Source organism: Myodes glareolus, chromosome 9 (assembly GCF_982192425.1).
Source record: "Myodes glareolus chromosome 9, mMyoGla1.1, whole genome shotgun sequence".
In the NCBI taxonomy this organism is placed as follows: domain Eukaryota; kingdom Metazoa; phylum Chordata; class Mammalia; order Rodentia; family Cricetidae; genus Myodes; species Myodes glareolus.
Genome location: NC_142034.1, coordinates 21415844 through 21542262, shown reverse-complemented (window position 1 = coordinate 21542262; position 126419 = coordinate 21415844). Strand labels below are relative to the sequence as shown.

The 126419-nt window shown below is 48.8% G+C and overlaps 6 protein-coding genes and 2 long non-coding RNA genes across 22 annotated transcripts; 4 read left to right on the top strand and 4 right to left on the bottom strand.

The window, feature by feature from the left end:
• Positions 1-7290: 7290 nt before the first annotated feature.
• On the top strand, positions 7291-47128 carry LOC148120783 (uncharacterized). Of its 3 annotated transcripts, none has more exons than XR_015738749.1 (5): positions 7291-7453; positions 40483-40566; positions 41699-41847; positions 43027-43155; positions 46619-47128. It is a non-coding gene; the product is annotated as an uncharacterized LOC148120783 (long non-coding RNA). The 3 variants fall into 3 exon arrangements; XR_015738748.1 differs by lacking the exon at positions 7291-7453 and adding an exon at positions 31604-37109; XR_015738750.1 differs by lacking the exon at positions 7291-7453 and adding an exon at positions 37121-38821.
• Positions 21007-23939, bottom strand: LOC146893309 (tubulin gamma-1 chain-like). 2 transcript variants are annotated; one of them, XM_087909969.1, is made up of 6 exons: positions 23695-23842; positions 23309-23421; positions 22943-23110; positions 22549-22606; positions 22307-22470; positions 21007-21966 (listed from the first exon to the last, which is right to left on the bottom strand). In XM_087909969.1, exons 1-6 carry the CDS (start codon positions 23741-23743, stop codon positions 21769-21771), a joined length of 750 nt encoding a protein of 249 aa, XP_087766095.1. In that variant the 5' UTR covers positions 23744-23842; the 3' UTR covers positions 21007-21768. The 2 variants fall into 2 exon arrangements, with proteins under 2 accessions (XP_087766095.1, XP_087766094.1); XM_087909968.1 differs by lacking the exons at positions 21007-21966; positions 22307-22470; positions 22549-22606 and having other exon boundaries at positions 22886-23110; positions 23628-23939.
• LOC148120784 (uncharacterized) lies at positions 23421-27280 on the top strand. The gene is made up of 2 exons (XR_015738747.1): positions 23421-23582; positions 26242-27280. It is a non-coding gene; the product is annotated as an uncharacterized LOC148120784 (long non-coding RNA).
• A 2011-nt stretch (positions 47129-49139) lies between the features above and the next one.
• On the top strand, positions 49140-54815 carry Tubg2 (tubulin gamma 2). 3 transcript variants are annotated; one of them, XM_087909970.1, is made up of 11 exons: positions 49140-49385; positions 49659-49771; positions 49970-50158; positions 50441-50509; positions 51078-51157; positions 52032-52158; positions 53120-53206; positions 53308-53457; positions 53842-53994; positions 54079-54240; positions 54432-54815. In XM_087909970.1, the coding sequence occupies exons 1-11, from the start codon at positions 49337-49339 to the stop codon at positions 54627-54629; spliced, it is 1377 nt and encodes a 458-aa protein (XP_087766096.1). In that variant the 5' UTR covers positions 49140-49336; the 3' UTR covers positions 54630-54815. The 3 variants fall into 3 exon arrangements, with proteins under 3 accessions (XP_087766096.1, XP_087766097.1, XP_087766098.1); XM_087909971.1 differs by having other exon boundaries at positions 49142-49385; positions 49970-50137; XM_087909972.1 differs by lacking the exons at positions 49140-49385; positions 49659-49771 and having other exon boundaries at positions 50095-50344.
• An 869-nt stretch (positions 54816-55684) lies between these two features.
• Positions 55685-64171, bottom strand: Plekhh3 (pleckstrin homology, MyTH4 and FERM domain containing H3). 4 transcript variants are annotated; one of them, XM_048445692.3, is made up of 13 exons: positions 63556-64167; positions 61534-61589; positions 61100-61179; positions 60811-61002; positions 60563-60720; positions 60337-60457; positions 59278-59584; positions 58481-58688; positions 58051-58187; positions 57660-57792; positions 57024-57482; positions 56526-56717; positions 55685-56065 (listed from the first exon to the last, which is right to left on the bottom strand). In XM_048445692.3, the coding sequence occupies exons 1-13, from the start codon at positions 63715-63717 to the stop codon at positions 55889-55891; spliced, it is 2382 nt and encodes a 793-aa protein (XP_048301649.1). In that variant the 5' UTR covers positions 63718-64167; the 3' UTR covers positions 55685-55888. The 4 variants fall into 4 exon arrangements, 3 of the variants coding, with proteins under 3 accessions (XP_048301649.1, XP_048301652.1, XP_048301650.1); XM_048445695.3 differs by having other exon boundaries at positions 58060-58187; XM_048445693.3 differs by lacking the exon at positions 63556-64167 and adding an exon at positions 62987-63227.
• A 1597-nt stretch (positions 64172-65768) lies between these two features.
• On the bottom strand, positions 65769-69123 carry Ccr10 (C-C motif chemokine receptor 10). 3 transcript variants are annotated; one of them, XM_048445701.3, is made up of 2 exons: positions 68987-69123; positions 65769-67481 (listed from the first exon to the last, which is right to left on the bottom strand). In XM_048445701.3, exon 2 carries the CDS (start codon positions 67356-67358, stop codon positions 66417-66419), a length of 942 nt encoding a protein of 313 aa, XP_048301658.1. In that variant the 5' UTR covers positions 67359-67481; positions 68987-69123; the 3' UTR covers positions 65769-66416. The 3 variants fall into 3 exon arrangements, with proteins under 3 accessions (XP_048301658.1, XP_048301659.1, XP_048301657.1); XM_048445702.3 differs by lacking the exon at positions 68987-69123 and adding an exon at positions 68483-68764; XM_048445700.3 differs by lacking the exon at positions 68987-69123 and adding an exon at positions 68147-68262.
• Positions 68984-83967, top strand: Cntnap1 (contactin associated protein 1). 2 transcript variants are annotated; one of them, XM_048445691.3, is made up of 24 exons: positions 68984-69118; positions 70021-70122; positions 70207-70400; positions 70794-70941; positions 71031-71234; positions 71606-71790; positions 72200-72343; positions 73160-73421; positions 74070-74219; positions 74469-74640; positions 75080-75186; positions 75309-75428; positions 75937-76140; positions 76309-76465; positions 76549-76676; positions 76906-77091; positions 77580-77801; positions 78094-78333; positions 79804-80157; positions 80284-80411; positions 81536-81629; positions 81757-82002; positions 82099-82146; positions 82594-83967. In XM_048445691.3, exons 1-24 carry the CDS (start codon positions 69049-69051, stop codon positions 82890-82892), a joined length of 4164 nt encoding a protein of 1387 aa, XP_048301648.3. In that variant the 5' UTR covers positions 68984-69048; the 3' UTR covers positions 82893-83967. The 2 variants fall into 2 exon arrangements, with proteins under 2 accessions (XP_048301648.3, XP_085551937.2); XM_085695811.2 differs by lacking the exon at positions 68984-69118 and adding an exon at positions 69476-69494.
• Positions 83968-84420: 453 nt separating this feature from the next.
• Ezh1 (enhancer of zeste 1 polycomb repressive complex 2 subunit) lies at positions 84421-120953 on the bottom strand. 4 transcript variants are annotated; one of them, XM_048445696.3, is made up of 21 exons: positions 120882-120953; positions 112576-112643; positions 110956-111076; positions 110706-110834; positions 108350-108469; positions 106997-107117; positions 103888-104064; positions 102691-102793; positions 102085-102248; positions 101628-101719; positions 96822-97002; positions 96142-96338; positions 94151-94242; positions 93035-93075; positions 92324-92449; positions 88974-89152; positions 88370-88465; positions 87947-88028; positions 87240-87320; positions 86617-86701; positions 84421-86400 (listed from the first exon to the last, which is right to left on the bottom strand). In XM_048445696.3, exons 3-21 carry the CDS (start codon positions 111070-111072, stop codon positions 86340-86342), a joined length of 2244 nt encoding a protein of 747 aa, XP_048301653.1. In that variant the 5' UTR covers positions 111073-111076; positions 112576-112643; positions 120882-120953; the 3' UTR covers positions 84421-86339. The 4 variants fall into 4 exon arrangements, with proteins under 4 accessions (XP_048301653.1, XP_085551938.1, XP_048301654.1 ...); XM_085695812.2 differs by having other exon boundaries at positions 84421-85382; XM_048445697.3 differs by having other exon boundaries at positions 110733-110834.
• Positions 120954-126419: the final 5466 nt, after the last annotated feature.

Sequence of the window (126419 nt, the reverse complement as noted above, 5' to 3'; positions counted from 1 at the left end):
GGCAAATTCCATAACAAGTTTCTTCAATGCCCACCAACCTCTCTGAAGTAATTGGTGCTGTCAGAAGCAGACATGGCTCACTGTCAAGAAAAGTCTAAGCTCTTAAAACATTTTCAATACCATACTCTGTAGTGCTCTGAAGTATAGAAGATGATCTATCTAACTGAAATATGTCTCTGTATATCTAGAAAACCTAACTAACATGACTACAAGTTTGACTATTATAAATGAGTATTAATCTGCAATTTTAATTACACATTACATTTTAAAATGACCTATATAAACAATATACCTTAAACAAGAGTAAAAATATATACACACGGTATAACAAATTGATCTTAAATTTTGTATCAATAGACCAAGGTTCATACCAAGGCAAAGTATTCATATCATATCTCCCTCCCATGTTTTTAGAAAGAGATTGATTGTGACCATTTAACCATTTATAAACAATTACCTTTAGATGAAAAGAAACATTTATAAACGAAAATTTTTGTCTCACTTATAGTTAGATGGCTATAGTTAGAATTTCAGTTAGAAAGATTATGAGCTGCCATATCAGTGCTGGGAATCAAACCTCAGTCCTCTGTAAGAGCAACAGTGCTCCCAACCGCTGAGCCAGCTCTCAATTCCTCCAAATAACAAGTTTAAAAGGCAATAAAAACTGGAACTTGGTTGCAGGGTTAAACTTCATAACGGGCCCCACCTAAGGGGTACCAGATTTACCGGAAGAGGGAGTGTAGGATTGCTACCCTTTGTCTGGGGCCCTTCACCCAGCATGGCACACTTACACAGGCTCTAATCATCTGGGCCTTTAGAAAAGACATTTGTCGTTTATCAGCAGAAGGAAATGGGCACAGGAAGATAAGGAAATTCCTTGAGTTCACACACTGGTGGGTGAAACACTGTGGACCTCAGGACTTCTGTCTCTAAATCAGGACACCCTGCTGATCCAGTGTCTAGAAAATCTTATGAGCATTTGGTCAGCACTGAAGTTGAAGGTTCTTGAGCTGAGAGGAGGCATGGGGGAGCCTGTGCTTTGTGATCATTCAGTTCATGTGGAACTGCCTCGGAGAATGCTGTGACTTGGATCTGGAATGTTCCTTACACTCATGTTTTGGACACATGGTCAACAGCTTGTGACAGTGTGTGTGTGTGTGTGTGTGTGTGTGTGTATCTTACTATTTTGCCTGTATATATGGCTGTACTGCACATGTGTGCCTGGTGCCCTTGGAGATCAGACACACAAATAAAAATATTTTTAGAAGATTCATCCACTTGGGAATCTAAAATCAATGCTAACAATTGGCAAAAATTAAGGACACCTCTTAACAAACAAGAAAGCAGAAGAATGAAAGGCCAGATTTAAATTTTATTAGAGCTTTTTATTCCATTTATTTATTGTGTGTGAGTACATGGGCACCATATGAAAGGTTGGAGGATAACCCCGAGGAGTTGGGTTTTTTCCTTTCTTTCTACCATGCAGGTCCCAGGGACTGAATTTGGGCTATCAGACAGCATGTCCCTTCTGTGCCATCTCCCTGGGCCAAAAGCTTCGTTTTATCTTTCTCTAATTGTTCCCCAAAGATGTAAAACCCTGCAGAACAATAGAGAACAAAAGTTAACCAAGCAATTCAGACATCCTGGGATTTCTAGATATAGCTATGGGGAAGCTGGGACAAGAGGATCCTTTAGGTCCATGGCGCTCTCTCTCTCTCTCTCTCTCTCTCTCTCTCTCTCTGTGTGTGTGTGTGTGTGTGTGTGTGTATGTGTATGTTGGCTAGGAATGAAGCTCAGATGACAGCATGCTCACCTTGTACACACAGAGCTCTGGGTTCAGTCCCTGGAGCACATAAAACTGGGCAGGACTGCCTGTCTGCCATCTTCACACTCATTGAGAAGGTCAAAGTTCATGGTTATCTAAGGCCACAGAGTGACTTTTTTTTTTTTTTTACAGCCAACCTGTGTCACACATCAGGAGCTCATATTAGGGAGGAAAAAAAGAGCTTGTCATGAAATCCATGAGGCGCTGCTGTCTGTCCCTTGTCCACTGAGCTCATGCCACCGGAACCTACACTGTGACCAAATGAGCAACATCTGTTCTCCCAGATTGACACAGCTGGGCCTCCTGCCCACACCAGTGCCCTCCCGCCTGTGGTTCCAGCCCACAGGTCCCCAGGCTACCCAGGCCATCGGGGTCACCCAGGAGAGTCCACAGCTGTTTGTCAGATTCGATGACGGGTGGAGAGGACTCACAGCCCGGCACGCTGCTCCGTGTGCAGTCTCCTCTGCCTCTGCCCCGCACGCCCACAACTGCAGAAGGAGCAGTAAGCATGGCCACCTGCACGTTCTTGGAGCAAATTTTCTGGAATCTATATTCTGGGAATTCTCTGCTGAACTCAGGGAGGTCACCACATGGCCACTGGCCAGATTCCATTTCCTGGGTCACTTTGACCTCTTCAAAGGCCACAGCTACCAAGATTCTCCCACGCTGACATCCCCTTCCCACTCTTCCTCAACTAAACCAAGGAGCCTCTCCATCTGGCAGCAGCCCTGGTTGCTCATCAAGCAGAGGGTCAGTCCAGCCTTCTCCAACCTCTGCCCTAGAGGACGGTGGCAGTGCCCCCTTTATTCAGTGCATGGCATCCTTCAGTTCAGTCACCTGTCCTCTAAGCTAAGTGTGCTGATGTGTGCCTATAATCCTAGAACTCAGGAGGCAGCAGCAGGAGAAACAGTTCAAGACCAGCATTGGCTACATGAGATCCTGTTATAAAACAAAAAGAAAATCAGTGGCCAGAAAATAATAGGTGAAATTTCCAGAAAGAAGAATTCCACATCCCCCTGGATGAAGGTCTTCCAGTCTAGCCTTTCCCAACAGTGAGAAGTCAAGTAGCTCCTTCCACAAACATGGATCTATTCCATCAGGTAAAGACAGCCCCAAGAAGCCATCTAGAATGTTGTAGACTATCACATGACATATTTTTAAGTGATTTAAAAAAAACAAAACAACTTTTTCTTTCTTTTCTTTTTTCTTTTTCTTTCTTTTTCTTTTTTTTTTTCTTTTGACAGGGTTTCTCTGTGTAGCTCTGTCTGACTGGCTGCTCTGAAACTTGCTCTGTAGACCAGTCTGATCATGAACTCCCAGAGATCTGCCTATCTCTGCTTCCCAAGTGCTGCTGGGATTAAAGTTGTGCACCACTACTATTTGGTAGCTTTTATTTCTCTCTGTGTGTGTCTGGGGGGGGGTGGTGGATATCACATGCTGCCCAGCCTGGCCTCGAACTCCCTCCAGAACCACAAACTTAAATGCTTGCTCCTCTTGCCTTCCTTCTCAGTGCGCTAGAATGACAAGCTGCCCCACTAAGAATACATTTGTAGAATTACTGTCTTCTGGTTTGCTTTGCTCTTTGTTCTTTCGAAACAGGGTATCTCTGTGTGGCTTTGGAGCCTGTCCTGAAACTCACTCTGGAGACCAGGCTGGCCTCGAGCTCACAGAGAGCCAACTGCCTCTGCCTCCAAGTGTTGGGATTAAGAATTGTTTTATTTTATGAGCATGCTGCCTGCATGTGTGTCTCTGCACCACATTCCTGATGACCTCAGAGGTCAGACGAGGGTATTTTGAACTGGAACTGGAGTTAATGACAGTTGTGACCTGCCATGTGGGTGCTGAGAATCAAACGGGACCTCTGCAAGAACAAGTACTCTTTACCACCGAGCCATCTCTCCAGCGCCAAGCCAGTTTTTTATTTTTATTTGTTTGATACAGATTCTTATTCTATAGGCTAGGCTGCCATGGAAGTCACTCCATAACCCAGGCTGGTGTCTTACTCACTGCAATCCTCCTGCCTTAGCTTCTCAAATGCTGGGATAACAGGTGTGAGTCACCATACCCATCTCAAAATTTCTAATTCTGTGAAAAACCTACCACTAAAATTGTATTCCAAGATACAGTCCAGCAAGTTACGTTGTCTTTAATCTCAGCACCCAGGAGGCAGGGGAAAGTGGATCTCTTGTGAGTTTGAGGGCAGTCTGGTGCACATTGGCCAGCTGGGATTACTGGATTAGTAGACCCTGTACCTAAATAAATAAATAAATAAATATCCATGATACAGTCCAATTCTTACTTATTACTATAACATTACTCCCCTTCCCCCTTTCTGCCTTCCTTCCTAGAAACGGGCTGACCTGAAATTTAGATCCCTTTTTTCAGACCCTCAAGTGCTGGTTTACATTGTTCAGTTGTTACAATCTGAAGACTCAGTTTCAAAGAGTACAGTTCAATTAAAATGACCTGGTATCATCTTGCTTCCTGAAAGCAGTTACTAACTAGATATGTGATCTTGGACAGGTCACTTCCTGTCCTTAGCTTTTGATTGCATCATTCATTCATTCCACAAACATTTCTTGAGAGGCTGCTAATTCACAGGCACCTGTTAAGCGCTGAAGACAACACAGATGGACAAGATACCCCAGCCCTGGAACTCTTCTGCCCATTGTTGTCCAGTCAGTGGAAATAATTCATCATGTTGCTGTGTGCTCAGGGCTCTGATGAGGTGGTCAGACAGGATGCTAGAGGAGCCAGGAGGGGAACATTTAAGTCTGATTAGGGGTGCAGGGGTCTGCAAATCAAGGGGTTGTGTCTTAGAAGAGTCTGTTATTGTAAGATTCTGATGCATCCCAGAAGAGCACAGAGGCCATTGGGATGTTCTGCTTCAGGGGACTTTGTGCTACTTGGCCCTGCACTAGCGCATGTCATGAGTTTGTAAACTATTTATGGCCCAAACCTTCCAACCCCATTCAAGTCAGAGGCACACATATACATTTAAGCTATACATGCCTTTATAGAATTGGAGAAATGGATACATCATTTAGCAGAAGAACCAAATCTAGATATACACCCATCATAACATCTTTCAAGCAAGCCAAAAATGGTGTCAAATGCCTTGCACCTACCACTTGAGAGGTAGAGGCAGGAGGAGGGGTGAGCAAGGACAGCCTCGGTTCCATATGGGGTTGAAGAGGAGATTGAATGACAAGAGACTTTGCTTCAAAACAAAACAAAACAAAACAACAACAAAAGTTGTCTCTAAAACAAAGTCACAAAGGCAGTCTTCCTACCAGCAACTCAGTATTCGCCCTGAGTGTGAATGAACGGGAATCACTACCTGTGATTTACAACTAAGTCAAACACCAGCTGACACTATGTAAGTCCTTAAGTTCTAGAGAGAACAGTTATGCACTCCTCAAAGCCACCATGAGTCCTCCCAGGTTGTCATTTTATTTCCTTGCTTTTCTGTATTTTCTTTGAATTCTCAAAACATAGTTCTTAGTGTTTGAGTGTTTTATGTGTGCACCATGTGCCTGTCTGGTGCCCTCTGAGGCCAGAAGACAGTGCTGGACTCCCAAAACTGGAGTTAAATGATTGTTTACTGCCATGTGGGTGCTGGGCATTGAACCCAGGTCCTTTGGAGGAGCAGCCAGTGCTCTTAACCACTGAGTCACCTCTCTGGCCTTCGTATATTTTCTGGACACACTTCAATAATGCTCTTGCTGTTGTAAAGCTTGTTTATTACTGATTTATGCATTGATTTTGGTAGTGGCAGAGCCTGAACTCAGGGCCTTGTACATACAGGCAAATACTCTACCCTTGAGCTGCAGCCCTTACCTGGCTGTGGTATTTAAAGGCTGAGAGAAGTTATTTTATACAAAATAAAGTGTACTTCAGGGTTTTCCATTTATGACTATGTCTTTTTCTTTTTTTTCAAGATTTATGTTTTATGTACATGAGTGTTTTGCCTGCATGCATGTAAGTCTGCCATATGTATGCCTGGTGTGCTCAGAGTCCAGAAGAAGACATCGGGTCCCCTGGAACTGTAATTAGAAATAGTTAGCTGTGAGCTGCCGAGTGGGTGCTAGAATCAAAGTCAAGTCCTGCAGCTAGAGCACTCAACTGGTGAGCCATCTCTCCAACCCCAGCCATGGTGTCTATACGCAAAACCTTTTGTTTCTTCCTTAAAAAAATAAAGTAAGACATCTCTACATTAGCAAGTGGAAAGCCAAAAGGAAGTATAAGATTTTTTTTTCTGTATTCCCCTCTACAAAGGCTCTGGGGAGAAAGCCTGTCAGATGAGGGAATGTAAGGTTAAAATCACTTGGGTTCTAACACGTGAGAACATTTGTCCTCCACAGCAAAAACACTTCCAACCACGTGTGTGTCATCCAGAGACATGAACCCGTACATCAAAGACAGCAGCATCCTCCTGTACGCGGCTCTGTTTCCAGATTTTAAGTAGTAAGAAAGGGCCAGGCGGCTGTAGCAGGCCTTTAATCCCAGTTTGGGAGACAGAGGTAGGTGTATCTCTGCAAATTCCCAACCAGCTTGGTCTACAGAGATCCAGGACAGGCTTCAAGTACACAGAGAAACTCTGTCTCGAAAAAAAAAAATAACAAAAAATAGGAATAAAGTTGGGCATCATGGCACAGCTGGGATTCCAGCACACGGGGGCGGAGGCCAGAGGACTGCAAGTTTGACACCAGCTGTTAAGGAAAAATTAAAATGCTGTAGGATCCCCGGTAGCAGTAGGCAGCAGAAATGTTGTAGGTCCCCAAGCGGGGGTAGTGGGCCCTGAGAGTAGCCACTCCCAGGCAGAGAGGGCTGCTGGTCCCAGGCAGGGAGACACGTGGTGAGAGGCAGGAGACAGATACATGGATAGGCACAACATGCAGAGTGAGGTTGGATATTTATTCAGGGGGTTATGGATTATGGGGGGGAAGGGGAGAAGAGGAGAGAGGGGGAGAGCGAGAGAGAGAGAGAGAGAGAGAGAGAGAGAGAGAGAGAGAGAGAGAGAGAGAGAGAGAGAGAGAGAACAGGAGCAAAGAGACAGAAGCGGGGGAAGGGGAGAAGTGGGGAGAAGAGAGGCAGTAGCAAAGCTGCCCCTCAGAGAGGAAGATGGAAAAGAGAGCTCAGGCCTGAAGCCGAAGATCAGCTTGACTCAGTGGATGGTGGAGGGAGTGGGAGTGGCTTGTCTCTTAAAGAGACAGAACAATCATTACACCGGCCAAGGACCTTTTTCTGCTTGGAACTTGGTTCAGTTGCCATCCTGAGCCTGGCAGGCCTTATGCTGTGTCTCAGTGAGGGTGGGCCAGCTGTGTTGTAGAACAGTGTCCTCCCAAATTGTAACATTCCACCCTCCAGGTCAGCTCCTTAAACTCAAAGTAAACAACTTGAAGTAATTTCAGGAAGTTCCTGAAATTGACCAGGGTCACTAGACCCGCCCCCCCCCCCTCCCTGCCAGATTAAACATTAAATCTGAGAGTTCCCTCAGAAGAGCTGCCAAACCCTAAAGAAAACTCGCAGGCCAGAGCAGCTGCCCTGAAGAAGCAGAGACCAGCTGAGCTGCCTGGAAGGGGTTTAGACCAACTGAGGCACAGGGAAAGGACCATCTCCAGGCAGGTGAGCTGCCTGCAGGCTGAGCAGTGTGCTCCAGGTCCCCGGCTGTGTGAGCTGTCGCCCATGCTGGGGTGGTGGTGCAGCTGTCTTTGAGTAACCCCTCACCCCATATTCCTGTCATCCAGGGGTTCTCAACCTTCCTAACACTGCGATCCTTTAGTACAGCTCCTCTTGTTGTGACCCCCGCCATCAAATTATTTTCATTGCTTCTTCCTAACTGTAATTGTGCTATTGTTATGAATTATAATGTAAATGTCTGTGTTTTCTGGGTGTCTTAGGAGACTCCTGTGAAGGATCCTTTGACCCCCCCCCAAAAGGGTTTGAGGCTAACGGGTTGAGAATTGCTGCATAAGTAACCCCAATTAAACTCATTGTTCGCCAACTTGGACTTTGGTGTTACCCTGACTATTGTGTGCTGTGGGTGCCCTGTCTGGGGTCAGCAGATGTGTGTGGTGTCACCCTGACTATTGTGTGCCGTGGGCGCCCTGTCTGGGGTCAGCAGATGTGTGTGGTGTCACCCTGACTATTGTGTGCCGTGGGCGCCCTGTCTGGGGTCAGCAGATGTGTGTGGTGTCACCCTGACTATTGTGTGCTGTGGGCGCCCTGTCTGGGGTCAGCAGATGTGTGTGGTGTCACCCTGAATATTGTGTGTCGTGGGCGCCCTGTCTGAGGTCAGCAGAGGTGCATTTGCTTCTCCCCAGGAAAAGTTTTGTCACCCAGCAAGCAGACAGGCAGGATGACCGCGCACTGGTCACTTTCTGTCCAGATGAAATAACCAAGAATCAGCCTTCAAGAAGGAGAGGTTTCATTTGGCTCCCAGGTTTGGAGAGTCCAGTGCGTGAGCCCCTGGCTCTTCTTTGGGCCTGTGGTGAGGCAGCATATCTTGGTGGTGGAACAAACCCATTTACCTCATGGCGAGGGAACAAAAGAGGAAAGGCCTGATTCCCGACACGCCTCTCTAATGTGAGGAGCTCTCTTACTGGTCCCCGACTCATTTTCAACACTGGTTCTCTTACCTGCGGCTTACCTGCGATCTTGCTATGTCGTCAAGGGTAACATTGAATTCTGATCTCCACGTCCAGTATCTCAGTGCTGGGTTTACAGGTGTTGTGTTCACCACCACTCTTAGTTGCCAAGGATGACCTTGAACTCCTGCTACTTCTGCCCACTGTAGGAACTATAGACAAGTGTCACTTTGCCTGACTGACTATGAACATTTAAGAACTTGGTTTTGAGCCAGGCAGTGGTGGCGTACGCCTTTAATCCCAGTGCTTGGGAGGCAGAGGCAGGCAGATCTCTGTAAGTTCAAGGCCAGCCTAGTCTGCAAGAGCTAGCTCCAAGACAGCCAGGGCTTTTATGCAGAGAAACCCATTCTTCGAAAAAAGAAAAATTGCTTTTGTTAAAAATTTTCTTTTATTTTTATGTGTCTGTGTGGTGCCTCCTGGTTCCAGAAGAGGACATTGGATTCCCTGGAACTGCATTTCCAAACCAATCATGATGCATGATGTGGGTGCTAGGGACCAAACTCAGGTCCTCTATAGGAGCGGTGAGCTCTCGGAACCAGGGAGTCATTTCTCCAGCCCCTAAGAACTTATTTCTTTACTTTTTTTGTAATATAGCAAAACCCAGATTAATGGCACATGATTGCCAAATCCACAAGTTGTCCTCTGATGTACACATGCACGCCATGGCCTGTTCACCTACATACACACCAAATAAATAAATGTAATAATAAAAGAAAAGTCAGGTGGGAGTGGTGCATGCCTTTAGTCTCAGCACTTGGGATCCCAGCGCTCTGGAGGCCAGCCTGATCTACAGAGTGAGTTCTGGGACAGCCAGGGCGACACAGAGAAGCCCTGTCTCAAAAAGCCAAAAGACGGAAAGAGAAAAAGAAAGGTATTGGGAGGATGGTTTGCCTACATTGCAGAGGACCCCAGTTCCTTCATGTCTCACAATTGCCTGGAACTCTAGCTCTAGACAATCTGACACCCTCTTTGCCAACCTATGTACCAGCACACATATACACGCAGATACATACATACATGTAGACACAGACGCTATGACATACACAAGTAAAAATAAATTTTTTTAATTAAAAAAGAAAAAGAAAAACCAACTAGACTTGGTGGTGCATGACTTTAATCCCAGCACGTGGGAAGCAGAGGCAGGGAGAGCTCTGTGAGCTGGAGGCTAACCTGGTCTGCAGAGTCAGTTCCAGGACAGCCAGAGCTACATAGTGAGACCCTGTCTCCAAACACACAAGAATTGTATAATTTCACTTCGTACACTTCTTTTTTGTTTCTGTTTTCTGAGACAGGGTTTCTCCATGTAGTCCTTGCTGTCCTGGAAAACTTGTCCTGTAGACCAAGCTGGCCTCCAACTCACAGAGATCCCTGACTACTTCTGCCTTCCTAGGGCTGAGATTAAGCACATGTACCACCGCTACCTAGAAGATTTGCAAAATCTTGATATCCTTTCATTGTACTCAATGAAAACGTAGCTTTCAAGGGGATGGCGCTGTTTCTGTCATTCTCTGCCTGGCCTTTGTGTAGGTGAGGATGGATTCTGTCTGCCCTAGTGCAGCGTGCATCCTGCTGTTGAGCCATTGCGGGATCAATGACAGCATGCTGCAGCTGAACCGGACTTGGAGAACATTTATTAATAAGGTCTTTCAGCCCTGCCCCCAGTGCTCACACAGGAAATGATGTCAGACTACATCCCAAGAAAAGCAGGGAGGTAGAAGCAGTTTGCCCTGGGTGGGCTGCTACAGGCAGCAACCATGCAGGTGAGGAGTCTCAATGTCATGAAGGAGGAAAAAGAGACCCTCCTTTTTTCTTTTCAAGACAGGGGCTCATGTAGCCTAGGCTGGCTTCAAACTCCTGGTCCTTCTGCCTCTTCCTCCCAAGTTCTGCGACTCCAGTCTCCTCCCAGCTATCCTGGAGCTCAGGAGCTGCAATTGGCCTCCCTAGTGACTTACCTACTCGGTGGAAGACTTGGCTGTTGACCTGGAGCGCAGTGTGTCTGCCTGTAGAGGTGGTGACAGTGAATCTGTGATTCCTCTGCAGAGGGTCCCTGGAAAGAGCTGTTGCAGTCTGCATACCCATCACAAAGCAAGCCAACCTAGAGGTTTCCAGGATGGACCAACACTAAGCAGGTTGATACAGATTGCTGATTGAATCATTCTGTGCTCTAGTAACGAACTGATAAACCAAATGACCCGGAAACAGAGCCGTGTGCAGGAGAAGGCTGCTGTCTTCTGATGTACGGGTTCCTGTCTCTGGATGACACACGCATGGCTGGAAGTGTTTTCTGCTGTGGAAAACAAATGTTCTCATGTGTTAGAACCCAAGTGATTTTAACCTTACATTCCCTCATCTGACAGGCTTTCTCCCCAGAACCCAGAACCTTTGTAGAAGGGGATACAGAAAAAAAAAAATCTTACACTTCCTTTTGGCTTTCCACTTGCTAATGTAGAGATGTAGAGATGTCTTGTGGTGGCTTTGAGGAGTGCATAACTGTTCTCTCTAGAACTTAAGGACTTACATAGTGTCAGCTGGTGTTTGACTTAGTTGTAAATCACAGGTAGTGATTCCCGTTCATTCACACTCAGGGCGAATACTGAGTTGCTGGTAGGAAGACTTCCTTTGTGACTTTGTTTTAGAGACAACTTTTGTTGTTGTTTTGTTTTGTTTGTTTTGAAGCAAAGTCTCTTGTCATTCAATCTCCTCTTCAACCCCATATGGAACCGAGGCTGTCCTTGCTCACCCCTCCTCCTGCCTCTACCTCTCAAGTGGTAGGTGCAAGGCATTTGCCACCATTTTTGGCTTGCTTGAAAGATGTTATGATGGGTGTATATCTAGATTTGGTTCTTCTGCTAAATGATGTATCCATTTCTCCAATTCTATAAAGGCATGTATAGCTTAAATGTATATGTGTGCCTCTGACTTGAATGGGGTTGGAAGGTTTGGGCCATAAATAGTTTACAAACTCATGACATGCGCTAGTGCAGGGCCAAGTAGCACAAAGTCCCCTGAAGCAGAACATCCCAATGGCCTCTGTGCTCTTCTGGGATGCATCAGAATCTTACAATAACAGACTCTTCTAAGACACAACCCCTTGATTTGCAGACCCCTGCACCCCTAATCAGACTTAAGTGTTCCCCTCCTGGCTCCTCTAGCATCCTGTCTGACCACCTCATCAGAGCCCTGAGCACACAGCAACATGATGAATTATTTCCACTGACTGGACAACAATGGGCAGAGGAGTTCCAGGGCTGGGGTATCTTGTCCATCTGTGTTGTCTTCAGCGCTTAACAGGTGCCTGTGAATTAGCAGCCTCTCAAGAAATGTTTGTGGAATGAATGAATGATGCAATCAAAAGCTAAGGACAGGAAGTGACCTGTCCAAGATCACATATCTAGTTAGTAACGGCTTTCAGGAAGCAAGATGATACCAGGTCATTTTAATTGAACTGTACTCTTTGAAACTGAGTCTTCAGATTGTAACAACTGAACAATGTAAACCAGCACTTGAGGGGCTGAAAAAAAGGATCTAAATTTCAGGCCAGCCCGTTTCTAGGAAGGAAGGCAGAAAGGGGGAAGGGGAGTAATGTTATAGTAATAAGTAAGAATTGGACTGTATCATGGATATTTATTTATTTATTTAGGTACAGGGTCTACTAATCCAGTAATCCCAGCTGGCCAATGTGCACCAGACTGCCCTCAAACTCACAAGAGATCCACTTTCCCCTGCCTCCTGAGTGCTGAGATTAAAGACATCGTAATTTGCTCGACTGTATCTTGGAATACAATTTTAGTGGTAGGTTTTTCACAGAATTAGAAATTTTGAGATGGGTATGGTGACTCACACCTGTTATCCCAGCATTTGAGAAGCTAAGGCAGGAGGATTGCAGTGAGTAAGACACCAGCCTGGGTTATGGAGTGACTTCCATGGCAGCCTAGCCTATAGAATAAGAATCTGTATCAAACAAATAAAAATAAAAAACTGGCTTGGCGCTGGAGAGATGGCTCGGTGGTAAAGAGTACTTGTTCTTGCAGAGGTCCCGTTTGATTCTCAGCACCCACATGGCAGGTCACAACTGTCATTAACTCCAGTTCCAGTTCAAAATACCCTCGTCTGACCTCTGAGGTCATCAGGAATGTGGTGCAGAGACACACATGCAGGCAGCATGCTCATAAAATAAAACAATTCTTAATCCCAACACTTGGAGGCAGAGGCAGTTGGCTCTCTGTGAGCTCGAGGCCAGCCTGGTCTCCAGAGTGAGTTTCAGGACAGGCTCCAAAGCCACACAGAGATACCCTGTCTCTAAAAAATAAAAAGCAAAGCAAACCAAAAGACAGTAATTCTACAAATGTATTCTTAGTGGGGCAACTTGTCATTCTAGCGCACTGAGAAGGAAGGCAAGAGGAACAAGCATTTAAGTTTGTGGTTCTGGAGGGAGGGAGAGGCTAGACTGGGCAGCATGTGATATCCCCCCCCCGACACACACAGAGAGAAATAAAAGCTACCAAATAGTAATGGTGCACAATTTTAATCCCAGCAGCACTTGGGAAGCTGAGATACTCAGATCTCTGGGAGTTCATGATCAGACTGGTCTACAGAGCAAGTTTCAGAGCAGCCAGTCAGACAGTCAGACAGAGCTACACAGAGAAACCCTGTCTAAAAGAAAGAAAAAAAGAAAGAAAGAAAGAAAGAAAGAAAAAGTTTTGTTTTTTTTTAATCAGTTAAAAATATGTCTTGTGCTGAATGTGACTGGCAATGAAGGTTGACTGAGAAGCCAAGGACAATGGCACTGGGTTTCGATTCTACTGCATGTACTGACTTTGTGGGAGTCTGGTTTGTTAAGATGCTTACCTTTATAGACCTGTATGGAGGGGGGAAGACCTTGGACTTCCCATGGGGCAAGGAACCCTGACTGCTCTTAGGACTGGGGGGGGGGGGAAGGGGAAGGGAAAAGGGAGGCAGGGAGAAGGTAGAAATTTTTAATTAATTAATTAATTAAAAAATATGTCTTGTGATAGTCTACAACATTCTAGATGGCTTCTTGGGGCTGTCTTTACCTGATGGAATAGATCCATGTTTGTGGAAGGAGCTACTTGACTTCTCACAGTTGGGAAAGGCTGGACTGGAAGACCTTCCCCCAGGGGGATGTAGAATTCTTCTTTCTGGAAATTTCACCTATTATTTTCTGGCCACTGATTTTCTTCTTTGTTTTATAACAGGATCTCATGTAGCCCATGCTGGTCTTGAACTGTTTCTCCTGCTGCTGCCTCCTGAGTTCTAGGATTATAGGCACACATCAGCACACTTAGCTTAGAGGACAGGAGACTGAACTGAAGGATGCCATGCACTGAATAAAGGGGGCACTGCCACCGTCCTCTAGGGCAGAGGTTGGAGAAGGCTGGACTGACCCTCTGCTTAATGAGCAACCCGGGCTGCTGCCAGATGGAGAGGCTCCTTGGTTTAGTTGAGGAAGAGTGGGAAAGGGGATGTCAGCGTGGGAGAATCTTGGTAGCTGTGGCCTTTGAAGAGGTCAAAGTGACCCAGGAAATGGAATCTGGCCAGTGGCCATGTGGTGACCTCCCTGAGTTCAGCAGAGAATTCCCAGAATATAGATTCCAGAAAATTTGCTCCAAGAACGTGCAGGTGGCCATGCTTACTGCTCCTTCTGCAGTTGTGGGCGTGCGGGACAGAGGCAGAGGAGACTGCACACGGAGCAGCGGAGCAGCGTGCGGGCTGCGAGTCCTCTCCACCCGCCATCGAATCTGACAAACTGAGCTGTGGACTCTCCTGGGTGACCCCGATGGCCTGGGTAGCCTGGGGACCTGTGGGCTGGAGGGAAAGTGCATATGGTCTGGGCTGGAACCACAGAAGGGAGGGCACTGGTGCAGGCAGGAGGACCAGCTGTGTCAGTCTGGGAGAACAGATGTTGCTCATTTGGTCACAGTGTAGGTTCCGATGGCATGAGCTCAGTGGACAAGGGACAGACAGCAGCGCCTCATGGATTTCATGACAAGCTCTTTTTTTCCTCCCTAATATGAGGTCCTGATGTGTGACACATCACTATGTGGCCCTAGATAACCATGAACTTTGACCTTCTCAATGAGTGTGAAGATGGCAGGCAGGCAGTCCTGCCCAGTTTTATGTGCTCCAGGGACTGAACCCAGAGCTCTGTGTGTACAAGGTGAGCATGCTGTCATCTGAGCTTCATTCCTAGCCAACATACACACACACACACACACACACACACACACACACACAGAGAGAGAGAGAGAGAGAGAGAGAGAGAGAGAGAGAGAGAGAGCGCCATGGACCTAAAGGATCCTCTTGTCCCAGCTTCCCCATAGCTATATCTAGAAATCCCAGGATGTCTGAATTGCTTGGTTAACTTTTGTTCTCTATTGTTCTGCAGGGTTTTACATCTTTGGGGAACAATTAGAGAAAGATAAAACGAAGCTTTTGGCCCAGGGAGATGGCACAGAAGGGACATGCTGTCTGATAGCCCAAATTCAGTCCCTGGGACCTGCATGGTAGAAAGAAAGGAAAAAACCCAACTCCTCGGGGTTATCCTCCAACCTTTCATATGGTGCCCATGTACTCACACACAATAAATAAATGGAATAAAAAGCTCTAATAAAATTTAAATCTGGCCTTTCATTCTTCTGCTTTCTTGTTTGTTAAGAGGTGTCCTTAATTTTTGCCAATTGTTAGCATTGATTTTAGATTCCCAAGTGGATGAATCTTCTAAAAATATTTTTATTTGTGTGTCTGATCTCCAAGGGCACCAGGCACACATGTGCAGTACAGCCATATATACAGGCAAAATAGTAAGATACACACACACACACACACACACACACACACACACACACTGTCACAAGCTGTCGACCATGTGTCCAAAACATGAGTGTAAGGAACATTCCAGATCCAAGTCACAGCATTCTCCGAGGCAGTTCCACATGAACTGAATGATCACAAAGCACAGGCTCCCCCATGCCTCCTCTCAGCTCAAGAACCTTCAACTTCAGTGCTGACCAAATGCTCATAAGATTTTCTAGACACTGGATCAGCAGGGTGTCCTGATTTAGAGACAGAAGTCCTGAGGTTCACAGTGTTTCACCCACCAGTGTGTGAACTCAAGGAATTTCCTTATCTTCCTGTGCCTATTTCCTTCTGCTGATATATGACAAATGTCTTTTCTAAAGGCCCAGATGATTAGAGCCTGTGTAAGTGTGCCATGCTGGGTGAAGGGCCCCAGACAAAGGGTAGCAATCCTACACTCCCTCTTCTGGTAAAACTGGGACCTCTTTGGTGGGGCCCGTTATGAAACTTAACCCTGCAACAAAATTCCAGTTTTTATTGCCTTTTAAACTTGTTATTTGGAGGAATTGAGAGCTGTCTCAGCAGTCGGGAGCACTGTTGCTCTTACAGAAGACTGAGGATTGGGTCCCAGCACTGATATGGCAGCTCATAATCTCTATAACTGCAGATCCAGGGGAGCCTCATGCCCATACATGCGGGTAAAACACTCATTCACAAAATACTCATTCACATAAAATAAAATAAATCTTAAATATGTTTTTAATACTTACCTTTTTAACTTATTATTAGTATGTGTGCACATGTGTGTTTTTTTTTGTGTGTATGTGTGTGTATGAGAGAAAAAAAGAACACTTTTTCTTGGTACATGTGGAAGTTCGTTAGAGGACAACAACTCTTGGGAGTTGATTTTTCTCTTTCCACTGCAGTTGCAGGATTTAATCTAGGTTATCAGGCTACCACAGCAAGAGCTTGTTTCCTTTCTTTTCAAAATAAGAATGTTTTAAAAAAAATAAAAGAAAGAAAAAGTCTGTGGAGATGGCCCAGAAGTTAAGAGCAATTACCTGAAGGCCAGATGATCTGAGTCCAGTTCAAACACCCAAGTCTGGCTGGTCCCAACCACTTGTACTCCAGTTCCAAGGGATCCGGCACCCTCTTCTGGACTCTATGGGTACCTGCACTCACTTGAACACATATATCCATATAGAGATGCATATATGTACATCATTTAAAAGGCAAGATAATTTTTTAAAGCCACATATTCTCTAGGCAATACATATACAGTAAAAACTATCAACAGATGTGGTGGTACATGTCCTTAACCCAGCACTCAGGAGGCAGAGTCAAGCAGAGCTCTCAGTTTGAGGCCAGCCTCCTCTATAGACAGGATAGCCAGGCTACACAGAGAAACCCTGTCTCAGAAAACTAAAAAACAGACAGACAGACAAGCTATTAAGAGTTAGTTAGTTGTGCTGGACGGTGGTGGCACATGTCTTTAATCCCAGCACTTGGGAGGCAGAAGCAGGCAGATCTCTGTGAGTTTGAGGCCAGCCTGGTCTACAGAGTGGGTTCCAGTGAAAGACCTCCAGAGTGGGGAGACTCTCACTCAAGTCTCGGGATAGCACGACCCCCCAGAAACTCACAAGAGATCGTCCTTGCTGCAATCACACAAGGTTTATTGACAGGACAGAAACCAGCGCACTGGGATTGAAACTCATTTCCCACATAGGGGTACAGGAGTTCAACCCGGAGTAGCTGGGAAAGTGGGTATTTAGGGGAAGAACCCACAACCCAAAGGGGGAAGGTAGGGCATCATTTGAAAATTCTGAAAATACCAGTGATAATCACAAGGGGGTAACTCCCCGTTTCTCAAGATTATTATCAAGATTATAATCTAACTTTACGGTCAGCTAGTTCCTAGAACAGAGTCACTGAACTGGCTAACCTAGATTTTTGGCTGTATTCTTTCTGCTAGAGGGATTTATCCGGGGGTCTTTCACCAGGACAGGCATCAAATCCACACAGAGAAACCCTATATTGAAAAAACCAAAAGTGTTAGTTTAGTTGCACACCTTGCTGGCACACTGTGAATCTCCAGAAGGTACAACAGAATTTTATGCTGTCTCCCTTTCTTTTTAGAAGTCTTAACTAAAGGAGGATGCCGAGGGACACTGAGGCACAGAGGGAAAGAGACTGGGGGCAGATTACAGGGAAACACACACCAAGGGGCCAGAGAGACATTATGTTCATAAAAATGTTTATGTGTTAAACTCTGGCCAGTCCTTTAGTTCCTTTCTGCTGCTGTTGTTTGTTTTGGTGTTCTAGACACTGGGTTTCCCTATGTAGCCCTCCCTGCCCATCCTAGATCTGGCTCTGTAGACCAGGCTGAACTCAAACTCACAGAGATCCGCCTGCCTCTGCCTTCCAAGCGCTGGGATTAAAGGTGTGCGCCACCACCGCTGCCCGGCTCTTTCTTTTTTAAGGAGTTATTTATGTGTGTGAGTGTTGTGCCTGGGTACATATGTGTGCACCGCGTGCATGCCTGGTGCATGAGGAGCTCCGAAGAAGAGGTCAGAGGGCATCAGATCCTCTGGAATTCGAGTTTCAGATGGTTGTGAACTGTCATGTGGGTGCTGGAAACCGAACCCAGGTTCTCTGTAAGAACAAGTGCTCTTAGCCCCTGAGCCATCTCTCCAGCTCCTGGAACACCAATCTTAAAAGCTTTTGTTACTTATTTGAAAAACTTCCTTGTTTAACCTACTGCAGAGGGAATATGAAGGGGCGGAGGATTGGAGGTGGCCATTACTAGAGGGTTTGTTGTCTTTTGGATTTTGACTGACTCTCCATGGAGGAGGAGTGCCGCTTTCCAGGGAGAATGAGAATGTTTGTGGCTGGTGGAGACCCTGGATGAGGCCCAATGAACTAACTAACCCATGACCTCCTTGTCCAGTGGCTATGCTCACCCTTACCACCATTTCTGCTTGTCACCTCTTGACCTCACCTCAACACATTCTCCAGAGTTACTGTCCCTGTGTTCCAGATTCGTGTCTGCAGGTCTATTTTTGGATATGGGCTTCCTGCCCCACTGCTCTGTCTCACCCACGGTCCAGGGCCCTGGAGTTATATCACCCCAGCCCCCCCAGGGAGTCTTCTGAGAACATCACCTTTCCATGGCTAACGTTCTCCTGTCATTTGGTTAAAGACATCCCTGGTCTAAGCTTGGGCAGTCTGCTCTGTCTCTCTCTGTCTCTGTCTCTGTCTCCCTCCCTCTCCCCCTCCAGCCTTTTCACAGCAACCCTTGTCCTTCAGCCAGGACTCTCAGATCTGTGCCTTGCAGTATCGCTGACCACAAGGGCTTCTCACTACCAGTACCACCTGCTGCCTGATTCCCAGAGGCCTCTCTCTTTCCACCTGGCCTCTGCATTGCCCTCTGGTTGACACAGTTTGGGGTTTGCTGCTGGCCAAGAACTGGGAGGGGCTGCCCTGTCTGGGGTGTTGGGTGATCTGGAAATAGCCTTGGGGGAGGGGCCTGGCTGAGGCTGGTGTTCAAGTGTCTGTCCATGCTCCTAACACCTGGTACTCAGCAGTCAGGGAAGGTGGCATCTTTGCAGAGTCACTTGTCCCTGCTAGGGACACTAGTCACTAGACACTAGACGTGACTAAATCATGTCTGCGGGCTGGGAACACACTGCTGTGCAACCCAACTTTCTTTCCTTTTCTTACTTATTTATTTATTTATTTTTGAGACAGGTTTTCTTTGTGATGTCCTGGCTGTACTGGAACTCCCTTTGTAGACCAGGCTGATCTCAGACTCAGAGATTCACTTGCTGCTGCCTTCTGAGTGCTGGGCTTAAAGACATGTGTCACCATACCTAGCACAAGCCTGGGACTCTATACTTGCTTTAACTGGATCTGGCAAAGGCGGGCTTAGGGACTGTTTGTGGCCTGGATGTGGGCCTGTAGACCACTTACCTTCAGTAGCCTCAGTATACTGGGCAGTTGAATCCAAAGCCAATGAAAGCTGGTATTCTCAAGACAGAGATCAAATGTGCTTTCTTGCCTAAGTATTCAAGGTCCCCACATCTTTGCAAACCATGGACTTATCTCGTAGCTCCAGAAAGCCCCAAGGATGTGAGCAGATTTTATAGTAGCCTGGAAGATACAAAGTAGGCACAGAGCCAATGGGTAGAGATGGACACGGGAATAGGAGCACAGCTCAGCAGCACAGCACTGCTCGCTCACACAGGCCCTGAGCTTGCTCCCCAGCATCACACAAATGTGATGTGTGTGTATGTGCTCCAGCAAGGATGGTAGCACTGCAGAGGCAGAGACAGAGGCAAAGGCAGAGGCAGATCCAGCAGAGCAAGTCTGAGGTCAGCTTGGGGTAGTGTCACATAATCTAAAAAAAAAAAAGGCAAGAGGGTCTGGTGGCTAAAACTTCTTGTTGCTCCTGCAGAGGACCTGGGTTTAGTTCCCAGCACCCACATAGTGGCATGTAGCCATATGGGACTCAGTCCCACAGGATCCAATGCCTTCTTTTCACTTCTGTGGGTAACCAGGCACACACACAGTATACACATACACATGCAGTAATATGATGAATACATCTTTAAAATGACTGCTTGCCTGTCTTAGTGTTCTGTTGCTGTGCGGAGATGACATTCATGACCATGTCAACTCTTACAGAGGAGAACATTGAGTTGGAGTTGACCTACGGTTCAGAGGTTTAATTCATTATCAGTATGCCGAGAAGCACGGTGGCACACAGGCAGACATGGTGCTGGAGAGGTAGCTGAGATTTTACATCGGGATCAGCAGGCAGCATGAAGAGGCAGAGTGCCATGAGACCTAGCTAGCCCACCCCTCTTACACGTCCTCCAAGGCTGAACCTCAAAAATGTGACTCCCTATGAGTCTACGGTAGCCATTTTTGTGCAAACCACATTTCCTATTAGTTAAAAATAGACAAACACAGATGTCGGTCACACCAGAGCTTGTTTCCAGTCGGCCAACTATGGGTTCTTAGCTGGGTGACTCAGGAATCTACTTTACTGTTTTGTCATTTATAAAATGAGACTGGCAATGAGATCCACCACTTCATGGGTTTGTAATGAGGATGAAACAAAGCCATGTGCTTGATACATGATGGTCATGGTCACGGCAGCTCTTACCTGTGGCTATAGGGATGGGGGCCCTGACAGTCCCGCACAATCACAAGACAACAGTTTTGTTCTTTGGATCTCAAGAATTGGGGAGCCATAAATCCACTATTCACCGCACTGGTCTTTTAAATAACTGGAATTTTAAAAAAGGGGGGGGGAAGGGTGCTGGAGAGACAGTTCAGCAGTTAAAGCACACTGGGCACTCTTCCAGGGGAACCTGGTTGAATTCCCAGCACTAACACAACCCACAGCTGTCTGTAACTCTAGTTCCAGGGGACCTGACACCCTCTTCTGGCTTCTACAGCCCTATAATGAAGTGGTGCACTCACATACATGCAGGGAAAACACCCTTACATCTAACATAAAAAAAATACATTAAAAAGAAAACAGGGGGGTGGTGAGATGGCTTGGTAGGCAAAGTTGCTTGTCCCCGGAGCCTGACAACCTGAGTTCTATTCCCTGGCAACCACACGGCAGGAGAGAATCTATTCTCCCAAGTTGTCTGACTTCCATACATACTCCGAGGCTCACACATACCCATAATCACATACAGAGGATTAAAAGGTAATAAAAACTTTACATAAAGGAAGACAAATTGGGAACAGGATTACAGATCTTAGCTCTGGAACCACATTATGGTCTGCTAAGTCCAGGCCTTGGCCATGGTCTCCTGCTGTTCCCTACACTCTAGTCTGGGCTCTCTGGGACCAGCTCTCCAGCGCTGCCCTGCTGGCCAGAAGGGGAAAGGCACTTAGGCTGTCTGTCTGGTTAGGACCTAGGGGTAGGCAGTGGTGGCCTCAGGCATGCTGTTGTCACCAGCAGGACACTCAGTGTGGAAATGTGGAAGTACAGGAATGGTCACCTGCTACAGGGAGCGGGAACTGGGGCCAGAGGGCGACAGAAAAGATCCTATCTGTGCGTCCTTTCACTGTGGGAAGGAATCAAGCAGGGTCAAAGGCCACCAGTGTCCTCCACAATTAGGCTAAAGGCAAAGCTAGAGGCGGCTTCTGCCCAGAGCTGAAGATTTCGGAAGTGTGAAGTGTGGGAGAAAACTGTCAGAGATGAAGGAAAAACAGGCACGTCTGTCCCCAGCTCCGAAGCCTGAATTCAGAGACCAGTGACTTGATTTCAGTCATCCAGTGCTTTATTAAAGATAAATACTCTCAGAGAAGAAGTAACCCATCCCCAGGCCAACAGACAGTGCACGCATGTGTGTGTATGAGTATTTGTGAGGCCCCTGATCTGTGCTCTGAGGCGTGGTCAGCTAGGCAGGGCCTGGGCCAACCGGTAAGGCAGATGAGGGTCCCTGTCCTGGGGACTCATTGCTCCTGGGTGCCCCAGGAGATGTAGTCTGGCCGTGTGGCCGCATGGTACTCATCAATCAGCTGCTGTACAATCTCCCTAGATGTGTCCATCTCGTCGAAATTGTCCTTAAAGATGTCCTCCTTACGGAACTGCTCCATGAAAGCCTCCCTTTTCCGCAGCTTGTCAAACTGGCGGCAGGTCCGTTCAAAGAGCTTAGGGTGTGAAGACAGCAGAGGTCACAGGAAATCAAGGGACAGAACAGCCATAGAGCCAGGGAACCAGGACTGGGTTCTCCCCTCAAACAGATGCCAGGGCCGGGGAGGCAGGGACGCAAATAGGCAAAGTATAGGCAGTTTATACAGCTGGAGAGGAGAGAGCTTCAGAATGGCACCCAGTTCAGGACACAAACTAGGGACAGACTGGGAGAGCTGATGACAGTGGAACAGAGCCGCCAGGAGCCAGGGGTGTGGCTCCCAGGTGGCAGCCTTGCCTACCATTCCTGAAGCTCTGGGTTTGCTCCTTGCTAACACAAAGACAAAGGAGACTGCTCACCGAGGAGATACTGGTGTGGTTGGCCATCATGAGCCCGCTGACCCGGTGAGCTGATGGCAGGTAGGGGGACTTCCTTGACAGGGCCACCTGGATGCTGGCTGGGCCCCAGGGGATGAAGTTGGCCAACTTCCTTTCCCAGATCCTCTGCAGACTCTTGTGGACCTAGGGTGGGCAGAGAGGTGGTGGCTGCTTTTTCTCCACGCTGTGAACCAGAGTGTAGAGTGATGGGGACTCCGTTATCTGGGTGGGGTCCACCTCTCCCTGGATGATGTTGAGGATGGTGATGTAGCAGTGGTTGGTCTGATGACCCGGGCCAGTGGACACCATCACATCCGTGGGCTCTCACCTCACGACATCCAGGACATTTGTCTTCCTCTTTTCAGCACCAAGGACTCCACCCTTTGTTGCTGCTGCCATCCTGAAACCCACCTTCCCAGCCAGAATCTTTCACAACCCAGAACTGCTGCTTTGTGAATGATTTACATAAAGTTTGCACAACCACCTTCCTCGCAGTCCGTTTCCCAGCATATCCATTTGTCTCTTATTTATCGCCAGTCTAGTCTGGACAGAGTCCCAGACTTACTTGGGCCTTGCCTTATCCCAAGCTAGGATTACCAAGGACTCCGGAACTGACACCTGTGAGAATCCCCTGCCCCAGTTGTTGCCAGCTCCTCCTCCGTGCTCAGACAGGTAGATGTTCTCTGGGTTGTAGAGCTTGGCATAGGAGGAGTTGAGGATGGAATGGATCACCCGGGGCTCCAGGTCCAGCAGCACAGCCCGGGGGATGTAATGCTCATCGTCTGCCTGCCAAAGGGAAGCCAGGATGGGCCAGTGAACCTGGCTGGATCAAGTCCTGCATCCTCCCAACTCTGGCTCCTGCAGGCCCTCCCTTCTTAAGACAGCCATTCTGGTCCCATCCTGCTCAGTGGGTTTCCCAGCACCAATTTGCTGCACATCCCTTCATGCCCCTAGGGTCCTGGTCCAGTCATGGTGGGGAGGCACCTGGTAGAAAAAGACGTCCTTGCGGTCAGTGCCTTCGGTGGCGAACTCCTCCACGATGCCCTCGGGGCTGATGCCATGCTCAGCACACAGCTGTTTCCAGAACTCGAACCCAACTGCGGGAGGAGGAAGAGGTCCAAGTCTGCTGGAGCCTTAAGGCCGGAAAAGCCCAGGCTCAGAGGCTATTACATTCAGGAAGGCGACCCAAGACGCCTGGAAGTTGTCACAGCTCAGGACTGAGGAGGCAGCTCTTGCCCGGATCATCAGGCCCAGTAAGGTAAGAAAGGTGGTTGTGGGAAGGACAAAAGGGATGGATGGGTACCAGGCACTTGAATGCGGGCCCAGGGACAGAACCAGAGACTGGCGGAGCTCGGCGGTCGCTTGCTCACTCTGGTTGCCGCACTGACCAAGCTGCAGGGTGATGATCTCCCGGGGCATAGCCGGTCAAACGTGAGCTCGTCCGCCCCAGGCCGGCGGGAGTCACGGCCAGAGGAACATGGGCAGCGCGCTGTCTGCCGGTGTTTTGACGCGGACGCTGGGTCTGCGCGTGTGCAGTGTGGGCCTCTCCGCAGCCGCCGGGCGGCAGAGCCAGTCCTGGGCATCACTTTCTCTAGTCACAGGCACAGCTGGAATTCAGCACAGGCGCAGAGTGAGGCCACGCCCCCTCATGTCAGGATGTGCGCGTGCGCAGCGAGACCTTTGGTGAGGCGAAGATACCCACTTGGCTGTGGGGGAGGGGAGGAAGGAGCGGTCTGGTGGGTGCACCAAGTGTAGGAGTCACCTACCTACACCTGCCGGATGTGCTAGATTAAGAGGCTAGATTTAAACCAACATTTTCTTAAGGGTTGGGGAATTGAACCCTTGTTCCTGTGCATACTAAGCACCTGCTATACCCTTAGCTACACATCCACCCCGAGACACATCTTTTTTTCAATTTCTATTTCATTTTCAAATTTTTACACTATACAAAATAAAAAAAATTACCATCTGGGGCCAGGTGTGGTGGCTTGTACCTTAAAATCCCAGTGCTTGAAAAACAAAGCAGATAGATCTCTGTGAGTTCTAACACCGCCTATCTTTTTAATGAGTTTCAGGCCGGCTGAGTCTACTTAGTGAGACCCTGTCTAATAAAATAAGTGACCTTCTCAGACTGGCCAGTTGTCCTAAAAGCCCTGCTGCCAAGTCGACCAGTGAGTTTGATCCAAGACACTCAGGTTAGAAGGAGAGAATCAAGAGCCGATGCCTGTATTGTCCTTTTACCTTTATGTATGCTCTTTCAGCATACAAACCAAAACAGACACACAAACTAATAAATGAGTAAATAAATAAATGTAATGCAATGTAAAAGTCAGTACATGTGGTGGCACACACCTCTGATCCCAGCACTCAGGAGACAGAGGCAAGCCAGTCTAGTCATGGACGGGTTGGGCTGTAGTGCATTAAAAATGAGTAAACAGCCAGGCAGCACACCTTTAGCCCCAGCCCCTGGGAGGCAGAAGCACGCAGATCTCTGTGAGTCTGCAGCCACCCTGCTCTACACATGGAGTTCCAGGACAGCCAAAACTGCTACACAGAGGAACCCTGTCTCCAAAATCCAAAATAATAAATAAACAAAAAAATATCCAAAGTTCACCATTTTAACCTTTAGTTTGTTCCTATTTTAACCTTTTGAAAGTGTACTGTTCTGTGGCATGAAGGTCTATCATGTTTTTAATGATCATGACCTTATTCAGAACTTTTTGTTTTGATTTTTTTTGGGGGGGGGGTGGAGGCGTACGGTTTCATGTGGCCTATGCTGGGCTCAGCTTCACTCTGTAGCCCATAATAACCTTGAACTCTTGATCCTCTTGCTGGTGTTTCTCAAGTCCTAGCATTGCAGGCCTGTGCCACCCAGTCAGAACTTTTCCATCTTCCCAGACTGGAACTCCGTACCCCTGGATGGTCCGCACCCGGGACTGTGGCTATCCTCCCTGTCTTAGGGCTTTGCCTCTGTGTACCTAAGTGGCGGCATGCAGCGTTTTTCCTTTTGTTCCTGCCCATTTATTTCAGGTAGAACAGTTCTTTAAGATTTCTCCATTGGTAGCCATGTCAGGATGGCTTTCCCTTGTAAAGTTGAATAATAAACTGGGCAGAGGTGGTGCATGCCTTTAATCACAGCGTGCAAGAGGAAGAAGCAGGCAGATCTCTAAGTTCAAGGCCAGGCTGGTGTATGGAGTTCCAGGATAGTCAAGGCTACACAGAGAAATCTTGTCTCTGAAAACAAAAACAAACAAAAAAGATAGAATAATACTTTTATTATATATATGTATTATTTGTTTTTGATCCATTCTTCTCTCAATGGCTTCCTTCTCCCTCTTCATTTTCTTCTTGCAACACTGGGAACAGGATCTAGGACTTTGTTCTCACATGAGGCTAGTGCCTTCCCTCAGACTAAAATTACAGCTCTCCTTTTACTTAAAAACAAGCAAAAACCATTGCGATTGGGGAAATAGCTCAGGAGTTAAGAGAATTGGGTTTGATTCCCAGCACCTGTGTGTTTGTGATAAAACTTTTCCTGGGGAAACACAACGCACATCTACTCACCCCAGACAGGGAGCCCACAGCAAACAGACCATAGTACAGATAACACCAAAAGCCAAGTTGGTGAATCAATGAGTTTTATTGGGGCTACTGATAGGAATAGGGACGAGGGGTGACTTACAGGAGCAGAGATGATTCAAAGACAACCACATCACCAAAGCCTACACCGGCACAACTGGCAGCTCACACTGCACAGGCAGCTCACCAGGCTGGAAAGCGTCCTTTCCCACTGACTCAGGGGGTCTGAGCCTCTTCTGGGCAGCTTGCCTGGCTTCTGCTTCTTCCAGGGAGCCGGTCTAGTCTGACAATCCTTTTTTTGTAGCTCTGTCAATCTCTCTCTCTCTCTCTCTTTTTAGACATATATTCAGAAGTTGGATTGTTGGATCAGAAAATGATTTTATGTTTATCTTCTGGAGGAGCCATCATAATATTTTCTACAGCATCTGCAAAATTTTACATTCCTACAGGAAAATAATGCCAACACATAAAACTTTCTCTATTTTTTGATACAAACCATCCCAGTGGCCACAAAGCAATATCTTACTGCGACTGATCTTTTGTTTCTACTGTTATGCTTGTTTATTTTGTTTAGAGACAGGAGCTGACGGAACCCCAAGTTGGTCTCGAAATCCTGGCCTTTTTAGTTAATAAGATTTATTTTTATTTTATGGGCAGGTCTTTTGCCTGCATGTATGTCTGTATGTGGGATCCCCTTGGAACTGGAATTGCAGACAGTTGTGTGAAGCTAGAAGTATTCTCTATCTCGCTGGTCCCAGGGGACCGGTTTTTCTCCACCTGCCCATTCCTGAAGCCACTTATGAAATAAGCACTCAGAGGTTTATGATCAGTTACAATTGTTTGGCCAGTGTCTTGGGCTTCTTACAAACTAGCTCTACCTATCAAATTCTCCCATTTCTATTAATCTGTGTATTGCCACAAGACTATGGCTTACCAGTGTGGCATGTTACTCCTTCGGTGGCTACTGTCGTGAGCGGCAATGTGGGTGCTGGGAACTGAAGCCGGGACCTCTGGAAGAGCAGACAGTGTTCTTAGCTGCTGAGCTGTCTCTCCAGCCCCAAACTCCTGATGTCACTGCCTCCACCTTCTGAGAGCCGATTTCAGTGGCACCACACTTGGCTCTTATTGATTTATTTTGAGATGGAGTCTCACTATGTAGCCGTGGTTAGCCTGGCATTCACAGAGCTCCCCCTGCCTCTGCTTCCTGAGTGCTGGATTAAAAGTGTGTACCACTGATCCAGCTCCCCTTTCATTTAAATTACAGAATATTTCAAATATACAAGCATGGTTTTGTATTTTTTGGACTTGAAATCTTATATAAGTGCATCAGATTATAACAGCAAATAAAAGTAACCTAGTTTTTTCTTTCTCCCTACAGTAGAACTGTGGCGATTTCATCATGTTTCTATATGTAAATTTAGTTTTTTTCCTTCTCTCTCACACACATGTATAGTATATACACATGTATCATATATACCTTATTTTTTAAAAAAAATTTAATATTTATTTTGTGGGGAGAGAGTTTGATGAGGCTAGCCCAAGGCCTTGCAGGCACTCAGCAACCATGCTGTCAGCCGCATTCCTGGCACCATATACTATCTACTTGATTAAATTTTATGTGTATGAGTGTTTTGTCCGATATATGTATATGTGCCATGTGATTGCCTGAAGTTCACAAATATCAGAAGAGAGGGTCAAATCCCCAGAATGGGGTTATAGATGGTTGTGAGCCACCATGTGGGTGTTGGGATTTGAATTCAGGTCTTCAGCAAGAGGAACAGTACTCTTAACCATTGAGCCATTTCTCCAGCCTCTATGATTATTATGTGTGTATGTATGTCACGTGTGCGCACACAAACAGGCAGGCAAATACCATGGAATACCTGTGAAGGTCAGAGTACAACTTACAGGAGTTGGCTCTTTCCTTCTACCATGTGGGTTCCAGGGATCAAAGCCATGTTTCTGGCTTGCATGGCAAGTATGTTTGCCCACTGTGCCATCTAATCAGCTCATTTCCTTCTTTTTGTGGTGCTGGTTGTGGAATCCAAGGCTCACCTATGTTAAGTAAGGCCTCTGCCACTGAACTGGATTCCCACTGTGTTGCTCTTTTTAGCTGCATTTTAGTATTCCAGGGATGAATAGAGCAAGGGTATTCTTCCTTCATGGGCAGGCTCAGCTTTTATTGCTGCCTCTGCAGGGTGGTGGTGGTGGGGGGGTGTGGATCTAGTCTGTTTCAGGGACTTCCTCAAGTTATTTTGACTTGTTTACTGCCCTGCTGAAGGAGCTTCCTGTAGGATGGGATGTTTTAGTCTGAGAGGAAGCTGTTACACGTTTCTCACTTGGTGTAGACTGCGGCACCAACCGAGGCTCTTCTTGCTTTGCTGGACCTGCATCTGTACCTGGTATCAGGTGGTAACTTTTGTCAGTCCCATGGGTGCTGATGTGATTTATTGTTTCTAGTTATCACAGCCACAGCGAACTCTGGTGAACTCTCCTACCCAGCTTCCTGTCCTTTGGAAGAAAAACGAGTTCTCTGAGTTCTCTGAGTGCAGTTCAGGGTCAGGCAGCCCGGCACTAACGAGATTGCTACCACCTGCCAGTTCCACTTTTGTTATACCTGGGGTTTCTTCCTCTCTGAATTGCCTGCTGTTTGGATCGTCTCCTTCAGGCATTTGAAGATTTTCTACAGCTAGGCATGGTGTTACACACTTGATATCACAGCACTCGGGTTAGTTGAAGAAGAAAGATTAGGCCAGGCTGGGCTGCAAATCAAGACCTTGTCTTTAAACAAACAAACAAACAAAAAAACGAAAACAACCTGGCAGTGGTGGCACGTGCCTTTAACTCCAGCACAGAGAGGCAGAGCTCTAAGTCCGAGGTCAGCCTGGTTTACAAAGAGAGTTCTAGGACAGCCAAGGCTACACGGAGAAACCCAGTTTTGATTATTCTTGTCTCAGACTATGACTTAGTTTTTACACCTAGAAAAGATTCAGCTGGGGGGCTGGAGAGATGGCTCAGTGGTTAAGAGCATTGCCTGCTCTTCCAAAGGTCCTGAGTTCAATTCCCGGCAACCACATGGTGGCTCACAACCATCTGTAATGGGGTCTGGTGCCCTCTTCTGGTCTGCAGACATACACACAGACAGAATATTGTATTTAAAAATATATATATAAAAAAATTCGCTCTCTTAAAAAAAAAAAAGAAAAGAAAAGATTCGGCTGGGTTGGTGAGATGGCTCCGTGGGAAAAGCAACGGTATCATAGGCTGCTTTTGTTCTCCCCTCCCGCCCTCGGAGCAAGCGGACCCCAGCCCCAGCTTGCCATTTCATCCTTGTGTGGATCCCACCCCTCTTACCTTTATGTGTGTATGGCCTGTTAGTACCACAGCCCCACATCTACCCTGTACTTTTTTCCAGCGGCACTGGGATAGTTCGCCTAGCTCCCTGTGGGTCTTTGGTTCATCTGGAACTGATCAGGGGCCTGCTGTGAGATAGAGATCTATTTTATTGTTTCCATATGGATGTCCAATTGCCTTGTTGAGGGGTCTGAGCAAACTCTTCCAGTCCCTGGAACATTCCAAGCCTCCAAGTGCTCACTTGTCAACTGCTCCCTGCAAGCAGGCTGGACCACTGGCCACCAGCTGTAAGCTTCTGACTTCCTTTGGGTCTGGCTGTCTGGGTCTGGCTGCCTTTCTCTAGGAGGGAGACACTGAAAATTGCTAGGCAAAGTATCTCTACCACGTCCCAATCAGACAAGGGCTTTCTCTTCTTTCCTTTCTGCTTTAAAAGAGAACTCGGCTGCTTTTCAGACCCTTTGCCTCATCTTCTGGACTTCGGTAGAAGGCTCTAAATCACCCCACAGCCCTCCCTGGCCTAGTCTGTCTGCCTCCCTTCACCATACCAGGTCTCCCTTCTTACTCTTACAGGTTAGTTAGCAAGCAACCCCAAGAGGAAGTGCCAGGGAGGGACTGGCTGCTGTCTTTGAAGTTTGAAGGCAGGGTAGGAGAGCCCAGGTTTGTACCTGCAGGGTGGGCAATCATCACAGGCCAGGCTTCTGGGAGTCTACCCAGGAGCCTGGACTAATTGGAGTGAACTCGCCTCCCCAGCCTGTGTGCCTCCTGGGGCTCTGTTTACTGCCTTTCAAATAAGCTGTAAGCAATTTATGAACTCTTGGGAATAGGAGAATAAAATTTCACCCTTTCTTGGATTAATGACAGTGCCTTCTACTCTACCAGAGGTGGGGAGACTTTCTTCAAACCCCGGTTTATAGGTAAGCAGGTGAGAACGTGTAGATTATACTCTGACACGGTGGAGGTGCCTTTCCTCCTAGTCGTGTGGAGATGAGTGGAGAACTGAGAAGCCTCGGTGTTGGCAGAACTGAGGGCAAACTCTCCCAGCTACTTCTGCTGAAGAATTGATCATCACTAGCACGGCTTAAATGAGATGGAGAATGGGCACTTAACGCATGCCTGATGCACAGCAAACCTCTGTGAACACTGGCTGTTACTGTCACCCTAGATCCAGTGGGCCATGAAGCCCAGCTTCAGAGGAATTGCTACAGATAAACAATCTCATTCAGGGAACAAAGAAAATGGATATTTAAGTAACTAAAACCAAAACCCCCAAACTCAGATAGCTATGAATGCACAGATTGGGTTTCAGATTTGAATTCTACTGACAAGCAGAAAGCTTAGGTAGATAGTTGGTCTCACCTCCATCCAGGATCTCAAAGTTGTTTGTCAGTGGCTGGTGTTGTGTCCTTGACTCTAGGTTTTCTGATCCAGGTTATGATAATTCCTAGGCTGTTGTGCCTTTGTCTGAAGCTCAGCCTGTCTTTCAATATATCTGCAGCAGCTGTAAACTAGGAAGTGTGTCAAACACTCAGGCCTTTTGTTGTGGACATCCTAGTCTGATGAAACCTGGGTCTGGGGACCCCTTCATTTCATTTCTTCTTTCTTCCCTTTCTCTATTTGAGATCAGGGTAGCCCCGACTACCTGAAAACTCCCTATGTAGATAGACCAAGCTGGTCTCAAACTTGCAGAGATCAACCAGTCACCATGCCTGCCTGCACCTTTATTTCTGCCTTATCCAAAGTTACTGCCTTAGCAACTTGATGTCTTGTGGAGGTAAATAGAGACTGAGGTGTAAGGTTGGGAATATGACTGTTCCTTAGGGCCTGGAAGGAAGAGCAGTATACTAATTCTACACGGAAGCTACATAAAGCTGCTCCCAGACTCCAGGTCAGAAATCTATGACCTCGGGAAATTCAGCTTCCAAAGTTAAGGCATACTGTGTTGTGGAATATTAGTTTAACTAGGTAAAGGTGTGCTACATTTGTTTATATTTTTCAGCGATGTAAGGATTGTTACATTTGTCTGTGCTGTATCTCCTTAATTACATAAGGATGTGTTACATTTGTTTCATCCTGTCTGCCTAAGGCACTTGATTGGCTAATAAAAAGCTGAAGGGCCGACAGCTGGGCAGAAGATGGATAAGCCCTGAACAGAGAGAATAAATAGGAGGAGAAAGCTGGGTTCCAGAGGAAGGAGAAAGTAAGGAGGAGAAAGGGAGACATGCCCGGGGCAAGAACCCCAGCAGCGGCCAGCCAGCAGACACAGGAAGCAGTGAAAGTGAGACAGACAGACAGACAGACAGACAGACAGACAGACAGACAGAAAGACAGAAAGAAAGAAAGAAAGAAAGAAAGAAAGAAAGAAAGAAGAAAGGAAAGGTAAAAAGCTCCAAAGCAAAATGCAGATGAAGAGAAACAGGTTAAGTTAAAAGAGCTAGCTGGACAGGAGCCTGAGCAATGCTGAGCATTCAAAACTAATAATACGTCGCTGTGTCATGATTTAAGAGCTGGGTGGCGGCTCTAAAAGAAACAGCCTTGACACAATACTGTGTCTGAAGATGGCTCTGGGTAAAGGCGCTGCCACCAAACCTGAGAACCTGAGTTCATTCTCTGAACCCACATGATGCAAGGGGAGAATCACTTACCACAAGTTGTTCTCTGACCTCCACAAAAATTCCCATCCCACGTCCACATACATACATGCAAATACACACATACATCCACACACACATCATACATGCACAGACACAGAGTAAAATCTTTTAAAATTAAACCATAGACCTGGGCAAGGTGGGAAGAGGAAGGCAAGAGACACCAACCACCAGGAAAGACTTCCGGAGGAGGTGGCACCAGCCCAGGCCTGGAAGTTTTGGTTAGGGATTGGGTAAGAGGAAAAAAATAAAGGGAGATACAAATACTCCAATGATGATGAGGAGGGTGGTAATAAATAAGTAGAGGGAATAAATTGTTTATGATAAATTATATGACACCCAATGTCTCTAGTGGTGAGAAATGACTCAGGGCTGTGGAGACAGCTTAGTGGATAAAGCACTTACCTTGTAAGCAGGAGGGAACCAGTGATTGGGTCTCCAAACCCTTGTGAAAGCCGGCCAGGTGTCATGGCCGTCTGTAATCCCAGAATTTAGGAGGCAAACACAGCAGATTCCCAACGGCAAGCTGACTTGCTAGACTTGCCAGAATCGCGAAACTCCAGGTTAGGTGAGAGGCCCCACCTCAAAAATGTAAGTGTTGGAGGAAGACACTTGATGTCAACTTAAGGCCTCTACAAATGCAGGACTGTGTCCATGTGCCATTACACACATGTGCATACACAGGAACACACATGCACATATACATATACATCACACAGAGAAACACATGCAGAGAAGAAGCATGCAGCTAGGTGGTGATGGCGCACACCTTTAATCCCAGCACTCTGGAGGCAGAGGCAGGCAGATCTCTGTGAGTTCAAGGCCAGCCTGGTCTATATAGTGAGTTCCAGGACAGCCAGGGTTGTTACACAGAGAAACTCTGTCTTGAAAAACAAAGACAAAATCAAAATGGTATACATGAAATCATCATGAAAATCTACTGTTGTAAATATTGTTATATTTGTAAGTTTTATGACAATTGTGTGTGTACATGTGAGTGTTCTTGTGTGCTTGCAGAAGCCAGAGGATTCCAGGGTTCTGCTGCATTAGTCTCCATTTCTTCCCTTGAGACAGGTGCTCAACAAACCTGCATTGAGGCTGGCAGTCAGGAAGGACCTGTGATCATCCTGTCTTGATCAACTCCTCAGTGCTGGGGATACACAATACTTCATGTATCCATGCACAGCTTAAAAAAAAAAAAGAAACCAGGTGATATTGGCACACACCTTAAATTCCAGCACTTGAGAGGCAGAGGCAGGTGGATCTCTGTGAGTTCGAGGCCACCTTGGTCTACAGAGGAAATGTGTATGATACTGAAGAGATGGCTCAGTGGTTAAAAGCACTTGTTCTTGCAGTGGACCCGAGTTCAGTTCCCAGCATCCACACAGCAGCTCACAACTGTTCATAACTCCAGTTCTGGGGCATCTGTTACCCTCTTCTGACCTCCTAGGCGCCAGGCACATGGAGCCTGGGGACCTGATGTACCTGTGGGTGTCGGAGAGCAACTTTGCGAAGCTGGTCCTCTTTTTCCAGCTTTGACATGAGTTTCTGAGTTTGAACTCAGGTTGCCATGCTTGCTCAGCCACCTCGCTGGTCCTATTTTCATTTCCTTATAAAGGGCTCCGTTGTTTTTCTTCACAGGGATTTGCAAAGTATAGTAAGCTAGATTTCTGATGGACAGATCTACATTACTTCTCACTGTTACGAACACCGCCACAGAAATCCCTGCATGCATGACCTGTGTAAATGTCCTAGGATACACTCCTCAAAGCAGAACCGCTAGGTCAGAGTTTCAAGCATGGCATATAATAAGACTACCCGTTACCTCAGAATTACAGCCATTTATGACACCATGAATAATGTACAAAAAATACCCATTTTAATGCACAAAAGCACCCATTTCTCAGAAAGCCCCATCAACACTGGATGTTGATCAGTCATCAGCCCATGTATACCATTTTATGCAGAAAAGAATAATAGCCACCAAACAACAGAAGGTTAACAAGATCGTTAAGAGCTAGCTGGGCATGGTGGCTCACACATTATTAGTATTAAAAATAACAGGTATTCTAAAGGAAAGACAGGAAGGATGTGGACTGATGAAACTGAAAGCTGGTGCCTGGGGAACTTGGCTTTTCAGATGCAGGGGAGACCTCCACATCTAAATACTGTAGGGGCGGGGGTTTGGAGCTCCAAGGTCCTTGAGCAGGTGGAGCTCCTGGATGCAGGGCTCAGGTGGAGGGATTAACTGCCGGAAGGAGCAAAGGATGAGAGCAGTTAAAAATAAGTCAGTAGGGTGGTAGTGGGGGCCAGGAAGTTGAGGGGGCTTCGGGACGATGGCTTCAATTTTCACTGTCAAGTAGGAGTGAAGTTCTCCGTGAGGAGAATGAGAAAGGAGGGAGACAAAGGTAGGAAACAGAAGAGAGCTGACAAGGACAGCTCAGGACTCGCAGGCCAGGAGGTGGAGGAGGATGGCAAGGTTGGAGACCGAGTTGCCATGGCAACTGTCTGCAGCTTGAGCTCTCACTGTCTTTGCCTGTACTCAGCTGCCCCGGTGCAGGGGAGAGAGCAGACGGGCAGGGAGAGCTACGTCCCTGGTTTCATCAAGAGTTGAAGATGAAAGGAATAAAGGAGAATTAGATTGGCTCATCCAGACTCCAGGGAGAAGGATGTAAACTCACAAGGCCATAGCCAGTGGAGGAGAGTGAAAGCAACCCTAGGAAGACAAAAGAGATCAAAACAAAGGAAATAGAGGTGCAGGAGATGCAGTCGATGCAGTCATATGGAGCGATATTTTTGTTTGTGATCTAACAAAGCTTGCCTGAAGATCAGAGTGCAGAGCTAAGCCACTAGTTAGCCATAGAGACCAGGCAGTGGTGGCACACATCTTTAGTCCCAACACTTGGGAGACAGAGACAGGCAGATCTCTGTGAGTTCAAGGCCACCCTGGACTACACAAGATTGACTCTATCTAACAGAGAAGCAGAGCTAAGCCGCAGAGGCTCACACAAGGTGATCCCAGCATTTGGGATCACAAGTCTTTAATTCCAGCACTAGGGAGGTGGAGACAGGAGTGACATGGCTGGGCAGAGAGAGGACTATAAGGTGGGAGGAGACAGCTCAGAAGCAGTCTGAGGATTCAGAGAAACAGGATCACCTCTTCTGCCCGAGCATTGGTAGAGTAAGAACTCTCCAGTGGTTGGCTCCTTTGCTTCTCTGAGCTCTCAGCTTTTATCCCCTAATATATGACTCTGAGTTTTATTTATTAAGACAAATTAGAATTTGTGCTACAGTCACAAGAAGAAGCCAGTCAGTCAAGTTTAAGGTTAAGAATGGGGGGTAGGGACTGGTGAGATGGTTCAGTGGTTAACAGGACCAAGAGCACACACTGCTCTTCCAGAGGACCAGAGTTCAGTTCCCAGCACCCACGTCAGGTGTCTCACAGTTGCCTATAACTCCAGGTCCAGGGGACCAGTCACCTCTGCCTTCCAAGGGCATCTGCACACGTGTGCAGACACCCCCACCCCCACACCCAACCAAGGGCACCTCACCTGTACACGTGTACACAGACACCCACACACACAACCAATGGCACCTGCACAATGTGCACAGACACACACACACACACACAACCAAGGGTACCTGCACACATGTGCACAGACACCCCCGCACACACATAACCAAGGGCACCTGTACATGTGTGCACAGACACCCCCATACACACACAACCAAGGGTACCTGCACACATGTGCACAGACACCCCCGCACACACATAACCAAGGGCACCTGTACATGTGTGCACAGACACCCCCATACACACACAACCAAGGGTACCTGCACACATGTGCAGACACCCCCGCACACACATAACCAAGAGCACCTGTACATGTGTGCACAGACACCCCCATACACACACAACCAAGGGTACCTGCACACATGTGCACAGACACCCCCGCACACACATAACCAAGGGCACCTGTACATGTGTGCACAGACACCCCCCACACACACACAAATATAGAACTGGCTATAGAGACAATGCAGCAGTTGAGAGCACTGGCTGTGCAAACCTGACGGCCGGAGTTCAAATCCCTGGAACCCACATTGGAAGGAGAGACCCAATCTCCAAAAGTTGTCCTACGACCTCCATACACATGCAGTGACATCGTGAGCTTGCTGTCATATGAACATCATACATGCACAATATATTAATAATAGTAATAATACTAAATAAAGTTTGAGGGTGGGAAAGATGGCTCAATGATTAAGAAGATTTTGCCGAGGACCTGAGTGTGGTTCACAGCACAATCATCTGTAACTCCAGTTGCAGGAGCTGACACTCTCTTCTGGCCTTCAATGGCACTAGGCACGCATGTGATGCACATATATACATATATGCAGGTGAAACATTCACACACATAAAATAAATATGAATCTAAAAAAGTTAAATAAAGCCAGGTGGTGGTGGTACACGCCTTTAATCCCACCACTCAGGAGGCAGAGGCAGGTAGATCTCTGTGAATTCCAGCCAGCCTGGTCTACACAGAGAGTTCCAGGATAGGCTCCAAAGGCTACAGAGAAACCCTGTCTCGAAATCCCCCACCCCCCAAAACTTTAAATAAATAAAATAAAATTGAAAAGTTTAAAGTTAAGGAGTAGCATTAGGGCCAGTCCTGGGACCTAGCCACAGTGTGGGCTGTTTGGGTTAAGGCCACACTACAGCCCCTGGCATCGATAATCTAAATAGTCTGGAATGTTCGGGTGGAAGTTCCATCCCAAGCCCCCTCCCCTGAGAGTTGCCTCAGTCCAGACTCTACCCCCAGGAAAAAGCCCCCCAAACAATAACCCCTCCCCAGAGATGCTCAAGACCACTCCCACAGGTTATTTAAGCTCCACCCCAGAGAACAAACTCATGGTTTTTGGTCTTCCTTCCCCAGCTCCTGTCTTGGGGGCTGGAAAGCCATCCGGGAGCATTGATATCCATTAGCCTTGGATTTTTTCTAATTCGGTTTGATTTGGTCTGATTCGGATTATTGCGTCGGCGGAGAGCCTTGTGGGGCTGCAGAAACTTTTCATCTGAGGCAGAGGAGAGGTGGAGGGCACAGGAAGTGAGAAGGTCAAGAACCGGCCATCCCAAGGAGAACTACCCATAAGGACCTGCGATCTTGGCGTCGAAGGTGGGACTTGACGGAGATCGAAGCCTGGTGAGTGTGGATGCAGGGAGTCAGGCTAGAGACACTTATGTCACGCGGGCTCACTGCTCCTTGCTTGTGCTGATTTTCTCTTATTGGTGTTACCGGCCTGAAGGGCGAATCCTTTCACCCTCTCACAAATACTCTGCCGCATGGCCGCCTGCACCGGGGAACAGGAATTTTTTCCTCTCTTTCTCTTATGATTGGGAACCGTCACAGTCACATTGTGTGAACAAAGAAATGCCTGAAATGTCCTGACCAGGCCACAGAAGACACACCCCTGAGAGCCCTTGCTGCCAGAAAGTTCTGGCATTTCACTTAGGTCCCTTGACATTGATCTTGAAAAACAAACAAACAAATGAATTCACTGGGAATTTCTGACACAGAGAGTGCTAGAGTTGACAGCATGGGCCTCAGAGAAGGAGTCTTTTTGAACAAAGCAAAGTAGTAATTTCCTTATTTATTTAGTTTTCTTGAAACACAGTCTCAGTGTGTATCTATGGCTGTCCTGGAACTCACTCTGTAGACCTGGACTGGAATCACCCCGAGAGTCACTGGTCTCTGCTTCTGATTACAGGGATTAAAAGGCATGCGCCACGACACCTGGCACAGTAGTAATGACTTAAGGTAGTACTTGGTGACTGTGCACACCTTTAATCCCAGATCGGTCGGCAGAGGCAGGCGGATCTCTGTGAGTTCCAGGCCAGCCAAGTCTACAGAGAGAGTTCCAGGATAGGCTTCAAAGCTATACAGAGAAACTCTGTCTTGAAAAACCAAAAACCAGGAACTGAAGAGCCAGCTCAGTGGTTAAGAGCACCAGCTGCTCTTCTGGAGGATTAGGGTTCAATTCTCAGCACCCACATGGCAGCTAACAACTGTCAGCAACTCCGGTTCCAGGGGACCTGACATCCTCATACCAAACAATTAAAGAAAAGAGGTGTGGGGGGCTGGAGAGATGGCTCAGAGGGTAAGAGCACTGTCTGCTCTTCCAGAGGTCCCGAGTTCAATTCCCAGCAACCACATGGTGGCTCGCAACCATCTGTAATGAGACCTGGTGCCTTCCTTGCCAGCAGTACATTGTATGCTTAATAAATAAATCTTAAAAAAAAAAGAGGTGTGCACGTGCCACCAGGGTGCGTTTTAAAGAAAAACAAAACAACAACAACAAAAAGTAGTGACAAAAGTGGGCATCATGGCATAGCTGTAATTCTAGCACACAGGAAGCTGAGGCCAGAGGACTGCAAGTTTGAAACCAGCTGGGGTGGCACAGCAAGATCTTGTCTAAGTTACAAAAATGGAGAGGGTGACTACCACTGAATGCTCCACCCTCCTTTTCTCTGCTCCCCTTTTTCTGCTTGGAACTTGGTTCAGTCACCATCTTGAGCCTGGGAGGCCTTCAGCTGTGGATCAGTGAGGGTGAGCCTGCTGTGTTGTATAACAGTGTCCTCTCAAATTGTAACATTCCATCCTCCTGGGCAGGACCTTAAGCTCAAAAGTAAACAACTCAAAGTAACTTCAGGAAGTTCCTGAAATTGACCAGGGTCACTAGACACTCCCCCCCCCCCCATTAAACATTAAATCTGAGAGTTCCCTCAGAAGAGCTGCCAAACCTTAAAGAAAACTCGCAGGCCAGAGCAGCTGCCCTGAAGAAGCAGAGACCAGCTGAGCTGCCTGGAAGGGGTTTAGACCAACTGAGGCACAGGGAAAGGACCATCTCTAGGCAGGTGAGCTGCCTGCAGGCTGAGAAGTGTGCTCCACGTCCCCGACTGTGTGAGCTGTCGCCCATGCTGGGGTGGTGGAGCAGCTGTCTTGAAGTAACCCCTCACCCCATATTCCTGTCATCCAGGGGTTCTCAACCTTCCTGACACTGTGACCTCTCCTCTTGTTGTGACTCCAGCCATCAAATTATTTTCATTGCTTCTTCCTAACTGTAATTGTGCTATTGTTATGAATCATAATGTAAATATCTGTGTTTTCTGGGTGTCTTAGGAGACTCCTATGAAGGATTCTTCAGCCCCCAAAGGTTTGTGGCTAACGGGTTGAGAATTGCTGCATAAGTAACCCCAATTAAACTCATTGTTCGCCAACTTGAACCTTGGTGTCACCCTGACTATTGTGTGCCGTGGGTGCCCTGTCTGGGGTCAGCAGATGTGTGTGGTGTCACCCTGACTATTGTGTGCCGTGGGCGCCCTGTCTGGGGTCAGCAGATGTGTGTGGTGTCACCCTGACTATCGTATGCCGTGGGCGCCCTGTCTGGGGTCAGCAGATGTGTGTGGTGTCACCCTGACTATTGTGTGCTGTGGGCGCCCTGTCTGGGGTCAGCAGATGTGTGTGGTGTCACCCTGACTATTGTGTGCTGTGGGCGCCCTGTCTGGGGTCAGCAGATGTGTGTGGTGTCACCCTGACTATTGTGTGCCGTGGGCGCCCTGTCTGAGGTCAGCAGAGGTGCATTTGCTTCTCCCCAGGAAAAGTTTTGTCACCCAGCAAGCAGACAGGCAGGATGACTGTGCGCTGGTCACTTTCTGTCCAGATGAAATAACAGAGAATCAGCCTTCAAGAAGGAGAGGTTTCATTTGGCTCCCAGGTTTGGAGAGTCCAGTGCGTGAGCCCCTGGCTCTTCTTTGGGCCTGTGGTGAGGCAGCATATCTTGGTGGTGGAACAAACCCATTTACCTCATGGCGAGGGAACAAAAGAGGAAAGGCCTGGTTCCCGACACGCCTCTCTAATGTGAGGAGCTCTCTCACCGGTCCCCGACTCTTATTTTTTAAAAGTGATTCTCGTATAGCTCAGGCTGCAATCTTGCTATGTCGTCGAGGATAACATTGAATTCTGATCTCCACGTCCAGTATCAGTGCTGGGTTTCCAGGTGTTGCGTCCACCACCACACCCACTTTTTACTCTGTGCTAGGAATCAAACCCAGGGCATTGTTGTGCATTCTAGGCAAGCAATCTACTGCACATAGAGGTCACCCCTGCCCATTTATTTGGGGAGGAGGCAGGGTCTCACACAGCATAGGCTGTCCTCAGACTTGTTATACAGATGACGATAGCTTTGAATTTGCCGTCACCTCCCGAATGCAGCGAGCACAGGGCTCAGCACCAGGCCTGGCTCAATCCCTGCCTGTCTTGTCTGTTCGGTTGTTAGTATGTTTGTGTGTGTGTGTGTGTGTGCGCGCGCGCACACACGTGCACTACTGAAGCTGTGCCTGTGCCGTGGAGGAGGTCAGAGGACAGCTTTCAGGAGTGAAGCCTCTGCTTACCCTAGAGTTGCAGGGACTGAACTCAACTTGTCAGACTCAGTGTTGTCCCTCGGAGCACTGAGCCATCGCCCAGCCTGCTCACCCTGGTCTTTGTTTGTTTTTCCGGACTGGGTCTCTCTGTGTAGCTCTGGCTGTCCTGGAACTCAAGTCTACAGAGATTTGCCTGCCTCTGCCAGTGGGAAGTTTGTGGAGTCAGAGGACAACTTGTGGTAAGTGATTCTCCCCTTGCATCATGTGGGTTCAGAGAATGAACTCAGGTTCTCAGGTTTGGTGGCAGCGCCTTTACCCAGAGCCATCTTCAGACACAGTATTGTGTCAAGGCTGTTTCTTTTAGAGCCGCCACCCAGCTCTTAAATCATGACACAGCGACGTATTATTAGTTTTGAATGCTCAGCATTGCTCAGGCTCCTGTCCAGCTAGCTCTTTTAACTTAACCTGTTTCTCTTCATCTGCATTTTGCTTTGGAGCTTTTTACCTTTCCTTTCTTCTTTCTTTCTTTCTGTCTTTCTGTCTTTCTGTCTTTCTGTCTTTCTGTCTTTCTGTCTGTCTGTCTGTCTGTCTGTCTGTCTGTCTGTCTCACTTTCACTGCTTCCTGTGTCTGCTGGCTGGCCGCTGCTGGGGTTCTTGCCCCGGGCATGTCTCCCTTTCTCCTCCTTACTTTCTCCTTCCTCTGGAACCCAGCTTTCTCCTCCTATTTATTCTCTCTGTTCAGGGCTTATCCATCTTCTGCCCAGCTGTCGGCCCTTCAGCTTTTTATTAGCCAATCAAGTGCCTTAGGCAGACAGGATGAAACAAATGTAACACATCCTTATGTAATTAAGGAGATACAGCACAGACAAATGTAACAATCCTTACATCGCTAAAAAATATAAACAAATGTAGCACACCTTTACCTAGTTAAACTAATATTCCACAACACAGTATGCCTTAACTTTGGAAGCTGAGTTTCCGGAGGTCATAGATTTCTGACCTGGAGTCCGGGAGCAGCTTTATGTAGCTTCCGTGTAGAATTAGTATACTGCTCTTCCTTCCAGGCCCTAAGGAACAGTCATATTCCCAACCTTACACCTCAGCCTCTCTTGACCTCCACAAGACACCAAGTTGCTAAGGCAGTAACTTTGGACAAAGCAGAAATAAAGATGCAGGCAGGCATGGTGGCCGGTTGAGTTTGAGACCAGCTTGGTCTATCTACATAGGGAGTTTTCAGGCAGTCGGGGCTACCCTGATCTCAAATAGAGAAAAGGAAGAAAGAAGAAATGAAATGAAGGGGCCCCCAGACCCAGATTTCATCAGACTAGGATGTCCACAACAAAAGGCCTGAGTGTTTGACACACTTCCTAGTTTACAGCTGCTGCAGATATATTGAAAGACAGGCTGAGCTTCAGACAAAGGCACAACATCCTAGGAATTATCATAACCTGGATCAGAAAACCTAGAGTCAAGGACACAACACCAGCCACTGACAAACAACTTTGAGATCCTGGATGGAGGTGAGACCAACTATCTACCTAAGCTTTCTGCTTGTCAGTAGAATTCAAATCTGAAACCCAATCTGTGCATTCATAGCTATCTGAGTTTGGGGGTTTTGGTTTAGTTACTTAAATATCCATTTTCTTTGTTCCCTGAATGAGATTGTTTATCTGTAGCAATTCCTCTGAAGCTGGGCTTCATGGCCCATTAGATCCAGGGTGACAGTAACAGCCAGTGTTCACAGAGGTTTGCTGTGCATCAGGCATGCGTTAAGTGCCCATTCTCCATCTCATTTAAGCCGTGCTAGTGATGATCAATTCTTCAGCAGAAGTAGCTGGGAGAGTTTGCCCTCAGTTCTGCCAACACCGAGGCTTCTCAGTTCTCCACTCATCTCCACACGACTAGGAGGAAAGGCACCTCCGCCGTGTCAGAGTATAATCTACACGTTCTCACCTGCTTACCTATAAACCGGGGTTTGAAGAAAGTCTCCCCACCTCTGGCAGAGTAGAAGGCACTGTCATTAATCCAAGAAAGGGTGAAATTTTATTCTCCTATTCCCAAGAGTTCATAAACTGCTTACAGCTTATTTGAAAGGCAGTAAACTGAGCCCCAGGAGGCATACAGGCTGAGGAGGTGAGTTCACTCCCATTTGTCCAGGCTCCTGGGTAGATTCCCAAAAGGCCTGGCCTGTGATGATTGCCCACCCTGCAGGTACAAACCTGGGCTCTCCTACCCTGCCCTCAAACTTCAAAGACAGCAGCCAGGCCCTCCCTAGCACTTCCTCTTGGGGTTGCTTGCTAAGTAACCTGTAAGAGAAAGATGCCTAGCATGGGGAAGGGAGGCAGACAGGCTAGGCCAGAGAGGGCTGTGCAGTGGTTTATGGACATTTACCAAACTCCAAAAGATTCTAGGCAGAAAGGAAAGAAAAGAAAAGCCCTTGTCTGATCGGGACGTGGTAGAGATACTTTTCCTAGCAATTTTCAGTGTCTCCCTCCTAGAGAAGGGCAGACCCAGGCAGGCCAGAAGCCTGTGGCTGGTGGCCAGCAGTTCAGTCTGCCTGCAGGAGCAGCAATAAATGAGCACTTGACAGCCTGGTTTGTTCCAGGGACTGTAAGAGCCTGCACCAACCCCTCAACAATTGGTGCAGAGACAACTGGACATTCATATGGAAAAAAATAAAATAGATCCCTATCTCCCAGCAGGCCTCCAGATCAGTTCCAGATGCTCTACCGGAAGCAATCCAAATGATCCCAGCACAACTGGACAAAGCGAGAATAAATGTGGGGCTGTGGGACCAACAGGCTGTACAACACAGAAAGCAAAGCCAGGTAGGATCTGTATGAGGGTGAAAATGGCAATCTGGGGCTGGGGCCGTTTCTGCTTGCTCTGAGGGTGGGAAGGGACAACAAAATTATTTCTAAATCAAAAAGAAAACACATTTTTTTTACTATTATTATGTAATAGACTTCTGCAACTGTGTGCATATAAAAGACCAGAGGATAGCAATGTAGGTAGTCTCGCCTACCTTTACACAGGTTTGGGGACTGAACTCTGGTCACCAGGCTATAAGACAATTGCTTTTTTTTTACTGAGCCATCTCACTAGCCCATCAAACTCTTTTTCTAGGTTTGAAAAGTCATAGCCTGTGACAAGAATAATCAAAACTGGGTTTCTCCATGTAGCCTTGGCTGTCCTAGAACTCTTTTTGTAGACCAGGCTGACCTCAGATTTACAGCTCTGCCTCTCGGGTGCTAGAATTAAAGGCATGTGCCACCACTGCCAGGTTGTTTTTTTGTTTTGTTTTTTTAAGACAAGGTCTTGATTTGCAGCCCAGCCTGGCCCACTCTGAACAATCTTTCTCCTTCAACTAACCAAGTGCTGTGATATCAAGTGTGTACCTCCACTCCTGGCTGTAGAAAACCTTCAGATGTCTGAAGGAGACAATCCAAAGAGCAGGTGATTCAGAGAGGAAGAAACCCCAGGTAGTAACAAAAGTGGAACTGGCAGGTGGTAGCTATCTTGTTAGCGCCGGGCTGCCTGACCCTGAACTGCACTCAGAGAACTCGTTTTTCTTCCAAAGGAAAGGAAGCTGGGTAGGAGAGTTCAGCAGAGTTCGCTGTGGCTGTGATAACTAGAAACAATAAATCACATCAGCACCCATGGGACTGACAAAAGTTACCATCTGATACCAGGTACAGATGCAGGTCCAGCAAAGCAAGAAGAGCCTCGGTTGGTGTCGGTTGGTGCCACAGTCTACACAAAGTGAGAAACGTGTAACAGCTTCCTCTCAGACTAAAACATCCCATCCTACAGGAAGCTCCTTCAGCAGGGCAGTAAACAAGTCAAAATAACTTGAGGAAGTCCCTGAAACAGACTAGATCCACCCCCCCCCCCCACCACCACCCTGCAGAGGAAGCAATAAAAGCTAAGCCTGCCCATGAAGGAAGAATACCCTTGCTCTATTCATCCCTGGAATACTAAAATGCAGCTAAAAAGAGCAACACAGTGGGAATCCAGGTCAGTGGCAGAGGCCTTACTTAACATATGTGAGCCTTGGATTCCACAACCAGCACCACAAAAAGAAGGAAATGAGCTGATTAGATGGCACAGTGGGCAAACATACTTGCCATGCAAGCCAGAAACATGGCTTTGATCCCTGGAATCCACATGATAGAAGGAGAGAGCCAACTCCTGTAAGTTATTCTCTGACCTTCACATGTATCCCATGGTTCATGCCTGTTTACCTATGAACAAACACATAATATAAATACACATATAATAATAGTAATAATAATAAATAATAGGGGCTAGTAGATGGCTCAGTGGTTAAGAGCACTTGCTCCTCTTGCTGAGGATCTGAGTTCAAATCCCATCACCCACATGGTGGCTCATAACCATCTATAACTCCATTCTGGAGATCTGACACCCTCTTCTGATATCTGTAAACTCCAGTACATACACATACATTTGGGCAAAACACTCATACACATAAAATTTAATTAAGTAAATAGTATATGGTGCCAGGAATGTGGCTGGCAGGGAACATGTTTGCTGAGTGCCTGCAAGGCCTTGGGTCCTTTCCTCAACAAACCTCCTCCCCACAAAATAAATATTAAAAATTTTTAAATAAAAATAATGGTATGTATATGATATATACTATGTACATGTGTGCATGAGAGAAGGAAATGAAAAGAAATACTAAATTTACATATAGAAATATGAATAAATTTCAACAGTTCTACTGTAAGGAGAAAGGGGGAAAAAGGAGATTACTTTTCTCTGGTGTTATATTCTGATATATAAGATTTCCAGACCAAAAAAATAAAAACTCTGGTTGTATGTTTAAAATATTCTGTAATTTAAATGAAAGGGGAGCTGGACACAGTGGTACACACTTTTAATCCAGCACTCAGGAAGCAGAGGCAGGGGGAGCTCTGTGAATGCCAGGCTAACCACGGCTACATAGTGAGACTCCATCTCAAAGTAAATCAATAAGAGCCAAGTGTGGTGCCACTGAAATCGGCTCTCAGAAGGTGGAGGCAGTGACATCAGGAGTTTGGGGCTGGAGAGACAGCTCAGCAGTTAAGAACACTGTCTGCTCTTCCAGAGGTCCCGGCTTCAGTTCCCAGCAACCCCATGGCCGCTCACTAATGTCTGTAATTCCAGTTCCAAAGGATTCCACATACAGACAAACATGCAGGCAAAAGACCTGTTCATAAAATACAAATAAATACGTCATTAAAAAAGAAAAAAGATCAGGATTTCGAGACCAACTTGGGTTCCATCAGCTCCTATCTCTAAACAAAATAAACAAGCATAAATGTGGAAATAAAAGAGAAACAACAGTGAGATATTGCTTTGTGGCCACTGGGATGGTTTTTTTTCAAAAAATAGAGGAAGTTATGTGTGTTTGCAGTGGGGTAGAAGTAGGGCATTGTTTTGTTAGTGAGATGTAAATTTTTTTATTTTTATTTTTTGTTTTTTGATTTTTGAGACAGGGTTTTTCTGTAGTTTTGAAGCCTGCCCTGGAACTAGCTCTCGTAGACCAGGCTGGCCTCGAACTCACGGAGATCCGCCTACCTCTGTCTCTTGAGTGCTGGAATTCAAGATGTGCACCACCACCGCCTGGCTGAGATGTAAAACTTTGCTGATTATGATGGCTCCTCAAGAGGTAAACATAAAATCATTCTCTGATCCAACAATTCTACTTCTGGATACACATCTAAAGAAAGAGACAGACGGACAGATAGACAGACAGAGAAATGGATAGCAGGGACCCCCAGATAAACCTGTACACCTATATTCAAAGCAGCATTATTCATTATAACCAAGCAGCGAACTGGACCAGGTGGCATAGGCCTGTATTCCCAGCTACTCAGGAAACTGAGGTCAAAGAGTCATAAATTCAAGGCTAGCCGAGGCAGTTTAGTGAAACCCAATCTTCTACTAAAAAGTAAAAAGGAAGGAGCTCGAGAGTAGGCCAAGAAATTAAGCACACTGGCTGCAGTTTAGGGGATCAACATCCACAATTTCTACACACACGAACACATACACACCCCATAATTTAAAGCAAACCTTTAGCCAGGTGGTGCACACCATTAATACCAGCACTTGGAGATATAGGCAAGAGAATCTCTGAGTTTGAGGCCAGCCTGGTCTATGGAACGAGTTCCGGGACAGACAGCCAGAGCTACACAGAGAAACCCTCTGGCAAACAAAGGAACAAGAAAAATTAAAATTCTGTCTGTAAAGTTTTATTGTCTTCTATGAGTATTGGTGTTTGGGTTGCAGGGTTTGTGTACCATGTGTGTGCAGTGCAAGCAGGGACCAGAATGGGGCATGAGATCCTCTGGAACTGGAGTTATAGACAGTGCTGAGCCACCACCAGCGCTGTGCAAGTTTCCTCCAAATCTGGAACACGCCATGATGCAGGGAAGCTCCTTAAGCAGGAGGTAAAACACAGCAACTTCAGGAAGTCCCTGAAAATGACCAGAATCACTAGGTCGCGCCCTGCCACCTCTTAGACCAAGTGAAGCTGCACTACAGAAAAGGATTGTCGGACTAGACAGGCTCCCTGGAAGAAGCAGAAGCCAGGCAAGCTGCCCAGAAGAGGCTCAGATCTCCTGAGTCAGTGGGAAAGGACGCTTTCCAGCCTGGTGAGCTGCCTGTGCAGTGTGAGCTGCCAGTTGTGCCGGTGTAGGCTTTGGTGATGTGGTTGTCTTTGAATCATCTCTGCTCCTGTAAGTCACCCCTCGTCCCTATTCCTGTCAGTAGCCCCAATAAAACTCATTGATTCACCAACTTGGCCTTTGGTGCTATCTGTACTATGGTCTGTTTGCTGTGGGCTCCCTGTCTTAGGTGAGTAGATGTGTGTGTTGTGTTCCCCCAGGAAAAGTTTTATCACTAACACATGGGTGCTGGGAATCAAACCCAATTCTCTTAACTCCTGAGCTATTTCCCCAATCGCAATGGTTTTTGCTTGTTTTTAAGTAAAAGGAGAGCTGTAATTTTAGTCTGAGGGAAGGCACTAGCCTCATGTGAGAACAAAGTCCTAGATTCTGTTTCCAATGTCACAAGAAGAAAATGAAGAGGGAAGAGGAAGCCATTGAGAGAAGAATGGATCAAAAACAACTTTTTATATGTTATATATATATATACATATATATATAATTAAAAAGTATTATTCAATCTTTTTTGTTTGTTTTTGTTTTCAGAGACAAGGTTTCTCTGTGTAGCCTTGGCTATTCTGGAATTCACTCCATACACCAGGCTACCCTTGAACTCAAGAGATCTGCCTGCTTCTTCCTCTTGCATGCTGGAATTAAAGGCATGCGCCACCACTACCCAGTGATACCTGAAATAAATGGACAGGAACAAAAGGAAAAATGCTGCATGCCGCCACTTAGGTACACAGAGGCAAAGCCCTAAGACAGAGAGGACAGCCACTGTCACGGGCGCGGACCATCCAGGGGTACGGAGTTCCAGTCTGGGAAGATGGAAGAGTTCTGACTGGGTGGCACAGGGCTGAAATGCTAGGACTTGAGAAACACCAGCAAGAGGATCAAGAGTTCAAGGTTATGGGCTGCAGAGTGAGGCTGAGCCCAGCCTGGGCCACATGAAACTGTACGCCTCCACCCGCCCCCAAAAAAAATCAAAACAAAAAGTTCTGAATAAGGTCATGATCATTAAAAACATGATAGACCTTCATGCCACAGAACAGTACACTTTGAAAAGGTTAAAATAGGAACAGGTTAAAGGTTAAAATGGTAAACTTTGGATATTTATTTATTATTTTGGATTTTGGAGACAGGGTTCCTCTGTGTAGCTGCTTTGGTTGTCCTGGAACTCCATGTGTAGAGCAGGGTGGCTGCAAACTCACAGAGATCTGTCTTCTTCTGCATCCTAGGGGCTGGGATTAAAGTTGTACTGCTTGGCTATTTATTAACTGTTGATACACTATAGCTCAAACTGTCCTGGCTCTCACTATGTACACTAGACAGGCTTGCCTCTCTCTGCTGGGTGCTGGAAGGAGAGGTGTGTGCCACCACGTGTATTGACTTTCTAATACATTTATCTGTCTGTCTATCTATCGATCGGTCTATCTAGCTAATCATTTTACTTAGTGTCTGTTCATAGGCTCCAAGAGCATGCATACAGATAGGTCAAAGGACAATTGAAGAGTAGGTTCTTGATTCCCCCCTTCCACCCTGAGGGTACCAGGATTAAGTTCGGCACTAAGGGCCTTTAGGACACCTGGCCAGTCTGAGAAGGTAATTTATCTTATTTTATTAGACAGGGTCTCACTATGTAGCCTCAGCTGGCCTGAAACTCACTTAAATAAACAGGCTGGCCTAGAACTCACAGAGATCCATCTGCCTTTGCTTCACACGTGCTTGCTAGGGTTATAAGGCAGGAGCAACCACACCTGGCCCCAGATGGTAAATTTTGTATTTACACATTTGTATAGTGTAAAAATATGAAAATAAAATTGAAAAAAAGAAAATGCGTCTTGGGCTGTGTAGCTAAGTGATATAGCAGGTGCTTAGTATGCACAGGAACATGGATTCAATTCCCCAACCCTTAAGAAAATGTTGGTTTAAATCTAGTCTCTTAATCTAGCACATCCGGCTGGTGTAAGTAGGTGACTCCTACACTTGGTGCATCCACCAGACCGTTCCTTCCTCCCCTCCCCCACAGCCGAGTGGGTATCTTCGCCTCGCCAAAGGTATCGCTGCGCACGCGCACATTCTGACATGAGGGGGCGTGGCCTCACTCTGCGCCTGTGCTGAATTCCAGCTGTGCCTGTGATCAGAGAAAATGATGCCCAGGATGGGTTCTGCCGCCCGCCGGCTGCGGAGAGGCCCACACTGCACACGCGCAGACCCAGCGTCCGCGTCAAAACACCGGCAGACAGCGCGCTGCCCATGTCCTGCGCGCCTGGCTGCCAGGCGTTCCTTTGGGCCGTGACTCCCGCCGGCCTGGGGCGGACGAGCTCACGTCTGACTGGCGATGCCCCGGGAGATCATCACCCTGCAGCTGGGCCAGTGCGGCAACCAGAGTGAGCAAGCGACCGCCAAACCCCGCCAGTCTCTGGTTCTGTCCCTGGGCCCGCATTCAAGTGCCTGGTACCCATCCATCCCTTTTGTCCTTCCCATAACAACCTTTCTTACCTTACTGCGCCTGATGATCCGGGCAAGAGCTGCCTCCTCAGTCCTGGGCTGTGACAACTTCCAGGCGTCTTGGGTCGCCTTCCTGAATGTAATAGCCTCTGAGCCTGGGCTTTTCCGGCCTTAAGGCTCCAGCAGACTTGGACCTCTTCCTCCTCCTGCAGTTGGGTTCGAGTTCTGGAAACAGCTGTGTGCTGAGCATGGCATCAGCCCCGAGGGCATCGTGGAGGAGTTCGCCACCGAAGGCACTGACCGCAAGGACGTCTTTTTCTACCAGGTGCCTCCCCACCATGACTGGACCAGGACCCTAGGGGCATGAAGGGATGTGCAGCAAATTGGTGCTGGGAAACCCACTGAGCAGGATGGGACCAGAATGGCTGTCTTAAGAAGGGAGGGCCTGCAGGAGCCAGAGTTGGGAGGATGCAGGACTTGATCCAGCCAGGTTCACTGGCCCATCCTGGCTTCCCTTTGGCAGGCAGACGATGAGCATTACATCCCCCGGGCTGTGCTGCTGGACCTGGAGCCCCGGGTGATCCATTCCATCCTCAACTCCTCCTATGCCAAGCTCTACAACCCAGAGAACATCTACCTGTCTGAGCACGGAGGAGGAGCTGGCAACAACTGGGGCAGGGGATTCTCACAGGTGTCAGTTCCGGAGTTCTTGGTAATCCTAGCTTGGGATAAGGCAAGGCCCAAGTAAGTCTGGGACTCTGTCCAGACTAGACTGGCGATAAATAAGAGACAAATGGATTTGCTGGGAAACGGACTGCGAGGAAGGTGGTTGTGCAAACTTTATGTAAATCATTCACAAAGCAGCAGTTCTGGGTTGAGAAAGATTCTGGCTGGGAAGGTGGGTTTCAGGATGGCAGCAGAGACAGAAGGTGGAGTTCTTGGTGCTCAGAAGAGAAACTTGGGCCTGACTCTCCCTTCCCATGTCTATATCCAGGGTGAGAAAATTCATGAGGACATCTTTGACATCATAGACCGAGAAGCAGATGGAAGTGACAGCCTCGAGGTGAGGTCCTTCTACAGTAAAGCATGCTGGGAGAAAAATCAGGCATGCTCTCAACACCTGATGTGGAAGAAACATCACTCCGCGTTCCCAGAATCCAGGGAACACTAGGGTCTTAAAATACTGCTTTGTTCTTGGGGAAATCAGACTTCCAACGCTATCTGCTTCATAGACATGGGTCCCTCAGCTTCTGCTTGGTCTTGGAACCTTCCCAAGGATCCTCAGAGACAAGGTGCTAGTCTTTAGGCATCTGTACTGGCCTGACCTTGGGGTCTATGTCCTCAGCTGTAGCCACTAAGAGCGCCACCTGTGCGCATTCACTATGTTCCCCCTTTAAAAGGGCCCTGCCCACCTGCCATCTCCTCCTCTTCTTCTCCTGCCACTCCTGTCCCCAGAGGTCAGTCTCCCCACTCCCCCCTTTTCCCATTTACTTTCCCCCAATAAAAACCCCTCCACCTGAGCTCTGTCGCACGACGTCTTTCTCTCTTGCGTCGTTTTTCATGTTATGACACCAGGCCGAAATCTCTCCTTGAGATCCCTGCCCACTGCCCTTTTCTCTCTCCCCATTCAGGGCTTCGTGCTGTGCCATTCCATTGCTGGAGGGACAGGCTCTGGTCTGGGCTCCTATCTCTTAGAGAGACTGAATGACAGGTGAGCTTGTGTTTGAGAAGAGGTCATTAGCCCTGATTCCCTGGTGTGTTGGTTAATATTTTAATTGCATTTTTATTGTTTACCTTTGGGGAGGCGTGCCTGTCCCTGCGTGTGTGCAGAGGTCAGTGTGTGGGAGTCGCTTTTCTCCTTTCACTATGTGGGTCCCAGGAAGTGAACTCGGGTCATTGAGAGTGGTGGCTGGCACCTTTACCCTACCCAGTGAGTCACCTTAGGAAGTGGAAGTCACCTTACCAATAGGAAGGGAGTTCTGATGAGGAATTATCTAGATCAGGTTGGCCTGTCAGCATGTCTGGAAGGGACTGTCTTGCTCATTGATAAAGGAAGACCTCACCTAGGGATTTCTGAACAGCATAAAAGAGGAGAAAGCTAGCTGCCAGCCAGCAAGAAAAGATACAGATTCTCTCTGTTCTTGACTGTGGACATCCCACCTTAACTTCCTGAGATAATGGGTTGTAACCTGGAACTGAAAGCCAAATGAGCCCTTTCTTTCTCAGGTAGCCTTTTCCTGGGGCATTTGTCACAGAATCAGATCCTAAAGTGGAATTCCTAGATAGCCACTTTCCATGTTGTTCCTTTTGCTCCTTGAGCTGGAAGGTTTTTTTCTACCCCCTCCCTCCTCGAGTCACAGAGACAGAACCGTCCAGGTTAAACCTTGGAAGTAATAGCTGGCATTGACATGGGACGGTACCTCGAGGCCTTCAGAACCGTGGCTTATCCTCTGGGTGCTGAACACTGAGGTCTGCCCTTGCTGCTTTTGTACAAGAACTCAGTGGCACTCGGAAAGGAGACTGGGAGTCACAGAGGTCCTACAGTTCACTGGGACACCTTCCCCTTTCCCTCTCCTTTGTCCCAGGTACCCCAAGAAATTGGTGCAGACATATTCCGTGTTTCCCAACCAGGACGAGATGAGCGACGTCGTGGTGCAGCCCTACAACTCCCTCCTCACCCTAAAGCGGCTGACCCAGAATGCAGACTGTGTGGTGAGCTCAGGAAGACTGAGCAGGAGCTTGGCCTGCCTTCCAACGACAGCCCTTGCCCTTTTCCAGCCCTGGTCTGCCAAAAACAAAATAAAACAAACAACAAAAAAAAACCCCAAAAAACAAAAGATATATGGGTCAGATTATGAATTAAGATCCCAACCTCCAAAGCAGCTTCCTGGTCTTTGGGGCAGCATGACTCTCAACAAAGAGTATCTCCCTCTCCTGATAGACACCCCATTTTGCCTCTTTAATGTCTCCTTGTGCTTGAACTCAAGGGTCACATTTGCGACAAAACCTTTTCTCATTATTTGGGCAAGGTCAAATCCCTTTGTGTATATTGTTAACCTACTTTAATTATTTAGTAACAGGGTCTTATCTGGGCGTGGTGGTTTATGTCTGTCAATTCCATTTTTCAGAAGGCTGATGCAGGAGAATCACTATTAATTAGTTCACGAATAGCCTGGGCTACATAGTTAGGTCCCAAGACAGTTTGAGTCAAGACTGAAAAGAAGATAAAGAAAACGAAGCAGGAACTTACTAAATTGCCCTAGCTGGGCCTCAAACTTGTGATCCCCCTGCCTCAGCTTCCTGGGTAACTGGAATTAGGAGTGTGTGTGACAGTGCTGCTGGATTTATTACTAAAAACCACTGAACACAAGTTCTGCTTCCACCCTCGTTTCAATAGCTGCTTTTTTCCCTAAACTGTAGGCCCAATGGTGGCAAAAGCCCATGTCTGCTGTCCACTAAAGTGTCTTCAGAACCAAGGCATGTGGGAGACGGATTTGTTCACTGTCCTGTATCATGTCAGTAACGTGTCATCAGACCCCAGAGATAGTATGTTTCTTTGAAGGTAGCAAGCCTATTTTCTGGTTTGGGAGTTTGCAGAAACTAAGCTGTATGTATCTTACTTCAATGTCCCTTTTGCCACAAAAGATGTTACTGACTCCTTCTGTCCTGCCAGGTGGTGCTGGACAACACGGCCCTGAACCGGATCGCCACAGACCGCCTGCACATCCAGAACCCATCCTTCTCCCAGATCAACCAGCTGGTGAGTCTACTCCTGGAAATGAAGCCCTCTACCAGAGGATCCTCAGAGAAGGGATGTTCCACCCCCATCCCATCCCATAATATCGTATCTCCTGTTCCCAGGTGTCCACCATCATGTCAGCCAGCACCACCACCCTGCGCTACCCTGGCTACATGAACAATGACCTCATCGGCCTCATCGCCTCGCTCATTCCCACCCCTCGGCTCCACTTCCTCATGACTGGCTATACACCTCTCACCACGGACCAATCAGTAAGAGCTCCCGCAGTGTCCCAGGACTGTGGCCTTTTCCTCCTGCTGTGCCATGAGCTGCCCTTTGAGCTCTTCTGCACCCCACTTCCCCAGGTTCTGTTCTCAGGGACTGACACTGTGCCGCTTGCTTGCTGCGGTCTCCGCTTTGTGCATCCCCTGGCTCCTGCAGGAGCAGTGCTGGTGGGATCTGCTTCTGCTCATGCACAAGGGCATGGGTTTGCTGAGCCGAGAGCCGAGACCCTAACCCCTGATCTAAAGACATTCCCCAGAGACCAAGCCACCTCTAAACTGATGGGGACATAGTTGACTCTTCTCTGTCCATGTGTCTCTGGGTTGCTCCCTGACTGCTCACATTGTCCCTGTGAATGACCCCTCTTCCCTCAGGTGGCCAGTGTGAGGAAGACAACAGTCCTGGATGTCATGAGGCGGCTGCTACAGCCCAAGAACGTGATGGTGTCCACAGGCCGGGATCGCCAGACCAACCACTGCTACATCGCCATCCTCAACATCATCCAGGGAGAGGTGGACCCCACCCAGGTAAGGGTAAGGGAGGCCCTATTACCCTACCCTCTGGTCCACAGACTGGAGGAAAAGCAGCTACCGCCTCTCTGCCCACCCTAGGTCCACAAGAGTCTGCAGAGGATCAGGGAAAGGAAGTTGGCCAACTTCATCCCCTGGGGCCCAGCCAGCATCCAGGTGGCCCTGTCAAGGAAGTCCCCCTACCTGCCATCAGCTCACCGGGTCAGCGGACTCATGATGGCCAACCACACCAGTATCTCCTCGGTGAGCAGTCTCCTTTGTCTTTGTGTTGGCAAGGAGCAAACCCAGAGATTCAGGGATGGTAGGCAAGGCTGCCACCTGGGAGCCACACCCCTGGCTCCTGGTGGCTCTGTTCCACTGTCATCAGCTTTCTCAGTCTGTCCCTAGTTTGTGTCCTGAACTGGATGCCATTCTGAAACCCTCCTCCTCTCCAGCTTTTCGAAAGTTCCTGCCAGCAGTATGACAAACTATGGAAGCGGGGGGCCTTCCTCGAGCAGTTCCGCAAGGAGGACATCTTCAAAGACAACTTTGAGGAGATGGACAGGTCCAGGGAGGTGGTACAAGAGCTCATTGATGAGTACCATGCTGCTACACGGCCAGATTATATCTCCTGGGGCACCCAGGAGCAGTGAGTACCGTCTCTGCTGGCCCCGAACAAGTGCAGCCCCAACTATGCCTGGACCCTCTGACACAACCTTATCTCACATTTCTAGATGTGTGCCCACCCGAGGAGCTGCTCTTATCTTCTCTTGCATGCCTAGTTCTTATTATGCTTGGTTACTTCTAATAAAATAATAAAGCTTGATGATGCATATAAAGGCGCTTAATCTGTGATTATGTGGACTGGGTGGGCACAGCTTCCATATCTAGGCACATGACAGTGTGCTGGCCTTCACCTGCTCAGACTCCTTACTCCTCAGCCCAGATCTCAGTGTGTTTGCACCAGCATCCCTTGCCTCAAACCAGCCTCTTTTACTAGGGGTCAGTTCCTCTCGGCATTACTGAAACATCGGGATCCATTGTGTCCTCGGTGCCCAAGCAGCAGTCCCCAGCTGCACGATGCTGCCATAGCCTCTTGCACTCTCAAAGGTGATCACAGGGTCTAGGAGCAAAGGGGATGAACTGTTTTCTGAGCAAGTCAGAAGAGCCAGGCCTGCGGAGTGCCTAGGACCACTAGCATCTCCAGGAGCTCAGCACTACTTAACCCGACCTGACAGGATAAAAACTCAAGAGGAGGCCTGTGCCCATTGCGCCAGAGGTGTTTTTACATCTGCGTGCTGCTCTGGGCACCTCTCCATTTCATTCTGAAAGCTTGGGGTAACCAAACACATGCCCAATTAGGGCCCAGGAGCTGAACACCAAGGTAGGACCTGAGTAGTGCCAGTCTTGATGACTCACTGCCCTCCAGCCCAGGGATGTCAGGAGGCCACCCCTCACCACTCCACACGGAGAAGAGGATGAGTAATTGCCAGCTTCCAGTACTGCCTTATTGCCTGCCCCACCCACCATCATGTGATGGCACCCTGGCCAGGAGGAGGTTAAATCCAGAAGGTCAAGGAGGGTGGAGCTCTGTGGTATTCCGACTCCCCTCAGCACCCGGTAAAAGCCCAGGGTGTGGGTGGGGGTGCTGCGGGGCTGAGCCATGGAACTCCAACTTGTCCCACCGACAACACTCCCACAGGAAGGGTTTGTGTAAATAAGGATTTTTTTTTCTTCTACAAATAAATTAAGAAACAAACTAGAAAAACTGTCCACACCCATTGCCCGCCTAGAGAGAGTGTGGGTGGACCCTGTCCCTGCAGGGCCAAAAAGGGTCCATGGTTTCCTCAAATCTCAGCGCACTGTCATCTCAGACTGTAGGCAAAGGAAAAGTCGTGACCTCTTGGCAGGCTTAGTCCTGCAGCTGCCCCAGGCATCCAGACTGTCCCTGGGGCTCTTCCAGACCTTGGTGCTGGCTGGGAGGGGAGGTGTCTGGCAGGTCTCGGCTTGGAGGAGCAGAGCTGCTGCAGGGCCTCTCAGGGGAGGGGTTGGCCAAGTAGGCATTCACCAGCCGCAGGATCTCTTCCACCTAAGAGAGGGCGGTGGCCAGTGTGCAACAGGGGGTCAGCGTGCAACAGGGCCCACTCGGCTGCCTCTTTTCATTTCCCTTCCTCTTCTGGAGCTCCAGGGCTCCAGCTTCCCCTACCAGGTAGGTTCCTGCACGCTCTAGTCCTGGCGCCCTTCTCTTCCTTTCACCCCTCCCCCCTTCCACCCGGGGTGTCAGTCATTTTCCTTTCTGATCTGCCAACACACTAAGTGCTAAGTCCTCCTGTCTCAAAGAGACTCCCACAGCTCCAGGGCTCTCCAGTCAAGGCCTGTCCAGTTACAGTTTATAGTATTTCTCTCTTAATCTTTGATTCCCTGTTTACCATTTCCTCCCCCAAATCAAATGTAAGCTCCTTATTCTTCCTTAGACCACAGCTGGAGCCCTAGAGTCCATAGTTGCCCGTATACCCACCCATGTCTTCTCTTCCACAACCCGTTCTCACCTGGGGACTCTGCAGGAGGAGCTGGCTGTCACCCACCCTCAGGGCTAAGGTGTGAGGGCCTATTAGCTGGCAGGCGGCCACATGACCATAGCTGACACTGTGGATGGGTTCTGTCTCACCAGGCCTGGAGAGCGACATGGCCTTTGCTCCCAAACCCAGGCATAGCTTCTGTGGAGCACCTCCACCAGGCTCCTGCAGAGAGATGGGCGGGGTCAGGGTCGCAGGCGGGGCTTTTCCACCTTTTTTTCTGGTAGGGGCAGTAGGCTGTGATTTGGGAGCTTCCTTGACCCGATTCACACAGCACAGGTGTGGAGTGGCCACAAGCACCTGGAGGTGCAAGCCCAAATGCTGGGGAGTCCAGGGGTTGGAGATGGGCAGCTGCTAGCTGTTCTACATTTTGGAAATGAAATGACCCAGCCGGGGTAGGGGGCTGTGGCTCTGGAGTAAAAGTGTTGGGACTTGGACCACCAGAGTCCCCTTCTCCCTTCTCCCCCTCACCGTGCTCAGCTCCAGAACGTCATACCGAGCAGCGCCGAACCCCGGACACTGCGCCGCCAGAGCCAGGTAGGCAGCCATGGCCTCAGCTTGGCCCATGCCCCGTAGCCTCTTCCAGCCTCCCAGCACCGCGGCCGTCGTGCTGGTGCCGTCTCCTCCCACCTGGGCTGTGCTTCCCGTCGAGCAGCCGGTACAGCCACGCCGGGCACGCTCCGCCCGCCTCTTGGCCAGACCTGGGCTCCAGAGCGCCCCGGCCAGCAGGGCGGCGGAGGACTGTGGCCTGGGGGTAGGACGCAGCGGCTGTTCCCGCGGCGGGGTGGGGGACGGCAGCAGGCGGTCCAGGCGTGGCAGGGGCCCCCGCGGGGAAAAGTCCCGGTGCAAACTCTGCAGGCGCAGCGCCGCCAGGGCGCGCAGCGTATCATCAGGCGGGGGCGGCCGGCCGCGCAGCAGCAGAGCGTGAGCCTGCAAGGGAGGTACGCGGCGTCAGAGTCGAAGCTGTCAAGACACCTCCAGGCATGGAATCTGAGGAGGTCTGGGTTCAGGAAGTCTCCCACGGGGTTGTCACAACAAATTGAAGATGGTCCGGAATACGGGTTCAGGCTGTGTTCGGTTTGGAGTCGTAAAAACCAGAGCTCTCACCTGCTCAAAGAGGAAAGGCAATTCGTGACCATCAGGGGATAGCCCTTCTGGGTGCAGAGGTCCGTGAAGACGAAGGCACAGTCTCCACCCGGAATCGGGCGAGTCCTCCAGTCCGGCTTCCTCTGAGGTCAAACTACAGAAGGGAAAAAGATGCATTAAGACTGGGCAGCAGGGCCCCCACGGGCTCAGGCTACTATGGAAAGGGGCGGGACTAAGAAACTTTTGTGGTGGAGCCCTGGCGAGCCTTTTAAGTCAGACTGCACACCACCAGCGGGTAGGAACCTGTCTGTAGATCAGCGAGCTACTGGCACGCCTAGATAAACGTGCTTAATGGTAGACAAAAGCTAAGTAGATTGGCCAATACAGCGCAGGGCTGGGGCTGGACATTTACTTCTCAAACCTGGTGAGCACGTCGGCTACGAGGGTCCCCCCAGCCAGGGCTCGCTCCTGGGCCCCTCGCTGCTCATACAAGGCGAACGCGTTCCGGCTCCGATCTAAACCCAGCCTTCCCACTAACTCTCGAGCCACCTAGGAAGAGGAGAGGAAGAGGAAAGTCAAGTCACTTGGGGGAGGGAGGTCTTTTTTCAGAATCTGGGAAGAGCTGAACCTACTGGAGAAGATCGCTTAGGCTTGTCACCACTATTCGCTGACTTTCCAAAGCAACAAATCTGAGACTAGGGGCAAACGTAGAGCCGGCATGAGAAGCTGGTAAGGGTGCCTAGCATGCTGGAGACTCTGGGTTCAGTCACCAGTACAGTGGATAAATAAAGCTGGAAGGGCGGGTTGCGGAAGCGTAGGAGGGAGTCTTTCGCTGGCCTCACCTCTCCCGCTGTAGTGTGGGAGTCGATGGCCACAGGACACGCTCCAGCTCCGGGACAGTGCACGGTGCACAACAGCTCCTGCCGTCTACTCAGCGCGGAAATCTCCGCTAGCGAAGGCACCAGTTCTCGACCCCGAGTCCGGCCCAGAGCTTTCCGAATGAAGCGTGCATATTCTGCCAGTTCTGAGTCCGGGAGTGCCTGCTCCGTCCTGAATTAAAGGGAAACCAAGGACTAGTGTTCCAAGGGTTTCTTTTCCTTTCCTTTATCGTAATTTATGTTACTTGACCAAGGGTGGCTTGACCGGTGGCTTCTTAGCATGCGTGAGGGTCTAGGCAGGATCCCCAGCATGGGGAGAAAAAGCATTACATCCGGTTGGTTTCCTTCCCGATATGTCACATTTCTTGAGTGCAACCTAAATGTGTCCCGGGTGTCTTACAGGGAACGGAATTATTTTCGAAGTCTCCTGCCTGCTCTTCTACAACTGCCCCGCCCACTTCCTCCAGCTCCCTGATCTTCCCGGTGATTAAAATCTGAAATCCAACCGCGTTACTAGACTTTCTTAAATCCTGTCGTTTTTTTCTAGGTCTTCTATTCAAAGAGAGTGCCTTGTTGTAAGTCACCTGCTCACAAGTGGGATATATGACCTTGCAGTTCCCACGAAGGTACTGACTGTGTTATTAGCAGCAGGCCTGCTCTTGGGCATCCCTCCCCTTCTCTGGATCTCCACTTCGCTTGCACCTGTCTGTCTGTCTCCCCCAGCCCTGAAGCTGTTTGGCTGAGGCATCTCTTCCGCTCACCTCTCCAAATGTCCCAGGAGGTGCCCTCGGACAGCTCCCCCAGGCCGGAAAGTGCAGCTCATACACGTGAGCAGTTGCCAGTACCGCAGAGTGGCAGGATCTTGAGTGGCAGGGAGCCCAGGGGGACCAGCGGGACCTGAGGTCTGCTTAGCCAGCTGCAGGAAAAGTTCGTCCTGGAGTGCAGGCAGGTCCCGGCAGGTCTGGAGCACACCCTGCATCAGGGGCCCTGGGCGCCGCGCCCCCTCCAGAGCCTGCAGTGCCAGGAACAGCCGCACCGCCTCCTCTCGCAAGGGTGCGTAGCCTGGGCCTGCGGGAGGGTGGGGGAGGAGGGCTGGTTTGGAGGGGAGACACCGAGCTGCGCCCTGGGAGGAAGGCACGATCCACAGGAAGGACAGAGGGTGTCTGAGGACACAGGGGATGGCGTGGAAAGGAGGGTGCGAGGGACAGGAAGAGTGGCGGGAAAGCAATGGTCCACAGAACCAAACTCTCCACCTTTGCCTCCCATGAATACCCCCTCCGCCCGCCACTGCTGAACCTTTCCTAGTAAGGAAGAAAGACTAAAGCCATAGATTTAGCCCCTCCCCCACCCTTTAACTGGGTACCCATCACGGTGGGCTCCAAAAAAAGGCTGCTCTGGGTACGGTTTCCAGGGTTTGTCTCCTGGCATTCTTTAAGCCTCTAGCTTTAGGACTTGCGACAGTCAAAACTCCCTTTGTGGAGAGAAGTATACCTGGATGAGGCCAGCACAATTTCTCCCAGTGATGGTTTCCCCTACTTGTAAAGGTGCTATGTCCTAGTCTTACAAATATAAGGGGAAAGATAGGGAAGTCCAGATGCTTCTGAAGGAATCTGTCAGAATGAGACCCTCAGAGGTGGGTAAGGGGAGGCAGAGTCTTCATTCCGTTCTGCCCTCCAACCGAGACTGCTTCCAGGTTCACTCATAAGACTTTGAGAAGGACCCTAAAGACTCAAGTCCCTGCCAGCTACCCTACTCGGGCTCTCATCACAAGTCTACCCCATCCCCATTGAGGAGACTTGACCTGGGGTCCTGCCACTCACCGGGAGCGCTGACTCCATAAGGCAGGGGCAGGAGTGGGGCATACAAAGCGTTACTGGTATGCCTCAGAATGGGGTTCCGCCGGTAGATGAGGGCCACTGCCTCTGGGTCGCCACAACTCTCCTAGAGAGGAAGAGGGTCACCTTGATGGGGGAAGGGAACTCTCCACGAGCCCAGAAAGCTTTTAGGCCCACCACCCTCCTGCTTCTTACTGGCAAGCTCTCTCACCTGTATGTCCCTGAGCAGTAGCTGGGTAGGAGTCTCCAGAGGGGCCTTGGAAGCAATCACTTCACGAAGTGCCACCCCCCAGCGCTCGGCCTCTGCCTGGCGCGGGGAGCAGAGGCGGATGCTGTGTTTCCGGCCAGACACAGTGACTGACCACAGACCTGGTGGAAAGAGAGGCCACAGAGGCAAAGGCAATCATGGATTGCTGGGGGCCCTGCCAGGAAGGTAGGGACATTCTCAAGATGTCTCACCGGTCTCCTTGGGCCTGCGCTCTGGCCCAGTCACCGAACACAGGCTCGTGAGGACCAGGCTTCCGAGGCGCCTTGCCCCCTTCCCGCTGCTGCTGAACTGGTCCAGGGAGTCTCTGGTGAGCACAAACCAGGCTCGCCGCGGGAGCAGCCATGGCCGCGCCCCTCCCCCGCGGGGCTCCCTATACAGCCAACCTGGGAGGAGACCCGGAAGAAAAGATTAACATGAAGAGACATTATTTCTTGGAGGGCTGTGTTTGGGGGCCTCCAGATTGCGCCCAGGGGTTCCCACCTTTCACAACGACGTCGGGGTCGTCCTCCGGCAGTCCCTTGTCTGGGATGAGGCTCCAGGTCTCTTCCCAGCTCTGCAGCCTGGGCCAAAGATGGAAAGTTGGGCGAGGCTGAGAGGCCTCCACTCAGCCTCCAGGGGGTTCCTTATTAGGGGCTCCCCAGGCTGCGAGGGGTACATGTTTCCAAGCTGGGCACCCATCCTCCAGGCTGTGGGAACCGCGGGGCCGTTCTGACCTTGCACCAGAAATAACTAGGACCCCCCCTTCCTCCCCGCGCCCCCGGCCGGACCGCCCCTCGGGACCCCAGCCAAACCGCAGCGTCCGGCGGCACAGGGCCTCTCCCTTATTGCACAACCCGGGGAGAGAAGATGGCGAGGAAGGGGGTCCTGAGAACTAGCTGAGGTCTCGGAACTAGGGACTCTGAGTAGAAACTCACCTGTCTGAGACCGGCCCGCTCCTTGTCGGCTGAGTCAGCGTAACGTCCAGGGAACCCTGGGGAGATGGGCAGGAATACACTCAGAGTCCTTAGCCCCAACACCAGTGTTTCGCAGGAGCCCAGGACAGCTCTCATTGGGAGGTTGGGGAAGGAGTGCCTGAGTGGGGGTGGGGGGGTCGTGATTGGGCAGGAAGAGCCAGAGCCACTCTGGGCTCGTCCCTTCTACAGGTCTCTATGGACCACTACAGAATGCTAAAGAGTCCAAGCTCTAGGTTTATCTCTGTTGCCATTTGAAAATGCACTCATGAGAGAAAGGTGGGAGGGGGCACCGGGTTAGGAGCCCGGAGACCTAGGTTCCAATACCGGCTGGACCACTAAGCAACTGCCATACCTTGCGCAAGTCCACTCCCATCTCTGGGCCTTAGTTTCTCCATCTTTGAAACTGGAGAAGGGATGCAATCCCTTCTCCCTGTGGAAGCCTCTTAAACTTTTCCCTTCACCCTCCAGGCTTTGCTCAGAACCTCCGTGGAAGAGGAAAAATGAACTCCCAGCGAAAGTGCAAGACCCAAGAGTGGGCAAGGGTTGGGTACCGAAGTGAAGGAAGAAAAGAGGGATCCTTTTGCAAAGCACTTTGTCCAAGGGCTTTGTGTGTTCTTCTGCAGACAACCCAGAGGGCTCAGGAGGGCAGGAGCACATACTCCTCCGGCCAGGAGTAATTTGGGATTCTGCCCTTCTTATACACAATCCACTCCCAACCCCTGCCTAGGCACTTCAATTGCAACCTAGGGTCTGAGGGAGGCCTTCAAACCAACTCAGAGTCAAGCTAGCTGACGGGAACTGTGCCATGGTCCCATTGCGCCCAGACTGCTTAAGCCAGGATGGGGGGAGGGAAAAGAAGGACCAGGGACACCTGTCCCTGAGCTCCAAGCTCCACTGAGAGGGTGGAGGTGGGGCAGGAGGGAGGCCATGGCCTGTTTGACAGAGAACCTGCCCGTGCTGGAAGCTTGGGGACTCTTAAGCAGTGACCCTTCTCTGGGAGCCCACCCATTTCCACCACACCACAAGAGGGTAGGTACTGATCTCCCCCAGACCAGCTCCCCTAATCGCAGTCCCCTGCTTCCCTCCTCTTCCCCTCTATATTTATCTGCCCTCCGCCTCGCCAGGTGCTGGCGCTGGCGCTGGCACTGGCTGCGGTGCAGCCCGCCCCACCCAGGAATGGAGCCACGGAGCTTGCTGGGGACCCCTGATCAGGGGGATGGGAACCTGACCCCAGGCCACAGTACACACAGTCTTGTCTCTGGTGGGTAAGGGCATGATGAGGGAGGGCTCCTCGAGGTCTTACACGCCAATGGTGCCTCAGAGTCTCCCAGGGGAGATTTGATTAAAACAAAACAAAAAAAAGCCAGCAGTCAAGCGACCCTCACCATTCCCTCGGGATTCCCAGGAGCCTCACCAGAGAAGGCAGAGAGTTCTGTCCTAAGTGGCAGGGTATGAAGTCCTCAAAGGGCCATCGTCCCCAGCTTTTTCTTTGTGGGGTTCCCGATGCAGACCCCAATTCCAGGATGCCTTTTGCCCCTCGCCCAGGTTCCCGCGGTAAGAACTCCCGCATCTGGCCCCAGCGCTCAAGAACTGTGAGCAGAACGAACCCAGGCGTTCGAGCCGCTCAGCCGGCCTCGCCACATTCTTTGGCTCTGGCGGAGGCGGAAGGAGACGGGATGGGACGCGCGCCCGGCAGGGAAGGGAGAGGCAGGGCCAGGTCGGGCCACGCGTGACGCCTCCTCTGCCTCAGGGCCCCCAGCAGGTGGACAGCGCCCTGAGTGCGGCGCGAGGCCCACAGGCACATCCCGTGTAGGGCTGCTTGCCCCTGGAGCTCCCAGAGCTCTGGCCTCCAGACAAGAATCTCCCCCACATTTCCAGTTGGCCAAAAGGACGGCGTTTGGCTCGAGTATGGAGCCGGATCAGGCGTGACGACCGGTTGTAGTGAGAAGGATTGAACACGGTTCTAAATCCCTCCAGACTTACCCTCCCGCCGCCTGCTGGACTTGGGGTCCGTAGCTCAAAGGTCTCGTCGTCGTCGTCGTCGTCCCCGTCCCCGCTAAGCTCGCCGTCCCCGTAGTCCCGGTGCAGAAGAGTGAAGCCTCGACGGCAGCAGAGGAGCCACCACAATCCCCCGGGGAGAGGCATCCGGGCGAGCAGTCAGGGAATGGGGGCGCGGGCAGCGTCGCCCGAGCAGCGGGGAGATCGGAGAAACTGGAGGTGCTCGGATCCGAACCGGGTACAGATGAGGCGCGAAGAGAGAAGGGGTCCGGGAGGAGGGTGTCCAGCGTTGGGGTGCAAGAGAACGCTTGTCCGAGCCTGCGGGGGGCTCAATGTCTGGGCCCCGGCCGAGGGAGGGAGAAAGCGTCCAGAGCCGGGGGAAGGGAGTAGGGAGCAATGTCCGGAGCTGGGAAGTAGTGTCCGTTGTAGTGTCCAGCCCTGTGGAGGGCAGTGTCCGGTACAGTGTCCGTGGTAGGCAGTTGTCCAAGCTCCAGGGAGGGTCGTGTCCGGTAGGGCGTCCGGTGGCCGGGGCCCGGGCGGCGCGCGCTGCGCTCCCTGCAGCCCCGGGACTGGCGCGCTGGGGGGCGCGAGCTGAGCTCCCAGACCCCGCCTCCCTCTCTTCCCCTCCCTCCACCTTCCCTCTTTTTTCTCTCCTCCCTTCTTTACAGGGCAGGGTCTACATTTCGTCACAGCCTTCTCTGCCCAATCTCTGTGCCTGGCGCCGGCCAGGGCCACCAATCCCACGCTTGAAACCACGGCGGGTTGCATCATGTGCTTCTGGCTGAGTGACAGAGGAGAGAGGCGGGGGAATGAGGAAGGGGTGGGCGGTGCGATGTTAGCCACGCCCCAGCTTCTGAGGTCGGACTAGGGGTGCCTGTGGCGTCACGTAGGCCCGCCTTCGTGCTCTTGTTTTAACTCCTGGTTCACCAAGCAGCAAATTAAAAGTTCTCTTAGTAGGTCTGGAGAAGGAAGAGCTATTGGAAGGAAGCAGGGCTACTGCCCTGTGGTTACCTGACACATCTTGGAATCCCTGCCAAAGTACAGAGCTTTAACAACCGCGAGGCATCCCATGCCTGCGCCGGAGAGCTAGCTGCAGAAGCAGTTTTTCATCCTTGGAGTTCAAAGGGTCCAGTTTTAGATCTTAGTCACCCCACTTTTAAGATGAAAAAGCTGAGAAAGGAACTCCGAGATGCCTCAGACAAAGACCTCAGATAAAAGCCAATTTACAGTGCATTGACCTGAACTGGGGAGGGTGGCTAGGCACGCTAGGGAATTCTGTAGTCTCAGAAAAAAAGATCGGAGGCCTCTGGGGCGAATCTGCTGCGTTTCTACGTAAGAAAGGGTTAACAAGAGCCCTAAGAGTCTAGGGCGGGGCCCGTGCTACAGCCGGAGACAGCGGGTGCGCGCGCGTTGCTGACTCAGCGGCGATTCCCGCGGCCACTGGCGAAGGATTCCAGGTCGGCTCCGAAGGGTAGCGTGAGCCCCTCTGAGGATCTGCGCAGTTTTCAGGCCTTCCCTGACTTCTGGCTACAAGAGGCCGAAGTTTTAAGTCTCTACCTCCTGAGGCTTTAAGATCGAAGACTAGCCAGGCTGGGCTGGGCCGGACGGAGGGAATACTTCAAGCGAACGCCTCTCTAGGGACCTGTATGCCACGCCCTTTTGCCCCTAGACTCCTGGCTGGGGCTGGAGCAGTGGGTATGGCTTTGCTGGCCAGATACTAAATTGGGAGAATTGTCTTGTTTGAGCCAATCCTGGTATTTGTGATTGTGCAAAGACCAGAAATCAATGCACCATCTCTAGAAGCCATCCTGATTGTACTTTCACATTGGATGAAAATGGTCGGAGACTTTGCAATCATAGTCTCCCTTCCTCTTCAAGATCCTCGATCTTTGCCTGCGGGAGAATTCTTTCTGATATCTAACCTCCCTCGTTCCTGGCAAGCTCAGTGTAGTATTTCCTTTTACACAGTATCCAGGAGAAGTGAACCGAAGAAGCACCCCCCACTCTCAACTCTCTAAATACCCAATAACTCCTCTCTGGAAATTTGCAAATTGCAATACTCCCCCCTCCCCCTATTTTTAATCCTAGGTGAAAAACTAACTCAACTTTTCCCTTTCCTTTCCTTTTCTTCTTAGGCAGGATATGGCTCTTGATCCCCCACCCCCACCCCTGTCTTTGGAGTGCTGGGGCTACAGGCATCTGTTAACACACCAGCAGACTCGACTTTTTAATTAGTGTTTTTCTTTCCATTGCAGGACTTTAAAAGGGATCCAAAATCCCACCCCCAACTAGAATCTCTTGCCTTCTACCCCTGCCTCCAGGCCGGACCCACGCACACACAGTTTGGGATAGCTTCGCCCCACACATTTTACACGCTTGGGAGCTAGGTACTTGCTAAAGCAGCCATTACTGGAGAGCGCTAGTGTTGTTAGAAAGCCCTTTCTTACACTGACTCCGGAGGAACCCCGCCCCTCCTCACCTGGCAGCTTTCCCACCTCACCTCGGTTGGCAGAGGCTGAGTGAAGGCAGAGGGAGTGTCAGTACTCAAAGCTTTAGCCGACTCAGCAGCCCCCCTCCACCAACACCTCCCACTCAGGCTCAAGCGTGGGGGTGGGGGTGCAACCCACTGCCTTGGCCTCGCTACAACTCCAAAGTTGGTGATTCAAAAATAGTAACAATAGTTGGGTTGGGTTGCATCTCATTTGCATTGTATCAATTTAATTAAGTGCAGAGGCAATCCCTTTAGGTCCTGAAGTCTTTCTCAACGTTCCCCCACCTACTCCCTTTTCTCACAGCCCTCCCTGGGATCGTTTCCTTAGCCCTCCCCCCTCTCTGGAATCGTAGCCCTAGTTGTCCCAAGAGAAACTGTGGGTCTCAGTGGGAGCAGAGCAGGAAGAAAGGCGGAGTCGGCGGGGGCAGCGGCCTCGGGGGTTGGGCTTTGGGCTGCATCCCCCACTATGTAGCAGCCTCCGCAGGTCCTGGCGGAAGCGCAGGCCTAAAAAAGCATAAAGCACCGGATTGAGGCTGCAGCGGACCAGCGCCAAGCCGCCGGTGACCAGCAGAGCTAAATCCTTGCGCTTGCTGGCGGAGCAGCTCCGTTCGCGGGCTGCCAGTAGATCGGCTGTGTCCATCAGCAGGGCGAGACTGTAGGGCAGTTGCAGCACCACAAAGGCCGCCACCAGGGCCACCACAACGCGTAGTGCGCGACGCCGCTCTGGCCCCCTGGCGGCCAGAAGCGTGCGGCCCAGGAGCGCATAACAGGCTGCCATGACGCCCAGAGGCAGCGCGAAGCCCAGGACCACCTGCGCCACCGCACTTGCCCCCTTCACAGTCTGCGTGAGGCCTTCGGGGAAGATGAGCCGACAGCGCCGTTGCCCTTCCCGCGGCCCGTCCCGGCTGAAAAGGAGCGCAGGTAGGGCCAGGAGCAGCGACAACAGCCACACGAAGACTGAGACCAAGTGCGCACGGCCAGGTGTGGAGGGCCGCTGCCCGGCTGGGAGAGCTCGAGCGATGGCCACGTAGCGATCTGCGCTGATACAGGCTAGGAAGAGGAAGCCGGCGTGGAAGGAGGCCGAGTAGAGACCTGAGATGGCTCGGCAGGTGGCACTTCCTAGATTCCAGCCCTGAAGAGCTCCTGCTGCTGCAAAGGGCAAGGTCAGGGCCAATAGGAGGTCAGCCAGAGCCAACTGGAGCAAGTGAACGGAGGTGGGAGATCGGGAAGTTCGTCGGGCTGCCAGATGGGTGGCCAAGACTAGGCCATTGCCTGCCAGACCCAGCACAGCCACCATCAGGGAGACACTGGGTTGGAAAGCCCGACTAAAAGCCTGCACATCCGCCTTGTAACAGAGTTCTGGCAACGGCTCCGCTGAGTAAGCCTCCTCATCGTACCCGGAGTAGGGTTCCCAAGAGACCTGGTGACATGAAAATGAGAGGAGGGACCATGTAAGACATTCCTACACCACTCACTTTCACGCAGGAGTTCCTCACTTGAAGCCGAAAACACCAGAAGAGAGACACCCCCCCCAAAAAATTTTTTTTCTAGGGTACGCTGAACAGGCAGCTGTTTCTCTTGCCAGTTCTGCTCCCAGATTTCTGGGTGACCTTGAGCCGCTACTTGCTCTGTCTGGACCTCAGTTACTTAATGTGTTCTGCCCAGTCTGTTAGTCCTAACCAGCCCATCTGGCAAGGCTTGCAGGGAGGACTGTTGAAGAGATGAAGCATCTAGCTCGCCTTAGACCAAGCATTTGTATTATTAATAAATCTTGGCTGCGTCTGTTCCCTGTGCAGTGCCCTCTTCTGGAAGGAAGGTCAGATGCAGGCTTTGCTTCTGCCTTGGACCCCAGACTTCAAGCTTAGGCTTTCTGTCTCCTTCTCTTCTCTCCTCCCCACCCTACCGCCAGGTCGATCACGAGCATACTGAAAACGCTCCTACCAAGGGGGTCTTAAGTAAGTTTTTTAGGCTCCTGTGCAGCTCGGAGGATGACAGAGGCCCGATATTATGTGGGGAAACCCATTCCTTCCCCCTTCCCCACCCTCTCTGCAACCCTTCTCCCCCCCTCCCTGCCCCGACTCCCACCTGCTGTGTGGGCTCGGTCCCCATCTCTGGCTACACGGGTTTCTGAGGTACAGTCACAGGGGGGTAAAGTTAAATAAGTAGTGGGGCAGGAAGGAAGGGGTGGGGAGAAAGGCCAAGAAGGAGGGTGGAGATTAGGGTCTGCGGGTTAACTTTTCCCTTCCACCGTGCCTGATTTCTATCTAATCCCTGCCAATGGAAAAAAGGATTGTATGATCTTGAATAAGACTTGTTTTCCTCTCTGAGCCTCGGGCTTTCCATGTGCCAAGTGGAGTAAGGCGAAAATACCGAGTTCACAGTTATGAAGGTGTCCAGCATTGAGCCAAGAACGTTATTTACCTTCAGAAACCCGTTTTTTATTTGCCCTTCATTCCGTCTCTAGGTGTCCTTCTGCGAAGCTCTCCCCTTCCTTTGAAAATGTTAGACTCCGTCTCACCCCCCCCCACTTCTCTTTTTGTCACCCTGCAGCCCAGTCCTTGTCAGCTTTGGGTTATTTGGGGGTATTTCCCGGTGGCAGGTTCTCTACCCCGCCCTTTCGCAATAAGGCTGAGGCACGCGCTTGCGCGGGGTCCGGGAAAACGCGCGTGCCAGGAGAGAGAGAGGCTGGGGAAGGGGGCGGAGAAAGGGAGGTGAGGAGAGAGGGGAGAGAGGAGAGAGAGGAGAGGGGAGAGAGAGAGAGGGAGAGAGAGAGAGAGAGAGAGAGAGAGAGAGAGAGAGAGAGAGAGAGAGAGAGAGAGAGGAGAGAGAGATTGGGAGGTTAAGAGAGAGGAAAGGGTGGATAAGGACGAAGAAACAGCGATCGGTCGAGAACCCCAAGAGAAAAACTAGGGGCCTGAGCCAGACCTGGAACCCTAGCAGGAGCAGGGCACAGCAAGGCAGACACCAGGGCTGGTCAGCCCTGCGTGATGAGTCTCCTCCGACTCTTCAGCATCCTGCTCGCCGCTGTGGTCTCTGGAGCTCGGGGCTGGGGCTACTGTAAGTGCTGGTCTCAGAGGCAGGTGGGGTTGGGTACAGGGGTCCAGAGCTTGCAGGGCGAGTCCGGCGCCGCATTGCGGCTGGGTGGTCGCCGGTCCTTCCCCGCCGGCTCGCTCCCATCTTTTCCTGCCTCTCCCTAGCGCTCCGCAATGCAGCTACCAGACTGCTGCGCGCGCGCCCCGTGCTGGGGCTGGGCTCTGAGCCGAGCAACCAGTCAGCCCGGGGGATTTGGAGCTGTTAATCCAAGCGGCAGCCAGTGCCTGGGTTTGAGGTTAGGGTTGGCTATAAGTGCTACCGGTATTGGTGACCCAGGCTAGAGTTGAGGTTTTTCCCTGAGGGGCTGGGGCTGGAATTTGGAGCTGACCCAGGGACCTAGGTAGGGTTTGTGGCTGGGGCTGGGTTTTATGGCTAGAATCCAAATAGGAGTTGGTGACCCTGTCTAAGGCCAAGGATGATGCTAAGAATGGGATTGGGAAGTGACTGGATTGGGAGCAGATCCTGATTTGGGGATTGGTGCACGTTTCGGTGGGGGAGGGCTGATGAACGGATTGGATGGTAAGGCTGGGGTTAATCAGGTGTTCTGAGGCCCATTTGGGTTCTTAAATACGCTGAAGTTTGGGGATTGTGCTTAGGAGAATACTGAATCAGGGCAGCAGGGGGAAGGAAGGATCTGACTTTGGATCTGGAGATCAAGGCAAAGAGTTGCCCTACGGGGAGAAGCCAAGAGCCCCTGAGGGATCAGCTGTTGCTGAAGCCTAGGTTGAGGGCACAGCTTTAAGGTGGGGCTGAGTCTGCCACTGGGGGGCAGTGAAGAGGAGTTTAGACTAAGAGGGTCAGTCTTTAGAAGAGGGGCATATTAACAAGCTCATCCATCCCATCCTCTCTCCCCCCCACCCCCACAGATGGCTGCAATGAGGAGCTGGTGGGGCCTCTGTATGCACGGTCCCTGGGCGCCTCCTCCTACTATGGGCTCTTTACCACAGCCCGCTTTGCCCGGCTGCACGGTGAGCTAGCCCAACCAGGGAGGGGAGGACTCCGGAGAGCTGAGAGAAGAGAGTGGGTGGTAAAAGCCCTTGCCCTTTCTGTAGGCATCAGTGGATGGTCGCCCCGGATTGGGGACCCGAATCCCTGGCTCCAGATAGATTTAATGTCGAAGCATCGGATCCGGGCTGTGGCTACACAGGGAGCCTTTAATTCTTGGGATTGGGTCACACGTTACATGCTGCTCTACGGGGACCGTGTGGACAGCTGGACACCATTCTACCAACAAGGGCACAACGCGGTACTCTGGCGCACACTTTTGGGGAGCCTCCCCTGCTCTGGGCCCTGGGCTGGGCACTAGCCTGAAGGGAAGGGGAGGGGACAGCATGAGGCACAGGTGAGGAAAACTGCCCTTGGGATTTAGTCCAGCTCAGACTGTTTCTCGCCAATTATAAGGTTTAACACACTTTGGGGTAAAACCTCAAAGAGCTTCCTGAAGGTGGTGGCATTAGATTTGTGCTTTGAAGGAACCATAGGACACTAGTCCCTGGACAATCCTGGGGGCAGGGAAGGTGGAGTGAACTCCCGTTTGCTCTCCAGTCAAGATTGGCAAGGTTTGAAAGCCACCGCGGGAGGGAAAGCTGAGGGTGGGAACAAGGTTACTACTTTTCCCAACCCCCCCCCCTCGCCGCAGACCTTCTTCGGTAACGTCAATGAGTCGGCTGTGGTACGCCACGACCTGCACTACCACTTCACAGCTCGCTACGTCCGCATCGTGCCGCTGGCCTGGAACCCGCGCGGCAAGATCGGCCTGCGGCTGGGCCTCTACGGCTGTCCCTACCGTAAGGGTGTGGAGGTTGGGAGTGGGGGCAAGGAGCCTGAGAGGGGACAGTCCCCCCGGCCCCCCGCCCACCCACGGTCCTTCGCGCAGAGTCCGACATACTGTATTTTGACGGCGATGATGCCATCTCGTACCGCTTTCCGCGAGGGGTCAGCCAAAGTCTTTGGGACGTGTTCGCTTTTAGTTTCAAGACCGAGGAGAAGGATGGGCTCCTGCTTCACACCGAGGGCTCCCAGGGGGATTATGTGACGCTTGAACTGCAGGGGGCACACCTGCTGCTGCACATGAGCCTGGGTGAGCTTCGGGACCCCAGAGTGCTGCCCTGCCTAAGCCGGGTCTTCTTTTGTAGAGCTTGGTGCTAGGCTACAGCGGGCTAGAAGTCAGAACTGGTTTCGGCTTACCAATTGCGTGACCTTGAACAAGGCATTGTAAACACGCAAAACGATTTTGTATCTCATTTGCTTTTCATAACCCCCAGTGTGATGAGGTACAAGCAGCTATCCTACTCAGAGTTTTACAGAGAGCCGAAGAAACCCGGAGAGGTTAAAAGACCACTTCTCCACTCTAGGCTCTGATTGGGATTGGGTACTCTTGTGTTGGGAGCTGCAGCTTACTTGGGAGCGAGGGCTCGCAGGAATTCTCACTCTGTCCTGCCCTGCCCTCAGGCAGCAGCCCCATCCAGCCAAGACCCGGTCACACCACGGTGAGTGCTGGCGGCGTCCTTAACGACCTGAGCTGGCACTACGTGCGGGTGGACCGATATGGCCGAGAAGCAAATCTCACCCTAGACGGTTATGTCCATCGCTTTGTGCTCAATGGCGACTTCGAGAGGCTGAATCTGGACAATGAGGTGACCAAGGGTGGGGCACCATGTGGGGGTGTGACAATGGGTGAGTGGGGGCGGGGATCCACTCCCCATTCCACTCCTACATGCCAGAGAGACTTCTTGTTGGTTGTCATTGTTCTGGTCCTCACTGAAGGTCTACTATGATTGATTTGGAAATTCAGATTTGGGGGAATCAGGAAAAGTAGAAAATTGTCCCATAGTTCCGTGCTGTTGCTAAAGACCCTGGCCCATCTGCATTTTAAATACCTAAGAGCGGTAATTTGACCTGCTGAAGGCCTACAGCCAACTAGTGGTGGCAGTAAGGCTCAAATCTAAGTGCATGCTTTAGTATTCACCCTAGGGAAATGTGTTCCAAGACTTCCTGAAAGCCAGGCATAGTGGAAAGGGTACTTACTGTGCATGCTTCCCACAGATATTCATCGGGGGTTTGGTGGGCGCAGCGCGTAAGAACCTGGCATACCGGCATAACTTCCGTGGCTGCATAGAAAACGTGATCTACAACCGGATCAACATCGCCGAACTGGCAGTGCGGCACCATTCGCGGATCACCTTCGAGGCTAGTGGGCAGGGGGGTCTGGGAAGACAGGGACTCTAAAACCACTTGGAAAACCAAAAGATGAAGAGGAAAAAGGTCTCCTTTGGGACGGAGATCCATTCTCAACAGATTCTAAGGCATGGAGGGGGGTGGGGTGGGTGCGAAGAGTACCAAGATGTAAATGCCATTCACCCCCTAGTTAAGAAGCGGTGAGTCACCAGGTGCTGGTGGCGCAGGCCTTTAATCTCGGCACTCGAGAGGCAGAGACAACTGATCTCTGTGAGTTCGAGTACAGAGCGAGTTCCAGGATAGCAAAGGCTACACAAAAAATTCCTGTCTCGAAAAACAAACAAACAAAACAAAGAAGCTGTCCTGTCGCCTCTTTGTTAACTGATGAGGGAAATGAGGCACAGAGCCTGGGAGGCTGACCAGGAGCACTTGACTACGAAGTGACAGGGTAGGGTCCATGTGCGCATGCTCCACAGCCTTTGGGCGAAATTCGACTTGTGCTATATTGCCCTTAGCACTACGAAAGGGAAATTTTATTATTATTATTATTATTATTATTATTATTATTATTATTATTATTATTATTTTGCTTTGTGGACAGTGGGATCAGTGATAAAAAGCTAACAAGGGAGCAAAGAGCAAAGTCCCGAGGACAGGCTTGTTTGGGCCCCTTCCACAAGTATGTGGACATATTTGCGGGGGATGGGAAGGGTCAAGGCTGGAGATCATTACTCCACTCTGGACTAGGTCTGGGTCTTAACCCAGTGAGAATATTAACGACGAGTACCAGGCCTCCGTGTCCTGATGCATCCATCCATTCCTTTCTAGGGTAATGTGGCTTTCCGTTGCTTGGATCCCGTTCCACACCCCATCAACTTTGGAGGCCCTCACAACTTTGTCCAAGTGCCTGGGTTTCCGCGCCGCGGCCGCTTAGCAGTCTCCTTTCGCTTCCGCACCTGGGACCTCACGGGGCTGCTCCTTTACTCTCGCTTGGGAGATGGGCTGGGTCACGTGGAGCTGATGCTTAGTGAAGGACAAGTCAACGTCTCCATCGCGCAGAGTGGCCGCAAGAAGCTTCAGTTTGCTGCTGGTGAGGGACTCTTTGGGAGGCAGGAGCAGGCTAACGAAGGGTGGGTTCTGGAAGGAACTGGCCGTCACCGGTTCTGCGGGATTCCTGGAGATGCTTGTCAGTTCTTTACAACGTTGCGCACCACGTCAATGACTAAGGTTATGGACAGTGAAGAGAGCCATCAGGAGGTGCCGGGGAGAGACATGTAACAATGGGGTGCGCTTAGACTGCTGTTGGGAGCAGAGTGGGACTGCTGCTTCCCCACTCAAAAACATCTGTCTCCCTGGGCGTGGTGGTTTGTGGGGATTTATGCCCATAATCCCAGCATCTGGGAGGCCAAGGTGGGAAAACCACAAGTTTAAGGACAGTCGAGACTACATAGTGAGTGCTAGGCCAGCCTGAGATACAGAGAGACCCTGTCTCGAAAACACAAGGTGGCTGGGAACCCAACTTCTGTGTTCTGCAAGAACAGTACTCTTAGCTACTGAATATCTAGCCAGCTCACTGTAACTGCAACTCCAAGGGGCTCCAACTCCCTCTTCTGGCGTCTAAGGGTACTGCACTCAACGCACACAATTAAAAAGCAATTTTTTAGACCCCCCCCCCCCCATCTTCTCTTATTCTGGTTACGTCTTCCAACCACTCACACCACCCTCCGTTCTTGTCCAGGGTACCGCCTGAATGATGGCTTCTGGCACGAGGTGAACTTCGTGGCCCAGGAAAACCATGCAGTCATCAGTATCGATGACGTGGAGGGGGCAGAGGTCAGGGTCTCATCCCCACTGCTGATCCGCACAGGGACTTCATACTTCTTTGGCGGTAAGGGGGGGAGGGCTTTGTCCTGTCTCTGGGTGGGAAGGTCCTATCTCAATTCTGATGGGGCCACATGGAGAGTAGTGGAAGGGCCAAGCCCCATTTCACCTCTGGGACCGTTGGTCATTGACCATTATTTGTACTTTGGTTCTAGGATCCTTTCTTCATTTACATATGGCTCCTTCTTGATATTTTCCTAGGGGAGGGTATCTGGGTCCCTCCTGGGAAGGGCCTTATAGATGTGGTTTGCCCCAGGTTGTCCCAAACCAGCCAGTCGATGGGGCTGCCACTCCAACCAGACAGCTTTTCATGGCTGTATGGAGCTGCTCAAGGTGGATGGACAGCTGGTCAACCTGACTCTGGTGGAGTTTCGGAAGCTTGGCTACTTTGCTGAGGTCCTCTTCGACACCTGTGGTATCACAGACAGGTATCTACAAGGTCACCTCCCTGACGGGTGACCCCTCCAAAGCCCACTTTCCATGTAGTCAGGGTGACTTTTTATTTTTAAACTACTCTCCCTTCTTCTTGTGTCAGCGCCCCTCTACACACACACACACACACACACACACACACACACACACACACACACACGTCTTCCTTGACCTCTGACCTCTTTCCTATTTCTTGCTGTAAAGCTGCAGGTGCCCAGGATTGAAAGAAAGTTTCTATTCAGTCCTAAGGTTTTTGTCTGACAAGGGCTGGGTACTTTCCCTTTTGGGGTGAGGAGGGAAGACAGTGTGTGATCCACGTGGACTACCAAGAGTCCCGGTGTCTGGGTTAGACCCAGCTAGTTAGGTAGGAAGTGAGTTATGGGGCTCCAGCACTTTGGGAAAGCCTCCTTCCATGGCTGTTGCCGCCTTCCCCAGATGCAGCCCTAACATGTGTGAGCATGACGGTCGCTGCTACCAGTCTTGGGACGACTTCATCTGCTACTGCGAACTCACTGGCTACAAGGGAGTTACCTGCCATGAACGTAAGCTGTGTGGTATAGGGAGTCAGGGGATGCCTGTTGGGGATCGGGAGGCCGCCAGAGACGGTGGTACGACTGGCCATTCTAGCCTTCTAGCTCCACAGTTGCCTCCTTCCCCCCTCTAGCTTTGTATAAGGAATCCTGCGAAGCCTATCGGCTCAGTGGGAAATTTTCTGGAAACTTCACTATTGATCCTGATGGCAGTGGACCCCTGAAGCCATTTGTAGTGTATTGTGATATCCGAGGTAGGTGGCTTTGATGGGTGGGGGTGGAGGGTCAACCGAGCATTGCAGAAGATGCGGGGCGGGGGGGGGGGGGTAATCAGGGAAGCTGGAGGAGGAGACAAGATAAAACTGTAGTTGGAAGGGGGACCCCTAACATTTTGTAATATAGCCTTATGACAAATTTCAACTTCTGGCCATTCCAAGGCTGGCCTGCAGTGAAGTGGCTGGCCACTTTTTTTTTTTTTAAGATTTATTTATTTATTATGTGTACAACATTCTGCTTCCATGCATGTATGCCCACACACCAGAAGAGGGCGCCAGATCTCATTACAGATGGTTGTGAGCCATCCTGTGGTTGCTGGGAATTGAACTCAGGACCTCTGGAAAGAGCAGTCAGTGCTCTTAACCTCTGAGCCATCTCTCCAGCTCAAGGCTGCCCACTTTTATTGACTCTAGGTGGCAGCAGGGTTGTGAAGGAGGGGGTCAAGAGTGCTCAGGTCCAGCCTTAGCTCTGTCTCCACTCTTCCAGAGAATCGAGCATGGACGGTCGTGCGGCATGACAGGCTGTGGACAACTCGAGTGACAGGTTCCAGCATGGAGCGGCCCTTTCTGGGGGCTGTCCAATACTGGAATGCCTCCTGGGAGGAAGTCAGTGCTCTGGCCAACGCTTCCCAGCACTGTGAGCAGTGGATCGAGTTTTCCTGCTACAATTCGCGGCTACTCAATACTGCAGGTTGAGCCTGGCAGCAGGGAGGGCTAGGCATAGCTAGGGGAGAGCCGGGGGTGGGGTGGGAGGCTGCCGGAGGAGTCAAGCAAGGTCAGGCCTGCTGGTACCTGGGGATGAGGAGCCCAGAGGCTGATGGAGGGGCAGGGCCTGGAAGCTGCCTGGCGTCTTCCCCAGGAGGCTACCCCTACAGCTTTTGGATTGGCCGAAATGAGGAGCAGCACTTCTACTGGGGAGGCTCCCAGCCTGGGATCCAGCGCTGTGCCTGTGGGCTGGACCGGAGCTGTGTGGACCCTGCCCTGCACTGCAACTGTGATGCCGACCAGCCACAGTGGTGAGGGGACAGGAGGGCAGGATTTCCAGGACTCTAAGGACAGCGGAGCGGCGGGGTTGAGTCACTGCATCCTGTTCCCACAGGAGAACGGACAAGGGGCTGCTGACCTTTGTGGACCATCTGCCTGTCACGCAGATAGTGGTAGGGGATACGAACCGTTCCAGTTCTGAAGCTCAGTTCTTCCTGAGGCCTCTGCGTTGTTATGGTGACCGTGAGTAGCAGACTCCTTCGGTGTTGTCTTCCAGCATTCACTGTTTCTGAAACCTAGATCCCGTGACCCACTGGGGATCTCTAGGTCACGCGGCCAGATGCTCCTGCTGTGGCCTGACCCTTTCGTGGTTCTTCTGCACCCTATTCTTCAGCTTGCCTAACTCTCCCCGCTTCGCCCTTTAGGCCTCCCCCACAGGCAATTCCCTCACAAGGCCTTCTGTTTTCTGCAGGCAATTCCTGGAACACTATCTCCTTCCACACCGGAGCTGCACTGCGCTTCCCCCCGATCCGTGCCAACCACAGCCTCGATGTCTCCTTCTACTTTAGGACCTCAGCCCCCTCGGGAGTCTTTCTAGAGAACATGGGGGGCCCTTTCTGCCAGTGGCGCCGACCTTACGTGAGAGTGGAACTTAACAGTGAGTAGGCGGACTAGCGGGAATGTGGGCAGACGGAGATGACTGAAGAGGCTGTTGGGGGGCGGAGGGGGGGGCAAGACCTTCAACCCTTAGGAGAGGGGGCAGGGACAGGATCTGGGATGACTCCGGACCCTAGACTTACTGTCTTGATGTCTGGCTATGTGACCACCGCCCCTTTGGCACATACTTTGTTTTCATGGGCCCTTGACCCCTTGTGAAGAAGGGAGTTGGGTTCTTGAGGTCTCGGCCATCTCTAGCTATGCTTCTAGCCTGAGCATGCGAGCCGGGAAGTTGATTCTAGCTCATCTGCAAATCTGGGGAACAAATTGTGTAGTTTTAAGCCATTCATAGGATTTAGACGAAGTGGAGGACTATCTAGAGGGCTTCCCTTAGGTGAGGAGAGAGATTGTATTTGGGCAAGGATGCTATGAGGGATCTTGGGGGTCAGAGTGCCCTTTCTCACGCTTACCCACTGTCTCCCTGTCCAGCATCCCGGGATGTCGTCTTTGCCTTTGATATTGGCAATGGGGATGAGAACCTGACAGTGCACTCAGATGACTTCGAGTTCAATGACGACGAATGGCACTTGGTCCGGGCTGAAATCAATGTGAAGCAGGCCCGGCTACGAGTGGACCATCGGCCCTGGGTGCTACAGCCCATGCCCCTGCAAACCTACATCTGGCTGGAGTATGACCAGCCCCTCTATGTTGGTGAGCAGCAATCCAGGGGCAGGGAGAGCGCCTCCATGACATCCCTATACTCCCTGGTCATGCTCACATTTCCAGGAAGCCCGTGTTCCAATGTCCTCTCTGCCCCAGAGTGAACCAAGGGACCATTTTTCTTCTCCAGCCCCTTACATCCCAGTCTGTCCTCCTACTCCCCTTGCCTCCCTTGCCACTCAGTATTTAATCCTATCTCTGGCTCTACAGTCGTTTGGGGGAGCTCTTAGGATGCTCGACCTTTGAGCCACACCCCCCAACCTCTCCATTTATTCCTGACCAGGATCTGCAGAGCTTAAGAGGCGCCCTTTTGTGGGTTGCTTGAGGGCCATGCGTCTGAACGGAGTGACTCTGAACCTGGAGGGCCGTGCCAATGCCTCTGAGGGCACCTTCCCCAACTGCACAGGCCACTGCACCCACCCCCGGTTCCCCTGTTTCCATGGGGGACGTTGTGTGGAGCGATACAGCTACTACACGTGTGACTGTGACCTCACGGCTTTTGATGGGCCATATTGCAATCATGGTCAGTGGTGCTGGTTATAGGGGGCAGGGGGGTGTTGGGGGGCACGGAGCCTTAGGGCATGATGGGAGGTCAGAGGGAAAGGATGAGAAGGGAATATGAGTCCGTATCTGGAAAGATAGATTTCTAACTCTCTGTTAGTAGACTTCTGAGCTCTTAAATGGGGCAGTCAGGCATTTGAAGATGCTGGTGACTCTAAAGGCATAAAGAAAAAGGGAGGGATGGTAGAGCTAGCTGATGTGATAAGAGCCCCAACATTAAGCAAATAAATAACTTTCCCATCTTCCCACTATCGCCAAGGTCACACAGGTTGCCACCATACCCCATGCACATCTACTTGGTGTATATGTAGATATATATACATGTGTATGTGTGTGTGCAGGTCAGGGGTCAACCTCAGGTGTTGTTTCTCAGGTGTATCTACCTTGTGTTTTCAAACAGGGTCTCTCACTGGGACCTGGAACTCACCAATTAGATAGGCTAGCTAGCTAGCTGGACAGTGAGCCCCAGAGACCCTCTTGCCTCTGCCTCTCCAGCAATGGGATTACAAATGTGTGCCGCCACAGCCAGATTTTTGTGTGGGTGCGAGGGATCGAATTCGGGTCCTCAAGCTTGCAGAGCGAGCACTTCCCCAAATGAGCATCCTCCCTCGCTCTAGTATTCACTTTGGCTTCCTGATGCATTTCTTTCCCCTCCCATTTCCCCATCTGACCTATCACTGCACTCCCAAAACATGTCTGCAAGTTGACTCTTGGTTGAGGTGAGCCTTGAAATTCAATATACCCAGACGACATTTTCCCCAAGGCTGACCCAAGGTCATGGGTCATGGGAAAGGTGGGCAGAGTCTGGTGGTCTAGAGAGATACAGGGAAATATGAATAATAACGTTAATTGCATGGAGTCAGGTTATTTTAATTCCACTCTTGGCCCTCCACTTAAACTATGTGCCCTTGGGCACGCCACTACCCATCGTTTTTTTTTTTTTTAATTTATTTTTATTTTATGTGCATTGGTGTTTTGCCTGCATGTATGAGGGAACTGGGGTAACAGACAAGTGTGAGCTTCCATGTGGGTGCTGAGAATTGAACGCCAGGTCCTCTGGAAGAGCAGCCGGTGCTTTTCATCACAGAGGACCCATCTCTAGGCTTGAGTGTCCTTGCCCTGTAACATTCAGGGGTGATCGGATGAGCCTTCAGATTTCTCAACCCATTCTTCTTCCTCTTAGTGCTGGGTGGGGCGGTGCAGGTTTGTAATCCCAGCGCTTGACAGGCTGAGGTAGAAGGACTGTAAATTTGGGCTACAAAGTAAGGCAATGTCTCCAAAATCGAAAGGAGAAAATATCCTGCTAAAAGTAAACAGGGGCAGACACTAAAAGTGTGTGTGTGTGTGTGTGTGTGTGTGTGTGGTAACCTAAGAACCCTTTGGACTTGTGACTGAGACGTCTGGAGCCTTCACCTTGCTGTCTTTGCTTCAGATATTGGTGGATTTTTTGAGACTGGCACATGGATGCGCTATAACCTTCAGTCGGCACTGCGCTCTGCGGCCCGGGAGTTCTCCCACATGCTGAGCCGACCCGTGCCAGGCTATGAGCCTGGCTATATTCCGGGCTACGACACTCCTGGTTATGTGCCTGGCTACCACGGCCCTGGGTACCGCCTGCCTGACTATCCGAGGCCTGGCCGGCCGGTGCCGGGGTATCGGGGTCCCGTCTACAATGTTACTGGAGAGGAGGTCTCCTTCAGCTTCAGCACCCACTCTGCCCCTGCCGTCCTCCTTTATGTCAGCTCCTTTGTCCGTGACTACATGGCTGTGCTCATCAAAGAAGATGGTAAGTTCTCCGCGCACTCTTCCTCCAAATCCCCGTGGCTTGTGACTAACCCAAGACCTAGTCCTTTGAAATATGGGGGTTGTGGGAGCCAAGAGAAGATCCCATAGTCCTCCTCCCACCCCACAGGGACCCTCCAGCTTCGATATCAGTTGGGTACCAGTCCCTACGTGTATCAGCTGACCACTCGGCCAGTCACTGATGGACAGCCCCATAGTGTCAACATCACCCGGGTGTACCGAAACCTCTTTATCCAGGTACAGGTGGAGGGGGATGGGCCCACTAAGTCACAGCCTCATGATCTTGGCTATGACACACCCAAGAAAATGTCAAATGCCAAATGTCAAACGATTCAGTATGCAGCGGATTTTTACACGTATCACCTCTCATGACCCTACATCAGTTCTGTGAAGTAGCTGTGGTTGGCAGTTATTCTGAGCTCCATCTTATGAACCATTAAACAGGCTGAGAAAGTAAAGTGTTTTCCCCAAAGTCAGCTCGCTGGGGGCTGGCGATGTGGCTTAGTTGGTAGAGCGCTTGCCCAACATGTATGAAGTCCCGGGCTCCATCCCCAGCACTGCACAGACTTGGTGTGTAATCTCAGTGTTGGAGGCTGAGGCAGAAGGAGCAGAAGTTTCAGGTCATCCCCTGGCTACATGGTAAGTTTGAGGACAGCCTGGGCTACATGACACCCTGTATCAAGGTGGGGGGCGTTGTGGTGTTGGTGAGATGGCTCCGTGTGTAAAGGCCCGAGTTTGATCCTGAGATCCGTGCTGTAAAAGGAGAGAAATGACTGTTCCACGTTGTTGTCTGAACTCCAGACCTCATTAAAAAAAAAAAAAGTAAAATGTGTAGCCAGACATAGTAGCGCACACCCTTAATCCCAGCACTCAGGAGGCAGAGGCAGGCATGGATCTCTGAGTCTGAAGTCAGCCTGGCTTACACAGTGAGTCCAGGACAGCCAGGGCTACATAGAGACCTTGTCCCAAATAAAATGGGAGAAGAATCAAAGTCAAACTACTAGAAAACTGCCAAGTCAGGGCTTAAAGCCAGGCTGTTTTTTTTTTAAGTATTTTTTAATATTTATTTATTATGTATACAATATTCTGTCTGTGTATATGCCTGCAGGCCAGAAGAAGGCACCAGACCTCATTACAGATGGTTGTGAACCACCATGTGGTTGCTGGGAATTGAACTCAGGACCTTTGGAAGAGCAGGCAATGCTCTTAACCTCTGAGCCATTTCCCCAGCTCCTGCCAGGCTGTTTGAGGCACATGTCAGACCCTACTCTAGGCCTAGGGGTTGTTCATTGTGAGCAAGGGTCCCTTGGTCCTTTCTGGTCTTGACTGTGTCCACCAGGGCTTCCCTCCCCCTCTCCCAGGTGGACTACTTCCCGCTGACAGAACAGAAGTTCTCTCTGCTGGTGGACAGCCAGTTGGACTCACCCAAGGCCTTGTATCTAGGACGAGTGATGGGTAAGCAGCTCCCGTGCCGCTGGGGCGAGTGCGGATGAGGCTCCTGGGTACAGAGTGAGGAGACAGACAGATGAAGGGGGCTTCTGGGTGTCCCCAATACCTCTTTCTGGGCCTGCCTCTCCCTCAGAGACAGGAGTCATTGACCCCGAGATCCAGCGGTACAACACTCCAGGTTTCTCAGGCTGCCTGTCTGGTGTCCGGTTCAACAACGTGGCTCCCCTCAAGACCCACTTCCGAACCCCCCGCCCCATGACTGCTGAGCTAGCAGAGGCCATGCGGGTTCAAGGAGAACTCTCGGAGTCTAACTGTGGAGCGATGCCACGCCTTGTCTCCGAGGTGCCACCCGAGCTTGACCCCTGGTACCTGCCCCCAGGTAAATCCCTAGACACGGACAAGAGGGGTGACGGTGATGGGAGATGGCTCTGAACACAGAGGCGGTGTATCCTAACCAGCCCTTTCTCCTGTTTAGATTTCCCATACTACCACGATGACGGATGGGTGGCCATACTCTTAGGCTGTGAGTAGCACTGACCACTAACCTGACTTCCCCAGGACCGCCCTGTCGGCCTCCCTCCCGGTTCCTGTCCTCGGGGCTGGGAAGTGAAGGGCTAGATGTGAGGTGGCAGGAAGAGGGGGTGAGACAGGCTAGGCCGACTCTGTATCTAACAGGGTGGAAACAATATTTGAGGCAGCTATAAATTTTTTATTAAAATGAAATATTAAAATGCAACACATAGTTACAGGAGGAGGAAAAAGATGCAGTGTCATCTATTGAAATGAGAAATCGGAGCTGTCAGAAATATGGAAAGAGTCAAGTAGACAGGGGGATAAGAATTCAGACCTAGACATGGGGATGGCCTGACATAGTCATATACGATGCACAGTTGTACATGGTACTTTTGGTGGAGCATGTAATGTGTGTATCCCAAAGACCTTCCCTGACTTCTTTTTTCCCCCCATCTAGTTTTAGTGGCCTTCCTGCTGCTGGGGCTTGTGGGAATGCTGGCGCTCTTCTACCTGCAAAATCATCGCTACAAGGGTTCCTACCACACCAACGAGCCCAAGGCCAGCCACGACCACCATCCTGGCAGCAAAACTCCCCTACCTCCTTCAGGCCCTGCCCAGGCCCCTGCCCCCACTCCAGCTCCCACCCAGGCTCCGACCCCGACCCCAGTCCCAGCCCCGACCCCAGCCCCAGCCTCTGGCCCAGGCCCCAGGGACCAGAACCTCCCCCAGATCTTGGAGGAGTCCAGGTCTGAATGAGTCATGAGGGCTTTAGGGACCAAGTCCAACTCCTCCGAGTCGCCCCAGCTCCTTCCTCTCCCTTACCCTGCCAGGGACATTTGGCTTCTTCTTCGCAGGCTCTGTTCACCGGGAGGATTTCCTATTGCCAAGTTTGGTGGGCAGAGCTACAGATGGGACCAAAGGGAGTGGCCGAGCCTCACTGCCTAAACCAATGCCCTGCTCACCACCCCCCCCTCCCAGGCTCCTGGCTGTTGGCCTGCCCCACAGCAGAAGTCCCACAGGGCTGACACAGGCCTTTCCTGCCATCTCTGTCCCAGCTGCTGGTAGGGATTAACAACGCAGGGCAGGGGAGATGAAGGATACCTCCCTTCCTGTGTACATTATCAGCAGGAACAGATGTGGGGGGCTACAGGACTGCACAGGGCATGCGGGGAGGAGGGGAGGCTACTAACATACGCCCAGGCCTCCCTGCCTGCCCTGCTGACCGGCTGTCTTCCATCTGCTTCCTCTCAGCTGGGGGTGAGCAGGGAGGCCTTCATTGTCCCTACCTCACCCAACCCACCCGCTTTGTTTTCAGAGACCGCGAGGCCTCCTCTAGCACTTTAGTACCCTCTGCTGCTTCATGTGCTTTAGCCAAAGCCATAAAAACCCTGCAAGTAGAAAACAATAATGCAGACACCTTGCCTAGCCAGTCCTCTGCTCTCCCGACCCTTCCCAAAATATGCAATAACCTTGGTGCCTGGTCACAGGCCTGGCCCCCTCCAATGCATGAGGAACCCGCTTCCCTCTGCTCAGAGATGCTGCTGTGTTTGCCCAGGTCATATTCTTTATATATATATTTTTTTTGTTGCAAAGTCTCTCTCCAGAGAAACTATATATTATTCTAATTTTTAAATTATTTGTTTATATATAAAAAAGAACTCAGTGGGCTATCCTGTGCTGTGCCGAGTCTATAGTGAGCTCCTTGTGTGCTGGATGTCTCACTTGTCCTGCCAGCCACTCACTCAGCTTGCTGGGCCTCCACTCTACAAGAGGGCAGAGCCTGTGGTGCCCTCAACTGAGCAGGTGCAATAAAGCAGAGTGGCAGAGCCCAGTCTGTGTGTGGTAGCTGACGTCACAGGATAAACGGAGTGGAGCTGTGTGCTCTGTTTATTGCTTCCCACTAAATATTTTAATCATGAGAAATGGAGTGTTTTTAAGCAAACTACTCTGAAAGCTTAGAAACTTCTAGTTCTCAAAACCTAGGTATATAAACTGGGTGGTGGTGCACGCCTTTAATTCCAGCACTCAGAAGGCAGAGCAAGTGGATCTGAGTTCTAGGACAGCCTGGTCTACAGAGCAAGTTCTAGGACAGCCAAGGCTACAAAGAGAGACCCTGTCCCTAAAAACCAAAAACCAAGCCTAGGTGGCTTCACCCTGGTCACTCTCCCAGTCCCCTATACCTCAGACGATAGTGGGGGTCGGGAGCTGAAGTTTCTGCCCATCTGCTGCCATGCCACCACCTCTGACCCTTCCAGCCCAAGAACACAGGACACACTTGCCAAAGTGGAATCTAACACTTTATTTTATTAGATAAGAGGTCACAAGCCACAGGACTTTAAAGTGCAAGAAATTTCCCTGGCAATAAAGCCACATGTACACCAGCTCCCCATCAGTCCGCACCACCTCTCTGGATCCGTCATCTTACGTGAGGTGGGGCAGAAGTGGGGAGGAGGGTGGGGACCCGTCGTTAGAATCAGGACAGCGGGGACCAAGAACGGCGGCTGGAGGAGCAGGAGTATTAGTGGCCTGGACTTCGCAAGGGGCTGCCAGTGATGCTCGCTGAGGGAAGGCTCAGGGCAGTCTAGAACCAACATGTTTTAAAACATTCCTCATGGTTAGGCCCTTGTCCACCTGTCTCTGGTTTCCCCAAAGAAAGAGTGAGTAATTCAGAGCCTTCAGTTGGGCTCGAGGGCATCCCTGATACACACAACAGACACAAACCACCGGCAGATGCCAGTTTCAGAACTGTGGTGTGGACTGGCCCAACTGCGGGGTGGGGAGAGGCTACTGTCAGGAGTTGTTGGGTGTGTGCTGAGTGTGAGGTACATGTGCCTACCAGTGTGGTGAGGGAGTGTGTATGTGCACAAGCATGCATGTCCCATGCAATTCCCTAAGAGGCAGTATGGTCAAAGGGAGCCTGGCTTCTTTGGTGGGACAAACACTGTGGGGTGGGGGGAGGGGAGTGGTCAGCAAGAACCATGGGAGAAGCTCTGGTTCTTACTCCTGAGGCATCTGTACCTGCCCGGGTACTTTCTACCCAGAACAATGCCCCTGTTCTCAGCACACCAGACCCAAGGCAGCTGTGCTGACTACAGTTTCGGTTCTTGTGTCAATCAGCTCCTCCTGCCTCTCTCAGGTGAGACAGAACTGGAGAATCTTCCACTCTCCTCTTCCTCCTTCAGAGGTGGGATTTGGGCAGGAACCCCAGAGACCTTGGCTCAAACTCCATTCCAATCTACAGACCTTCTAAGAGAAAGTTAAAGTGCTTTGTTCTGCATGGATCTCAGAGAGAACGGTAGTCTGCCTGCACTGTGACACCCTGCTCAATGTGCAGCAGCACCCCCACACCTTCGAACACCACACCAGCAGGTATACAGACAGTAAACCACACAGCGACCTCTCCTCTCTAGTCTAGACTAGACCCAGCTACCCTGAAGAAAGAAGCAAAGCTGCTCCGTGGACCTAGCTTTGAGGAATGGAAGGGCCTGAGGACAAGTGCAGCTTAGTGACTCAGAGTACTTACTCCCAGCCAGGCTCAGCCCACGCTCAGCAGCCTAGGCCTGCTACTACCGAGCCAGAACTTTGGAAGGAGCTGGGTCACTGCCGCCTGCTGCTAGGAGTCTGAAAATGCCCTGCTACCCCACAGTCTATGAGACAGGCCTTTCTGAGCCTCTGGGGCCCGGGCTCTGACTGGCTCTCCCTCTGTACACAGGAGGGTGGCACTTAGCTTTCCCTCCTGCAGTCTTCAATGTCTGCTTTGATGTCACAGAGACCCGTTTCCCTCTGAGTTCTGTCTGTAATGTCTGTCAGGCTCCAGGGACCTGGCTTCATTTAGCAATGCCTGAGAGCTGGGGACACAAGCACTCATGACTGGGAAAGCTAAAATGGCAGTGCTGGTTGGTTCCTGAGGCCCACAGTTTGGGAGCTGAGGAGAATCAAGCATCGATATCCACCCCAGCCCATGGCCTCCTCTGATCTGGAGGGGCAGCTTCTCTCATCTGAACTCTCCTGGGAGACCAAGTCTTCACCGCCTGCTTCCCTTCGAACTGAGGCAGTGTGTCTCCTTGGAATACAGTGGAGGCCTAGTTACAGGAGTGGGTGGGGTTCTCAGCATGGAAGACATTGCAGGAGCTGGAGCAGCAGTGGTGTGTGCCTGAAGTCAAGACAGTGCTGCTACCACAGCACTGCCAGAGGGCCCAGGGGCTAGAAGACGTCGGTCTCCCGCTCGATGCCCACATACTTGAGGGCATCAGCTTGGCTGTACCTATCCCAGAGCAAGGAGGAGGAACTAGTTACTCTGTGGTTGATAAGATGGGGTCCCCTCCTATTTTACTTCCTCCCAATTCCTAGCAGCCATTTGTAATGCTCCTGGTTCTGAGGCAAACACTGTCAAGTAGAGCTTCTCTTCCACCCACTGGAGCAGCTCTAAGCCCCAAAGCAATCCTAACAGCCACTCCTGCCTCATTCCCAACCACCTCACCTATAATCAAAGAAGAGCTCTTCACCAGCCTGAATCGCTCTCTTGGCAAAGATCCCAATGCGGTGATCTCCGTTCACCATGACCACTGCAGAGAGGAGAGGACAGAGCACTACAAACCTGTGCTTAGGATTCTGTGCTGATTCTCTCCAAATTCCCAGTAGAATCAAATGGAAGTAGAATGTAATCATGACAGCACCTGTCTCTCTGCTTTTGAATCCGCTATTGTAGTCAGTGACTTTGGGGGAATAGTGAAGTTTAAATCATGATTGTGGGAAAGCATTTTAAATGTAGTCAGTGAAAAGTGCAAACCACGAAAGGCCTAAAATGATGTCAGCTATCAATCATGAGCGTCCTTGGAAAAACTTAAATGATGAGCCAGGAGGCAGCGGCACACGCCTTTAACCCCAGCACTCAGAAGGGAGAGCAGGCAGAGCTCTGAGTTTGAGGCCAGCATGGTCGACAAAGCTAGTTTTAGGACAGCCAGGGCTACACAGAGAAATACTATCTCAACCAAACAAACAACAATAAAAAACAAAAATCAAGGAGTTGAATGATGGATAAAAATTATAGTGCATGAGGTATTTAGCCCACCCCACTTCCTAGGCTACAGAAGACACACTCACCTTTGGCATAACAGTTGGGGTTCACTGAATGGTTTGCAAAGCGAATTTTGTTTCCTTTCCGGGTAGCATCCACTACAAAATCTACATGACATAAATCAAAGAACATCATGAGTGTCCCAGGAAACGCTACACTTCTGTTTTTCTGGGGGGACGGACAGTCAAGTTCAAGTTCTAGTTCTGTGGCCCAGGGTGGCCTAGACCTTAGCCTCCCTGGTGCTGTGATTACAGGTACGTGCCGTTATACCCGCTTTTGCTTGTCACCTGCAGCTCAGGCTGGCCTCAAATTTGTGGTATTTCTTTTGTCCCGGCCTCTAAAGTGCTGGGATTACAGGTGTGACCCATGTGCCCGGCTTCAATTCCACACCTCTTCAGCTCTAGTTTAAAGTCAGTTAAGTGGCAACAGAAACAATTTAGTCCAATGGGAATGTGAAGCCCAGAATAGCAACAGGAGATGGGAAAAGCACATGGCCTGCCTCCTCTCTCCCACCTACTGGGTAGGGTAACTTCTCAAGTGGAAGTGCCCTGTGTTCCCATTCCAAATACAACTCAGAAATGAACCAGAGCCTATGGGCCTTCCAAGTTCAACCACAGCTTGAAGTATCTGTTGGCCAGACTCAGTCTGACCTGAACCTGGAATACAGCAGAGGCTGCTTGGTGTAAAGGCTTGCACATGATCACTTTGGTATAAAAGGGAGGCCATGCCATACCATTGTTGAGGTTGAAGAGGAAGCTGGACATATATTTATCATAGACCTTCCCTCGCCGATCAGCCTCATCCTGAGAGATGAGCTGGAGGAGTAGACAAGGAACAAGAGGATGTCAGGCTGCCTGCTCAAGGTGCACCTGCCTGAGCTGGGAGAGGCAGTGTGGGGCAGCAAGCTCAGGCCACACTAGTCCCATCTCCACCCAGGCTGGCCAGGTGAAGGTTGGGGAGAGCCAGACACCAGTGCTTGACAAACCGTGGTTTGTTTCAGGACTGCAATCAGTTCTGTGGGATCCCCTGAGAGGCCACATGAAGACTGGGCTGAGTTATTTAGAGATTAATTCACAGAGCCTAACCCACAGAAAATTTGAGAGCGTCTTGTCAGCCCCTTCCCAGTAAGAATGTGGGCTGAACCTGGAGCACTCACCTCACCACAATATTCAGAAATGAATTCATTCTTCTGCACAGACTCCTTGATGAAGGTGCCCCATCCGGCCACATCGGAAGGGGCCAGCAGCAGGTGCTGGGGGAGAGGGAGGTAAGCCTTAGATGACAGGGCGGGTGTGGGTGGGTGTGAGCACTGCATGTGCACGTGTGTGATGGGGGTGGGTGGAGAGAACTACCAACTGCCGGGGAACCTGAGAACAGAGACGGTCCAAACCATTCTGCTCTTGGGGGTAAAAAAACAAGAACCAGAAGTGGTAAAGGAAACAGGACACTTTCTTCCTCTTCCTTGGGGACCTCCCAGGCTGAGTCCTGGCATACACTGCACTGTAGGAGGTAGAAGGGGCAATGCTGGGGCTGGGAATGGAGTCCAGTGGTAAAGTGCAAAGTCTTACACCAGAACGTGAGCATCCACAGCGCATACCGCTCTGCTCCTTTTGGTAGGATGGAAAATTTGATTAATCTGGCCACCGATAGACTCTGTCAAGCACGTTCACATACAAACCCCCTGAGGAGCCAATGGAACAAGGACACCTGGGACCATTTCCTCTTTCCCACTGTGATCTTGACCCAAGAAAAGACCTCACCTTTTTGAGGCCACGCTGGATGCTGCAGTTTTTGCAAGACACCACCTTGCAGTCCCAGTGCTCTGAGGCCCCACAGGTGAGGCACAAGTCAGGGTCACACTCCCGCACTGCCAGATAGCAAGGACACTGCTTGGTATTGCATTGAGTTTTACAGCGACAACCGGGAAAACGGTTCTGGCCTGAGTGGGGAGATGGGCATTGTTAGGAGGCAGGTCCACACCGACGGAGGCCAGACTCAGGGGCAAAACAGACAGACGGTTCCTTCCCCTGAACATCTGGCCTTTCCCCCTTAGACAATGAAGTACCTCCTTCAGGGCTCAGAAGAAAGTTCGACTGGTAAATTTCTTGCCATGTAAACATGAAAAACTGAATCGGATCCACAGAACCCACATACAAAAGCCAGGCATAGCAGCACCTATGCGCTTGTACCCCCAGTGCTGGGAAGCCAGCGACAATGGAATCCTGGCGCTCACTAACTAGACAGCCTTACCCTAATAAGCAAGCCCTTAGTTCCAGTGAGAGATCCCACCTAAAAAAAGGCCAGTTAAGTGGCTCCTGAGGAACGACACCCAAGGCTGACCTCTGGCCGCACATGCACATACATGCACACGCACCAGCGTACTTACACAGATACACACATTACAAACTAATTCCCAACATTCGATAGACAAGAGAGCAGGTGTGACTATTTGGTGTCACCTGGAGATTCCCCAACAGGATTCCCCTCTCATTCCTGTTGACAGAATTTAGAAGCAAGGTGGAGAGAACCCTAGAGAAAATGAATCAGTGCTTTTCACAGTAAATCCTCATCAAAACAAGTATCATTTTGAGAAGCGAATGCATCCGCTCTGCCGCCTCCATCCGCAGCCCTGCCCAGCGCCGGCACTTATCTGCTGTGGCTAAGATCACTATCTGTTCCCTGTGAGGCGACAATCACAGCAGCCTGGGCCCTGCCTCGTGTAAGCCCAGGGGCTGCCAGCAACTGCACAGTCCGAAGCAGGAAAGGTGAGCTGGGTACTTTTCTGCTGACCCCCGACTCTTACCAGATAATATGTAAGCATGTATATGTGTACACAATTATTTTTTAGGTTTATTTATATTTTATGTATGTAAAACATACATACATAAAATATAATATACACTTACAGATTTATTTATATTTTATGAGTGTATGTGTATGCCTGCTTCTTTTTTTTTTTTTTTTGGTTTGATTTTGTGTCCTGGAACTTGCTCTGTAGACCAGACTGGCCTTGAATGCACAGAGATTCACCTGCCTTTTAACTCCTGAATGTGGGGTTAAAGGTGTGTGCCTGCTTATTTATGTGCAACACATGCAGCAGTATCCATAGAGGCCAGAAGGTGGCGTTAGATTCACCCTGAGCTATAGTTACAGGTAGCTGTGAGAGTGCTAGGAACAGAACCCAGGTTTTCTGCTTTTAACTGCTGAGACATCTCTCCAGCCCCCGCATACTTACTTTTTAATTTTAATTATATGCATGTGTCTATCTGTGGGTGAGTATGCACACCTGAGTGCAGGAGCCCTTGGAGGCCAAAACATGGCATCAGATCCCTTGGAGCTAAAGCTGTATTTCCTTATAAACTGCCTGATATGGGTGCTGGGAATTGAACTAGGGTTTTCTACAAGAACAGTATTGCACTTTTACCCATCCCAGCTCCTACTAAGAGATAGACTCCTCGGCTAAGTATGGTGTGGTACACGGCTTTAATCTCAACACTCAGGAGGCAGAGGCAGGTATATCTCTGTGAATTTGAGGCCATCCAGGACTGTGCAGTAAAACCCTGTCTCAATACAAAACAACAACAAAATAAATTCCAGCTAATATGGAAATGTTGAAATGAAGGCTCTTTACCCTGCTCAATTAATGTATGATAAAAAATGTGTTCTAAAGAACTCTAGCTGGGGTAGGTATAGACAGAGTGCTTCCCTTGCAAGTACAAGATCAGAGAACAGAACCCTAGAACCACAACCAATCAGTCTTTAGCTATTAAATAAACACGAAGAATTCTCTATGGGTCCAGTGTGATGGCACACACCTGTAATTTCAGCGGTTAGGTTAGGGACAGGAGAATCAGGAGTTCATCGTCTGGGCCTGAGTTATCAAAAACTCTCAAAATAATTCTGTGTGTATTTTAGGTAAGAGGACAGACAACACAGAAATCAGTGCTTTCCTTCCATTATGTGGTTCCAGGGATCTAACCCCGGCTTCCTGGCAAGTTTGTTTTGCTGCCTTTACCAGCCGAACCACCTCACCGGACCTCAGTTTTCTTTTTTTTCCTTTATCCTCCTCTCTCTCAAGTTTTCTATTTTGAGGCAGGATTTTAGTGTAGTTTCAAGCGACCCACCTGCCTCTTTCTCCCAAGGCTAGGTACTACTGTATCCAGCTAAGCAAATCTGGAGGTGGTGGGGGTTGTTGAAACATGGTAGCACAGGTTGGTCTTGAATTCTGCTCCTCCTGCCTCGGATTCCTACAGTGGATCCAGACCTAGTTAGTTACACACTACCACACTCAACCCATATAACATTTTTTTCCACTTTTATTTTTATTTATGTATGTGTGTATGTCAAGTGTGTGTGGATGCCGGAGGATAGAAGGTGTCGTATTTCCTGCAGCCAAAATTACAGGTGGTTGTGAGCTGCCTGACATGGATGCTGGGAACCAAACTCAGGTCCTCTGGAAGAGCAGAAAGTGCTTTTAACCACTGAGCCCGCTCTCCAGTTCCAACACTTTTAAAAACAGCATCCTAAAGAGGAGACTGCGAGTGCACCTTAGGAAAGCTTCTGCTTCTCACTTCTCATAGCTGGAAAAGGTGGCGCATACCTGTAATCTCAGCTATCTAAGCCGGTGGACAAATGAAAATACAGAAAGGGGTGGCGGAGGGAGAGAGTAAGCCTAGGACTTGGAGTGCTTTTATAAAGTAGAAAAGGGGTTAGAGAGATGGCTCAGCAGCAAGGGGAACTGACTGCTCCTCCAGAGGGCCTGTGATTTATTCCCAGCACCCACACAGTGGCTCAAGATGGTCTGTGACTCCAGTTTTGGGAATCTGACTCCCTTTTCTGACCTCCTTGGACAACAGGTATGCCCACAGTGCAGACATACATGCAGGCAAAATACTTATATACATAAAATAATAAAATGTCTTAAAATTAAAAACAGTACCAACCAATTCCCACAAGTATTCCAGATGGCTCACACCTCCCTTCCCTGTGGGATGCCTGAAGCACAGCAAAGGGATAGCAAAGGCCTACAGGCAGCAATGGGGCAGGAGGGAGCCCGGACACTCAAAGGCCACCACTTTGGTAGATGATGGTGAAAGCAGGGTGCTCTTACAGTCTGGGCTGCACTGGCAGAACTTCTCACAGAAATTCTGGGTCATGATGCAGGGGCAGGTGCTGTCACAGGGACGGTCCGGGTGGTCACAGGGTTGGTAGTTATACACCTGTGTAGAAGAGTTATCTAGAAGAGAGTAGAGAAGGACACTATGACCAGGCTCCCTTGATGCTCTACCCTCCGAATGTTCCAATGCCTCAAGTCAAAGCAGGCTTGTCCTAACGTGACCTTGGACACACTGAGCACCTGATGAGGTGGCTGACCCCCGTACACAAACATGTGAGGTTTCTGCTTTGAGGGCAGGGTATGGAGATGGCCTGAGATAACAAGGTACCTACTCTAAACATGAAAAGAGGTCTGGCACTGGCAAACAGCACACTAGGAAACTCAGAGACCACAAGGCCGTAAGTTTATCTCCTGAGAGGGTATCTCAGCTGTAGCCACTGGCTCAGCCCTTGAGATGCTGCAAAGAAATCTGCAATCTGCAGAAGCAGCCAGGGTCAACTGGAGAGCTATAGGTGTGGCAAGGTGATAACCACAGGATGAGGTCTCAGTCTGAACTGTGTGTGTGTGTGTGTGTGTGTGTGTGTGTGTGTGTGTGTGTGAGCATGCGCGCATGTGTACACATGCGGGATGAAGCCCATCACCCTGAACGTGCTGATCACATACTCTACTCTGATCTATCCCCCATCTTTCTTCAACTGAACTTACCTTTCTTCAGCTGAATTTTCCTGCAGTGTGCGGCCCACAACCTAGGTGAAAAAGAGAGCCAGGATAGGTCTGCGTCGCTGTCCTCTGTAGATGCAGACAAATGACAGGGTGCCCTGCTCTGCGGGACAGTCTGACGACTGCGAGGAACCTTTCTAGAGTTCCTTAGCAGGAGGCACCTACCCTGGTAAGCAGAATCTAGAGCCTGCTTAACAAAGCGAAACTCACAAAGTTGTCTCTTATCACACTATTGCTTCTTCCTCTTCCTGCCTTCTCCCCTTTGCCAGGCAGAGCTCTAAGCTGCCAGGTGGGAAAGGCTTTCAGTGAGAAAACTGACAGGGAAGAATGACAGGAATTCCTTTGCAACTGGAGCTAGAGCCACCTCCTTTCTCTGGTTGGTAATACACATCAGGGAATGATTTCATTTTTCAGACAAGTTCTTACTATGTAGACCAGGCTGGCCTTGAACTCACAGAGGCAGAGCTGCCTCTCCCTCTCAAGTACTGGAACTAACCGTGCACAGCTGTTAATTTTCTTTAACTTTCAATCGATAAACACTGTTATGTAACTCTGAAAAATAACACATATAAACATATAAAGAAAAGGAACAAGCCAGGCAATGGGGGCGCACCCAGCACTTGTGAGGCAGAAGCAGGTGGATCTCAGTGAGTTCAAAGTCAGCTGGGTCTACACACTGAGTTCCAGGATAGCCAGGGCTACACAGAGAAATCCTGTGTCAGAAAACAAAAACAAAAACAAAACAAAACAACAAAAAAAAAGGAACAAATTCCTCAAAGTTGGTAAGTGGGGATGATGGTCAACGCCCAAGAAGGGGAAATAATTTTAGTGTATAGCTACAGCCCCCACGTACTACTGGCGAGAAACTCAGAAGAAAAGTCAGACAGTAGCTCGAGAGTCCTCAGCGTGGGCAACAAGGAGGGGCTGGCCCTCGTCACAGATCCTCAGGGAGTGCTGAGGACACTGGCTGCCATCTGAGTGTCCCAATAGGATGGGCAGGCTCTGCCCAGTGCAGTGAGTGGCAGGAGGGGGGCAAGGGCGACACCGAGGGGAGGGCAGACCACAGACAACCCAGCCAGCAGAGTGTGTTGTCAGCCTTGCCTGTGTTTCCTTTTCTTCTTCTGGGAAGGGTTCATGAGCTCATCTGTTGGCAGCTTCAGGATAAGTGCCTCCTTGACAGCAAACTGAAAGACCTGGAAGAGAAACCAACCGGACCTGTCACACTGCTGGGGCCAGGTGACCAGGCAGGTGACTGGGCAGGTGCTGGACTTGTGAAGGATCTGGGCTTCACAAACAGCTAACTGGGCATCTTTTTAGTCAGGGAGAAGCAGGGTGCGGCTGGGGTCACTGGCTCTGAAGGTTTACTTAGACTCAGGAGGCAGAATTTCTAAACACGGCACTGCTGCCCACCGTCACTGGTTTCCATCCTCCACTCTTCAGGCAGAGCAAGTGGCTAAAGTAGCTCTACCTTTTTTTCAGGAAGGGAACTGCAGTTGCTGAGTGCTGCCTGATGGGAAGGGTGTCACTGGGCTAAGCACTAGCTCCCTCTGTTGGCAGAAAGGTAGCAGACCCCTGCTGTCCATCACGGCAGCACTTCAGCAAGGCTTCATCCTTTATAGCATTTATTTTTTGTTTCCTTTCCCTCTCTTCTCTATTTATCCTCTTTTGGACTATGGAGCCTTCTGATATCCTGCAAAAACTATAAACAGTATGAGGAAAACATTCCTTTAAAAAACACATAAATTCTACAGACTTTTAGGTTAAGGAACCTGTGCTGTGGGGTGGCAAGATGGCTCAACAGGAAAAGCTACTGCCAGGCAACCGTGATGACCTGAATTCAGTCCACAGATCCTATTGTTTAAGGAAAGGACCAGCTCCCAAAAGCTGTTCTCTGCCCTCCAAGAACTGCTATGGCACATGCACATCACATACTATACACCACACACAAACACAAATACACATGCACACACACACACACACACACACACACAAGTAATAATAAAATTTTAAAAAGAAGCCATGTTGCGAGCAAACAGATATGGGCTCCGAAATGGAAGTGCCAATCTCTTCTGCTCATAATTCTCTTCACTTGTCACACAAAGGAGTATGAAACAGGTTCTCAACCCCTTCTGTAATACCAGGCCTAGTAATGCTCGAGAATGTGCTCCTAGCAAAAGACCAGAGACCTGCAGAAGCCAGGGAGCCATGTGACCAAGGATCTGGCACTGGGCCCTTCTCACTGGACAGACTGGCTCAGGCACCTGACTCTCAACTCTGGTCTGTACTCCTCTCGTCACCTTTTCTTCTGAAGAATTTCACTACATTTTCATTTATCCGCGCTATATGCACGTGTGTGTTTGTGTAGGCATGTGTGCACTGCAGTAGAAATACGAAGGTTGGAAGACTACTTTCAACAGGTGGTTCTTTCCTAATGTGTGGGTCCTGGGGAATCGAACTTGGGTCATCATGCGCCTTTACCTGCAGAGCCATCTTAACTGTCTGCAGTCTTTTCGTGCCTCTGGAACATCAGTGGCTATTGTCAAACTGCAAAACCAGGGATGTTATGAGAGAGAAGGCTGAGGTCTGCACCCAGGTTGGGGGTGGCAATTAGAAAACCCAGTGATAGGAAACCTGTAATAAAGCATGTGAGGAAGGGCTTGGTGTGGAGGCACACACTTTTAATCCTAGCACTTGGGAGACAGAAGCAAGTGAATCTCTGAGTTCAATGCCATGCTAGTCTACACAGTAACCTCTATACCAGTCAAATCTGCTTCAGAAAATATGCATATGCATATACACACATTCTCTCCCTCTCTCTCTCCCTCCTTCTCTCTCTCTCTCTCTCTCTCTCTCTCTCTCTCTCTCTCTCTCTCTCTCTCTCTCATACACACACACACACACACACACACACACGGCACAAGGCAAGGAAGAGAGCAGATGGTTTGTGATCAAGGCCTCTCCATGATCTAGAAGGAGAGATGTACAAGACCCTGAATCAAGACACTTTCTGGACACAGCCTGCTAAGATGGTAGCAGAGATGGGCAGTAAGGAAAGGAGCGCCCACACCCACCCTGCTGCTCCCAGGAAGTACCTGCTTGCAAGTCTTTGTTCCCAGAAGCCTGGCTATTGAGCAGAAATTGTTGAAGTAGGTGCCATGGAAGACGCGGAAAAGAGATTCTTCAGCCCCAGTCCACTCCACAGGCTCTGAGGGGGCTTCCACAACACAGAGCTGAGGTGGGGCTGGACTGGCTTTCTGTTTCGTGGGGGTCTGACAGCGAGAGTTAGCCTCTGGGCAAGGGAGGAAAACATAAAGGTGTGGAATGCAGCTGCTGGCCCCGTGTTGGAGCACATCATTCTAATCGGAATGGAAACATCAGCCGTTCCATTCCACGGACACACTCCTGTAAATCCAGGCAGTCAGCAGGATCAGAACAAATATGAGGCTAGCTCGGCCTACACAATGTGAGTGCGCTCTCGTGCTCTTGGGTGTGTGTGTGTGTGTGTGTGACTTTCATTGTTTCCAGGTAAATTGGTAGAAAGAGAGTTTTTTCCTTTTTTGGTTTTTCAAGACAGGTTTTCTCTGTATAGTACTGGCTGTCCTGGAACTCACTCTGTAGACCAGGCTGGCCTCAAACCCAGAGACCCACCTGCCTCTGCCTCCTGAGTGTTAGGATTAAAGGTATGCATTACTACCACCACCCGGCAAGAATTAACAGTTTCTAAAAGGTATAAATATTAAGAGCTGGACACTGACCCTGGTCATTTCTTTACCTGAAGAGCTGGAGGCCCAGTCATTGCCTGTGTCCCTGTCACTGTCTCCTTCTTTAGTCTCAGACATAGCAGAGGCAGATGTATTGGAGCAGGATGCACTGACCACATGGTGCCTTCGCCGGCGGCGCCCAGAGCACTTGGACCGAGGGTTATGGAGCATGGCATACTCCTTTGCTCCTTCCTGTGGTGAACATATTACAGGTAGGAAACAGGGACAGGCACAGGCCGCCATCACAAAGCTTCATCTATAATGGAACTTTGGTTTTATCTGTGCCATGTAAGTGTGAGCAGATTATGAAAGTAGCCAAACATCCACAAACATGGAAACACACATTTTCACAAAAGAAGTGCCATAGAATCTTGAAAGATACAATCTATACATCTTCAGCTTTGAGTGATATATGAAATTCATTCACTGTTAGTTATCTGGGATTAAAGAACATCTCCTACAGATGAAACAAGGGTCAGAGGGGATGAAACCTGCTGAAACTTGCTGAAACTTGTTCCATGTTCTAGGGTAGATACATGATTCAGGCTCCTTTCCCTAGGTCACTGCTTTTCACATGTGACCACAAAGCCTGTTTCAGTACACACATGTGCAATCTCTGGATTAGATTGTAATCACGGTTTAATGTAGAAGCTTCTCCCTAAATCTACATATGAGACTTTGAAGAATGCATAAACTAAAACTCAGCCTGGTCACCTGGTTCCTACAGATGTCTACCTGTTCCTTCTGTGACAGCACACACCCACCTACTCCATTAGGTCAAACACACAGCACTGGCTGCTTACATTCCATGTCTTCCTCTTCCTCTTTTTTCCAGTGCTGGGACATGAAGTCAAGGCTTTGTACATGAAGACAAGTGTTCTACCACTGAGATACATTCGAGCCCTATAAACAATTAGCCCAAAGTACTGCTTACCATAAATAAAACCAAGGCTACGGAGCTAACTTCTGAGAATCCTAGGATCGAAGAATAAGGCAACCAACGCTCTGAGAGAAGAACTACTAAGTACAGAATATGGATCATCTCACAAGACTGAACTTCCAAAAAGAAGTTGCAAGGGCGCTGGGCAGTGGTGGGGCACACCTTTAATCTCAGCAGAGGCAGGTGGATCTCTGTGACTTTAAGGCCAGCCTGGTCTACAAAGAGAGTTCCAGGACAGGCTCCAAAGCTACACAGAGAAACCCTGTCTCAAAAAACCAACCAAAAAACAAAAAAAAGGTGCAAGGGCTAGACACCAGCACTTGGGAGGCAGAGGCAGGCAGATCTCTGGGAGTTTGAGGCCGGTGTGGTTTGCAGAATGAGTTCCCTGCCAGCACGGGAAACATAGTGAGTCCTTGTCTCAAAACAAACGCGAAAAGAAGAAATGAATGATGGAATTATTTGAGGTAAAAACAATAAATAGCAAACAGCCAAATATGGTTTCTGACCCCATTTCATGAGATGATATGAGTCTGGAAATGAAATCTAAATAGATAGGCTAGGGATGTGGCTCACTGGAAGAAACATACGTAGTAAGTAGGATGCCTTGGACCTAATCCCCAACTCCCCACACATATCCAGATAAAGACAGAAAAATACTTCATGTCCAGGAAGGTCTCTTTCAATTTCTTTATACATTAAAAAATGTTCTTTGCGAGCTGAGTGCAAGCCTGACGTGGTGGTGACCCCAGTGTACAGAAGCAGAGACAGAAAATCAGAACTTTCAGGGCTAACCTCATCTACATGAGTCTAGAGCTATACAAAACACTGCCTCAGAAAACTAGCTTTCCCTCACACCAACACTCCAAAAAAGGTGGAGGCATGGTGGTGCATGCCTATAATTCCAGCATTTGGGAGGCTGAAGCAGGCTCCTGAGCTCAGGCCAGCCTGAGCCATATTTGAGACTAGCCTGAAAAAAAAATGGTCTTACTATAAAAAGCGAAACTGAGCTGGGAAAAGCTCAGTGTTGGAGCACTTGCCTAGCCTAGCATGCATAGGACCCAAGTTCAATTCTCAGCACTGTAAAAAAAAAAAAAAAAAAAAAAAAAAAGTTGAAGAAAAAGATTTACAAGCATTGGTTTCTCTCCAGACTGCTTAAATCCTCTGCCTTCCACTGAGGCCTTTAACTGGTAAACAAGTGAGTTCTCAGCTAACGCTCTGAAGCCTTGCTTTGGCCAGGCTAGACATCTTGTTATGATAATACAGTCTGTAAGGGAAACACGAGCTGAGGGAAGAGAGCCCAGCGCGTTTGAATGTGTGCATCTGGCTATCGAAGTGGAACAGACATGTGCGGGGTCTTTGAATGGCGACTCTGAGAAGGATGACGCCCTGTCGAGGGCTAAATGTTGACATTACATTGGGGAAAGACCTGGAATAATTAAAAAAGCATGGGCTATGGATTTAGATCAAGGCCTGAATTCCAAAAATGTTATAAGTATTAACTTTATTAATAAACTGTGCAAAATATGTGACTTTTATAACCCCTAACTTCTTCCACTTTGGGGAGCTGCCATGAGGATTAACAGACAATGCATGGTAGGGGGCAGCAGAGGGCTTGATACAGGGGAGGACTTAAGGCCTGAGTTGGAGAAAGTTAATTCATTTTGCTATAACTAGACAGCCCACTTGAGATGAGCAACAAGTAACGTTTGCTGCCATGTCCCTTCTGTTACCCTGCTAAAGATGTTCCCGAAGGCACGTGGCTTTCCACTGCGGTTTTAGCGATGGCAGAAACTGTATCTAGGTACACACATCCTTTGTCTGAGCTCAACCTATTATGTGGAAAGCTGACTAGTGACCCTCCTCTGGGTGTTGTTCTGACTAGTACTATACCCCACCCACCCCCTCTCCAAGGTTACCTCGAGCAATTAATCATCTCACTGTAGACTAACAGAACCCAAGAATATCTGCTGCCCTTCAGATAACACTGGTATATATAAAATTTCCTATTATTGTTCATCATCTCACACAAATCATGTAGACTGCTGAGGTTTAAAAGCAGTATGTCCGGGCAGGTGCTTTACTATACAAGCACTTGAGTTCCACCCCTAGGACTCACATAGTCGGAGAGAACCAATGCCCCAAATTCTCCTCTGACCTCCATACGTTCTATGGCACACACAGAGTAAATGACTGAAATGTATCTGCCTTCAGAACTACAGAAACAAGCCTCAGAAGACCGTGACCACTGAGACATGCCAGACAGCGAGAACAGGACACAGGCCCCAAATGACTAATTCCTCACTGAGCACACATCCTCCTGTTACTGCTTTCCACCCATACAAGCCCTCTGTGCTTCCGAGGGTCCTAATGTGGGACCCTTGGCCACCTCCATTATAAGTGAAGACTTGCTCTTTTGTTTCCAGCCACTCCAACCCAAATAATCACACAGAAACTATATTAATTAAAACACCATTTGGCCAATGACTCAGGCATATTTCTAGCTAGCTCTTACATCCTAAATTAACTCATTTCTATTCATCTGTGTATCGCTACAAGGCTATGGCCTGTTCTGGCATCTTTCTCCTTCAGCAGTTACATGGTGTCTCCTTGACTCCACCTACTCTCTTTCTACATCTCTGTTCAGATTTCCTGCCACCAATGATGTCTGGCTACCCCTTCAGCACATACTTCACCATGTCAAAGCCTTCTGTTTCCCAATCCTCCATCTTTGCCCCCACTTAGCGTTTAGTAGCCAGAATTAACGAAGGCAGGAAATGAACGGAGGCTGGTAGGAGAGAAGTGAACGGGTCCCCTTCTCAGGAGCTGTCCTTGGGAGTCACTTTTACTTCCCTTTCCCTTTACATCTGCAGTTACTTTACCCTCCTCTGCCCAACATTCTAAATCCTAAAGGTTAAGATGCTAACTGCTAAATACTCTTGCTTTGCAGAATACCTGGGACAGATAACATTATTTATCTGTTTAGCACTGGGCATCGTCTCACAAAAACTGTGTGGGTGACTCTGAAGGTTGGAAGCACTATAATTACCTATGTAACTAACTCTATAGATGGGTAATCAGGAGGCTGAAGGCTACGGAGATGTGCCAGTCAGAGAAAAAAGGAAGACATTGCCTGAATGACAAAGATCCTAGCAAGTATATGGCCTTCCTGCCCACTCCTTCTTCCCCTCCCTGTAAGTCCTCTGTGTCCCTGAGTTCCCTGAGATGTTTTTCTCTTTTTTAAATAAAGTTTTACTAAGACAGCATTTCCTTTAAACCAGTACTACACAGAAACGCTGTGTGAGGACCAAGCAGATGTGGATCCATACTATAACAAATCCATTCTCCTGAGATACAGGATGATTTATGCAGCCACAAAAGGCCTGTCCATCAGAGAGGGTCATGTGGTTGGACACAAGAATCAATCCCTTCATGTGTTCTTCTTCCTATGGTTATAAGCATTTACAGAGTCAACAAAAAAAGACAGCATGTACATATAGGGCATGGACACACACGTGGACACAAACACACACACACTTTACTCCATTTTTTTTTTTTCTTTGATGGTGCTGGAGTCAAGCCCAAGTACCCCAGCACTGACACACATGTACAGCTCTCTTTGTTCCAAATGTAACAATAGTCTCTGACTAAGCAGGTGATATTTAGAGCAGAAAAGCCTTTATTAATGTTCATCCAATCTTACTCCATTACCCTTACAGGAAGACTACACCATCCTACTATGTCTGGGGAGCTCCTTAAGACTTGTGCAGTGCTGTGAACTGAATCACTTAGCTTGTGTTCCCAGACACAGAAAGTTCAAGTTCATTTCCTGCTCAACTTTAAACAGTGTTAACACTGCCAGAACAGCTTAAAAACCTACCAGCAAAAGGAAGCAGTCTGTGCCACAGGGTTCTGGTTCAATCCTGATTTCTTTGTTCTTGCGTTTATACACATTAGGAGTGGCATGGAAAGCTGAAAAACAGAAAGCTGTAGTGTTTCCAAGGCTCCATCCGTTTGATAAAAGAGGGAGCAGGAAAACTGAGTTAGGAAGTTATGGCAGGTGTTGAACTCATATAAAAGGTGACCGGCAAAGTACACAAAATTTAGTTCTGATATCACCATAATCCTTTCAAAGCCAGAGAGGCACCAAGGGAGACTCATGGTTGATTATTAGGTTGTACCTATCATGCAAACCACAACAGACTGTCACTGAACAAATAGACAGAACCGGCCCTCTGTAAAGCCCTCACCAGAGCAGGAGCTGGGAGCAAAGCAGGGGGGGGAGCTGGGGTGCAGTGGGAGGAGGGGAACACTTCAAACAGTGTAGCCGCACTCACGGTGGAGGAAGCAGTCGTATTTAAAGCAGCGCCGGCAGAAAAGGGTATGGAAAGAGTGCAGAGACTGCTCCCGCTGCACTGACTTGGCGTTGGGGCCATCGATGTTGGGTGTGCACTGAGGGGGAAGAGCATTGGGGTCTGACATCTCCGTCAGCTCTCGATACCTGTAAGAGAGGAGAGAATTCCTCTCGGGAACCTGTTTCCGCTGTAGCAAGGGGGTTGTCATCCAGGTCTGGTGGCCAAGGGAGGAAGGGTGGTTTTTACAGGCTTGGTGGGGTAGGATAACCAAGTGGGTACACCACTATAATTCTGCAGGGCTGGGCATAAGTATCAAAGTAAGGAGGAGGCGGCGCTGGAGTACAGCTCTGGAGTAAGTACCCAGAAGGAGAGAGCAAAATTTCTGCCCAGATGTCCTCAGAATCTGTCACAGCATGATCCCTAATATAGCAGGACACTGAGAGGTAAGTGAGCAACAAAGTGTAGGCAAACCGTGGCTCACTTATCATCAACAGGGCTTTTTATTAATCAAACAAACAAACCAACCAAGCTTGGACAGGAACTGGTCCACAGCCCTGGCGAAAGCTCAAGCGGAGCAGCTGTCCCTACCTCTCCTTCATGTCATCGGGGACGCCATTCTCAGGGAACATTGAAGCAATGGCACTGAAGATCATGTCATTTGGAAACTGCTTCTTGGAGTTCTTTTTGTTGCCTGAATTGGAAAGGACAGTAAATGCCTGAGTGCAGACAGAGCTATCTGAATTTTTCTCTTTGTCACAGCACAATGACAAGAGCTGCTGGGCTCAGCCAAATATCCACTTATTGATAACAGAGCCTGTGGTCCCTGTTAGAACCCAGAAGGGAAGAGGAGCTTTGTGAAGAGCTGAAGAGAGATGGATCACACCATAACATCGGTGCTGAAGAACAACACTGGTACTGAACGTTTTCATAGGAAGATACTATCCCTCGACATACAACTAAATAACAGTGTAATTCAGTAATTCAATTTCAGATTTTTCTTTTGCCACTTTTACATTTGTGGGATTCTAGGTGTGTATTACTATGTATATGGGTGCATGCTTGTATATGTGGGCACATGTGTGGGGTGCACATGTATCTGCAGGTCCTGCGGCTAATGTCTGGAATCAATTTCCTCTATTGCTCTTCCACCTTATCACTAGTCCAGAGTTTGTGAACATAGTCTCCCCAGCCAGTTTGTCCTGGGGATCCCCTGACTGCACCTTCGAAGGCTGAAATTACAGACCCATCCTGCATCTACATGGATGCTGGGGATCTGGACTCTGGTCCTCATGCTTGCAGAGCAAGAACTTGAACCACTGAGCTATCTCCACAGTCCAGTAATACTAAATTAAATACTAGTAACATGGAAAATATTCGTAAAATTAAATTAAGAAGATAAAAGTTTGTATCATGTACCCATACAATCTCAATTTTGTATGAGCATGCTGATTTATATATGTACAATTTAAAATCTACAAGGAACTGAAAATCTGATTATTCCTATGTAACAAGATTGTAGTGTAATTTTATTTTCTCCTTTATACCTTCCCAGATTTTCCAAACACATTAGAATTAGAAACTAATAGCAGTGGTTATTCTAGAAGATTTTTTTCTCCTTCAGCAAGTTCACAGCCAGCTGAAGCTATCAGTTAATGACTATATTTCTCCTTTAAGTGGACCAATGAGAATCATAAATGGTCCTTAAAGAGCAATATGCTTTTAAGTTTTTCCTTCTTCCCTGTCCTTGACAATTTCAAAACAGTCTGTGGAAGCAGAGCTATGCACCTTCCATGGCATGGCGTTTCCGCTTTCTTGTTACTGGCAGATCTTCTTTGCTGTCATCTTGCTTCCCATCGGAGGTGTCATTGTGCCCTTCCTCTTCATCATCTGAGTACTGGTTGAGGGCATCTACCAGCTCCAGAAAGACAGCATCACTGATCAGAACAGACCCAGGGATCATCTCTAAAACACAAGGATAAAAGTGAGCGTTGGTCACCTCATATCCCATTCACTTTCCTACGTAGTTTTTTTTCTTTCCTTCCTTTTAAGACAGGGTCTTGTCAGGTGTGGTGGTGCCTTTAATTTCAGCACTTGGGAGGCAAACTCCATGAGTTTGAGGCCAGCCTAGTCCATATAGAGAGACCCTGTCTCAAAAAACAAACAAACAAATAAAAAAAAATAGACAGGTTCTCCTGTACCCCAAGCTAGCCTTGAGTGCTGGGATTCCAGGTGTGTATCACCATATCTGGTTTCACACAGTGCAAGTCCTATCAATGCAGGCACAATCCCAGCATTTAGCAGGCTTTCTGACACTGACTCCTGAGATCGAGGGATGTACCTTTATCATTTGATTAGCTCTAACAACTGCAACAGTTAGCTGGCTAGTGAAAACTCAGAGATTTTATTTTTATTGGAATATTTCATATCTGTGGTCACTGTTAACAATGTGTTTATGATTCAAAAATCTCAACAGCAAGCTGGGCACGCACACACATCCTTTTTTTTTTTTTTTTTTTGATTTTTGAGCCAGGGTTTCTCTGTAGCTTTTTTTTTTTTTAAGATTTATTTATTTATTTTGTTTACAGTGTTCTGTCTGCATGTGTGACTGCAGGCCAGAAGAGGGCACCAGATATCATTACAGATGGTTGTGAGTCACCATGTGGTTGCTGGGAATTGAACTCAGGACCTTTGGAAGAGCAGTCAGTGCTCTTAACCTCTGAGTCATCTTTCCAGACCTCTCTGTAGCTTTGGAGCCTGTCCTGGAACTAGTTCTTGTAGACCAGGGCTGGCCTCGAACTCACAGAGATCCGCCTGCCTCTCCCTCCCGAGTATTGGGATTAAAGGCATGCACCACCACTGACCGGCTGGGCACACACCTTTAATTCCAACATTCAGGAGGCAGAGGCAGGCAGATCTCAAAGTGAGTTCCGGATAGCCAGGGCAGTTAAATAAAGAAACCCTGTCTCCAAACAACAAACAACAAAAAAAGTGTGCCAACAATCCCGAGCAAAAAATAAAAGCAAGGGGCTGGAGAGATGGCTCAGAGGTTAAGAGCACTGACTACTACTCTTCCAGAGATCCTGAGTTCAATACCCAGCAACCACATGGTGGCTCACAACCATCTGTAATGAGATCTGGTGCCCTCTTCTGGCCTGCAGGCATACATGCAGACAGAACACTGTATACATAATAAATAAATAAATAAATAAATAAAAATAAAAGCAAAGTGAAAATTCACTTGGTTTGCATCAACAGTGACTTCTCTTAATCAAGACCGCACTTTTCCACAAAATCATACCTCATGGTTCTACTGCAAGAATGGCAAGAATGTATTTGAACACTAGGGGGTGCTGTGGATGTACAATACATTTGAAGGTTAGAAAATAGCACCCGAAATTTTCAAGAGTTGGTAGGGCTATAGTCTGACAAATTCATGGGGAGTCCCTCCTCGTCACACTCTATCTTTAATAGTGAGGACTGAACTCAGGACTGTGGACGGGCTCGGCATACCCTCTACCACTGAGTTATACACCCAGTCTTTCTGATTTGCAACAAGGTCTCACTAAGTTGCCCAGTCTGGCATTGAACTTCCTCTGTTAGCCTTAAGCAGACTTCGAATCTGCAATCCTCCTGCCGCAGCCTCCTGAATAGCTGGGATTACTGTGCCACCATGCCCAGATCCTCTTCCTATTTGTTATTCACTGATAACCTTTTCTAGAATTAAAATTAAGAGCTAGCAGCTGGGTAGTGGTGGCAAACACCTTTAATCCTAGGACTCATGAGGCAGAGAAAGGCAGATTTCTGTTGAGTTAAAGGCCAGCCTGGTCTACAAGAGCTAGTTTCAGGACAGGCTCCAAAGCTACAGAGAAACCCTGTCTCGAAAAACAGAAAACAAAACAAAAAAACCCAAAAACTAAGAGCTGGCAAGATGGCTCACTGGGTAAAGGCCGCCAAGCCTGATGACCTGAGCTCAATCCCTAGCACCCACATGGTAGGAGAAAATCTACTCTGACCTCCACACCCATACTGTGGCATGTGAGAGCTGCACCCCAAAAATAAATGTTTTAAAACAAAATTTAAAAAGGATTACAGTAGGGGGCTGGATAAATCCCTCAGAAGTTAAGAGGACCAGCCCAGAGGACTCAGGTCCCAGCACCCACATGGCTGCTCCCAACCTTCTGTAACTTGAGTTCAAGGATTCACTGCCTTCTGGCCTCCGTGGACACTGCATGACATGGTGCACAGATACAGACACAGGCAAATAAAACAAAAATAAATCTCAAAAGAATTACAACTAAGTTCAAATGCTTTGCTTTTATAAAATGAGGATATCTAAGTCAATTTCTGAGCAATCCAGAGGATGCCTGATCAAAGTGGTATGACAGAGGAGATGCTCAAGCTGGCCTCTGAGAAAGGGAAATACGTGAGAAACAAAATGGCCTCTGTTGGACTCACGGAAAAGGTCAAAGATTAAATTCACGGGGGCTGGAGAGATGGCTCAGTGGTTAAGAGCATTGCCTGCTCTTCCAAAGGTCCTGAGTTCAATTCCCAGCAACTATATGGTGGCTCACAACCATGAAATGAGATCTGGTGCCCTCTTCTGGTCTGCAGCACACAGACAGAATATTGTATACATAATAAATAAATAAATAATTAAAAAAAAAAGATTAAATTCACTTGTTCAACAAACACTCTCCTAGCCACTGATTACTAGGTAATTATTTTGGTGACCCAGCTCCTTCTGCAATTTAACTGGGGTTTTAAACATGAAGTTCTAATCCCAAATCACATCCTGACACTGGAAGGTTCTTTAGCATGAGTCCCCAGGGATGGTAACACAGCAAAGGCAACACCATGCCGGGAAAGTCTTCCCCCGGCGACCCCGCACCACTACCTTCTTCCCCATGAACTTTGCCATCGTAGTTATTGATCAGCTCCTCGATGAAGGTCTCATCTTCTTCTTTCACCTCGTCACCCATGTACGGAATATTGCACAAAACCGTCTCATCTTCCACCTGCAGAAAACCAGACTGAGTCACGCTGCAAGTCACCCTGTCTCTCCTTTCCTATCCAATGGAACATTTGCTGGGCTGTTCTTTCTTGGCTTCCTAGTCTCCTGAAAAAAACCTCTGTAGACACAGACTTTCAAGGTACTTTAAAGACTAGCCTTTTTGTTTTGCCAACAAAACCTCAAACAAAAGGGACAACAGCACTCTTAGGGGAAGGAACAGTTTAATCAATATTAATGAATAATACTAAAAAAGAGAAGGGTGTTCAGCAGAGAATGGAGACATATGCCAAAGCTAAGCACACACTCTATCATTAAGTTACACCCAGGGCCAACCCAGTCATCCTTAAATCCCCAAGGATCAGGTAAAATCACTCCCAAGTTTTATCTGAGAGATGATTCCCTCTTGTAGAGCTGTGACCTAGCTGGAGACAGGATAAAGGACTGAATGAAGGCACCATTACCCACAGCCACCTCTGTTCTCTTGGTTGCCTTCATAGCACCTTGCCATTAGAGGATTCCAAAAGACCTGCTCCAACAGCAGAGCCGACAGTCTGCTTAAGCCTCAAGTGTCTGATTCAGCCATATTTAACTGTGACTAGTATTACAAAGTTAGGTTAAAGTAGTAAGAAAATTAGGAGTATTGTTTTATCATGTTAATTAAAGAAAAAAAAAGTAGCAGAGGTTTTCGTTTGGTTGGTTGGTTTTTGGTTCTTTCGAAACAGGGTTTCTCTGTAACAGCCCTGGTTTTCCTGGGACTTGCTCTGTCAACCAAGCCTGTCTCAAATTCACAGAGATCTGCCTGCTTTTGCTTCTTTAGTGGTGGGATTAAAGGAGTGCGCTACCATGCCCAGCCCAGAAGTATGTTTTAAAGAGCGCCAAAATCTAAGAGGATAGAGCAACCTGCAGTGATTGTGTGTGCTGCACACATGCAAGTGTGCATGCATGTGAGATACATATATGTGGAGGTGAAGGATAACTTGTGAAGAGTCAGTTCTTTACTTCCCCCACGTGGGTCCTGGCGATACAACTCAGGCTGACAGGCAGGTGGCAGGTGCCTGTACCTGCTGAGGCTCTCAGTGGCCTGTAATGGATATTATTTTAGAGTGAGTTACAATAACGCTCTGCTCTGGAGGTTCAAGCTTTGTGGAATGCCCTGACAATCTTCAGAGACTCACACAGACCAGCATGAAATGAGAATACAGTTTATACAACTGCCACGGTGTTTCCAACACATACCATGAAGTTCTGCTGGAGAGGGGACCAGGAATACATGATGGGAACCAGCGCAACAGTGTTCAGAGACCTCATCAACATGTTCTGGTTGGCGAAACCCGGGAAAATGCTCTCTATGGTACACTGAAAGAAAAGCAGTGACAAAGAGAAGGAATGTAAGCACCCAAGTCAACAGAATCAGCTGTGAGCCTGCTGAGGGCTCCATGCCTATGATCCCAGCACCGAGACAGGAGAATTGCTGTGTGTTTAAGGTTAGGCTAGGCTACACGGTGAGTTTCAGGTCAGGCTGGGCTACAAAGCAAAACCAATAAAAACAAAACTATAAGAGACACCCTGTAAAGCCAGGCAATTATGGCACATGCCTTTAATTTGAGCATTCAGGAGGCAGAGGCAGAGGCAGGTGGATCTCTGAGTTTGAGGCCAGCCTGGTCTACAGACTGAGTTTCAGGACAACCAGAGCTACACAAAGAATCCTGTCTTGGAGAGGAAAGAGAGAGAGAGAGAGAGAGAGAGAGACAGAGACAGAGACAGAGACAGACAGACAGACAGACAAAGCTTCTTATATGAAGGGAATTGTGGTAAATTCATATTTTGGTTATGAAACAGACTTTTTGTGCTGTGTTTACTCAAGGAATAGGAAAGAAGAAATAAGCCTGAAAGTGATCATATTTGTGGCTCATTTCTGATTCTTTTATAATATATCTACACTCTTCGGGGGACTGTTTAGAGCTGGTGAATTGTGGTAAGGGATCAGAGTTACACAGAGAGAACTTGTCTTGAAAAAGTAAAAAAAAGGGGGGGGGGGAGACTGTAGCTTCCTTCCAAAAAGATCCTGATGGTTTCTATATTTTCCTTCCCTTAGGGGCAAGATTACAGACATGTGTCTCACCCCAGTTACATGCAGAGAGACCCTAGGTTTCAGACGCCTAAGCAAGCACTCTACTGAGTCACACTACATCGCTGAGTTCTTTTAAATCTTTTTAGATTTATTTTGAATTATGTACTTGAGTGTGTATGTCTATACATGGGTGCAAATCAGTGTGGGTGTCTGCAGAGACTAGAAGTATCAGATCCCTGGAGCTAAAGTTACAGGGGTTGGGAGTCACTGAAGTGGGTTCTGGGAAGTGAACTCAGGGACTCTGCATGAGCAGTATGTGCTCTTAACCACTGAGACATGTTTCTAAAGTCTTCTAAGCTATCAAGCTGGTAAACGGTGTTGGCAGTAGCTCCTAAAGGGAACCTTCAAACTGACGACCTGTGGGAAGCAGGAGCCGTCTCCTCCTATTCACATCTGTGTCCCTCAGAGTTCAGTCCGATGCTTGCCATACTCAACAGATGCTCACTTCAGCCAAAGTGTGGGTCTCCTAAAGGACCCCTCAAGTCCTAGGTCTTGAGATCAGGACCTTTTTCTAAAAGATCTGAATTTTGAATATAGCTGAATAGGTGATGGGGCCTTCGCATGAAGAAGTAAAGTGGTCTACAAATCAGAGTCATGTCTGGTTTAGAGAATGATCATTGGTCTTATTATACTATTGGAGTTTTGTACTTAAAAATATTACCAGGCTGTCAAGGTGGCTCATTAGGTAAAGACGCTGGCCACCAAATTGGTGACCTAAGTTCAACCACCAGAACCCACATGTGGAAGAGGAGAACTGACTTTTATGCATGACGACAAGCACATGCATACACACACAAACACATATATGAGCAAAAATGAAAAGTAATGCCTTTTTAAGAAGCTAGAATGCTTTCTGGTTGTTTGATTTTTAAGAAAGGGTTTCTCTGTGTAGCTCTGGCTGTTCTAGAACTTGTTCTATATACCAGGCTGCCCTCCAACTCACAGAGCTCCACCTACCTCTGCCTACTGAGTGCTTGAATTAAAGGCGTGCACCACCACTGTCCAGTTACTTTTTTCTTTTAAGGACAGGCTGTCAAGTGGCCAGGGTGACTTCAAGCTAACTGTGTAGCTGTGGCCAACCTCAAACTCCTTATTCTCATGCTTCTACCTCCTGAATTAGGCTGTGAAAGCATTGCCACTATGTCCAGCTAGAATGTACTATTTAATAAAATAACAAATGTATTTGTTCACAGTACGCAGTCCCTCTGGTAAGCACACTTCTCTCCCTTACCTTGGCAATCGTTTCCTAGTATCTAAGTACATTAGGCACAAATAGAATATCATCTAGCTTGGACACAACACCCAAGACAACAGACAGTAAATGTTTTGTTTTTCTATGAAAAAGCCACAATTATATCCAAAAATTGAGGAGGACAATAGTCAAAATGGTCAATTTTCAATGTATATTTATAACTTCATGTCCAAAGAGAAAGGAGGGCCAGCTTAACACCCCAAAAGTACCTTTTTGAGAAAAGGGTGTCCACTCACAGGCTTCATTGGCTGAACGGGCTGCACTCGAAGTTTCTTCCATTCTTCATTGAGGATCTGGGTTTTTTCTTGAACCTTTGCAAAATTTGCCACATACAAAGCCTAGCAAAGCCAAGGAAAAGACTATCAAGAGTCAACGCAGGCCTCAGAGGAGAAACCCCAGAGCCCGTACTTTGGAAAAATGCACAGAGCATACAATCTTGCTCTTGGGACCCATTTTTACCTTTGCACCCATATTTGCCTGAAGCCGTTTGAGCTGCCGAAGCCGCATATACTCGGATTTCACTTTTCTTTTCCAGTAGGTGATGCATTTGGAAGTTGGGGGACTTGCTATATCCATTTTCCTGCACTCAGAGAGACAGATAGGACACACAGCACTTGATTACATGGAAAGGAAAATATTCTCTAACTCAATGAATAAGGTCAATTATGTGTCTATTCTCATTAAATTTATGTTTAAAAATGTACATCTGAAAACCCAAAATATGTGAGTTTAAAATTTCAACTGAAAATAGTGAAAAATGTGAGCACCTATCATCCTTTAGTGACGGTTTTACACCTAGTCCTGGAGCCACATGGTGTGGTTCAGTCTCAGAGATCCATTTAACGTGTGTGACTCTAGGTTCTAGCCTCAGCACTGCAACAGAAACCAAAAGACTGTAGGGTATTACAGTGAATGTAATCTCATCACTTGGGAGACAGCAGGAGAATCAGGAGTTCAAGGCTGGCCTGTTCCACACAGCAAAACTGTCTCAAAAAATCAAAACTGAATGAAGCCAGGCAGTGGTGGCGCACGTCTTTAATCCCAGCACTCAGGAAGCAGAGGCAGGCGGATCTCTGTGAATGTAAGGCCAGCCTGCTCTACAAAGTGAGTTTCAGGACAGCTAAGGCTATACAGAAAAATCTGGTATTGAAAAACAAAAACAAAAACAAACAAACAACTAAAAATAGTAACAAGAAACAAAACTGAGGATGACGCTCAGTGGCAGAATCCTTGCCTGGCAAAAACAAGACCCTGAGTTCAATACTCAGGCAAAGGCAATCAATACGGCTGCCTCACAGTTATTAGGAACTTATTTATTTAGTTATTTATTTTGGACACATGGATGGATGCCTAGTCACTAAATTCAAAATATTTACGGATGTATTTTTATCACTTTTAATTACATATATGTATGTGTCTGTGCATGTGCTAGTGCCTGCGTTTTTCAGAGTATTCAGACTCTAAGCTGGAGTCACAAGCAGTTGTGAATAGCCTGATACGAATGCTGGAGCCAAACCTATTCCTGTTAGAGTTACAAGCACAATTAGCTACCTGCAACTCCAGTTCCAGGGGATCCAACACCCTCTTCTGGCCTCCAAGGCAAAGACACGCAGGCAAAACATTCATACACATAAATAAATAAATCTCTTAAAAAGAAAAGAGGAAATTTTTTTATGATTTATATTTTTTTGTGCACTGACGTTTGGGTCTGATTGAAGATGTCAGATTCCCTGGAACTGGATGGAACTAGAGTTACAGACAGTTGTAAGTTGCCATGTTGGTGCTGGGAATTGACACCAGGTCCTCTAGCAGACCAGCCAGAGCTCTTAACAGCTGAGCCATCTCTCCAGCCCCAAAGAGGGGAGGAATGTTTTAACCAAATCCAAGTTCATCTCACAAGTTCATTAGAAGATCTGCCTACAGTACAAACTGTCTAAACTACACCACGACAACAGAATAATCTGATCTGCAAATCAGCAGCAGACCTACAGACACTACTACACTGTAACTTTTTCTGAGGGGTAGGGGTTGAACTACAGTTGAATATTTAGAGGATTTAGTGTGATATGCTCTACTTACCTCTCGGAATGCAGCTTGAAATGTTGGATTTTATAATGTGCCTCTGTTCTTCAAATGAACTGCAAGACCTAAGGGTAAAAGAAGCTTTCAGCTTTGCAAGAGAATAAAAACTGAATTTACTGAATCAGTGCAGCATACTCCCCCAGAACTAGAAGACTTCAGGGTCTCTGCTACCATTCTGCATATTAAATCAAGTCGTAAAAATGTTTGGCACCTTTTGTTTTGTTTTGGTTTTGGAGACAGTGTTTCTCTGTATATCAGTTCAGGCTGTCCCAGAACTGGCTTGTAGACCAGGAGCCTTGAAATCACAGAGAGCCACCTGCCTCTGCCTCCTGAGTGCTGAGATTAAAGGCTACCACCACCCAGCTAGATGCTTGAAACTAATTAGAAAGTCACTTGTATTCAAAATTCTATCCTCCTTGGTCGAGAGTTAGCTCTGCTCTTGCAAAGGACCTCCACAGACACCAAACACACATGGTGCATATACATACATGCAGGCAAAACCACCATACACATGAAAGAAATTTTTTATTAAAAAAATTCTATCCTTCCAATGATATGTTTTTCCATAATCCTCAAGCTTCTAATTTCTTACCTAATTTTTAAGCTTAGCCAGCAAGTAGACCTAAAACATTAAATTTATGTACAAGTCAATAAAATCTAATCTTACTCTAATATTAACTAGCTAAGCTTGCTAGAGACCTACTTCTTTTTTCTAAGATTTAGTTATTTTCATTTTATGTGTATGACTGTTTTTTCTACAAGTATGTATATGCATCATGTGTGTGCACTATCCAGAAAGGGCAACCTTGCTTCTTGGAGGTCATCCTGGACACCGTCTCAAAAAATACATCAAATAAAAAAGTGCTGGGATTAAAGGTGTGCATCAATACAAATAATGCTAGTAGTCGTTCTACTATTTTGTGTATGCTTGTAATTTTTATTTTCAAGGTTTTCTATTTAATTTCCAACTATGTATGTGGGGTTGCGGTTGTACATGTGCATGTGGTACCCACAGAGGACAAAAGGAGACAGATCCCTGGAGCTGGAGTTACAGGTGGTTGTGAGCCACCTGTGGCTTGGGTTTAGGTGACTGAATTCAGGTCCTCCAAAAGGGTTGTTAGTGTTCTTAACCACGGCACCATCTTGCCTGCCCTTTAAGAGTTATTTCTATTTATGGGTCTGTGTGAGTACACACAAAAGGTGTGCAGGTCCTCAAGGAGTTTTGGGTCCTCTGGAGCTGGAGTTCCAAGTGAACATAAGTCACCCAATGTGAGTGCTGGGAGCCAAACTCAAGTCCTCTTCAAGAGCAGAATGCATCTCTGTAGTCCCAGGCAAAATTTAAAGCCAATAATGTCTTATTTATTTATTTATTTATTATGTATACAATATTCTGTTCAAGTCCTCTTCAAGAGCAGCATGCATCTCTTTAGTCCCAGGCAAAATTTAAAGCCAATAATGTCTTATTTATTTATTTATTTATTTATTATGTATACAATATTCTGTCTGTGTGTATGTCTGCAAGCCAGAAGACGGCACCAGACCTCATTACAGATGGTTGTGAGCCACCATGTGGTTGCCGGGAATTGAACTCAGGACCTTTGGAAGAGCAGGCAATGCTCTTAACCACTGAGCCATCTCTCCAACCCCCTATTTATTTATTTTCAAAACAGGGTTTCTTTGTGTAGTCCTAGCTGTTCTGGAACTAGCTCTGGAGACCAGGCTGGCCTCAAATTCACAAGAGATCCACCTGTCTCTGTCTTTCTGTCTTCCGAGTGCTGGGATTAAAGGGATGTGCCACCACCAACCTGCTAAATCAATAAAATTTTATTTAAGGATTTTACATAAGGATTTTACATTGTGATTCCCCCCTTCCTACTTCTCATGAAGTTCACTATAGTCTCTTAAAGTTCAAAAATTTCCCAAATCACCTTTTTTGTTTTGTTGTTTGAGACAGGGTCTCTCTTGCAGCCCTGGCTGACCTACAACTTATTATGTGAATCAGGCTGGCCCTGACCTTAGATCTGCTTGCCTCTGCCTCCTAAAGGCTGGGATTAAAGAGGCATGTGTAAAGAAGCCAAACAGCACATGATTTTCAAGTTTGAGTTTCTTTTATCTCTAGCTGAATTATGGACATACTGACGACAACTGTAGAGTTCTCATCTGCAATCTCCAGGATCTAATTTCTTAAAGGCATTGATTTCAGGACAGCTTGACTGCTGGTTCTCAACTGTTGACATCATATGTTGATCTACTTTTTTTGGTTTTGTTTTTTTGAGACAAAAATCTCACATAATCCAGGCTGCCCTTGAACTCCCTATGTAGCTAAGGGTGACTTTGAGTTCCACATACTTCTGCCTCCACCTCTCAGGTGTAGGGATTATAAACGTGAGTCATCACACGTGGTTTATCTCTTCTGCCCTGAACAAACTAAGTAACAGCCTGCTCCAGAAACTGAAAAACTACTTCATAGTAGACGGGACTGGCTAACTCGGAAACCCTAGACCATCTCTACTGAGACACCAAAGCCTCCTTTACAAAAGTAGTTTTCTCATTGTTTTTATTCTTCAGCCATCTTTCCTCCCCTCCTGAACCCATCCTCTATCAAAAACAACCACAAAAGGCCTGGAGAGATGGCTCAGTGGTCAAGAGCATTGCCTGCTCTTCCAAAGGTCCTGAGTTCAATTCCCAGCAACCACATGGTGGCTCCCAATCATCTGTAATGGGGTCTGGTGCCCTCTTCTGGCCTGCAGACACACACAGAGAATATTATACACATAATAAATATAAAAAACAACAACAAAGACAGGTCTTGTTTTGTAACCCAGGTTGGCTTTGAACTCAAGATTTTTCCAAAGTAGCCTTCCAAGTGTAAGGATTATAGGAACAAACACTCCGTACTTTGAAATAGTCAGCTCAGAACAGACCACCACTGGAGATCAGTAATGGGAAGAACTTACTGGACCAAGGCTGCTGACAGTGCTTACTTACAGTGGTGGTAATGTGAGAGTGGGAGCGCTGGCTGTGGTGCCAGGGGATAGGGGTGGGTGGGAGCGCTGGCTGTGGTGCCAGGGGGTAGGGGTGGGGGCGCTGGCTGTGGTGCCAGGGGTGGGTGGGGGTGATGGCTGTGGTGCCAGGGGGTTGGGGATAGGAGTGATGGTTGTGGTGCCAGGCGGTAGGGGTGGGAGCGATGATTGTAGTAATGATGGTATATTGTTTAGATTTCTTAGAGGAAATGGTCACAGAAAAATGCAGTATTTCCAATAAGGAAGAGGCCGTAACTGAAATGTTATCTCCTACATACAGTCCGTTAAGAGATGACAGTAATAGATTGATCCAACAATTAAGTTAACACTTCTAATTTTTGTCAAGTGTTTTATTTGGCAAGGAGTATACACACGCACATGAAAATTCCCCTAAGTTTTAACTAATCATTATGCAAAATAAATCACACTTCCTCCTTTTACAATTTATGTGCTATCTGAGTGTCCATGGGCCAGTATTTATTTCACTTGGCTTCTTAACGGGTCTTCTATCTTTCTAAACGTTTTTTGGCAGATGACTCCTCACAGAATGTAGAAAGAAATGGAAAATACTGTACGGGAACATAGGTATGACAGAGAAACACAAAACACTCGAGAGGGCTGGAGAGCTGCTCAGCAGTTAAGAGCACTGGCTGCTGTTCAAAAGGACCCAAGTCCTATTCCCAGAGCCCACATGGTTCACAACCATCTCTAAGGCCAGTCCCAGGACATCTGCTGCCCTCTTCTGGCCTGCACCACACAAAGCACCCATACACATAAAATAAATATAAAATTAAAAACAAAACACAACACTTGAAGTACAGCTACACGATAGCATAGCAGCTGGACTGGACTTAGTGGTTATCACAACAAAGTCAAAAAGAAAAAGAAAAGCAAATGAACAATTGAGCATTTGGAACAGGTTTGGAGATTAATGGTGTCATCCACCTTAGGCAAAGGAGATAGTGCATTAAAAATAATGTTTCTATTAGTGTTTTCTATAGGTATTTACATAAGTCAATCACCACTTATAGTTCAGTTAGGTATTAGAAGCCTTTCATTATTGTCATTGCACACAGAAGGCAATCCAAAACATACTCTAGTTGGGGCTCAAATCATATAATGAATGTCAGCTCCGGAGGAAAACTCAACAAAGAACAGCATTTCAATCAGATGCACAAAGAACCCAGCATATTAATGCAAATGAAACACAATAAAGGGCTAGAGCCATGGCTCAGCAGCTAAGACCATTTGCTGCCTTTTTTTGTTTGGTTGGTTTTTGAAGACAGGGTTTCTCAGTGTAGTCTTAGCTGTCCTGAAACTCACAGAGACCAGTCCTGCCTCTGCCTCTTGAGTGTGGGAATTAAAGGCGTGCACACGCCCTGCCCCCCTCCACCCCATCATCCGCTGCTTTTTCAGAGATCCTGAGTTCCGTTCCCAGCACCCACAACCACCTCTAACTCCAGCTCCAGGAGATCTGACGCCCTCTTCTGGCCTCCAAGGACACCTGCACTCGCACGCACACACAAACAGTTAAAAATAAAAATAAATCTTAGCTGTCACATTGCAGGTAGGAATACAACGTTTGTAAAGGTGCTTGCTGCCAAGCCTGACAACCCAAGTTCCACCATGGAACCAACATGGTGGAGAGAGAAAACTACTGCAGAAAGATGCCCTCTGACCTCAAGAGCGCACACAAAGAAAAACAAGCGGCAAAGTGAAACATATGGTTACCACACAACCTGCCACAGAAGAAAAATGAAACACATACCCCTGCAAAGCCCACGTCTGGCCCTTCACTATTTTTTTTTAAAGATTTATTTATTTATTATGTATACATCATTCTGCCTCCATCTATGCCCGCACGCCAGAGGAGGGCACCAGATCTCATTACAGATGGTTGTGAGCCACCATGTGATTGCTGGGAATTGAACTCAGGACCTCTGGAAGAGCAGTCAGTGCTCTTAACCGCTGAGTCATCTCTCCAGCCCCCCCTCCCTTCACTATTTTAATAATAATCTAGTTCATAAGCAAAGTAAGCACGGCTTTGGAGCCATACAGCACTACAGCTTTTAAATTTTTTCATCTTGTTTTTAATTAATATAAATTTTATTTATGGTTGGTCTACATGTATGTGTATGTGCCATGGGAGAGCCTGGTGCCCTAAGAATTCATGAGACAGTGTTGGATACCTTGAAACTGGAGTTATGGCCTATGTGGGTCCTAGGAACCAAATCAGGAGCCTCTACAAAAGCAACAAACACTCTTAACAGCTGAGCCATCTCTCCAGCCCCTTCTTCTCTCATTCTCAATTCATAATGGAAATGGGAAGTAGGGTTAAACCTACCCTGCACAGAACCCGTCTGTGTGTGTGTGTGTGTGTGTGTGTGTGTGCGCGCGCGCGTGTTCTGGAGTCATTCTGGTGATTCTCAAATTTTATTAACATTCGTATGAAAATTACCCCCAAGAGAAGGAACACAATAGAACAGAACCTTCAATTGTGATAGTAAACACATTTTGCATTTATCCAGATGTGTCCAACCTGTGGCCCAAAGGTTGTCGGCATCCCAGGAATAGCTATGGATGCAACTCAACATGTTTCTAGACGACAGTGTCTAACACCATGACGTTCATCTACTTCTCCAAAGTAATTACATATGATGAGGCTAGTTACTGAGAACAGGCCTCTATTGTTACTTTTGAAAAATAGGATCTCGTGAGCACAAGGCCAGTCTAGTCTACAGAGTGAGTTCCAGGACAGCCAGGACTACACAGAGAAACCCTGCCTCAAAAAAAAAAAAAAAGAAAGAAAGAAAAGGAAAAAAAAAGAAACCCAAGACTCTAAGGACTGGAGTACTGGGGTCCCAAATGATGACCTACTGAGACAAAAAGCAGGAACCTGACACATACATGCACAAAAAGAAAACAAACACAATAATCTGGGGCTTTACAGAATGGAAGCATTTTTTTAGCAGCAGGCTTGGGTCTGTTTGTTTTTTGAAGTGCTGGGGATCAAATCCAGGAGCTGGGCACTCTAACACAGACCTCCGGTCCCTGCCAGTCTTTCCTTCCCGAGTTACCTCCAATCTCACACTATAAAGCACCACTGCACAAGGCTTTCTGAAAGTAAGATTTCAACGTGAATTCCTGGCTCCCCAGTCCAGCGCTATTTCAAAGAGCAGGGCTGTAACCAGCATCATGGAGAGGTATTTGACACTTCAGTTTGAAAGCGGTGCTTTCAGCGTCAAGTTGCGTGACTGGCCTACATGTGCCTGTCAGTGGCAGAACTGGGAACACATATTTTCTCATTCTCTATGTACTCAACACACGGTGTAGCAGGCACTCAACAGTACTATTTTTGGCACTTGGGGTGCAAGGGTAAGTAAAACACACAAACATCTCTTTAGGTTGATTCATAAGGTCTGTAATACACATAGCAAGCATAAACCTTCTTTTTAAATTTTATTTATTATGTATATAGTGTTCTGGGTACAAAATCTTATTATAGATGGTTGTGAGCCATCATGTGGTTGCTGGGAATTGAACTCAGGACCTCCGGAACAACAGTCAGTTCTCTTAACCTCTGAGCCATCTCTCCAGCCCATTCCATTTTTTTTTTTTAAAGTTTGTTTGTTTTCATGAAAGGATTGTTCTGCATGACAGCCCTGGCTGTCCTGAACATCTGTGTAGACCAAGCTGGTCTGGAACTCAAGAGATCTACTTGCCTCCGCCTCCCAAATGCTGGGATCAAAGGGTTGCGTGATGAGACCCAGCCCCAAACATAAATCTTGACAATAACATTATTGCATTTTTTTTCTTTTGAGACAAGTTCTCACTATAATGCTCTGGTTATCCTTGAACTGGCATTTGTCTGCCTCTGCCACAGACCATCAGTGCTGGGATTAAAGGTGTGCACACCATATCCCATTCAATGCTGCATTTTTACAGATGGTTCTTCCATGTTTACATATTTTTGTGGTTGTGTTGAGACAGGGTTTTATGAAGGCCAGGCTAGCCTTAACAAGGCTGGCCTTGAACTCTTACGCCTCCTTCGGTTCAAGTGCAGGGATTCTAGGCCCGCATCATCACAACCAGATTTCACGTTTCTATGCTATTAAATTCTTTTCTCCTAACATACACCTGGTCTCATGGAAGCTGATTGTCTCCTGTGCGGTGTCACGCCTGGGTTTCCACGGCTGAAAATAGGTTTCTCAAAAATAACAAAGTTCTGGCAGAGTTCATAGCTTCTCGGGCTGGAAAAACATTCAATACCCCTTCCTTATCTCCCATTCCCCAAAGCTAACATCCATCTGCATCTGCATCCGTTTTGTTCTTTGTGCTCCACCACCTACATCATCTCAGTGGTTATTTTTTCACCAAAATAAGTTCATCCCACAGGCTGGAAGGATGGCTGAGCGGTTAAGAACACTTGTTGCTCTTGCAAAGAACACGGGTTCAGTTCCCTGCACCACCATGGTACATAACTTCCAATTCCAAAGGATTCGATGCCCTCTTCTTATCTCTGGTACCAGGCACACACGTAGTGCACACACAAACACACACACAGGCAAAACCTTCACGCACGTAAAATAATAAAACAGATTCCTTTAAAGTTTTGTTCCACATTTACTTCCTGACAAGTATGTTCCAAATACAACACCTTGCCTTTTATATTCAGGGCATGTTCATCTAGATCGTTTGATTCTCCAGAGAATTCTGGGGACGGGAGAAATAACCCCAGTTTGATGGTGAATCTTCACTCAAACCCGGAACTGGTGGGAGGCGAATTAGACCAGCGACGAGCTCCGGTTGCAAGATGCTGTGGAGGCGCCGCGCGACCCTGGGAATCTCTAACCCCTACACTTGGGCGCCTTAAGAGCCTCGCTCACCTCGCCGTCGTCTCGGCCTGGCCAACCCCTCCTCAACATCACCCAAAGCCAGCGCAAGCTCAACCCGGGCCTCTGGCCCTCCTCGCGACTAGAGTCAGGGTGCGCGGCAGGCGCCACGACCCACCCAGGCTCCAGCGAGCAACACCAGCCGGGCCCGCCCCCGGCGCGCCTCCTCCGCAACGCGGCCCCCAGCAGCCCAGCACGCGCTTGCCCGGGTGCCAGCACACTCGCGACGGCACCCTTCATCGCGCTCCCCCCCGGGCCAGGTAATGGTGTGGCCCTCGGCTTCCTCTCAGTTCCCTCATTCCTCCGCCTCTTCTGCCCTGGGAACCCGGCGCCGCAGCACGCAGAGACCGAGCCCCACCGCCCAGCCCGGGCTTGTTTACTCACTTACCCTCCATCCTGAGACGCAGGAACCCGCCGCTAGGACGCCTGCGCGCTGCGGCCACGCCCCTGCGCCGCGGCCACGCCCCGCGCACTCCCCCCCCCCCTCCTTGGCGCGTGCGCATTCAGCGCGTGGGTCACCTGGGCTCCCTTCTTCGCAGGTGTGTATTTGGCTAAGTTCGTGCTGCGCTAGCCCGACACGTTCCTAGGTGGCGCTGTCAGAGGAAAGCAAATCATCCTGAAACCACGGATACCTTTTTGAAGACGTTATTCAGCAGAGCACCATCCCCGACCGTTTAGACAAGTCATCTTAAGTTTTTAAAGCCAGCCTAAAATGTCTTCATTCTGATGCCTCCCATCTACCTACACACACCCCACAAATACCAATGGATTCTAAGTTCTTGTTTTATTCCTACTTGATTGCCCTATTTCTGTCAGTCTCCCCTTCACTTAAAAATATATAACCTTGTATCAAAATATTTCCCCACAGATCTGGAGCGTTGGATCAGGGTTAAGACCTCTGCTTTTCTAGAGGACCCAGGTTCAATTCCCAGTACCCACAGTACCCAGGTTCACAGCCATTTGTAATTCCAGGCTCATGGGTTTCAACACCTTCTCCTGGCCTCTAGTTAGGGGCACACAAGTGATGCACAGACATACAGGAAAGCAAAATACTACAAATATATTAAAGGCTGGGCTTAAAGGCATGCATCGCTACATCTAGAGTCAGTAATTTCTTTTAAACCTCTCTAGAAGATTTTTTTTCGAGACAGGATTTTTCTGTGTAGTTTTGGAGCCTGTCCTGGAACTCCCTCTGTCCTGGAAATCACAGAGATCCACCTGCCTCTGCCTCTAGAGTGCTGGGATCAAAGGCATGTGCCACCAATTTATCTTGTATTTGCAACTTGCAAGGGTATTCTCTTTTATTTCTGGTGCCCTCTGTATATGTGGATCTCAAACTCGGATCATACCAAGATTATCTGGAGAATGTGAATAACTAAAGAGGCCTGCCCCCCTCCCATGCAAAAAATCTGATAATTAGTCTCTGTGTAGCTTTGGAGCTTGTCCTGGAACTCACTCTGTACACCAGGCTGGTCTCGAAATCACAGAGATCCACCTGCCTCTGCCTCTAGAGTGCTGAGATTAAAGATGTGCACCACCTGGCGAAGATGCTTAATATTATATAAGAGGGCTTTCAGAGGTTTAAAAACATTTGAACTAATTAGAGCGTGGAGCCAAGTGAGAACCATTGCATTTATAATTGGTGAAGTGTTGCCAGAGACAGAATCTTTTGTCATAGGAACGATAGGAATGAGATTGAGCCAAATGTGCAAGAAGTTTCACGGAACTTCAACTCATGAGCAGAAAGGGTGCAACACTGACCAGAGAGATCAGACATCTCCCCGAACAAAGAGAGGAATACGTGCCTGTTGATTTGCTGGGGTGGGCTGACAGGCCAGCCTCTTCCAGCCTGGAGGACTTCAGGTGCTTAAGCTGGTACAGCTGCAGGAAGAGCAAGAGGCCAAGATCAAAGAAAACATATGCCAAGCTTTTAACAGTGAGCAAGCTAAGCAAGGAGCCTTAGTTTATTTGCTTTCGGTCCTCTTGTGGCAGAACCTAACTTTTCTCAAAATAATGTGAGTTATCTAAAGAGCTGTTCAGAAGATCGGAACATCAAAGAGACTAGTGAGAGATGTGGGCCCATCAACACAGTGATAACTGGAGCCAAGGGGAGGGGCCTCGCCTTAGGAGGTGTGCCGAGAAAACAGCGGATATGAAAGGAAGAAAAACTTGGGTTGAGAGGGAAATTGACAACAGGGATGTTTAAGCTGACCTCGAACTCACAGAGCTCAGCCGGCTCTGCCTTCCAAATGCTGAAATTAAAGAAGGGTGCCACCACTGCCTGGCTCGCAGATCCAATTTCCCCCTCTTTCTTACTCACAATAATCGGCACCGGACTAAGCACAGGTTTAGTAAACCTTGTCTGTAAGGACTAGGAAAACAACGTTCCGCCCCCTCCCCACCGTTATCAGTGAGTTATCAGTGGGTGTGCGGTTCTGAGAGGAAAATTTGCTTGCCAGTGGCCAGCGTGTTCCTCCTCCTTGTGGTAGGCCAGGTATTTTTCCTGAGACCAGGCACTTTCTCAGCTGACCCTGTTCCACCAGATACCATCAGTCAGCCTGCATTTGGCCAGCTCTCCTTCGGAACCTCTGCTTCCCCCGCCCCAAAGCCTTAGGTCTTTGTCTAGGTGGGGGATGGGGGGAACAACAACAACACAACAACTGTTGGCAGTGGTCAGCAGCTGGACCTTTGAAAGGCAAAACCAGGATCCCAGGCCCACTCTCCTCTCGGGCCCCACCCCCAGGAAGCTACGGAAAGAAAGGAATAACTGTCACTTTTGGCTTCTCGCTGCTCATCGTCCTCTTAAATTGGAGGCCTCTGGGGCCGAGAGAAACTGGACATAGTGTGCCGAGGAGTCTAAGAGGACGGGTTCTTTTTCTGAAAGTCCCCTATTGCGGAAAAATAAAATTATGTGTTTAATTTCTGAAACCTAATGCCTCATTTGCCTTGGCAGCCATTCTGCCGGGCTTGGCCGAGAGTCTGGCAACACAAGGAGACTGATTAATACCAGCTCAACTTGCTCCCTGGAGAAGAGTGTTATTTACTTGGCTATTTTCTCAAATCCTCTTTAATTTGCTTGTATTTCGGTCTAATCGTATTGGCTTTAACATGTTCTATCTCTGACCGCCGGCCCCAAGGAAGCCCAGGAGAGCGCCCTGCTCTGCTCTCTTGTCCCCTTCCCAAGGAGAGATCTTTGTTCAGCCGGGTGATTAGAAATGGCACATCACGTGTTCTGTTCCTTCTGGGAAGGGCAAGTTCTAAGTGTGCTTTTATGCCGTTACCCCTCAATCCCTGGTAGAAAAGAAGAGACGGGGCTTCTCAATAGGACTGCACTGTTCCTTTCGCCTTTCAAACTGAGTTCCGTTCCGCTGGCGACACCACCCCCACAGTCCATCCTTACCCTCCCTTGTGAAGCCCCCAGGGATATCGAATAACAAGTGTTGGAGGGGGACACAGAGGACCGTGGAAAGACTGGGCCCCAGCTTTCCCCAACAGGGAAGTGTAAACACAGCTGTGGAGATGGGAGCGAAGCGCCCTCCCTGCCAGAGTTCCCACCCAGAAGCAGGGAAAGGCCGCCCTGCAGTGAGGAACCAAACAGGAAAACAAAGCAAAGCACAGCCTAAACGCCCCGCAGGAAGGTCACTAGAAACTGGGGCTGCTGCCCAGGACGCGGTGTGACCAAGGGAACAGCCAGACCCCTCCCTGAATGCTTAGGGGCCAATACAGTTCCAAAGCGAGTGGAGGGCTGGACGTTATGGCGCCAGGGAACCATGGCTTGATTTTCGAAGCCTTTCCACTGCTGGACACTTTGTCCTCTGAGCTCAGAAAACCCACTTTCTGCCTTAGGTACTTAGCCTCTGGCCCCTAGTGACTTAGGGGTCATAAGAATGCATTTGATTCAGCAAGCAAGAGCAAGTCAACAATAAACCCTTGTCCACAGCGGTTAGAAACTTCAACTCTGAGCCTCCAAGCCAAAACATAAACAGGGCTCCTCAGCCTTTGTTAATTGCAAAATAAATAATTCCAGCAGGAAGAGATTGCCTCTTCGGGAAATTACTTGGTGGGGACATGGAGTCATGCCCTGATCCATGGTACACTGAAAGGTCCAATCCCACAACTGGGGTGCTGCTACCCATCAGACTGTCAGAGTTCAGCACCCTTAATGCAGGGCCTTGATCTCTCAGGACACACTTTTGGCACAGCCCCACCTGGGAAGTAGCTCTGGTCAGCTGGAGACCAAATGAGCTCTGCTTCCTTTCTGGCCATCAGGAGCCTCAACTGTTAAAGTGAAATTGAAGAGCTAGAAAAAAACAAAAACAAAGCAAAAAACCCACAAATGACAGCAGCCTACAAATATCAAACTCTGTATATGCCTGTCCTTATGCTAAGTGCTTTCTTTACAAGGCTGGTCTCATTTCATATAAAGTCAGACAGCGTTTCTCTGTGTAGCCCTGGCTGTCCTGGAACTCACTTTACAGACCAGACTGGCCTCGAACTCAGAGATCCACATACCTCTGCCTCCTGAGTGCTGGGATTAAAGGTGTGCGCCACCACCACCCAGTTTAGAGTCAGGGATATTCTTACTCTCATTTTACAGCTGAGGAAAATTGGGCATGATTCTAGAACTTTCTTCCAGGTCACGTAGCTATAAAGAAGTGTGGCCAGGATTTGTGCCTTCATTCTCCCTCCTTAGCCCATGCTCTAAACTTCTCTGGTCTACCTCCTCCCTCCTCTGAGGTCTTCTAACTCTGACGTCATGATTCTGGATCCACTCCCTGGCTTTCTGCTCTCACCAGTGGCGCCAGAAACTGAATCTATTAGGGGCTCCAGTCTGCTCCTCCAGAGGGAAACAGCTTAAAGTTAAGGGACTCCTCACTTCCTCTGTACTAAAGACGCCAACCAAAGCTAGACATTCCACAGACCCCCGTATCAGCAGGGAACAGTTTCTGTAGGAGACAAACAAATCCTAGCCAGGCAGGAAAGGGGAGTTCCCCTTGGCTGGGTGACTTCCCCTTTCTTTTTCCTGGTTTTATCAGTTTACCAGATCACCCCACTGATAGTATGGCATAGTATTGGTCCTTTGTAAACACACTGAGGTTAGGATGGGTCACCCAGCTTCATATCTCTTTTATTGTGCATAAATAAATAAAAGTAGAATATATAAGCCAGGCATGGCAGTTGAGTGTCTGTGATCCCAGTACAGGTAACTGAGGTATGAGACTTGCAGCCTGGCAGTAGTGGATTACCCCTCTAATACCAGTTCTCAGGATGCAGAGGCAGGCAGATCTCTGAGTTTGAGGCCAGCCTAGTCTACAAAGTGAGTTCAAGGACACCAGAGCTGTCCTCGAAACCCTCCGCTACAAGAAAAGCACATATTAATCTTCCAGATGAGCAGAGTTCAGTTCCCAGAACTCACATTAGGTGGTTCACAATAGCCTGTAACGCTAACTCCAGGGGTTGGACTTCCTTTCTGGCACCCCTAGACACTTGTATTCACATGCACATACCCAAACACACATACACAAGTGTGTGTGTGTGAGAGAGAGAGAGAGAAAGAGAAAGAGAGAGCGAGAGAGAGAGAGAAGAGAAGAATAAATCACATTTATTTAAACATTTAACAATTTGTTATGGTGAATTAAATTTATGTAACCCTTGGAAAATACCTGAAAAATAGACAATATTATTATCCCCATTTTCCAGAGAAGGACACTGAACTTAGAGAAGTTGCCATACGGTCCATGGCCTTATGGCAGTAAGGAGCGTTGAAATTCCAACCAGATTAAATCTGACTCCAAAATCTGCATTCTTTCCAATAAAGGGAGTATTATATAATGATATAAACACAATTATGAGACTGGAGAGACCCCAAAATATCTTAGAAATATAGTTGTTGTTATATTATTATCATATGTGGTACACATTATGG

Bases quoted from the DNA above. Each gene is read 5' to 3' on its own strand.
- LOC146893309 (XM_087909969.1), bottom strand. From the start codon at position 23,743: ATGCCCCGGGAGATCATCACCCTGCAGCTTGGTCAGTGCGGCAACCAG. The intron at 23,111-23,308 runs GTGCCTCCCCAC...TCCCTTTGGCAG, and splicing joins AGGACGTCTTTTTCTACCAG to GCAGACGATGAGCATTACAT. The intron at 22,607-22,942 runs GTGTCAGTTCCG...CCGGGTCATCAG, and splicing joins GGGGCAGGGGATTCTCACAG to ACCAACCACTGCTACATCAC.
- Tubg2 (XM_087909970.1), top strand. From the start codon at position 49,337: ATGCCCCGGGAGATCATCACCCTGCAGCTGGGCCAGTGCGGCAACCAG. The intron at 50,510-51,077 runs GTGAGGTCCTTC...CTCCCCATTCAG, and splicing joins ATGGAAGTGACAGCCTCGAG to GGCTTCGTGCTGTGCCATTC. The intron at 51,158-52,031 runs GTGAGCTTGTGT...CCTTTGTCCCAG, and splicing joins TTAGAGAGACTGAATGACAG to GTACCCCAAGAAATTGGTGC.
- Plekhh3 (XM_048445692.3), bottom strand. From the start codon at position 63,717: ATGCCTCTCCCCGGGGGATTGTGGTGGCTCCTCTGCTGCCGTCGAGGC. The intron at 61,003-61,099 runs GTGGGAACCCCT...GTCTCCTCCCAG, and splicing joins CCCCGACGTCGTTGTGAAAG to GTTGGCTGTATAGGGAGCCC. The intron at 56,066-56,525 runs GTGAGAACGGGT...GCCCTCTCTTAG, and splicing joins TCCTCCTGCAGAGTCCCCAG to GTGGAAGAGATCCTGCGGCT.
- Ccr10 (XM_048445700.3), bottom strand. From the start codon at position 68,170: ATGGGGACCGAGCCCACACAGCAG. The intron at 67,482-68,146 runs GTGGGAGTCGGG...TCATGTCACCAG, and splicing joins GGACCGAGCCCACACAGCAG to GTCTCTTGGGAACCCTACTC.
- Cntnap1 (XM_048445691.3), top strand. From the start codon at position 69,049: ATGAGTCTCCTCCGACTCTTCAGCATCCTGCTCGCCGCTGTGGTCTCT. The intron at 71,791-72,199 runs GTGACCAAGGGT...TGCTTCCCACAG, and splicing joins GGCTGAATCTGGACAATGAG to ATATTCATCGGGGGTTTGGT. The intron at 75,187-75,308 runs GTAAGCTGTGTG...TCCCCCCTCTAG, and splicing joins GGGAGTTACCTGCCATGAAC to CTTTGTATAAGGAATCCTGC.
- Ezh1 (XM_048445696.3), bottom strand. From the start codon at position 111,072: ATGGATATAGCAAGTCCCCCAACTTCCAAATGCATCACCTACTGGAAA. The intron at 97,003-101,627 runs GTAGGTTTTTAA...TGTTCACCACAG, and splicing joins CAGACTGCTTCCTTTTGCTG to GAAGGAGCAAAGGAGTATGC. The intron at 93,076-94,150 runs GCAAGGCTGACA...TTTTTCACCTAG, and splicing joins AAGAAGAAAAGGAAACACAG to GTTGTGGGCCGCACACTGCA.